This window comes from Diabrotica undecimpunctata, chromosome 6 (genome assembly GCF_040954645.1).
Source record: "Diabrotica undecimpunctata isolate CICGRU chromosome 6, icDiaUnde3, whole genome shotgun sequence".
Lineage (NCBI taxonomy): Eukaryota > Metazoa > Arthropoda > Insecta > Coleoptera > Chrysomelidae > Diabrotica > Diabrotica undecimpunctata.
The window spans coordinates 112363677-112486885 of record NC_092808.1 but is presented as its reverse complement, the minus strand read 5'-3'; the positions used below and the strand labels follow the sequence as shown (position 1 = coordinate 112486885).

Below are 123209 nucleotides of genomic sequence, written 5' to 3'. Positions count from 1 at the left end.
TATGGTATAATAACTAATAATAGCATTGATTAAAAACTACTATACAATATACAAGCTTTAATCAAGGCTTATAGCCATAGATAAATAATATAGTACATATATAGAAACTTATAGCGTTTAATTTACTGACTAATAACTGACGTTCTGTGTGTCTAGATTATGTTAAAATGGAGACACGCCAAACCTCTGCCTGTCATAGTTCGACATGTGGTTCAAACGTTTATGAACGTTCGTTGCAGACAACTTTATGCATTTTAGTCCGCACCAGTTTTATTAGTTTGAATGTTAAATGAATTATCCATGGACTAATAAAATATACTTTTTAGTACGTTATAAGCTTATTTAAAATCAATAAAAGTATCAAAGGTGTCGACATCAAAATTTTTGTTGTTTTCAGTGTTGTAAGTCTATGTACAACCACTTTAATATAAGCCAAAAAGCTGATCTGCATAATGCACTCTCACCTTGTGGGATCATAAAAGACCTAATAAAAATAGGTTGATTTCTAAAATAAATATGAATGTGATTGCTCCCCACAAACTGCAGCTGCTTTAAGTAGATATTGGAATGAATCCCCGCCAAAATCAATTTCATGGTATAAAATAGGTCATAAAAGAATTCTTCAAAAAAACTGCTGTCTGCCCTCAAATCCCACATTAAAAATCCCGTTATTCCCAGTTTCTCCTCATTATTTTGAAAACCTTGACAGACGAACAATTCCGTACACGCACGATAAACTCTTTTCTTCGTTCTAGTTAGAGATGTAACTAAGCAAGTAAATTCTAAGAACAGTTCTTGTTCCTAATTACAAACCTTTCCCTTTCTGTTGTTCTAATAATTAGCTTTGACTTAATTTTTAATCTGTATCATTTAGTTATTATAATGACAGTTTTTTTGTGGTAGATAATGATCTTTCGGCTGCTCACAATATTTATGTTTATGATGTTTATTGATGTTAATGTACTTACTTGGTACCTAATTAGTTATAAAATAATAATTATAGTGATCATAATAATATGCTAAAGCGTACTGGAATTTATGATATTGTACGTTTATTATAGTTTCATAGTATTCTACCAAATCAAAGGGGCAATCGCAAATTTATGCAACCCAAATAGCACAGATTTGAATTTAGATAATTTTTGAAGGGCTATTGGATGATTGTATTTTTATGGATCTTTAAAGCGCGCCGATTTTTTTTGCGAATTAGTCGGGAGGTAATAGATCTTTATGTAGGTAGGTATATAATATGTACCTAATTTATGGCAAAGCCACTGGACAATTCAATAGACATAATACGACCGAATACCGAAACGTATATATATTTTAGATCTTAGATAAAAAAAAATTCATTTAAAAAAATATTCCCTAAAAACGATAAATATTGATTCTTACGGGTTTAGTGTTAAAAAAAGATAATTCCAGAATGTCAGGAAAAGAAAGGGAATATAAATTATAATACTAATATACAAATTGTAAACATTTAAGTGAATTTATAGCTCAGAAATAAAGAAAAGTATGTTTCACGTTCCTGTTACAACATACCGGTTCCCTTTCGTCGGTAACACCTCTACTTCGTCACTTCGTTTTGGCCAGTCGCCATTGAGCAGCCATTTTGGTGTGTAAGGAGTGCTCAAGTACCAAAAATCAGTGATCTAAATAATTGTTTTCGGAAAGAAAAGTATCAAAACTGCTAGTTAGTGACCCATATGGCTTGTTTAAATACATTGAAACAAGAGATAAGGACATTAGAATCGGTTTTTACGAAAAATCATGAACGGTTTCAGATCATCTCGGCCAGTGTTGACGAATTGACATGTAGGTTTATTGGAAAGAATGCTGTAGAATACACGATCCATGCGAATATTACGGTAAGTGAAATTTGCTGCTTTCGTAATTTAACCTTAGCATGTCTGTCTGTAGGTCTTCAGACCTCGAATTTCACTGGGTAGGCCTCCCAACAAAGGATTTATTTTTCTTGTTTTTTTGACGTTTATCATATGTACTTATACAGCTGTTTTGTCACTTTTAATGTCACTCTTTCTAAATAATTGCTAAAGATATTATACAAAAATCCACAATAGATAGGTTTTTTAATGGCGAATAAATATTATTTTTTAAAAATTATCCCCTATATCCATTCAATCGTATTCCAAAAAAAAATAATCTCGGGATAAATTATTTATTGTTTAAATTACAATTTTTGGGTCGTCTGTTTCAATTTTATCTACTTTGTTCTTCCAGATAATTTCATAATTATTGTTTTCTATTATAATTGATCTTATTGACTTTCCTATACTTCTTGTTTAAAGTTGAATTCCGTCTGAAGTGAACAATTCATATTTTGCTATTTGAGAATTTCATTTTCTTTACTTCTTTATTTCTTTTAGTGTTTGTTCTGCGTATATATTTGACAGTTAAGGTTATCTTCTATTCCAATATATTTTAATCCTTTAACCTCTTCTCGATCATACAGCTGATTTAATTACATTTTTACTGGGAGAATATATTGTCAGTTTATTGTTTCTATTTTTGCTCTAGCTTTATAGCCATGAAAAAATATAATTGGAATAGGCTATGAAATGTTATGAATAGGCTTTATCAATAAAAGTTTTGTTATAGAGGTATATTTAAAAAAAAAATGAGAAAATCAAGTAAAAAATGCCATTGAACCCAGCATAAGCAAATATTCAATTCAATATCAACAAAAAAATTTGGATATCATTTTTTTAAGGCACACTTACTGTGGTGTGAGATACTTAAGGTTATTTCATATATTCAGTTCATAATCAATTGATAGTGAAGAATTACAAAATAGATTACTAATGATGGTGTAAAAGCACATCTCCAGAAACAAAAAAGATTCAATATTCTATACTTTTTTAATGATAACATAATAAACAGTAACACTTGGATGCTCCAAGGGCATATTGACATATCATATGAAACATTTAACATTTTTGTATAGTTCTATAATAAGTTCATTTATTCAATCAACATCAATTAACAATGTGGAAAACTGAGAATAAGAATTCACAACAGAAAAGTGTGAGGAAGACAACTCACTAGAAATGTTGCACAATTTTGTTTGTTGCAAAGAAAAGAATGTGTTTATGACTTTAATGGAGACTTTCAACAATTTGTATAGTTTTATGTAAAGTTTGATTCTAATTGTACTATTAAAAGAATTATTAGTTTCCATTTTTGTTGTATGATTACTGTTATTTATAACGTTTGTAATTAGATATGAAATAATAGATTGGTAAAAAAAGTTCTGAAACTGTTACATTTAGAGATTAGAATATTTAATTTCTGAATTTAATAATTTTCGAAAACTATATCTGACTTGGACATATGAATTGTCAAACTGTATTTAAGTAACTTGTTTTAAATTTGACTAACATGTTTTCTTGATGATAAATTTTTGACACAATTGACACAATTATAAAAATAATACTTATGCTGTTTCAAAAGAACAGCAAAATACTTTTAGCTACTCAAATGTAAACCAGAATATCCACAGTTTCATAGGCAGTCACAATAGATATGAATACAGTAAAATACCATGAGTGATGACACAATTTACAATTCCAAGATCATTTAATATACCATTATTAGGTATCTATGATTCTGGTGAAAATGATCTATTAAACTAAAATTGTTCAGAATAGCATTAAAAAATCACGATCATAGCTTTATTTGTTAATATACTTAGTTTACATTAAGATGCCATAATTAGAAGTAATACTCTATATACCATTAAAAGAATATGCTTTTGCTACTTTAAAACATGTTTTATACAGTAATTACTATTTAAATGGGAATAAGCCACAATTAAAGGTTAAAGTATGTTGAATTAAACTAATGTTTGTATTTTGAGAAAGATTTCCAAAGTGGAAATTGAAATGTCAATAAATGTACTTTAATCTTTAATTGTGGCTTATTCCCATTTAAATAGTAATTACTTTAAAATGCCACAAGAAAATAGCTTCAGAACAATGTTTTATACACTAATATTGTCATTATAATTTTTATCTACACTGCAATTATTTTTTCAAAATTTATATTCACATCTTGAAGATAGACAGTTTAAAGTTTTATTACATTTCTGACAAATTATTGCCCTACATGTATACAAAAGTAACCAAAAAGGCTTAATTGTGTTTGTCTGCAGGTTGTCTAAGGTCGGCCCCACACATGGGATCCAACATTGACGCCAATGTTGAAGCCATTGTTGGGTCAACTGTGTTCCCACGTTTGGTGGGGCATCCACACATTCAGTTGAGTATTGGGGCAATATCAGTCTGTTCCCTCTAGAGCCAACATTAACATGTTCAACATGGAAATTGCAGTGGCTACGACTGTTGTGATAATGAGTGCATATGATTATATTTTTCTACAAAAAAGGCGAATTTTATGTCATTTTGTCTACAGCTTTACTTAAAGCTACTAGATCTTTAGAGATGCCGTATTTGGCAACTGCAGACTGAATATATGAGTGTAAACCTGATGTCGAGACTCTGAATCCCATTTATTCTTTTATTAACTTAATTCCCAAATTTCTTAGCCTTCTATTTTGGCTATATTCTGCATCAAACGTGACTTTAATCCACAGCCGATATATGGAAGTACATATTTTAAAAGTTACATGACCATATGACAGTCGTCTATTAGGACAAAATGATCTATATTTCAAAATTAAAAGTATATATTATGTACTTCTTTAAAATATTTAGATAAGTACATTGTTTTTTGGTGCCTGAAAGGTACTGAAAAAACCAGACATTTATATTATTTATTTATGTATGAAATAGCCTTTTGAGCATAAACGCAGTTCTGATAGACCACCGACAAGTATCGGAGTGTTAATTCTAAACAACTCAACGGAGGTAACTCAGGTGGCTGAAGATCGATTTTTACATGTTGTAAATTTGATTTTTAATGCTGTAATTGTTTTTTAATCTTTAATTTTTATTTTCTAAAAAGAATACTGTGTAAAATGGCAGCACAAGTGTTTTAAAACAAAACAGAACACAAGGACTCTTTTTATAAACTGTGGCTTGTCATTAGTTTATTTTCATTCAGGATTCAGGATGCGAATATTACGAGCCAACAACTAAATTATGTGCAAATAGCATAATTATACGCCGACTGGAACACTGCTGTAGCGCCAATGTGTGGTCGGCATCAACGGCAACACCAATATTGGCGCCAATCCCTATGATGTGTACGCAAAAACCGACAACCCACGGAAAACTCCCAACGTTGAAGCAAGTCATAAAAATGTTGGTGCTAACATTGGCCCCAACACAGTTTTGTCGGTACACATATTGGACGACCGCTATTGGGGCCAATGTTGGCCCCATGTGTGGAACCGGCGTTACATTGGTTTTGTGCCTCTTTCCACATATTTATAACAGCACTATTAGAATGTCTATTTCTACCAATATATTTATTGTAATAATATAACTTAGTTTGTCTAAATTAATTCAGTAGTGTTGAATTTACAGTGATAATAAGAAGATAGTCTTAACACTTCATAAATCATCAATTCTATACAAATTCTCTTTTCTGTTCACTTTTGCAATTTGTAATAATTCAGGTTTTGTAAGTTTTACATCATACTTGATGTTGTTTATTTTCAACCAGGTAATAATTTCCATTCTAATCAAAACGGTGGAAGGTTGCTTTTCTAAAAGAACACTGTGATATGGAGAATTATCCATCACAATTAATGATGGTTCTTCTAAATTGGAATTAATTGTTTACTTATCCACTTAGTGAAAATGTCATTGTTCATTTCCCCATGATAATGAGCTATTTTAGAGTTTGAGCAAAATAATAAACTTACTTATATTATTATTATAAAATATTTACCATCATACTCTTCTGGTTTAAATACATTTTTAACACTGTTGTCTTGCCAGGAAATTGTTTTATTTTCTTTTGAATAAATCCACATTTTGTCCAAAAAACAAGATATCTGGGATGCACAATAGATTTTCTATATATTTGGCGAAGGAACTTGGGTCTTAAAGCAGCAATATTGGTGCACTCCATTAATGATCTTTGATTCTTGTCCTTTTCTTATTTAAATCTCAATTCTTTTAACAAAATACTAACAAATGTTTTGCCAATAAATACAACTTCTTTATCCCTTAATTCATTACTTATACTTTGCAGAGTAGATGTTTCTTAAAAAAAAACATATAAGTACAGAATAAATATTAATGTTTTTAACTAGTTAAATGTAAAGAAAATAAATTCTTGGTTTTATGGATATTTATGGATAAATTATTTTAAATTCAAAAACTGACAAGAAAATGTCAATATATATATATATATATATATATATATATATATATATATATATATATATATATATATATATATATATATATATATATAACAGCTCTTTTATTAGATGTTGAATCAGCATACGACAACGTTAAGTTAAGTATACTATATAACAAAATGACACAAATAGGTCTTCCCGAATGTTTCTGTCAAAAAATAATAAAACTATATGACTGTAGAAAAATTTATATATCAGTAAATGGTAACACAATTGGTCCAAGGTTAGCGATGGATGGTTTACCTCAAGGAGGAATATTAAGCCCGTTGTTATATTTAATTTATACTGCTGATCTAGTAAAAAATTTAAACTCCACAAGAATTTTACAATTTGCTGATGATATAGTAATTTATAAAGAACATATTAAAATGAAAATGCAGTCAAATCCATTGAAGAAGGAGTCAAACATATTAAAACATGGAGTAAATTACATGGACTAAATATATCTGATTCCAAAACTAAATTATGTATTTTTACAAGAAAACGAAAAGAGATACCCAACTACATCTTAATAAACAATATCTCTTATCCAGTGCAAAGTTATGTTAAATATTTGGGTATTACTCTTGATAGACAGCTTCTCTGGAAAGAACATATAGACAACATAGTTAAAAAAACAGAAAAGGGAATAAATCTTCTTCGATTCGTGTCACACTTACGGTGGGGAGCAGATACAAATATTTCTTTGTTATTATTTAAAAATAATATAAGAGCTATTATCGACTATGGATCAATATTATACAGTGACGCATCACAGTGTCATTTAAACAAAATAGACAAAATCGTTAATAAATGCCTTAGATTGTGTATAGGAGCCCTAAGAAGTACACCCATTAGTAACCTACAACTCGAATGCTGTGAAATGCCAGTGGATATAAGACGAAAAAAACTTGGCATCAGACTTTTAGTTAGATTGTACGAGAAAAAGTCAAGTTTAATATCCAAAATACACCAGCTGTTCTTAGCAGACTTAACAGAAAAATATTGGATAAAAAAGAAAACTCTAAATATAGTAGATTTCTATTCAAAAATGACAATATATGATAAACAACTATATAAATATGACTTAAACCCAAATTACAATATTGACTTTAACACTCTGGAACAAGTTCAGGTATACTTCTTAAGGGATTACAGCAATTTACCTTTATCTTTAAGAAAATTAATGTTTATATCTGACAGTTCACAATTGTTCAAAGGTTATTATATGCTATATACAGATGCATCCAAAAGTATTGAAGGTGTGGGATGTGCATACTGGGATAACAATAATAAAAACAGTAAAATGTTTAAACTCAATTCCATCATGAGTATATACACAGCTGAATTAATAGCTATAGTGGAAGCACTAAAACATTTATCTAAATTAAATCATTCAAAGTTTATAATTTATAGTGACAGCAAAAGTTCTTTAAGTAAAATTGGTGCCATAAATCCTAAATCAAAAGTAAATTACATTGAATTATATATAATAAATAAAATTAAAGAACTTCAGCAACAAGGCAAAACTGTTAAGTTGGCATGGATTAAAAGCCACTGTGGAATAACTGGAAATGAAATAGTAGATGAATTGGCAAAAAACGCGGTTACACAAGGAGTATTAACTCATTATCTTTGTACGTCTAGAGATATAGAATCAGACATATACAAAGAGGTTAAGAAAGAATGGAAAGAAAGGTATATTAATGAGAATATAAATACAGGAAACCATTACAAAGCAATCAGAAACTATATTACGGATAAATCTTGGTTTTCTAAAATGGAGTTGACAAAGGATATGACAAGAACTATATGCAGAATGAGATTTAACCACTGTCTTACACCATTATATATGTTTAAAATGAACCTAGCTGACAGTCCACAATGTACTTGTGGTCAGATAGGTAACCTACAACATAAAATTTTGGACTGTTCTCTTATATCTAATAAGATTAATAATTTTTTAAATTCGCTGTATTCTTTTACCGATGTCCACCATCCCATTAATTTAAATTATTTATTAACATTAGAAAACAATGAGTTTTTATATAGATTATTGTATAAACATGTTTTAGATATTAAACTCAAATTGTAATTGTAAATATAGAGTAAGTATTTCTTTGTAAATTGTTAGAAAAAAAAAATAAAAAAAAAATAATAAAAAAAAAGTAAAATAAAAAAATATAAGAAATAAATAATAATTAAAAAAAAATAAAAAAAAAATAAATAAAAATAAAAAAAAATAAAAAAAGAGAAAAAATGAGGAACTTGGACAGTCCACAGTAAAGTAGCTATTGAATTAAGTAGATAGCTGCAGAAGAGTTTGCTGTGGAACTCTGAAGACCTCATCACCTATTTTATATATAAATAACTAAAAAGCACCTGATAGAAAAAAAAACTAGAAACAAATTACAAAAAAAAACGACTATGTATTAGAGATCAATACTACTTAGTAATAGATTTAGGATAAGATTGTATAAGAAACAATGACTAATGAAAAATGAGTAAAAATTGTAAGATTGGCGAATGGATTTAGTGTCCGCAGTCATATAAACCCAAACAAACAACAACAAATACATATATATATATATATATATATATATATATATATATATATATATATATATATATATATATATATATATATATATATATATATGTGCGTCACGAAAAAGAGGCCACCTAAAATTTTTGTTATTTTTTAATTTTTACGAATCATACCACAAAGTGATTTTCATTAGATGTTGTGTAATGTTTAAGAATATGTTCTAAAGCAGTATGCAATCATTTTTTAAATAACAAATGTCAAAAAACAACTTTTTCCAAAATAATGATTTTATTGAAAAATAAAAAAAAATTAACATTGTACATTTTTTCTGTTTTATTTATAAAATTACAATTAAGTCGTGATTATTAATACTGTGTATTACCACCTCTATTGTAAATTACACCCCCCATTCGATTTGGCATTGACTTGATCAAATTCTGGATGTGGTTTTGAGGAAAAGCTTTGCATTCACAAAAAACTGTATATGAAAGCTGAATACTTTTCCTTTAAAACGCATCTTGATTTTTGTCTATAGGACATTTAAATCAAAAGATATCGAATTTTTGCCTTGGACCCGATACAAATTTTATTGAACATTGATTTCGCGCGCGTAACTGACATGCAAAATCGACGGTCGCTTCAAGCACTGTTTCTAAGAGAAACGGTTCATTCTGCACAAAAATTGCTTATAAACATTTTTAATTAAAATTATCCCAGCTACATTCTTTACGGTGTTTAGATTCTTGGTAAATCGATTTTTTTGCGTTTTTACCCCCCTGCCAGGGTGGTTTTAGGGGGAAACCCGGGGGTAAAAGTTGTAAACGTCTTTGCATCTTTTTTGGGGTCCCAAAATGAAATAAATTTAGCAAAAGTCAAAAATTACAGATATAAAAACTACTACTACTACTAAGGATTTCCACAGTTTTCACTGTCTTCCTTCACTCAACCGTTTTCTCCAATTTTCCCTGTCATTCCAGTCTCCATCTCGCAGGGTTCTTTTCTCCATAGCCTCGTCGATTTCATCTCTGAATGACCTTCGGGGTCTTCCTCTCTTTCTTCTTCCAATCGGGCTCCATTCTGTGATTTTGTTTATCCAGCGTCCTCTGTCCGCTCTTCTGACGTGGCCGTACCAGGATAGTCTCTTCTCCTCTATATAGTCGATTATGTCTGATTGCACTCCCATTCTCCGCTTAATCTCTGCGTTTTCAATTCTGTCTCTTTTTGTAAGTCTACAGCTTCTCCTCAGGAACTCCATTTCTACTGCTCTTATTCTACCTCTATTTCTCTTGTTTATTATCCAGTTTTCGGACCCATATGTCAGGATACTTCTTGTCAGGGTATTATATATTCTCTTTTTTGTCTTTATCGTAATGTTCTTATCCCACAACACTGAGTTTAGTTGTCTTATACAGTTTCTTGTTTGTCTCAGTCTGTTGTTTATATCTTCTTCTGTTGTTCCCTGGTTCGATATTATGGTTCCTAAATACTTGAATTTATCTGTTCCATTTATTTGTCTTCCCTCGTCTATCTCTAGGTTTCTCATATCCTTGTTTTCTGTTGTTCGTATTCGGTTTTCTCTAAGTTTATTTCCATTCCGTTGTTTTTATATCCTTCTTCTAGTTTTCTGAGCATAAAGCTGAGATCTTCTTCATCTTGTGCGATGACTACTTGATCGTCGGCAAAACTTAAGGTGTATAGGTATTCGTCTCTTACTGGTATGCCCATTCCTTCGCACTTTCTCCTCCATGGTTTGAGTGTCTTTTCCAAGAATATTTTAAACAGAGTAGGGGACGTAGCACAGCCTTGTAGAAGTCCTTTTGTCGTCTTAAATGGATTGTAGGCTTTATTTCCACATTTAATAGCTACTTTGTTTTCTTTGTATAGTGCTTTAACTGCTTTTATTAGTGTTTGTCGGATTCCGAGATCATTCATTGCTTCCCATAATTTGACTCTAGGTATTGGGTCATATGCTTTCTTTAGATCAACAAAGGTCAGATGGACCGGTCTACCTTTTGCCATTTTCTTCTTCATCAGTTGTTCTAATGTGTACGTATGATCTAGGCATGATTTTCCTACTGTGAACCCTGCTTGGTCTTCTCCAATTTTTCCTATTATTTCAGTTTCTAGTTTTTCCTTAATAATTTTCCCGTAAAGTCTACCTACCGACGATATTATACTAATTCCTCTATAGTTTTCACATTTTTTCCTTTTTCCTTTCTTATGTATGGATGTGATGTATGCTTGTGTCCATTCCGCAGGTATTTCTTCTCCATTTAGTCCTCTTTCGAACATTCTATGTAGCATGCGGAATAACTTTTCCGTTCCGTTTTTAATTAGTTCGTTTGGTATTCCTCCGGGTCCTTTGGCTTTTTTGTTCTTCAGTGTCTTGATTGCTCTCTTAACTTCTGCCAGGCTTATTTCTATCTGGTCGTATGCCCCATTCCCTGCATGTTCTATATTCTCTTCCTGAAATTGTGGACGGTTTTCTGTAAGTAGTTCTACGTAGTATTCTTGCCACTCGTTTTTACTAATTTTGCCGATCTGGGTAATTTCGGCAAAATATAAAAACTAACTAATAAAATAAATTTCAATATAAGGAGACGGAACAAACACTAAATCACCTTTTTTTTTCGACAAGATGGCAGATTGATAATTTTTTGGTATTCACTTTTAACTATTAAAAAACCAAAAAAATATAACGTTTTGTTTTTTTTTTCAAAATCAGATTTCTCTGCTCTTTGACTATATTACACATTATTTTATGATTTAATACTTTAATAATACAGTGGCTACTCGAATTTCTTAAACATTTATAACGCGACTTTTTTCGATTGGCGATAGAAATATGGAGGCAACTTTTACATACTATGTTCACTTTTTATTCCTATAATGTCTTTAGTCTGTACTCTGCAGTTTGTGTTTATACTTAGGATAGATAATCGGCTGTTGCTTTTATTTTTAATACAGGAAGTCCTTCTTGGTGATTGCGGTTGTTACAATTTTAATCTCAACACTACCATAAGATAAGTGTACAATAGTATATAATCACTGTATTTATATTTTAAATATCCTCCAATCATATCATATCATATTATGGATTTTGAACAGGACTCTGGGAACTGTTGGTTCCCAGAGTAGTGTTGGTGGGAGTGACTTCAGTGAGAAATCCACTTATCTTTGGTCTGTTCCTCATTTTTTTAGTCTTTTCCAACATTGATTAGTAGTATGTTAAATATTAGTGTTTTTTACATTAAAAACCAATTTTTTGGAATCATAGTTTTCTTATCACGGACTACGTACCGAATATGTACATTGATCGGTACAATGGATCGCGCCTGGGTGTAAAAAAATAAAAACAAAAGGGACGCAATGTAACTAGAGATCACACGACCACACACAACGTGGAGTAGCAAACGCAGCCACATGCGTTTTTCTTAATAAAATATAATAATTGAATAGAATAGAACCTAATTAAATTGTATTAAAAACCATCGCTCTGTGCGGAGAGGATAAGAAAGCTATGCTTACACTCTTCGATAAATCCCTTAGTGCCACATCCCGTTTTTTTTTCTATCGTCTCAAATACAAACAGAAAGTTAAGAAATGAAACACAAAGCTTGCCCAATTTCTTAATATTAACATAGCTAACATAGAGTTTTACTAACATTCTGTAAGGCAAAAATATACAACCAGTATTATATAACAGACAGCTTCCAAGAAAAAGATACAAGAATAGAGGATTAAGAAAAAGTTCAATTAAACAAAAGATTATTGTGAAAATAGGTAATATCAATGTCTGAATTGGTGGTCTCAAAGTTAGACTTTTTTTTATGTTAAGGAACAATTACATATTTTGATTTAATACGAAACATGGTCAGTGTAATTCCAATATCTTGAAAAAGTGAAAACGAAATTTTTCATAGTGATATTAAACATTACCAATGCTATAAAATCAGAAATTGGTTTTGAATACAGCAGCAAAATTTTATCGACTTCTCTAATGCGAGCTAAGTGCAAGTTTTCTAATGCGAAAATAATTTTTAAAAAATTTCTGAAATAAAAATTGTAAATAATTTTTAAATGTAAATGTTTCATATATATTTAGGGGATTCTACAGTATTCACTGCATTCCCTCGCTCAACCGTTTCCATCTCTCTCTGTTGTTCCATTCTCCATCGTTTAGTCCTCTCTTACTCATGGCGTCGTCTACTTCGTTCCTCCAGGATTTTCGGGGTCGTCCTCTTTTCCTCCTTCCTATGGGGCTCCATTCGGTTATTCATCTGCCGTCCTCTTTATCCATCTGCTGTCGCTAGTTCTTCTTACATGTCCATACCATTTTAGTCTTTTTTGTTCTATATATGTTAGTATGTCTGTTTCTATTGATGTTCTTTGCTTTATTTCTTCATTACTTCTCCTATCCATTCTGGTTACTCTGCAGCATCTTCGCAGGCATTCCATCTCTGTTGCTACTATCTTACTGCTGTTTTTCTTGTTTATGATCCAATTTTCAGCCCCATATGTCATAATACTTCGCACTAATTTGTCTGCCATTGTGTGCTTATTGGTTTTTTTTATTTTACTTATTTTAGGTATAGGTATTTTTTTATGTTAAGCTGTATTTTCACTCAACAATGTTCATATGTTCTTTGAAATATTAAATCAAGTAAAGCTTAATTGAATCCAATGAATTAATTAAATCATTTCCGCTAATTAGCTTCCTGGGCAACAATAATAATCGAAAAAATGTTAACTATCTCAAATTATCAATATCAGAGGCATTTTGAAAAAAAATGTAATTCTTTGATATCATCAGCATAGTGTAATACAAAAAATAGCAGCTGCATTATCTTACACTTGTACAACACTTCATACACTTTTATTAAGCAAACATAACTGTAATCTATATGTAAATGTGTAATTTCGCATAATTTTAGTGATTTTGCACTGCTGTTCATTATCTCTTAATTATCTTTCTATATTAAAGATATAAAAAATACGGCAGGGGACGATTGCGCCGATGGTACCTACTATAATCCGGCCAAGTCAATCAACGCTTTTTAGGCTCTATTGTCTCTTCAAGGGTGAGTTTTTATTTATTGGAAAACGTGAATCTGCATATTACCGCTCTCCGGGACTAAGTGGAGGCTGTAAAGCAGAAGTGTCAGAAGGATTTCCTACTTTTTGGACGCCGGTTGGATCAAGCCCGCTACTAAGTACAAGTTCCATTGGGAAAAACGGTCCTTTTCAGATTGTTGGCCTTATTGTTTTGTTCGGTTTAAACGCATGGAGGATAGTTGTGGCTGTGTCCTCACCTAGGATCAGGTATCGTTGTGCAATGAGAGTGGGAAACCATTGAAAACTAATCTCCCCCCGTCCTTGTGATTTTGAATGCGATTTGGAGTGTACGGGGTGCTCACTGTTTAGTGTTTGGTGTATATGGATGTGCGAATTTGTGTAGTTATTGGTTGTGTTGTTGGCTTGTTTTTTTTTGGTGTTTATATGTTTATGATTGTTAGCTTGGTGGGGGTAAAGTGTGTGTGTGTGGGTAAATGATAAGTGTATATATGAATAATTAATGTGTGTGGGTAAATGATAAGTGTATAGTATATATGAATAATGAATGTGTGTGTTGTGTTGTGTATTTATGTGCGGAGTTAAGTGAAGGTTTGGTTTATGGAATTATTGTAGCAGGAGGTTGATACGGTGTACCTATACAATGTATTGGACATTTTAGTCGAACCGTAACGGAATTGCTTGATCTTAGAATCTCACATTTCATTCGTTCTTCCTCGATCTTAATACCGTTCGAGAATGCGTTAGTGAATTTAGTTTCAGAGTTTGTAAAAAACTCTAATGAAAGAGGTGGGTTGATTTGTAGAGCGGGCAATTATACGAACTATTTTGGTGGATGGGAATTTGTTTTCGGATAGATTAGCCTCGATGATTTTTGGGATAGTTTTTTGTCGACCTCGGCAAAGAAGTAAAAGTTTTGTTGATCATTTGGAACGGGCTGCGGTTTAAGGGGGTTTTTAGATTTGAATCCTGAATTTATGGAAATATTGCTATCTCCGGTGATATGTCGAAAACGTTATGCTAGTACTTAAATTTTGACACTTTTTATAAAGTTTTAACTATGTTTTTTATACCACAATACAAGTGTGAAGTGTTTTAACTTCTGTGTTTTTTTTATAAATTTTATTTATAGTGTATCTAGTTTTAGAGACACAGTATCTTGGAAAATAAGGTCATTCTGCTACCTTAAGGTTATCGACACGTCGACACATAAATTTTCAAACATGAGATTTTTATTTTAAAACTGTATGAATTGAACTTCATATTCCTTTTGTAAACATTGCAATTCAATACCCTCTGTATCCTTTGTAAAATTTAGAAATTCCAGCAGGTAGAAAAAACACAAAAGTTTTATTGACAATGTCTGCACGTTCAAGATGTCGATAACCTTTATGTCTCTCATAGTATATATACCTGCGTAATCGTTAAATGTATAGGGGTGTGTGAGAAAATACCAAATACATTCCGTTAAAAGTAAATAGAAAACATGGAGTATCATTCAATCAAGTATCATTTCAAAATCGATTAATATACTCCACAGTCCATTAACCTAAAAAGTCAAATGAACAACAGCGAGCTGTATCTTCGTACATCTTTATATTCGCAATATCTGAAACAGAGGCGTTTTCTTTTGAGACGTCGTGAAAAGCGTCAGTTTGAAAATGATCATAAATTAATATTATGAGCAGCATTATGTTTGACACAAGTAATGTGAATTTCCTGAATAATTTTACACAGCAATCTAATTTTCGCAGGAATATTTCATACAAAGCTTTAATATCTGATATGTTTAACTGACAAAATACATGGGGCGTTTTTGCAATCGGACATTGTAGATTTACAACAAGATGTACAACTTTGCCATATATTTGAAACACATTATTAGGACTATATCGAAAAATTATTCTATAAGAGATGGAAGTTTTGCGATGGGAATCTTAAAATTGTACAATTCATTGTATATTCGTTCGTCTTATGAGTTATAAGCCAGCCCATCTTTTCCGTATTGTTCATAGGCTACTTCTACGGTCTACACAGTAATGTGGCTTATTGCCAGTAACCTTATCGATCATTGTCAATTAACACAGTACTGGGGTGGTGAAGACACGAGGGGAAATATTCAAGGCCATTTTAACACCAAAAATGTTAACGATTGTTAATGATTTTAACTGTATTATGTATTATTATTATGTCTACAAATAAAGGAAACTAAAGTATATCTAAAAAATCAAATGAAATAATGAAATTCATCAAAGAATTATTAAAAAATCATTTTTAATAACATGATTTTTATACGTGTATGTTTAATAACATGTTTAATAGACATAATTTAAATAACTTTACAAACAAAATCCTCTTAACTTAACAAAACATCAAAATAAGAACCGTTATATTAACATGGGTATTGACAAAATGCAAAGCACAGAAAAAATATAGAGTATATTATTAAGGGAGTAGGCGCAAAATTTCGGGCCAATGCTTTTTAAATGCATTCATTTTTTTCGAATCCTAAAATCCTAAATAAGTATTTTTTAAAAATTTAAACGCAGAATGACAGAATACATTATTACTAAGGGCCGACAGTCCCTGAAGACTTCTATAATGTTTATTTTAATAAGTTACAGGGGTGAAAAAAAAAGAGAAAATTTAGTGTGATTTTTAATTTCAAATATCTTATTCAAAAAAACTTTTTGTTTATTCTAAGGGACTTTCGGCCCTCGGTAATAATGTAATCTTAAATTCTACGTTTAAATTTTTCAAATATATTTGTTAGTTTTCTCAGGATTCGAAAAAAATGATTGCATTATATTAGAATTCGTTTAATCGCATTATGCCTTCTTTCTAGCCCTTGCCATATTTCGTGAACTTTACATTTGGGTGTAAAGCTGCATAACTTAAGAATGTTATTTCCATTGTTCTCTATAGTTTCTTACGTTATAGTTACATGGGTAACGAAGTTTAATATTTATTTCTCTCCTAACTTTGTTCAGCGGACTTTTATTTATTGTTCCACATACCATTTGAAATTAAAAGAAGAATAAACCTTACAAATAGGGCATACTATTGATTCCAAAAACAATTCCACTCAAGAAATATGCAAAGAAAAACTAGAATTGTTATATACAAAACACTACTGAGTAGCTGAGGATGGTCCTCACATATTAGGCAAAAACATGGACTATAACGCAGAAGGATGAAAGACTATCGGGATTATTCGACCGTAAAATACTCTGCAAAATATTTGGAGCTGTAAACGACCAACTCTTTAATGAACTAGACATCGTAACGTTAATTAAAATACAGCGACTTAGATGGACTGGACACATAATAAGAATGCCAGACAATAAATGTATTGCATTGCCAAAAAAGCTAACGACAGGAACTTCTATTGGAAGAAAAAGCAGAGGGCGACATGGAATTATGTGGTTAGAGGGAGTTGAGACCGACTTAGGGATACTAAAAATCAGAAGATGGCAACATGTCGCCAGAAACCATCCATAGAGGATTGTCGAGCCAAAGATGATGATGATGATATATACCATTTGAAATTTATTGACATTGTTATCTATGTCTTTATAATACACTCACCGGCACTATTAACAGCCCACCTCTATCATGCGTCACCCTGTTTATTTACATTAACTACTATGGCTTATCAACTGTTTCGTGTTCTGTCAAGTGGGTACGCTGACAAAAATTAAACACTAATACCCTCAGTTTGTTTCCTAAATTTGTGTTACCGTGTTACAATTTTCTGTTATTTTATGTCATAGTGTGCGAATATTGTTTAATTTGAGATTTTAGTGTTTGATTATTGTTTGCGACTATAAAAAATGCCACTCGTTGCAACTGATGCAGCTAGGCAGTGGCTTTAGTTGTACTAGAAGGGCATACTAGAAATATAATGCTATATAATTTGTGTCAAAACGTTACTATTTAAAACAAACTAGAGTTGTTTGAAGTTGGTTTTATAATAATAATAATAATAATACCCTCTTTTATATTTCGTGCAATATTAGCAACCAAACAAAAAATATTTGTATTTACTTTGTCCAAGTAAAACTCTTCAAACACAATATTGCCAAAATATTATTTATCGATAATTGTACTTGATACAGCTCCTAGTACTGAGTTAGTAACTAGTTCTATGTTTAGTAAATGAAATGCCGAAGATACGAGAATTTCTTTGGGCAATAATGCGCGTTGAAGTACGAGATTTTCTTTATGTCGAATAAGTAATTACAGTACACTATTGGAGATACAGGAGATTTTGGCAATACACAGATTCAGTCCTTTTTCAGTGGGTGATACCAAAAGGTCAAATTCACAAAAAGGCGCGTCGAATAGTATATCGCTTGTTATATACTATTTCGGCGACTTTAAAACAGTTCTTCCGGTCACAACACTTATTTGTCATTCTATATGTTCCAATAACGGAAGACGGATAGACAGACATGGATAAATCAAGGTTTTCACAATGACTTTTTATGTTCTTCTTCAGGTTCCTTCTCCAATCGGAGATTGGAAATCATCATCGCTATCTTAATTTTATTGGCCGCGCTTCTGAATAATTCTAATGAGCTGCAACATTCTTTCTTCATTCTTTGTAACACCTCTATATTAGTTACTTTTTTAGTCCGCGATATTCTGTGGATACTCCTGTAGCACCACATCTCGAAGGAGTTTAATTTTTTGATTTCAGACTGTTTTATTGTCCACACTTCCATGCCGTATAGTAAAGTAGAAAAAACGTAACAACGTAGTATTCTTGTGCGGATCTCTAGATTAAGGTTACGGTTGCAAAGTAAGTTCTTCAATTTTATGAACGCGTTTCTTGCCATTTCTATTCTAGATCTGATTTCTTTTGTTTGATCTCCATCTTTGGTTAGCCACGTTCCTAAATATTTATATGTTGTTACTCTTTCGATCATTGTATTATTGATGATCAGTTTATCTACATTTTGTGGTTTTTTGAGAATATCATTGATTTCGTTGTCTTGAGATTCATTTGCAGTCCGTACCTTTCACATGCATTGTATACATGTTGTATTATGTACTGTAGATCTTCCATGTTACTTGCAAATATGACCGTATCGTCCGCATATCTAATATTATTAATGCTATTTCCGTTGACCAAAGTACCTTCCACAATATCCAATAAAGCTTCTTGAAATATCACTTCACTGTAGACGTTAAATAAGAGTGGTGAAAGTATGCACCCTTGTCGAACTCCTCTAAGTATACTTACTTCCTCTGTCAGTTCTCCTTCGACCCTTATTCTTGCTTTCTGATTTTGATACAGATTCGATATAATTTGTAGATCTCTACTATGTATGTTTTTGGTCTTAAGAATACTTAAAAGCTTTTCATGTTGAACTCTGTCAAAAGCTTTTTTAAAGTCTATGAAGCAAGCATATATGTCCTGATTCATATCCAGACATCGTTGTGTCAGAACATTGACTCCGAATCATGCTTCTCTAGTTCCTAGACCCTTTCTAAAACCCATCTGTGAATCACTTATTTCTTGTTCTAATTTCATGTGGATTCTGTTATGTATGATTTTAAGGAAGGTTTTCAATGTGTGGCTCATTAATGCAATTGTCCGATAGTCATTGCAATCTTTAGCATTTGTGGTTTTTGGAATCGTTACAAAAGTTGAGAGAAGCCATTCTTTGGGTATGTGTCCCGTCTTGTATATGGAGTTAAAAAGATCTACCAAGACATCAATATTATCTTCATGAATTATCTTCAATAGTTCAATTGGAATATTATCGGGTCCTGGAGCTTTTCCACCTTTTGTATGGCATAAATAACTTCCTCTTTCATTATTTCTGGTCCCGTGATTTCTCCGTCAACTTCTAATTGTTCTACTTTTTGGTCACAAAATAGGTGTTCAATGTATTCTTTCCATCTACGTAATTTGTCTTGCGTTTCAGTTATACTGGTACCATCTGCATTTGTTAATATCCCGATTGGTTTGTTAACGATTTCCTGAAATCATTTCTTTAACCTTCTTATGGGTGTTGAAAGTGTCATACCTTGCCTCACATTCCTCAATTTCTTCACATTTAATGGACATCCATGTTTTCTTAGCTTGTTTTATTTTCTGTTTTATTTGTTTATTAATTTCTTGATATTTAATTTTATTTTTGTTTTTATGTATTCTTCTTTCGTCCATCTTTTCGAGAATTTCTTGTGTCATCCATTCTTGTTTGGCAGCTTTTGTAAATGTTAATGTTTTCCGTCCCTCAGTCTCTATTGTGTTCTTTATATTCTTCCATTTTGTTTCAATATCTGTAGTGTTCTTATTTTGTTGTTTTATTTTGGATACTCTGATTTATTTTATTTCGAGTTTCTTGGTATGTATTTGGTTCTCTTAGTTTATCAGTGCATATTTGTGGTCTAGATCCTTTCATTAATGGTTTTCTCAATCTTACATTCATATTTGCTACTACTGGGTTGTGGTCCGAGTTTACATCTGCTCCAGGGTAAGTCTTCACTACTGTAATAGAGTTCTTGTACCTGTTCCTTATCAAGATGTAATCTATCTGATTTCTTATAATTCTATCTTTGCTGTCTCCAGGAGCTTTCCACGTGTAGAGCCGGCGATTTGGTAATTTAAACATTGTATTCATAACTACCAGTTCTTCTGTTTGGCACATCTGAATGAGTCTTTCACCACGCTCATTTCGCTCACCCAATCCATACATTCCAACACAACTCTCCACACTTCCTCTATCCACTTTGGCATTGAAGTCACCCATTAGTATCAGAACTTCACGTTTTTTTGTTGTTTTCATTATTGTTTCCAATTGCTCGTAGAAATATTCTATTTCTTGTTCTTCCTTCATCCTCCGTCATCTTCTGTTGGTGCATATACTTGAATAACATTCATTTTCCCATATTGGTATTAATTTGTAGCATTATAATGCGATTCGAAAGCGGGATGAAACCAAGTACGGATTTATCTCTTTCCTTGCTTACCATTATGGCCACACCATATCGGTTTGTTCTATCAGAATATCCACTATAATATATAGCTCCGTTTCTAGTTCGTTGTTTTCCAGACCCTGGCCATTGTACATCGCTTATTCCCAGAATTTCGATATTTAATCTTTCCATTTATATCGCAGTATTATCTACTTTACTTGATTGTAGTAAGCTTTGTACGTTCCATGTTGCAATTCTCATATTTCCTCTTGTGATATTTTTTAAAAGTGTTCCATTATTTACATCACAGGGATTTCGCTGGCTTACGACCTGGGAAGCCCTGTGGCTAACTTGTGATTTACTTCCCCTGTCGGATCTTGGTTTCCGCGGCCCATGATCAGTAAGGTTACTCATTTGGTTTTTGCTAGCCATGATGATTGTACCAGGGATGCTCTTGTGAGCCTTTACTACAGTGGTTTCCCGTGGCCTTCTATAGCCCTATGTCGTTGACCATCTTCCTGGTTCATCCGCCTTTTGAGACCGATTTCTCGATCTCAGGACAAAGGAGTGCCCTTCCATTAACCAGCTCGTCCGCCCGAAGCCGTTAGCCAGTAGGTGGGGGATTGCTTATACCGGCAATCGCTCGGTGGTTTTTCGCCATATCTGGCTACCCTGACTTAGTTTAGCCTGCAGACCAATGCAGTTGCCCAGGGTGTGGCACGTGGAGCCATAAGTGAGAGTTAGGTGTTTTATGAGGACCAGTTATCAAGAACCATCTCCCGTCTATGACGCTCGATATGGTCGTTCCGATAGAAGGTACTACCTCTATAACACACCCCAAAACACATTTTATGTTCTAAAATGGGGCAAAACAAACTATTGGAGATACAGGATTTTAGCAATACGTAGGTTCAGTCCTATTTAATGGGTGACACCAAAAAGTCAAATTAACAAAAAGTGGAGTTACAAGATTTTCTAATGAGGGTGTCGATATATCAGAAAATTGTAAAGAACTGTTGATTCCATGCAAATACCCGTTCAAGAAGTTATATCAATAGTCAAGGGGTACATATTTCCTATTAAAATACTATAAATTGTATTCTTTTCTGTCTATTTTCTTCGTTTATAACTACGAGCCCTAACAACTACATATTGGGACAAACTAAAATACATGCATAATTCAGATAGTTGACGGTTTATTTTTTTATAGTAATGTTTTTTAATTATTACTAATAATATAGGTTCAATCAGCAACACAAGACACACTTTACTCTTACAGAACTAATTAATAATAAATATTTATTTTATTTGCAACTAAATATTGGGACATAGAACGAATATTTATTTTTAAAACTTAGTAGCATCGCACTTAGACTTTATGACAGCTCGAATATTTTTGGTCATTGACTCTACTAAAGATCTGCACTGACCCATTTTGGCTTTAAATTTATATTTTAACGTCAGCTGTGGATTGTTCGTGAGTACTTATCTGTTTCATTTGATGCCATACTGATTCAATGAAATTTAGGTCAGTCAAGAACGGACCACCAACACATACGCCGATGCCAATATTCTACCGAGCAAAAACGTTTAGATTTTGCCCATAATAAGCTTGACTTGCTTTTGTTTTTTTGTGAACACTAGCTTTTTCTTCGCCCATAAGAAAATTGAATTTTTTAAACTAGAAGTTCACTTTTAAATTGTTAGCTGTAATGCAACCTTATAAAACTTTAATCTAGAGTTATGTATCCACTTGCGACAGCATTCCTCTGACAAATTTAATCCAGGTTCATGATTCTATTCAGCTGTAACTTGTGTAAGAGTATTTCTTTCCCTCTTCTTGCAATGTTTTACTCATATTCTCCTATTCCTACCAGAAACTAGTTTTGGACTACCCGGGTTTTTACCTTTTTTATCTAGACTTCTCTGTTTACCCATAATTCTTAATTATATTCCACGTTGTAGTTTTAGAAATATTAAGTTCATCCGCCACTTCACGGATTGTTTTATTGTGGCAATAATTTTTATCAATTCACGAATTTTTGAATTTGTAGAGATATAGTATTTTTAAAGTCAGTTGAAACACCCAAAAAACTGGTTGCCCACAAACATTAAAAGAATAATATCATATTACCAGACATGGGCGCGTCATTTATTTGTATATTCAAATATAGATTAACGAAGAACAGAATAAGGTCAATTTTAATTTACTTAACTGTCGTAAAGTACATAAGTGTATAAAAAAGTTTTTTACATATCATATTTAGCAACAAAAATAATTTATATATAATGGCAATAGACCATATTGACAGTATAATGATTTAAAACAGTTATTATACTTCGTAAAATAATAAACATTTTAGCTGTACAGCACTGGCATGAATCAACAGCGTTTCTTATCTGTACACCATCGCCGCCGGCTGGAAGCGAACCTTCAAGTAGCCTGTTAAATATTGGTGATTTTGAATAACATATCAATGTCCAATATTTATTTGATGGAATGTATCTTTCATTCTCTCTTTCTTCTATCTCTTTCCTACGAAATACGGGGATTGTTCAAATAAGTTTGAAACATTGACGCGTGTTATTTATACTTTAACTTGATTACCGGTAAATGTAATATTGAACTGCCCTTATAAATCTCGTCGGAGTGAAATGTTTCAACTGACTTTATAAATACTATACCACGCACCATTTTATTGAATTTTGTTTTTTATTGAAATGATACAGCTGTTCACTTAATTTGACAAATTAACTGCAGGATATAGTGACGTTGGTTGGAGTGTCTAGCTGAATTGTTTTCGCAGGCTATTTGTCTTATCCTGTTTAGTCCTGTTTGGTTTTTGGCAGTTATTTCATACTGTCCCATTATCTAATGCTAGTGGTCACTCATTTTTACCTAGTTTGGTGATCCTTATAACATTAATATCTAAGTTATATGGGTTATATAAAAAACACTAATTACGTTTTGTGATATATTATCATTTAAATTGCTTATTTAGCATTATTATCAAATTATTAAAAATAATAATAAATTAACAGCCAACCACTTGCATTTGTTATATATTTTAATTTGTTCCAATATAATAGTTGTTAAAGCTCGTATCACTTGAATTATGTGCTGTAATAATTTTCCGTTATTTTAATTAGTTGTATACTTCTAAGTAAGTTAGTCATGTATTCATAATATTGTTATTTGTTCTGTGGCCATATCATATTAGATTCATACCTCTTGTCAAGTCATGTGTTGTTTCATATCATAAAAAGTCAGTCGAGAAATGTCGTGTTGTAATTAATAATCGATAAGTCTTGCCACAGTTTTAATAAACATAATTTTCAATTATATGAATCACTTTATATAAAAAAGTTGAAATCTAAAATAAATCTGCATTATATTGAATTAAATGATGATAGTTACTTAGTATTTTTTTACAAAAATAAAACATTTTGATACGTACATACTGCATTTGAATATATTTTTTTAGTTTTATAAAAATAGCAACTTATTTTTAAAAATTATCTGTTTTTACAGGAAACTTATCCCGCATCACCACCTGTGTGGTTTGCAGATTCCGAAGAAACTAGTATAGCAAATGCGGTTCAAATATTAAGCAACACAGAAGGCTTGGACAATCATGTCCTTTATCAGGTGATAATACTTCTTAGGGAACTATGTCGATTGCATGGCGTTCCAGAACCACCCGACTTAGAAAGACTGCATATTCTAGATCCGCTAACAACAAATCGGTGAGTAAACCAAATTTGCTTGTATAGATTTTTGTTGTGTACAAAACTTACATCTAACAAAAGTTTATATAAAATTTTGATAACAATGGGTCTTGATAACAATGGAGCATAGGAAAACAAGTCGTTTCTACAAAAATGCTTGGATTACTGCCTCTTGAAGCTCTAAGAGTATAGCGAAGCTATACGGAAGCTCGTTTGTGTAGCGATCAGAATGAAGTAATTACCTTTTTTTCTCGTTTTCTGTCTAAAATGTTTTTCTAGTGTAATATTATGGCTCAGTTTAAATATTATTTTTATATGAGATTAAGCCACAATTATTGTTTGTAATGAAAATAGGGTTTCACGCGGGACAAGCTCTTGGCATATTATTATTAAGCATATTTTGTTTTTACAAATTCCTTTTCACACCAACAATTAATCTTTCGTGACAGGCGCTCGTTTTCTGTGCACCGATAGTAGCGGCGGACTATGAGTCCGCATACGTTTTTTGCACGTGAAAAGCGTGATATATATAGTACAACGGACCTTTTTTTATTAATAAGCATTGTAAATTATTATATTTATTTTACTAAAAATATACCAAAGAAAAAAGTAAATATGTATACAAAAAGAAATATTCTTTGTATTTCGGATGTGAATATTAGTAAACTCTACAGTTGTGAAAAAACCGTCGGTCCCGGGAAACATCTTTCCTGATGTCAACCCGCCGAAATAGTTCGACGCTGTATTGTCGACATAGTATTCTTGGCTGATCTGATCTGCACCGGAAAATAAGTTCTTAACCTGTTTATCCAGTTGCTCACCTATAAGTCCATAAGTCCTGTTTCACTTTGATATCGCCGTAATGTTGGTCTCTCTACTGCACTGCGTGGATTTTGTTTTTGCGCCTTTGTGAGTGTGTTCCTACTTTCCTCTGAAGACTCTATATCAGTTTCTTACCACTTTATAATACCTTATTTAATGCCTTAAAAAAATTTTTACTATTAAGATATGACCGATTTAGTTGTCTTACTCTTCGTACGGTTCTCACACTTGGACGTTTACAAAGGAAAACATGGAAAAAATAGCAAAGACTCAAAGAGCCATGGAAAGGCAAATGCTGAACATCAGGCTATCAGACAAGAAAAGAAATACTTGGATCCGCAACAAAACAAAAGTGACCGATGTATTAACGCAGATAGCAAAACTTAAGTGGAAGTTCGCTGGATATACCATACGACAGAAAGACGACAGATGGAATAAAATGATTATACACTGAAGACCATATAGTTACAAACGAAAAAGAGGAAGGCCACAAATGCGATGATCAGTTGACTTGAAAAAACACGCAGGCCCTAGGTGGATACAAACTGCCTACAATAGACATGGAAGAAGGAAGAGGAGGCCTATGTCCAAAATTGGACAGCAAGGGCTGTATAGACAGATAGATAGACTCTTCGTACGAACTGGGAAGTTAGTTCGATTTTCATTTATTTATGGTCAATTTTCTGCGCTTGCTGTACTCTTGAGATATTTGTATATATCATTTTCACCCATTGCCTCGATGTTTTGGCCGTCTTGCATATCGAAACCTCCGAACTGAACCTTTTCTCTGACTATATTTAGTATACGACACTTGTCTAGTCCAAAATGCATACTCATATCATTTGAGAAAGTTTCTACAGTTTTTATCATCTGGTCTAGGCGATATCTAATGGAAGCTATTAATTTCAAATCATCCATGTACAACAGATGATTAAGCTTCGCCACAACAGTATTGTTGGTGCCATTTGGTCCCATTTGGTGCCGACTTAATTGGAGAGACATACTGTATATAATATAATATCGTCACAAGCCACACTTGAGCAAAAAAGTACTTATTTAAATTTAAATTAAACAATAGTTTATCTTTTGTCTATGACTTGACACAAAGGATCGCTGCAACTGAATCTTCCTTCCTTCCTAGTGTTTGACGTCTCGATCTGCACTCCGGAAATCGTTCTCAAAAAAGATTATTATAAAATTCTGCGAAAATGTATAACCAAAGATATTTGTTATTAGGTTATGTTATTTTTTCCGTGATTTTCCATTGAATGTACCAGTCTTCCAACTGATTTAGAGTTTGGATTCAGAATTCTCGCTGCTATGGCTGTGCTATCGGCATATAGACTGAGCATGGTTTGCGGCATGGTTGGTGTGTCCGCGGTGTATATGGTATACAGAAAGGGTGATATTACTCCTCCCTATGGCACTTCAGCCGCCTCGATCATTCCGACTTTTGACAGGACGTGTTCTATCTGAACACTGAACTTTCTATTGGCTATGTAGGACGAAAGAATGCATGTAATTGTGCAGTAATATCCAAGAAGAGTTTTGGTCTTCCCCTCAAGGAACGCTTCAGTTATCGATTTTTTATATAAGCTAGCCATTACAAAATGAAAGCAAGACATCACTTATTATACTCGTATATTTATTTATTTTAAATAGCATTCGTAAAAAACAACATAGTCATATAAGATAAGTTTTATCGCGTTAATTTATTGTCAAAACTTCACGAGTGTTTACAAATAAATAATATTCTAATCTAGACCAATGAGTTATCAGCAAACTAATTTTAAAAAATGGTTTTTACTTCAAAAACAATGTTCCTATGTTTGTTTTTTTGGTTGTTGACTTTTTAGGCATTTGCCTTGGCTATTTATGTAACAATTAGTTAAAAAGAGAAATTTGACATAATTGTTTACGTTTTTGCCCGTTTTACTTCTTTTCAAGCAACTAGAAATTATTAATTTATTGTATAGTTAAAGTTAGTTCGGTTATTATTGAATACGTTCTTAACCAGTTTGAAGTTTGTAAACAAAACGAAGAGATTCGTTTATTTAATTTTGTTGTGGACCCAATAGAAACCGAGATACTTATGTCCTGTTAAAGATTGAAATTGGAATTCAGAACAAAAAATTTAAAAAAAATTCAGTATTGAATAGCAGGAAAACGATCAATTTTACGGGGAACATACATTCAATCTTTTTTAAAGAACATTAAAACTGAACTGGGAACTAAGAGAGTTATGGTGACAAAAAGATCGATTTTTTTTTTGAAAAGTAAAAATGACAAAAGATGACAATGGTACCATTTGTATTATTACCTTAATAGCAATCAAATGGTAATTCATGTACGATTTACTTTATTTGTGTATCAGCGGATGCATCCAGCAGTTTGGACGATTTAGAATTCTTTATTCTGAAAAAAATTGTGGTTTTAGGGGAAAAAGTATTTTTGAAATATTTAAACTTTTCGTCTTTTTTTAAAAATAATGAAAACTATCAAAGATATGTAAAAATTGCCCAAGGACCAAAAAGTTAGCATTTTTTTAAGCTTACAAATTAACTGTGATATGATCTTTCAAAATTCGGATTAGCATGTGAATGATGCTGTTTTGGAGTCCTTTAATCAATATCGTTTTTTAAAAAGGAACGCCACAGAAATTTTTAACTTTTATATGCTTGTAGGTCATACAACCCCTTAAATAATGAGCTATTGACTGACTTACTTAAAAATGAACCGAGATATAGCCCAAAAAGGAAACACGTTTTTTTTTTATTTCGGAGCGAGTTGATTTTGGAGTATTGGGGAATGTATATTTGGAGTATTCCAACAGATAAAATAATTGTTACGCAGTTGGAATTGTAGCTATGAAGGCTCTCTCGATGCTTAGAAATTTAATGAAACAAAACAACCAAAAAAGAAGAAGGTTATTCCATTACTTGGTGTAAACCAAGTAATGGAATGGCCTACGAGGACCTGATGAAAGCAACAAATGAGTTGCTTTCATCAGGTCCTCGTAGACACATCGTCTCAGGACCAGTAACTTCACGTGGAGTCATACGTCGCCATGTTACCAAATCCACTGGTAACTTTAACATCTTAGAATTTATCACAATATAATGTAATCTAAATTTATAAAACAAATTTTGACGGGTTTTTACCCACATATTTAGTGGCTCAATACATGTATACCCACCTAGTACACTGATGATGGAATATGGATTCCGAAAACGTTTTGTGATATAGTCCGATTGGGTTTTTTAAATTATATACATTTTATAAAGGTTTAAAAAAAATTAAATTGAAAGCTAACAATAAAACACTGAAAACTTTTGTTTTCAATACTTCCACAAAATTTATTATAAATTATTATCACTCTGAGAAAGGCACTCTGCCAAATCAGCTGTAGCGATAATAATTTATAATAAATTTTATGGGAGTGTTGAAAACAAAAGTTTTCAATGTTTTATTGTTAGATAAAATGAATTTCCAGTAACTGTCGAATCTATCACTTATTTAAAAAATAAAAGACTTTATCGAGGCAACCACAAAAAACACTGCTGTGAAATTATCAGCCCTTGTTCCTGCAGTGGATACTCTCTACGAGCATATTAAAAGATGCTATTACCAAGTTTAAGTTTGACTTGGAAATAAAAACGTTAGTCCAACTGATTGGGGATGGACTACCGTAGAGGGATCTTTGCAACCAATTAGACTCCAAAACAATCCTGCACTCGAAGAACTTGCGGAAATGATATTTTGCAATTGCAAAAAAGGATGTGGCGCATCATGTAGTTGCCGTAAATTGGGGCAGTATTGAATACCACTTGCGGTGAATGCGCTGGTCAAAAGTTTCAGAATTACACTTCAATAATGGATCCCGAAGAGGAAGGAAACGAAAACACGGATATTGATGATGACGATGATTTTTAATCAAATTATATTATATAATATATTGGCCGATGTCGTTTTGATCACTTTCATAAAATAAAATATAAATAAAAGTAAAATAAATAAAATATTTTACTTTCAATTAAATACATGACGAAATTTTTTTATTATAATTTTCTTTCCATGTTTCCCAAATTTTTGTATAAATATATCCTTACACGATTTTTTAATTTATTTTTTTGTGATAAGGGATGATTGATAATGGTTGAAAAAAATGGTAGAGAAATATTTGGGTTAAATGTGATAAAAAGATATCGATTTAATATAAATAAAATATCAAATTGTATGAGTAGTTGAATATATTCCACAAATTCTCTATGGGACCTAGATCAAGCTGCAGAATGGCCAGTTCATGGTTTGTATACCAACCTCGTCTAAATAATCACGGATCACACTTGGAACATGCGGTCGTGCACTATCATGCATTAAAAAAATTATTTACTATATAAGGAAGCCGGTAAACAATGTTTTCCATTTTTTTTTTATTCGTAATAAGGGATGATTATAAAGGTTGAAAATTAGGGATATGAAATGTTTGAATTAAATACGATAAAATATTAAGATAGGACGTCTGAGTTGGATAGGGCATGTAATGCGGATGGAACAAAATGACCCAGGTAGAAAAAGCTTGATACTGACCCATTGGTCAGAGAAGAAGTGGAAGATCCAATACAAGGTTCCTTGATAACGTCAATGAAGACATGAGAACTATGGGAATATCCATCGCCTTTTTCCACGAGGCTTTACAAACCCATGCAGGTTTGTAAAGCCAGAATGATAATGATGACGATAAAATATGCCAATTCATTATAATTGTGATAAAAGGTCATTAAATAATTTTCCAATTGTATATTAGGAGGGCGTGCTTTATAAGAGATGAAATAAGTCAAAAAGAGTTGAAATATGATAAATAGTGTAGTATATTGAAGCATAAAAAAACTGCCAATATTTTCCAAATTATTACATGCTTCATTTTCCATTTTTATTGTTTTTTGGAAAAAGGAGTAGTTTACACCCTTAAAAATAATAAGCACATATCGGCATAGGGTTGATTTTGATGTTTAGGGTAAGTAGAGCTTATTTCATAAATATCGATGCGTCCTTGAAGAAATCGGACGTTATACCCCATTTTTACCTTATGTAGTTTGTGTACCTCTGTTTCCAAGTATTTTAGATTTAGTTTTTTCGATTTAGATTTAAATAAAAAATAAACTTATGTTCTTCTTGTATTTATAAATTAATTTAAATTGTTGTCCATTGAACAATGGAACAGCAAATATTCTTTTTAAGAGAAGCGTTAAAGGTTTCTTTGCCAAGAAACTTTATCAAACTTTTTATCACTTAAGCGCTTTATATAACCTCTGTACTAATGCTCGAATAGTTGGACCTTTAACCGAAAACGAGATGTTCACTCATAGGGTTAAAAGCGATCTTTGGTCCATTGATTGAAAAACGAGAACCATTAACATTCATTGTAAGATGCGATCTGATATAAATTCTCAAAAGAAGAAGTGAAGGATGTCCAAGGATAATGGAAGGGTATCATGCTGAGAGTATTTCCTTGTTAGAGTAATTAAAATTTATACAAAAATGCATAGTACAGACAGAGCCCTTAAATGAAGGGAGCCAAGATTATAAGATATGAGGTGTTAAAGCGTTCTTCAATACCAGGTAATAAAATAAAAATCATTTGTTTAATTTGTATTACGAAAGCGATTTGCGAAGTTGAAATCGAAATGTCAAAATAAAAGTGTTTTAAACTATAAAGTGGTTAATTCCCATTAAAGATAGAGAAGAATTATATTAATATGCCACACGAAAATAGCTTTAGAACAAAATTTAGTTTAATTTTAAGTGTAATCCACAGTCCTAAAAAATTGTTTTCTTATTTAACTGTTTGTGAGTCTAACAAAAACCCCTTTGTATATTTTTTTACACGTGGATGTATAAGAAGACAATCAGGTATAAAAATAGTACAGTGTGTTTTATAAAATTTTATTTGTCGGATTTTGCATGCTCGCCGTCGAATTGTTCAATAAGCAATGGAAAACAATACAAAAATTTAAACGGCTCACTATAATATTTTGATGAATAAACATACAATACTTTATTAACCACTGATTCAATATTTTTATGGTCCATTATAATTGTTAGAATGTGATATTATTTTAATTCATGTTTGTTCCCAGATTTATAGACATAATAGTTTCATAAAAGTTTATAGACATATTAGTTTCGAACAAAAAATTTTATTGCGTCTACAACTGAATTGTAATTAAGTTATAACAAATTAGGTATACCATAAATTGATTATTTTTAATATAGTAATTAGTGCAGGAATTACGGAAATTCATATTAATGATAATGATTAAATAGTTTTGACCAACACAAAGAAATACATAAACATACATGAATGAAAACAAAAAGAAGTCTCAAATTTATAAAAGACTGTAACGCCGTAAGACAACAATCACATCATCATTCTGGCTTTACAACCCTGTGTGGGTCCTAGCCTCCCCAAGAATTTCTCTCCAGTCGTCCCTATCCATCGCCTTGCTTCGCCAAGCACGTATTCCCATTTTTTTCATGTCTTCATCGATGTTATCAAGGAACCTTGTTCTGCGTCTTCCTCTTCTTCTCTGACTAATGGGTCTATCAAGGAGCGTTTTTCTAGCCGGGTCATTTTGTTCCATCCTGGTTCCTGGTATATTCTATAAAATTCGAAGTTGTATCGTCTTCTCCACACTCCATTGTCATTCACTGCTTCAGAGATTGCCGTTAGTATTTTTCTTTCGAAACATCCTAACATGTTTTCATTATTTTTTGTTAGAGTCCACGTCTCTGAACCATTAGGACTGGGCGTATTTTTGTTTTGTAGAGTTTTACTTTTGTATTTCTCGATATACTTGTGGATTTAAGGAGGAGATTGAGTCAAAAATAGCATCTGTTGGCCGTGCAAATTCTGCGGTTTATCTCTGCGGTAGTATTATTTTTAGTGTTAAGGAGCGCTCCCAGGTATACAAATTCGTTCACTGCTTCGATGACGTCGTTTTCTATAACAAGTGCTCGTAGGACTTGTGGTTGCGTGCTTATTTTCATATACTTCGTTTTGTTGGTGTTTATTATTAAACCCATCGTTGTAGCTGATTCTTTTAATGCTCTATACGCCTCTCGTACAGCGTTTTCCGTTCTCCCAACAATATTGATATCAGCATAAGCCAAGATTTGCACTGATTTATTATATATTGAACCAGTGGTTATAATTTGTGGCATACGTATTACTTTTTCCAGAGCCAGATTGAACAGTATACAGGGGAGAGGGTCTCCCTGGCGCAACCCGTTATTTGTTTTAAATGGTTCAAACAGTTCCCCCTGAATTCGTACTCTACATTCAACTTTTTAAAGAGTTAGTTTTGTTAAATTTACCAACTGATTTGGTATTCCTAGCTCTTTCATTGCTTTGAACATTTCTCTTCTATTCACAGAGTCGTAGGCTGCTTTGCAGTCTATAAATATGTGATATTAGTATCAATGCCATATTCCAGTGTTTTTTCCAAAATTTGTTTCAGGGTTGCAATCTGATGAATTGTCGATTTACCACCTCTGAAACCAGCCTGATATTTTCCTACTATACCTTCTGCATATTGTGCTATACGGTGACATAGTACTTTGGAAAATATTTTATACGCTGCATTTAGAAGTGTAATTCCTTTGTGGTTAGAGCATTCAAAGATATCTCCTTTTTTGTGTATGTGTATGTATGTGTTGTGATTTCTGTGTTGATTTTTCTTTTATAAGCTGCTGTAATGTCATTATGGTATCATGGCCACCTTCTTTATATAGTTCAGCTGGGAGATTATCTATTCCGAGTGATTTGTTTCTGGCTAGCTTTTGAACTGCATCTTTAACTTCAAGAATTGTGGGTGGTTCCTTTTCCCTCTCGTCTGTTCCACTTACCTCATCTCTTTCGTCTTTCAGGTTTTCTTCTTCATTCTCTATATTAAGTGCCTGGTTAAAGTATTCCACCCATCTATTCAATACATCTTTCCTTGTTGTTAATAGGTCGTCATTCTAACTTCTGCATTGTTTTGTGGTTGCCTTTTCTTTTGTGTATCCTCTTTTCTTTTCTTCTCTTTGTCTGGTAATTCTCTGCAAGTTGTTCTAGTTCGTCGGGTTAGCATCTTTCTGTAGGCTTAATTTTTTTCTTGTGTTGCATTCATCATCAAACCAATGATTTTTACGGGCACAAAATTCTGTTCCTATTACCTCTTTCGCTGCTGCTTCAATATCTTCCTTTATTCTGGTCCAGTAGGAGTCTATATCTGTCTGGCCTTCTTCATTTACATGTTGATTCCTTAGCTTGTTAGTGAAGTTTTCCGGGTACCGTTCTGCAATTGTCGCATCTCTCAGCTTTTGCACATTCCCCATTTGCCATTTTTTTGTATCTATTTTATTTTCTTTACTGATGTTTAAAATTCTAGCCCTCCTTGTTGAGATCACTAGGCAATGATCTGAGTCTATGTTTTCGTCTCTATAACTGCAGTTTATTACGTCTGTTCCATGCCTTGAATCTATTAAGATGTGATCAATCTGACTCGTTGTTCTTCCATCAGGAGAGGTACAGGTTACCTTATGTATGTTCTTGTGTTCAAAATAGGTGCTAGCGACTGTCATATTGAGTACTGCTGCTAAGTTTATCAGTCGTAATCCATTATCGCTACTGATGTTGTGTAGGCTATACTTTCATATCGTGGGCATGAAAACTCTCTCTCGTCCTATTCTTGCATTCATGTCACCTAATACAATATTAATGTCATTTCTGGGACATCTCCTGTAGGCTTGGTCTAGGTATTCGAAGAACTGGTTCTTTTATTTCGTCTGGTCTGTCATCAGTTGGGACATGTGCATTGATTAACCTGTAATTAAAGAGTTTCCCTTTTTAGCTCAAATGGCACATTCTTTGACTGTAGGCTTTAAAGTCAATAATAAGGCCTTTTGTTCTTCGGTTTACAATAAACGCCACCCCATCTATATGTTGGATTTCATTGCAACTGTAATATATGGAATAGGTTCTCTTGTCAAGAGTGCCAGTTCCCGTCCACCGCATTTCCTGCAGTGCTAAAACATCTACTTTGTACGTGTTCACTATGTCTAGTAAAGATGTGAATGCTTCAGTTCGAATATTCCATGTTTCTAATCTTCATTCCATTTTTCGTTTGCAGAGTCGTCGTCGTGAGTTCCGTCCAGCTAATAGTTCCTGAGGTTCCGTAACATATGTTTTTTACAGGAAGAGATTGTCAGCGTCTAGCCCAACTCCTAACCTGGAGGGCCAGAGACTCTTCTGTTAGGGTTGACATATCATAGTCTTAGTATCTTAGTCTTAATGTTAGGGCATAATATAAGGACCAAGCTGCGGAAGTGATCATTACTTCCTCAACAAATATAATATACTAATCTCCAAAGTTAACCATAAATGTACCACAAGTTTGAAGCTATTTTTCTTTATTTTACATTTGCAAGTATATTTCTAAGGAATTATTGTACCAATGTTTTCTTAAGAAATGTCAATGTTTTACAGATATACGGGATATAAAAATAAAGTTGAGTTTTTCTTTATCTTATGTTTTAACACCCTTTGGAATTTATTAGCAACAAACGCTACATTAGTAATATTGCGAAATAGCTTTATTAATATTGCAAGAATATTTTCTCAACATTTTCGTAAGAAAATCATCTCGATAGCTTTATTGTCAAAGATTATACATAACATTAAATGTAACAAGTATTTATGGACCTTTCAAATGAAACACTACGTATATAAACGTTATTGAGATTTAAAACATAACCTAAATAATCAAACCATTACAGATCCTCCGTTGAATAGTCATAGGTCCTATGTTGCACTCTGCATAGCGTTTTCTTGGCCGTCGAATAACTCTTACACGTATATTTGAGCTATATAAGCAATACGTCGATTCATATGAACAGTACGTGCTCCCAGTCATCAACATTCCAATTAAGTGCTCTGTGGCAAATGGAAATTTCTACTTTTACGATCATTTACGTTTAAAGCAGCTCTGTCTGGTATCCTTACATGCAGATCTTGTTCAGCGAGTCGCCTTTGTATAGTGTTAGGAACACCTAATTTGAATATTGTGAACATCTGCTACTTGTATTTTTATTTGTAATTGTTCCATTGTGACAAAGCGTTCTTTTATAGCACGTTCTTTGTTAAACGACTCATGAATAGTATGAGTTACTCTATATATAGGAAAAGCAATGAAGCACTAAACATAAAAAACACTAAACCTACCAATTTTCCGAAACAAGATGAATCGCTATGCAACTTTTTGCATTCAATTCGGGAAATGTCAAAACAATTTCATGATGGTAAAACGAAAATTGTCTTCGAGCTACCTGGTGCCCGTGTGGACCTCATCCCCTGGAGTTTTATATTATTTTTATTCGAAATCAGTCTTCTGTTCAGCAACCTCGAAAATCCCCCGAGTAATGACTTTCGATTAATTTCTATTAAAAATAACAAATCTCCAGAAGACGTGGTCAGCCCTGGGCACCAGGTAGCACGAGGACCATCGTTGTTATCATATTCGTGTTCAGCGACCCCGAAACCACCGAGTAATGACTGTCGACTGATTTAGAATGAAATTAACATACTCCAGGAGAAGAGATCCACCTTGGGCACCAGGTAGCTCGTGGACCATCGTCGTTATCATATTCGTGTTCAGCGACCTCGAAAACCTCCCGAGTAACAAAATTGAATTCATTCCTGTCGATATTTTCCCAGTTGCAACTTTTTCATTTTATATGCATTTTGGAAATACAATTTTCATTTTGCCATCATGAATTTTGTTCACAAACTTTCCTGACACTTTCCCGACTCGAATTCAAAATTTGCATAGCGATTCATCTTGCTGTGGAAAATTGGTAGGCTTAAACGGGGCATTCACGTTCCGATATTTAGACCGACTTGTGGTCCAACCTCCGAAGTTGGATCCGATATTGGACCGTGAGTGAGTTTGCTGCAGTGTTGGAAATCTATTTTTACGAGTCGGAACATTTAGATTGACGATTCGAAGGTCCAACTTCCGATTAGTGATTGAGTGGGTGTTTGAATGGAGAAGTCGGATCAAAACTTTCCTCAGAGCTTGGGTGTGCCTTCCATAATGAACAGTAAAGGAATTTCTGAATTTACTGATATTTACAGAAATAGTCATTGTGTGTGGGACACTAGAAGTGCTCTATACGTGAACGGGAATGCACGAAAACAGCCCAACAACACCTGTTGAATGTGATTTTGAAGTACTAAAACACTGCCAACATAGCGTTCTGCGGTTGTTTCTGTAATCATCCTCATCAATGGCATTAAGAAACTTTGTGTCACAAAAGGTCACACGATCAACGAATAATTTGTTCATCCAACATTTTTTCCTACTTTTGAAATAGTGAAGCTAACAAGCACAATGCTGCTGTCACTTTCCTCCTTCTAATTATATTTTGTGTAGACTTTACTCGATGTATTTGTTGACTGAGCGACTGTTTTCACTACCGTGAAAACAGACTAGGACTGAAGTTGGAGTGCTAGTTTGATAGCAAGTCGGAGCGTGAGTGTATCCGCGTATCCAACTAGTAGTTCTACTTTAGCTTAGTTCTATTCACGTTCCGAGTTGAAGTCCCACTTAGTAGGACTACTAGTTGAATAGTCTTCTCCACTCACGCTCCGACTTGCTGTCAAACGAGCACTCCTCTAAATATTCCGACTCGTACAACTAGATTTACAACAATCCAGCAAGCCCACTCACGGTCCGACATCGGATGCAACTTCGTATGTTGGACCACAAGTCAGACTATATATCGGAACGTGAATGCCCCGCTTAAGTGGGACCTCAAATTGGAACGTGAATGTCCTGCTTTATTAGTGCTTCGTTGCCTCGCCTATTATTGTTGAGTTTTATTGACTGAGAAGCTATTTTGCGTTTTGCGGAATTGTCACGTACTTAGGTACCAGTAAAATAAAAAAATGCAATAAAAATCCTGTAATTACTGATGACTCACGTTCTCTCATTTATTAGATTATTAGTTTCATAATCAGTTTGAATTTGTCTTTCAGTTCGAACAGACGATAAAACCACATTAAGCAGAGATAAGTTTTTGCGGTAATTAAAAATCGATATTTATATTTAAATTTAAAGTTGTGTAAATATATCGGTTTAATACTTGGAATTTTAGTGTAAATAAGTGATTTACCTCCCCTAATGGGGGAGGAAAATAACATTAAGACGCAAATGTGCGAAGTGAGTGTTGCGACAAGTTCCCCAGATATGGATATGGATAAGGATATTGAAATTGGTGCGGATTCCGGCAAAACAAGGGAAGTTAAACTGTATAATATTTCCTCTAATAATTATGATTTTCATACCTGTTGCGTTTATATAGAGAAATTAAATAATCAGAACATCTCTCGTTTACATCCAATGGTGGTGGGGGAAATTTTGTATGAAAAACTTAAAATCAAAAACCTAAAGGAAATTAAATCTATAGGAAAAAATAGAGTTAAAGTCATTTTAAAATCTATTTTGGATGCAAATAATCTAGTAACACATGATAAGTTAAAAGATGAAAATTTAAAAGCCTATATCCCTAACCATCTCTTGGAAATCAAGGGAATAATTCACGATGTAGATACGAGGTATGATACTGATTATTTAAAAAAACATATAGACTCTTCCGTTAAAATTACCGACATTAAAAGAATGCATAGAAAGGTAGATAAAGAAGGTAAAACAGAATACGTCCCCAGACGAAATATTATAGTTACATTTGAAGGAAATGTTTTGCCAACTCATGTCGTAGTTAATTTTGTGTATTTACCAGTAGAAAGATTTGTAGGCAGGGTAATACAGTGCTACAAGTGTTTGAAATTTGGTCACATTTCTAAGCAATGCAAGGGCACACAAGAATTTTGTATACGATGTGCAGAAATTAAAAATGATAGTCACATATGCGACACTCAAAAAACTTTTTGTATACATTGTAAAAGTAAAGATCATATTTCGATCTCCAAAAGTTGTCCCGTTTATGAGGAACAAAAAAAAATTAAAAACATTATGTTAGATCAAAAAATCTCCTTTCTAGAAGCAAAAAGATTTAAAGAATCATCTTTTTCCGAATTTGTTAGTAACAATAAATTTTCGATATTGTCAAATCTTGAAGAAAATTTTCCAAAACTACCTAACGTATCTGATGACATTATGTCATCTCATCCTACCATTCCAAGATCGTATATGAAAAAATCAACAAACTTTACTCATCCTGGACCTAGTAGGATTAATACTGAACATAATGCACTTAAAAAAAGGAAAGTTTCTACTCCTGTTTCACAATCCCCTACAGATTCCTCCACCTTTCCTTTTAGATTTGGCCCGTTACAGCCCCTACCACCTAATCCCAATAAACCTAATAGTTCAATAGATGGTGAAAAAAACAAGATGGTTATTTCGTTAGTCAAATTTTTTTCTGAATTTATAAAAAATGTAAAATCATTTGAGGATGCAGAAACACTGGATAATAATTTGTTAGCTAAGGGTTTGCATACTGTTCTCGAGGATATTTTTAAAGGTACTTAAATTTATGGCTTTTAACACTAAACTTAAAATTATGCAATGGAACGCTAGATCAGCTGTTGCAAATAAAAACAGCCTACTCAATTTCCTTATTAAAGAAGATGTTGATATTGCTCTTTTAAGTGAAACCTGGTTCAAAAATAATGTTGTATATAATTTTAAAGGTTATAATATTGTTCGTCAAGATCGTGCCGACGGTTTTGCTGGTGTCGCTGTTTTGGTAAAAACGGGTATCCGTTTTGAAATATTAAAATTAAATAAAAACTTCAATAAAGAGCTGCTTGCCTGTGGTATTAAAGTTAATTACGATAATACTCACTTGAGTTTTCTCTCTGTATATAGATGTCCAAAAACCAAAACCAGAATAGAAGATTGGACAAACTTATTTTCCCAAGTGAAGCACCCTTGCATTATTGGGGGTGATATGAATGCCCACAATGCGCTGTGGGGATCATCAAAAAATGATAATATTGGCGATCAAATTGTAGAGACCCTACAGGATCTTGATTTCATTGTGATGAATAACGGTCAACCTACTTGTCAAGGAAACCCAGGACATTCAGATTCTATGATTGATATTACGGTTTGTTCCCCTTCCATTTTTACTAAGACATTTTGGACTGTAGATTCTGATACACTTGGATCAAATCACTATGTTGTAAAAATAGAATTCGAATACCCAAGAGCTGTTAATGAGACCATATATCCCAAAAGTAAATGGAATACTAAGAAAGCTAATTGGGATATGTACGCTGAAATAATTGAGAATACTTTAAATGAAAGTGGACCTATATCCCCAAATGTAGAAGAAAAATATAATCTTTTATTAGACTGTATCAATAAAGCTTCCACACAATCTATTAGCCAATATAAACCCTTTAAGTGTAAGAAACGGACTCCTTCACCATGGTGGGATGCAGAATGTGATCTAATTGTTGCAGAAAGAAAAAATTCATTAATAAAATACAAGCAAGATCCATCAGTTGAAAATTTTATTAAATGTAAACAAGCTAGTGCACACGCTAAGAAATTATTGAAATCGAAAGCCAAACAAAGCTGGGTTGATTGGTGCTCAAAATTAAATAAACAAACGTCGCCTACTTCGATTTGGAATCAAGCGAAAAGGATGAACAGGAAAAGGGTCAATGCTCCATTACCACTAGAAGATTCGTGGATAGCAGAGTTTTTCGACAAAATTGCACCACCGTATGTGAACAATCACGAAGATTTAATGTTATTCAATCCAAATTATAGTCATTTTCTCTTAAAACCGTTTACTATGGTAGAATTGGACTGTGCCCTTAGTGACCGTCCTAACACTTCTCCTGGTTATGATGAAATCAAATATATTATGCTATTTAATTTACCAAATAATGCAAAAGAGTTACTTCTAAATATTTTTAATCAGATAATTCGAGAAGGTTCTAACTTTTCGGCCTTCAAACATATTATTGTCGTTCCTATTCCCAAACCTGGGAAAAATCTAAAATTAGTTGAAGCTTACAGACCCATATCTTTATTATCTTGTGTACAAAAAACTCTAGAGAGAATACTTAAGGCTAGGCTAGAATGGTGGTTACTAGAACAGAACCTTCTACCCAAAGAACAATACGGATTCAGGAAAGGTTTTGGTACCTTGGATGCATTGGCTTCCCTAGTTGTAGACATTCAAAACAATTATTCCCGGAACAATTACTTACCGGCATTATTTCTTGATATAGAAGGTGCTTATGACTCTATGTGTCTAACAGCACTCAAAGAAAAAATGACAAGAATATTTCAAATTCCAGCTCAATTTGCTGATAGTATTGTTAATCTTTATTCAAACAGATTAGTTTATTTAAGAAAAGAACAAATGCTCATAGGCCCCAGAATCGTAAACAAAGGATTACCTCAGGGTTCTGTATTGAGTCCTATCCTGTTTAATTTGTACGTAGCGGATTTGTACAATATTAAAATAAACAACATACCATTCAACCTCATACAATACGCAGATGATTTCTGCATTTACACAGAACACAAAGAATATAAACAAGCAATCAAAAACTTGGATAGTATTTATCAACTACTTCAAAAATGGCTTGATAAAAACAATTTTGAATTATCTTGTAATAAATCACAGGTTTGCATTTTTACCAGACATTATAAACCTAATGATCAAATAATTAAATTAGGAAAACATCAATATCCACTAAAAAATAAGGTCAAATATTTAGGTATGACACTTGACAAACATTTGACTTGGAAGGATCACATTGAGGATATGTTAAACAAATGCAACAAGGGAATAAATTTTCTTAAATCGATTAATAAAACGTGGTGGGGTGCTGATGTAGACGTAAATTTATTATTCTACAGAGCGTATATTCGCTCTATTTTGGATTACGGAAGCATATTCTATGGATCAGCCAGTAATGCATTGCTAAATAAAATTAACGTAATACACAATTCAGCTCTACGTACATGTTTAGGTGCTATGAAGTCCACACCAATTCAACCCTTGTATTTGGAAGCCTTGGAACCGCCTTTAAATATCAGACGAAACTTCCTGACCGAAAAATTTCTGGTAAAGACATATATAAAAAATCAACCGTTATACACAAAGCTCATCACTCTGAATTGCTATGATTTGTCTACTAAATACTGGGAAAAAAAGAAATCGCCTTTAGTCTGCGAAGCTCTGCAACATAATATGGAAGCATTAAAAGAGATAGATAAAGCTACGTATACACTTCAAAACATCTCATATGCAACATATCATGGTTCAAATGCAGATATCATGGTACCAAAATATAGTGACAGTATACACATAAATAGAAAGATTATTCACTCAATATTATCAGAATTCGAAAACTCCGTTGTTATATATACCGATGCCTCCAAATCATCAAACGGTACTGGATGCGCTTTTTTTATTCCATTGGAACGAATAGAACGCACATTTAAGTTGAACTCCCAGATCTCTATTTTTACAGCAGAAGCTCTTGCAATATATGAGGCCTTACTTTATGCAACAGAAAGTAACTCGGACCATATAGTGATATTATCAGATTCTTTATCAGTTTTGACCTCTATTGGGAAACCGGGATTGCCAAATACGTACAGTTGCCCTTATATTTACAAAATTAAGGATATCAAACAAAAGTTAGTAACAAGGGGCAAAAATGTACTTTTTGTTTGGATTAAAGCACATATAGGTTTGGAAAATAACGAACATGTAGACCAATTAGCAAGAGAAAGTATTATGTCTGGTAGAGAAACTTCGTATAAAATCACGGCTTGCGACTTTCTGGCTTCCTTAAAATTAAGATTATACCAAAGGTGGGATAATATATGGAAGGAATATTCCATTGTTAGCCCAAATAGATACACTTCTCTTCAAACAGATATTCCTAAAACTCCTTGGTATAAGTTTTTTAATGTACCTAGAAAATATGTTACCACGATCATAAGACTGAGATTTGGGCACGCTTGTTACCCCAAACATTTATTTAAACTTAAGGTTTTAGATAATGATCAATGTGAATTTTGTACAGAAGAAGGAAACCTAGATCATATATTTTTCAGTTGCCCCAGAAATATTATAACTTCATCCAGATTAATAAATAATTTATACAAACACAACATATTAGCCCCTTGGAACCTTCAGTACCTATTATCATTAGACTCGAGAGCAGTGTATGATTTATTAGTTATGTTTTTAAAAGATAGTAAAATAACCATGTGAATAATTATACATTAGTTAATAACGTAACCTTTGTCTCTAACCCAATTGTTTAAATTCCTTTCTTACCGTGGCCTAGTGTTGTATGTTTAAAAAAAAATGCCTTGATGGGCCCCTAGGCGAGAAGAGAGTGACCCTGTTTACCTGTTTTGTATATTTATTTTAATTTTAATATAAACTCAGACAATCTTTCTTTTACCATGTTGAGTCTGGCTGAATGACTAAAAGTCTATGCCAAAAAAAAAAAAAAAAAAAAAAAATAGTTTCATAATATTTTGCATAATAGTAAATAAATAAAACTGTGTGAGTCAACGTCTCTGATGGTCTGATGTGGGAATCAATTTTGTTTTGAGACGCACTAATTGTCTCTCCACAAAATGCTGAGTGTTGAAGAAGACAAAAGAACTATTTTATTGGCAGATTAATTACTTTTAGTGGTATAAGATGAATTAATTATCTCACCACAAAATGCTGACTGTTGCAACGTAAAGAGCAAGACCAAGCCTACCATATGTTATAAAAACGAAGGATTTTTCAGTTTATGAAGTTACAGTTTTGTCTTAGTAAATAGCTATAGTACATGTGAAAATGATAGTACAAATTTTATAGCAAAGTTCTTAATACAGGGTTGGTCAATGCAGAAAAAGCGTAATAATTGATACCTTCTTATCTGAATAACTTTAATATGACCACCCCGACAAACCTCAAATACAATACATCATATAATGCAAATGAGCAAACCCTCAGGGATTAAGTAATAACTGATCGGCTCAGTGACAGAGAACATAAAATTACTTTAATATAAAAACACTAAAATGTCAATATTACGTACTCACATTAATTTTTATAAAAATACTAAATATTGGTTTAGGACATTTCGTTACAACTTAATAATAAATATATTTCGGGTACTAGCGTTATACAGGATGTTTCAAAAAAGGTAACCCCGTCTCTAGGGTAGCTAAAAAACTGAAAAATAATTGGGGTTTGCTTAGTAAAAAATTTTTGTAACTCCATCCGTTTTCAAGATACAGGGCGTTGAAGAAAAAAAAATTTTACGCATTTTTTACGATTTTGCCGAAACTACTGGCAACATTGTAATGAAATTTTATACGAATATGTTTTGGAAGCTGATACATCCCATGAATTTGTTTTTATATCTGATTCTCATAGAGGGCGCTAGTTACACGGATCGTACTAAGTATTAGTCAATATAACTTTTTTAAGAGTATAATTATTAATCAAAATTTCAAGTAAACTTAAACATTATTCAATTTTACACGAAAAAGGTACTCTTGGTAAAACTCGATACTGTGTACCGTTTTCGGAATATTTTGATTTGAAAATTATGAAGTAATAATTGATGCTGGTATAAAATAGTTAGTAATTAAACAAAACTCACAAGAAGAAAATTAAATTAATGACTAAGAACATAAAATAAAATTCAATTACAGTAAGTATTCAAAATTCCCTCCGTTTTCGCGAATACACAAGTCTATTGTTTTTTCTAAAGATTCCATTAACTTTCTAAACGGTAGGGGATCAGCTATGATGTCATTAAATTGACGTTGAATTCTTTCTTCCAATTCTTGGCGTGAATTTACCTCTGTAGCATAGACTTTTTCCTTAATATACGACCAAACTGCGTAGTCCAACCAAAGGGTTAAAATCGCATGACCGAGGAGGCCAACGAATCGGAGCTTCTGCACCTCTACCAATCCATCGATTCGGAAAATGATTACTCAACCAATTACGACACCTTCTATCAAAGTGTGGTGGAGCTCCATCGTGCATAAAAAATAAAGATCTTTGCTCGTTTAGCGTTAAATCTTCTAATATCTCGAATAAGGAATTGTTTAAAAAATCAAGATACATATCACCATTTAAATTTTCAGGTAGAATATGATAACCTATTAATTTGTTACCTAAAGTTGCTGCCCAAACATTAACTTTAAATGAGTGTTGGTAATGTGATACCCTTTTGACTCGTGGATTCTCATCACACCAGTAGTGTGCATTATGGGAGTTAAACATACCTTGTCGCGTAAAGGTGGCCTCGTCCGTAAAAAGAATGTATTTTAAAAAATTTGGATTGTGGGCTGTCCTTTGTTGCAATGTTTCACAAAAATCCACTCTAACTGGTAGATCATCAGGCAAGAGCTCTTGGACTTGTCTGTAATGATAAGGATGTAATTGCTGTTCTTTCAGTATCTGCCAAGTACTTGAAGAAGAAGTATTTGTTTGTCTTGCTATATTCCTTATGCTAACTGTTGGATCTTATTTAAAATATTATAATATTAATATTCCGAAAACGGTACACAGTATCGAGTTTTACCAAGAGTACCTTTTTCGTGTAAAATTGAATGATGTTTAAGTTTACTTGAAATTTTGATTAATAATTATACTCTTAAAAAAGTTATATTGACTAATACTTAGTACGATCCGTGTAACTAGCACCCTCTATGAGAATCAGATATAAAAACAAATTCATGGGATGTATCAGCTTCCAAAACATATTCGTATAAAATTTCATTACAATGTTGCCAGTAGTTTCGGCAAAATCGTAAAAAATGCGTAAATTTTTTTTTCTTCGACGCCCTGTATCTTGAAAACGGATGGCGTTAAAAAAATTTTTTACTAAGCAAACCCCAACTATTTTTCAGTTTTTTAGCTACCCTAGAGACGGGGTTACCTTTTTTTGAAACACCCTGTATAAACTTATATACTAATTAGTAATATAAATATATAATTACATACCTAAATGCATACGTTGTCTTCTTCCAATAAAGAGGCATCATCATCATCAGTTTCTTCATTTTCCACAGAAATAATAATTCTTTCTATTGTTTCCTCTATTAGCATATATAGTTACCAGAATGTTTCTTTCGCTGCTATGACACGTCTTTACTATACTATACTTTTTGCCAATTGTCAGATAATAGTTGACGAACATCTTGGAGTTTAAATGTAATATTTCTCGCGATATATCCCTTCATTTCAGCCCAGATTAGTTCTATGGGGTTAAGTTCACAGTGTTAAGTTGATAATCGCAAAACTTTAACTCCATGTTCTTTTAATATTGTTTGCATAGCTGCAATAAGTCTTTTTGAGTAAACCTTCTGATGGCATATTTCTTTGGTTATTAGCCGATCCAAGAGTTCTTGCTTTCTCCATTTCATCCATTTACTGTTAGGTAACGGTTCCTCTAATCTTGAATGGTAACTGGCATTATCCAGGAATATTACAGAATTGGTCGGTAATACATCTATAATTTGGCTGAAATATTCCTCAAAAAGATCAGCAGTTATTTCTTCATGATATTATTCCTAGAATTTGAAATAAAATCTAGCAAGACTCCATCAACAAATCCTTTGTCTCCTCCAATATGAGTGATAATTAAACGGCGATCTTTACCGTTTGGAAATTTTAAGTCTGTAGACAAACCTATAAATGCCTGACGAGCATTTATAACCAGTTTATCTTGCCAAACTTTTTTTATATAATGCCCTTCATCTAAATAAAAAATATTTTTGCCTTCTCTCCTCAATTTTCGACTTTCCTTTAAGTATTGCCTCCTGCAACAAATAATTTCTTCTTTCTCTATGAGCGCAGATTTTCTATTGTTATTCTCATAAACGCAGATTCTAAGGGTTAGAAGATGGAGGGAAGTTGCCAGGAATCGACAGGAATGGCGACTTCTTTGTGAGCAGGCAAAGATCCACAACGGATTGTCGAGCCACTTATGATAATTCTCATAAACGAACCCTATTTCACGTAAAGTTTTCCACAATTTATCTCTTTTAATTTTTTTTTTTGTTTTATTTATTCGCATTAACAACTAAGAGTTACTAGCGAAATAAGTTACGTTACATTGCTCTACAAATATATTTAGATTACAATAATTATAACTGATGAAATAGACCTACATTCTTCACAAAGTTTATAACATTTACCGAATTACAGTCTTCTTTTAGTTGCAAGGATATGGTTAGTTCTTATATTGTTGTGTTTGTTACACTCCATTAGTATGTGATACACACTTCGGTCTTTATTACAAAACTCACACGTAGGAGGATTGACTCTATTAAATAGGTAAGAATGAGTTAGTCTTGTTTGGCTCAGGCGTAACCTGTCTCACGACTTGTTTTCACGGTTTCACACTCGGTTTTATTGTTTTAAGTTTCTCTGCAGTCGTATTCCACTTGTTTTGCCACATACACATTATTTTAGTTTTAATAACCGCTTTCATATCACTCGCTACTACTTGGCGCACTATTGTTGCTTAGGTGCTGGTTGTTGCTTCTTTAGCATACAAATCTGCTTTTTCATTTCCGTATATGCCTACATGTGATGGAACCCATAATAATTTAATTTCTAATTGGTGAAGAAAAAATAATTCTGATTTTATTAAGCTGGCAATTGGATGTTTAGAGTATAACTGTTGGTGTGGATGGATCTTAGAGAGTCTGTAATTATTATTACTTTGAAGTGATGAGTCGATTTTGCAAATCTTACTGCTTCCAAGATGGCGTACAGTTCGGCTGTAAGGATGCTATTAAACGAAGATAATTGATAAGTTTTAGCAGCGTTAGGAGATATTACTGATGCTCTAAGATGTTGGTCTGTTTTTGAGGCGTCGGTATATATAGTAAGATAATCGTTATGCTGGTTCATTATCTCAAGAAAAGCTTGTTTAATGTATTTATGGTTTATTTCAGTTTTGTTGTATTTAGTTAGGTCAGTATTGATTTGAAATGGGGAAATTGTCCAGGGAGGAGGTGTTTTGGTATTTGATTTAAAGAAATCTGGTACTTGTATCTTAAGGTTATTTGTATATTGTCTAATTCTTTCGTAAAAAGGTTGATCTTGTCTCTTATTAAAGTATGTATTAGGGAAACGGCTGGTTTTGAAATTATAGTTGACTGGATTATTATCATTTGCAAAAGCAGCTGATGCATACGATAAACTTAAGTACATTCTCCTATATTCTAAAGCTGGTTCTCCCGTTAGGCATTGAAGGCTTACGACAGGCGATGTTCGGAAAGCTCCTGTGGCAATTCGTAATGCACTGCTTTGTATTGTATCTAGTTGCTGTAATAGAGATTTTTTAGCAGAAGAATAAACAATAGAACCATAATCAATTTTAGACCTAATTAGATATTTGTATAAATACATGAGGCTAGAGAAGTCAGCTCCCCAATTATGAGCAGCGATGGTTCTTAATAAATTTATTCGGTAAGTTTACAATATGGTCTCCCCAGGTTAGTTTTTTATCAAAAGTCATACCTAGGAAGCGAATGCTATTTTTTAAATTCTAACAATTGCCCTTGGAGGTATAATGATGGATTTACTTGCAAATGTTTTTTCGAAAAAAACACACATTTTGTTTTAGATGTAGAAAACTTCAATCCTATGGATTCTGACCAGCGACCTAAGCTATCTAGTGAAGTTTAAATCTGTTTTTAGGTAGATGTGATATTTTTCCCTTTAGCAAATATAACCAGATCATCAGCATAAACTCTTCCTTTCACTAGTGGGGAGCAGTGATCTAGAATATCATTTATAGCAATTAAAAAAAGAGTCGTGCTTATTGTAAAGCCTTGCGGGATGCCGTTTGTTTGTATTTTCTTTGAAGATAAGATATTATCAACTCCGACTTGAAAGTTTCTAATTTTAAAGAAATTACTAATAAAGTGTAAAATATTTCGTTTTAGGTTCCACTTGTGCAGATTTCCTATAATGTTGCGTCACCATATAGTATCATATGCTTTTGTTATATTTATAAATACTGCGATACATTCCTGTTTGTTTGCAAAAATTTTATGAATTTCTGACTCTAGATCAATCAAGTTGTCAGCTGTACACCTATTTTGATGGAAACCACTCTGTTCACTAATAAGTTTATTGTGATGTTCTATCTCTTTTAATGTTTGGCAATGATTCGTCTTCATCAATGTCTACTAAAAGTTTATCCAAAGTAGGAATCCTTTTGTTGTTTGTAAATAAAATGAATGAACTTTTCTTCGAATCGATTGTTTCACAGTATCGTCTATATGAATGGTTTTTCTCCCTGTTGACGTTTAGGTGCTTCTGTAATACTTCCACTCTTTCGTTGCTTAAAAGTCTATAAATAGTTGCTTCTCCAACTTCGGTCATATCTGAATTTAATCCTTTCTAAGAAAGTTGATGGTTTATAAATTGACCCTCTCTTTTTTGGAAACTGGAAATATTTTGTACCTGTAGAGATTACGTACTTATATCAATTGTTGATTAAAATGACTACAAAATTTAAGACAAGAATTGAAATAAATTGGTATGTTAAAAATTTTAGATAAAACCCAAATATTTTCAGAACAATGCTGAATATTTTATTAAGTATAGAAAATCTCCGCCACTGTTGTATGATGATGTATTGGGTTTTATCCCACGTGCAATAAAATTTGTGCCATCAATTATTTTCAAATGTACTATAGTTCGCTTTTAGAGCTATATTAAGGATTTCTCTTTTACTTGCCTTTCTATGAATACTGCGTCTGCGCACAAATCACCTATTAAGAACCATGTTGCTCTTCTGCTAGTTTTGTTCTTCCATTAAGTTTCTTTGTCAGTACATGTTCTTATTCTTAAGGCCATGATCGACAGGCGAGAAAAACCGCGGTTTTATGGCTCGTCGCTGAAACTCGCCAGTGTAACATTGCAATCCCGCGGTTTTAAATACCGACTAGCTCGTTATGTTTGTCATATTTTTTAGTGGGCGTTTGAAGTTCAAAACGCGAATACATTGTAAATAGTTCTGCATATCTCTGGAATAATCATTCCCAAAGTTTGCCTAGGTATTAATGTAGATTACTGTAAATTTCTTTGGGTTTTACTTTCGGCCAATTATCTGATTGTAGCTGTTCATAAGGAGAAATAGCTTCTCGCATTATAGTGTTTTGTATTATAGGTGCCACTAAAGGCAACAATTAATTCTATGATTTTTCAATGTCATCTGTCATCAGGTGGTTCTACTAACAATTCTTGAATTCAATGGAAGTGTGACAATTCTTAAAACTACTCTATGGCGCTTTTCGCTTATTTACATTATTCCGTGGTTTGCTAAACAAGCTTTTTTTCAGTTTATCAGCACCAACAAGTACCGCGGTACACCGCGAGTAAAACCGATATTATTTAAAACCGCGGTATAGAATCGTCCGTCGATCACCAATTTGCAAGCAAGAAATTTCATTCAACCCGGCCTGTGAGACTTGTTCATCCCTTAGAATAACTTTCTGCTATAACAACTCATTAGAGCGAGGTGTATTAATTCTTGTTTAAAACAGGAATTACTCCACCGCGCTCCAATGCTCCAGACCATCCTTTTTCCCCCTATATCACTCTGATGCGCGATAGTGGCACACTATCAGCCAAATGCTCTTCATGTGGGAGTCCTGGGTAATAGAACTCCAATATGGTTACCTAACCGATTCAAATTCAGGCTATTTAGGCACTTTATTCCTGTTATTCTCTATCGATCACCAACTTTAGCCTTGAGTGACCTTTAATAGGTTTATTTCACGGTAGTTATTGGTGTTTTACGATCCCTTTCTTAAAAATCCTCTTCCTTTTGTATAATGATCTTCGGCGACTTTAGGTTTTTTAGAGTTTGTAGTATTTCTTTAACGCCTTGTTTTGTGATATCTGTAACATTGGGTGTTTCTAGCAAAGCCTTTTCCATTAATTTTTTAACCGTTCATCTTTTTGATATGGAGGATTTCAACAAGTTCTTTGATTTCGTGTTCCTGTTAGCTTTAAACCAAAAGTCATGTTTATAAAAATCATTGTCTTACTGAAAATAAGTATTATCAGTAAGTACCTAATATTAATAGCTTCATTATAGCTGGTAGATTGAGTTTTGTTCCGGTTATCAATATATCGCCCTTCTCTAGTCTGAATATTACTTATTTTTATTTTATTTTTTTTATAGTTTTTATGCCAGAACTAACCAAAATTTTTTGGGGTTAAAATATATTTTTGATAGTTTTTGCCGAAAAAGTTGTGCTCTTTTTAAAGATGTTTGTATCGTGTGCCAATGATTATACTGATATACTGTTATAAATTGGTCTGCAGTAATGGGGTGTTAATTTTCTTTGGTAGTCGGTCAGAAACCCGGATAAGGGGCTGTATATTTTGTGTTCCTGGGTCTTTTACGGTTAACACTAGTTTTTGAATTTTTCTAATGATGTTTAATTTTGTTTATGATAACGGTAAATGAGAAATAATTATGTGATACTCTTTTTTTGAAATGCTTCATATGTGTGATTCTCACTTACGCTTTAGTAGAAGCTGTGGCTGTAGTCTGCAGCTATCGTTATAATCATCGTTGTACTCCATAGGTGACGATCCTCGTGTAAATTTTATTTTACGCATTTTAGCACTCATTCGAATTAATCTTTGATAATCTTGAAATACTTCGTTTAAGTGTTCAAAAGACACAAATTTTCCAACCATATCATTTACCAGGAACGGATTATGTTTTCTGCAGTTTTTAATTAGATCAATCCATTCGTCTGGTGTATAGATGTTACTTCGTTTCTTTTGAGCTAGACTGATAAAAGAAAAGTCACAATCATTGGGTAAATACGTATGACCTATAACGAGATAATAGATATAAATTTCTTAAATATTCGGCAGCAAATTTACCATGTTCATCATAAAAAAGACCAGATTCCAGTTACGATTATACCACCGCAACAGTCACTGAACAGTATTAATTTTATAGTAGACATGGGGATATTGTTTTCAAAATACTGGTACAAATATCTAGTTAGTTCCTAGGACCCTCTAGCTCCCTTAGTTTCATACCACAAATTCATCAAAAGAGTCACATAGATAATTTTTCTCCATCATGTTGATAGGAATGTATTCCAAAGTTAAGAACGTGCAGTTGTCTTAAATAGTACATCTCCCCTGGTCCGTTCTAAATCTAAAGTAACTAATACACTCGTACTTTCCGGCTGTAGGCATTCTATTTTATAAACATTCAAGCTTTTTCTAGCTTTTGTAGCGATGTCAACGTGCTCTTTCTTTTTATCTATAATTTCTATACAATTTGCCTCATTATTTTCAGAATTTAAAGTAATTTGAAAAGCATCACAAAATTTGCATGTGTCCTTTTTGGGGATATAGAAATGCTAAATTGTTAAATGCTAAAATTTTTTTCGTATAAACCTTTTAGTTCTTTATTTAGTAGGCGTGTCGAATAAGAACACAATCTTATTGTAAGTTTAATTCGAGTGACAAAGGACTGAACCGCTGGTCAGCTGGTCACTTCTGCCTAATGCGTGTAGGAGAGGCGTTTTCAAATAGAGATTGTCAGACTTTTTGTTTGAATCTAAGGCCGGCTCCACACATGGGATCCAACGTTGGCGCCAACATTGGAGCTAACGTTGGGTCAACTGTATTCCCACGTTCGGTGAGGCCTCCAAACATTGGATTGAGTATTGGGGCGATATCGAGCGTCGAGGCTCTGAATCCCATTTATTCTTTTATTAACTCAATTCCCAAATTTCGTAGCCTTCTCTTCTGATTATATTCTGCATCAGACGTGACTTTAATCCACAGCCGATATATGGAAGTACATATTTTAAAAGTTACAGGACCACATGAAGGTGGTCTATTAGGACAAAATGATCTATATTTCAAAATTAAATGCATATATTTCTTTAAAATATTTAGATAAGATTTTTTTTTGGTACCTGAAAGGTACTGAAAAAAACAGATATTCATATTATTTATTTATGTAACTAATGCCTTTTGAACATAAACCCCGTTCTGATAGACCAACCGTCGTGTATCGGAGTGTTAATCCTAAACAACTCAACAGAGGTGGCTCAGGTGGTGGAAGATCGATTTTTACATGTAAATTTGTTTTTTAATGCCGTCATGGAATGGAAATTTTTTTCGATAAAGTAATTTTTATTTTCTAAATGCTGCATAAAATGGCAGCACAAGCATTTTAAAAGAAAAAAGAAGACGAGGGCTCTTTTTATAAACTGTGGCTCATCATTGGTTTATTTTTTGCTTTACTAGATTATGCAAAATTAGGTAATTTAATTCAGAATGCGAGAATTACGCGCCCACAACTAAATTATGCGCAAATCGCATAATTATACGCCGATTGCACTACTGTAGCGCTAATGTATGGTCGGCATCAACGGCAACACCAGTATTGGCGCCAATCCCTTTGATGTGTACGCAAAAACCAGCAGCCCACGGAAAACTCTTAACGTTGGAGCAAATCATAAAAACGTTGGCTCCAACACAGTTTTGTCGGTACCCACATTGGACGAACGCTGTTGGGGCCAACGTTAGCCCTCATGTGTGGAGCCGGCATAATAATAGAAGTCGTACTTGTCAAATTTTGTTAAGCCTTTGCCGCCATTTGCATTGAGGAGGTTTATATAATTTTAATTTATAAACGGTTTATTTGTTTATTTATTAATTTGTTTGTTTATTTGTCTTCGTTTGTTTCTTTTACAAAAAGTTAAATATATTATTTTTTCTACTTTGTTAATTTCTTGTTCAATAGAATATAAGTAAGTACTATAGTCCGTAGTATAAAATGCGATAATTTTAAACAAAGGGGAGCGATTTTCTGACTGCAATGACTTCGCAAAGCTGACTTCTTTCTCCAACGCAAATGGCGTACTTGGCATCACTTAATCTGTACCTTAGATAGGAGTTGTTTATCTATTGGTTTAATATCTCTGGCTATATTTGACAAACTGTAACTAATTGTCGATGACGACAGTTGTTGTTTATATGGAAAGGCACGTATGTCAGATGTGTCATTATAGACTTTGCATTATAAATTTTAAACTCAATAATCATTTATCGCTTAATCTCCTTTCATTAAATTATATTACATATTAACATTTCTTTTATTACAGAATAACTTCTCGGAATAGCACTGGGGACGGAGACTACGCTATGGAAGATGAAAACTTAGATAGCGACGGTGATTTGGATATCGCTGATAGTGATGGCGAAGAAGACAGTGATGCCGACGAGGATCTTGCAATGGAAGTCGAGGACAATAGACCAAAAGCCGACGAAATGGGAGTCGAACATTTAGCCACACTCGAACGACTAAGACAAAATCAACGTCAAGATTATTTAAGGGTAAGAAAAATATATATTTTTTTGGTATTGGTTTCGACAATTAAAAATCTTTGGATTTCGTTTCGTGATTTATATATTTTTTTGTTATTTACGAAACACATTTATACACTGACCGGCAAAAAAAGTGGCCACCCTATAAATTTCAGAAAATAAAAATTCATTGTCAAAGTTTTATGCACTGTTTCATATTGTATTTAATGTAATTAGAAGGTTACAAAAGAAAATAGTGTAGTATCGAAACGAATTACAAACAATAAAAATTGAAGTGAACTTGAACAAAATTGTCTAATATCGGGAATTATGCCCTAAATCATCAATAACCGTGTGCATAATGATTTGGAAGTCACAGGAACAAATTTTAAAGAAAAACTTGAGGAATACGTTCATATTCTTCACGAAGCATGTTTTGAAGTTCTGCGAGACTTTATTTATCCCCAATAAATGGACCAAATGGAACTACTGCTTCTGCCAAAACATCATCCATATACCGGTGAGCATTCAGAGGGCCATTGATGAAAATCAGTTTAGTTCGAACTTCAAATGAGATTCCATCCCAAACCATGACACAACCACCACCACCACCAAACTTTCTTCTTGGATATACAAGCTTGGGTATATCTTTTATTTCTCCGTCTCCAAACCCTCTCTCGGCCATCGTCAGACTTCAAACAGAACCGCGATTCATTAGTTAAAAGAATTCGGCTCCAATCATGTATATCCCATTGTTGATGTTGTCGAGCAAAAAATAATCGATTCCTACAGTGTCTGGGTTGTAATTCGGGAACAATATCTGGCTTTATTGCCATTAGACCTCTTTCATTAAGGCGTCTTGTAACCGTTATCTCACTTACATTCACATTTCGAACCTCCTCTACACGGTTTCTTGCAGCAATTGCAGTGGAATGGCGATTACTTCAAAGCTCCATCACAATAAAACGATCATCTATTTGCAAGGTAACTCTTCTTCTACCGTAACCAGGTCAACGTGAGTTTGTATCAGTCTTTATAAAGCGTAAAGCGATGGAAAGCTCTCTGTACTGTAGTTCCACGAATATCTAAAGTTTCGGATGTATAAACTTGACTTCTTCCGTCTTGTAACAATGCAATAATTTGAGCAATATCAACTGTAGATAACACCATATCTTAATTATTCACTTAGTGGAAATTTAGCAAGTTTAAAAAGCTGAATTACTGTTTAATTAAATGCTTACAACTTCTAAGCGACTACAGAAAACAACAACATAAACGTCAAAACTGTCAAAAACAAACGTACATGATCGCAATAAATATTTTAATTGAGACGTAATATGAAACAGTACATAAAACTTCCAATGAATTTTTATTTTCGGAAATTTATACGATGGTCACTTTTTTTGCCGTTCAGTGTAGATCGCAGATACACACTTGGTTTGGAGTGTCTTATTGAAACAGATATTACATTTTCCTTTTTTAACTATCTAGAAAATAAGATCATTGTGGAAGACTAAAGTAAAGTGCAGGTAAGGTCCATTCGCTCAACTCGGGCATATTTTGACAGATTCAAAGCTGGAAACCTACAACACAAAAGTTCCTGTATATATATATATATATATATATATATATATATATATATATATATATATATATATATATATATATAAGAAATACTGGATATTAGTGACTGTCGATATAAACAAACAACACAGTTTATTAGGGTTGCAGTCAGAAAATTGGCCGGGACGTTAATGAAACACTCTTTTGACTTTTTGTCTAGCTTTCGGATTTGGATGTTTTCTTGGAAATGTGTTCCATAAAATCTAGTACATCTTGTATCAATAAAAAGTCTGACATAGGTAAACTGAGCAACATTTATTTACTTACAGGAAAAACGTCCAAAATAAAATACATATTTACCTGTACATAAATTACACTTGCATGCATAACATGTATACCATTAAGACAGTTAAAAATTAAAAAGTAAATCACCTAAGATGGGCATCTAGTATTTCTTAAAAAGAAATATAATATTAAGTCATATTCTTCTCTGTCTTCCTCTTTATCTGTTCTTAGCCATTTATTTCTGGCTTGCACTTTTTTTCCTGTTATTTCTCTACATTCTTGGTTATACCATCCGTTTTTTGTTTTAGCCTGACTTTTACCTATCTGTATATTTGCACCTTCTTCTATTGATTTTTTTATCGTCTCCCATTCTGTGTTTATATCTTCTGCTTTATATTTCTCTTTTATTTGAACTGTTACTGCCTCTTCATATTTTTTTCTTACTTCTTCATTACTCATTTTATTGACATTCCTCTTTTTATGTTGGTTTTCTTTTGTTGTTTCAATTTTAACTTTTGTCTTTGCCCATTGTCATTCGTGTTTTCGTGTATTGTATGCTTTCCTGCAATTTGTTGTAAAAAGTCCTCTTTTCTAATCTGGGCATTGAGGTCTCCTAGTACAAATATGACATCTACTTTGGGTATTTTTTCTATCTCCTCTTCGACCCTATCATAAAAGATTTCTTTTTCGTCTGCATTGCTTGTTTCTGTGGGGGCATATAAATTCAAGACTGATATATTAAATGGTTTGCTGTTGACTCTAACATAGGCCATCCTTTCGCATATTGGCTTGAAATTTATAATTTTCTCTCTTAGGTGCCTTAGTATCATGAATCCCACGCCTTTTTGCCCTTGCTTCTTTCCTCCTGAATATAACATTGTAAAGTCTTGTTTATCAATATGTCCCTGTCCCTCCCAGCGTAATTCTTGCAGTGCTGCAATATCTATTTTATACTTTTTGAGTTCTTTGCCTATTTCTACTTTTCAACTCTATGTGCTTATTTTCAACTCTTTATTTTTTTGTTCTGTTGTCTTCGTCTTTTATTTTTGTTTTCTTGTCTATCTTTCTTTATTTCACTTTTGTTGTACCCGAGTTTATCTGCAGTCATTTCCTGTTTCTTTGCCTCGTCCGTCAACGAATAATGCATCCTCTCATCCCTTGCTAGTTTTTTGAACCACCTCCATGATAGTCCTCCAGCTGGTTGGTGTTTCTATTCCATCTCCTTTCTAAACCATCTATTATAAGTTTGTTGGCTTTAATTTGGACACGTTTACCTTTCTTTATTTCATCTTTTGCTATTCCTCGTATTTCCTTCTGTATTTGTAATTCCTCTGTCGTTAAATCATTGTTTATATATATATTTTTTTTTCTTTTTTCACTTCTTTAAGTTTACTTTTGTTTCCCATATTTTTTGTTTTTTCTTCTTTGTTTGGCAGTCAGACTAAACATGTTTTATCTCCTAGTTTCACTGTGTCTTCTATATTTACGGTAATATTTAGCTCTTTTGTCATAAAATTTCCTATTACTTCTTTTAGTCTTCTTCTATCCAGCCTTTCAAGGCGTCCTTTTGTATCATTCAGATCATTTTTGATTTGTTCATTTTCTTTCCAGATTTCACTATTCTCTTGTTTTAGTTCTGCTAGTTCAGTTTTGAGTTCCCTCATTTCTTCTCTGTATTGTTTTTGTTCCGTTTTTACTTCTTTTATATCAGTTTTTAATTGTTGTAATTCTATTGTTAAATTTTTTATCATATTCAGTATTTGATCTATTTTGTTTTCATCTCTGTGACTTTTAACTGGACTTCTTTGTACTTTTTTACTGGGAACAAATAATAGTTCCTCTTCTTCTCTACTTCTTTTCCGATTGTCATCGGATGTATTATCATCTGAATCCATATTTCTACTGTTACTACTCGCGATAGAGCCAATCTCCCCACTCAACGCGTCGAAGGAAGATGGTTCTCTCAAGCAGTAGCGTGTAGTAATTTATTTTCACGTTTTCTTCCTGGATAAATTAATTTTCAATTAAAATAATTGTCAGTTACTTTGGAACGGTTTGATGTAGCAACGCCCACCTCTAGCTTTTAAAACTGATATATTAGCGTTAATTACCTGGGCCGGTTGTTTCTAGTTTTTTGTGTTGAGAGTAAATAAAATTTCCTTGGTCTTCCTAAATTTATAGAGGTTATGCACTTACCTCTCTTCCAATGTCTGCTATAATTATTACCATTAACACTTTTATTCTTCTATTACACACTGCACGCAAAATCAGCAAAATTATCGACTCACAATAACCAAAAATTGAAATTATTATGGAGCAGAATTTACACACGTCTATTCCTTACACTAGAGATATGAGTTTATTATTAAAAAAGTTCAAATAGAAGAATCCATCAGAAGAACCATAACGTTAAAATCTATATAAGGATGGAGTAAGGAAAACGTAAAAAAGTGAAAGATTAGCATTAAAAGTTTATTATTGCGAGTTAAAAATCTCGTGTTTTATTTTTATTATTACTGCAAATGCGATAAAACAACAAAGTTATTTTACCCACTTTCCGGTACTTTTCGCAACTTAATTGTTACTTTTAGGTAAAAATGGTCACTGGGTGTTAAGTAACATTTAGGTAGGGGAGGGGGTCTTATAAAACGTTACGGTGCGGTACATGGGCGGAAGGAGGGTCAAAAATTGCATTCATCCATTAGCGAAGTGCCAAACAGTTCCGCCAGAATTTACCCACAAACTGAAAAAATCATTTAAACCATGTAGTTGTGCTCATAATGTACACATCAGATATAATAATTACATATTCTGCTCTAATATATGAACGCATAGTTTGTGAATAAATACTTGTACCACTTGTGGTGTAGTACTACAATCTTCATAAGAAACTCATTGGTCCAGGTGTGAAATTTTATGAACAAGGGATCATTTCATAAAACAGGTATATCCCTTGTTTATGAAATTTCACACCTTCAATTAATAGCACCCCGCTGAGCTGAATAACAATGAGTCCTTTTGAGCGATTATAGTACCACAGTATATTGCTAAAGAAGCTGCATTGTGTATGAACCTGCGGTAGAAGTTCAACATACCTAGAAATCTACGCAAGTCTTTCACTGTTTTATGGATGAGTGAAATTTTGTACAGCTGCTACTTTTTCTTGGGGAGGTTTGAGTCCTGCTGCTGATACTGTATATCCCAAAAATGTAGTCTCGTTTTTACCGAACTGACAGTTTGCTGGATTAATCACAACGCCAAATTGCTTTTTGAAAATTTCTTCTAAATGCGATATATGCTGCTCTTCGGATTCTGATGCAATGATAATGTCATCCACGTAGAATTTCATCTATGAAGGTCTGTCCTGCATTTCTTAAACCAAAAGGCATTATATAAATATTCGTACAGTCCAAATGGTGTGGTAATGGAAGTTTTTGGTATATCTTCGGTGACTACTGGTATCTGGTTGTATGCTCTAACTATGTAAATCCATTGTAGAGAAAATGATCTTACCAGCTAGCGACTGACCGAAGTCTTCGATCTGTGGAATTGGATATCGATCTGGAATAGTCCTTTGTAGACATCGATAATCTCCGCAGGGTCTTCATTCCTCACCTTTCTTCGGGACCATATGTAGTGGTGTAGACCAGTTACTTTTTTAGCACATTGCAATTTGTCAGGTGCTAATCGTGGAGGCTTAGAGAAAACGGGTTCACCTGGTGTTGTATCGATTTGGTGCTTAGTTTGTTGTTGAATGTCTTTCAGAATACCGGCGGGTCGCGTGATTTCCGGAAACTAAGCTAACAGCATATGGTAACGCGACACTTCCGCGATTGTATTTACGCTGCTATCGAAACAATCTTTAACGAGTCCCTTCGTTCGAAGAGTTGTAGTACTGTCTATTAAGCACTGGTTAGCAATTTCTACTAAGAGAGCGAAATGTGTTTAAAAATTAGCTCCTATTATGGGCTTTGAAATGTGCGCCACTACGAAACGTCACGTAAAATCACGTCTTAATCCGATATTTAATGTCAAGTTAACATAACCGTATGTTGCGATCACAGTATCATTGGCCGCGTATAGTTTATATGTAGTCTTTTCGCGCGCGCCCCTTACATATTTTCTGGGAAACACACCCCGGTGTCGATTAAAAATTGTTTTTTAGTTTCAAAGTATGTTGCGAAAAGGCGGCGAGACTTCGGCTTGGATCGGATGCCGCACTTACCGATTGCCCGTGTTGTTTTCATGGTGCTTGCACGGAGGTGAGCACTATCACCAAAACGGTAGTGATACCAACATATGTCACTATTATGTTCCCTGCTGTGGCTTCTGTTTCTATGGTATGGTCTTCCTCTTGAGGTGCTGCGGTTACGACGGTATGTATCAGTTTGTGGTTGAGCAGTTGCGATGTTAGCTAGTTGAATTTTCATTTCAGCTAATTCGGCTGTTAATTTTCCGATGGTGCTTTCAAGAGCAGTGGCCGTTTCCGAAATTTGTGTTCTAGGAGCTACGGCTTCGAAAACTGTATCTGCTACTTCCGCAACTGTGTCTAAATCAGCGTTTGATTTCATCAGATTCACTGTTTTAACCGGCAAAAGTATATTATCAACACTATTCTTTTTAAACGTTCACGGGGTCACCAATGTTCCGTTGTTGTGTGGATGCGTGTGTGATAAACTTATTTTCCACGAAAACAAAATAAAAATAATAATAAAATCGAATAAAACGTAAAAAAAACTGTTAATAATATTTATGTTCGTAAAACGTAATTAATTCTCGAGGGGAAGGTATTTTTGTATTTATCGCGGACCGATGCAAATTATGACTAATTGATTACTAAACTAAACACACATTCTTTGTTTTAAAAGGCGGATGATAAACTCAAATATTATCGGCCTGGTCTCTTGTGATGTCATTGCTTACAATATATTTCGTTTCCCATACATGAAAAATGTAACGTCTGCAAGGTTAAAGAAGAAATACATATATTTTTGTATAAGTATTACCAACTACGAAAATGTAAATTTTAATATGAGATCTGTTATTTAATTTTTGAATAGAAAAGTTATAGTTATTCGTAATTAACTTTTCGCTACATACAGTATACACAGTATATTGCTTTATAGTACTATACACATAATTTGTGAAGAAAAGCTACAATATGTATTTTGTGTGAAAATTTATAAAATATTTTTTGATAAGAAAGTGTAAGGGTAATTATTGATCTTTACCAGCCAATAAATTTTGTTTTAATTTGAATGGTTTGCCGTAAAGTTTTCCTTTATCAATGCGCAGTTCAGAATAGGATGCAATCCATGTATACATTAAATAGAATTAATTTGCTGGCATTATTTTATTGGATATTTAAAGTAACTTACCAGCTAATATCTTACTCTCAACTTAACATTGCATTGTATGAACAGATACCAACAATGAGTTTTTTCGTTTTGCCCATTGATGGATTAAAAGTCTCTATGTCCCGTTAACGACTGGAACTACTTGAAATTGCATTTCAACCGAAAATGATTTAACTAAAGCCCGCCACTCACCTTCCAACGCCGCAGTACGATTTTATCGAATGCTACAAAATTGAACGTAATTTGAGATAGTGTATTCCCACCATTCGAACAAATCGGCGCGATTTGACGGAAGTCAGTCTGCAGCAGCAGTACGACAGAGTTGGTTGGATCGTAAATTTGATCGTGTATATTGTGACAACGACAAAATCGTACGACTGCAAAAAAATCATTGGTTGGTAAATTTTGAAAACGGCTTATAGCTAGAAGTTTTTAAGAGATTTCTTTGACATTTATAAAGAACAAGAATATCTTTGGAAAATACATCATATCATCATAAAAGTGCTAGAAAAAAAGCTGTGAATATTTTGGTTACTAAATTTCAAGAAGTGAAAGCGGATTATACTATGAAGAGTTGGTAAAAAAGAAAATTAATAATTTTCGAACACGTTACAAAAGGGAATTAAAATTATCTGGATATAATTGCAATTCTTTTAATAAATGTTCGTGACAGTATATATGTCTTTTCAGCAACCATCTTTGCACCACCACCTACGTTTCTTATATATTTTTCGTTTATACAAATAGCAAGAGCCCCTAAAGTATATCGTTATCTGACATGCTTCTGCTGATTTGAAAGTAAAACGTGTGTTCCCATCCGATTTTCAACATTATTGTACTGCAATTGCATTCGACAAAATCGTACTGCGCCGTTGGAACGTGAGTGGCGGGCTTTATAGTTAATTCCAATAAATAATATACATAATCCAGACTACTCATAATATTAAAATGAAAGGATAATAACGATGTTATAACCGGAATTACTATTTATTTACACTACTTATTTATTATTGCACAATTGCTTTATTATATTATACTTATATCACAGTTGTTACAAATCTGCGTGTTTCTACAAAGGATTTTTTAAAAATATTTATTCTAAATCTCATTAATATAATATTATGTTCTGTTAAGCTCTGAGTACTCTGTATAATAGCAGTAATCCATGTTTTTATTGATTATAGAGTATCACAAAAATAACCTATTCATTTTTATTCCTAGGGTTCAGTGTCAGGTTCCGTCCAAGCCACTGATCGTCTCATGAAAGAATTGCGTGACATATACCGTTCAGACTCTTTCAAAAATAAAATGTACCAGATCGAGTTAGTTAGCGATTCACTCTATGAATGGAACGTTAGATTGATGTGCGTAGATCCAGATAGTCCTCTCAGCCATGATCTCCAGATGCTCAAAGAAAAAGAGGGCAAAGATGCAATTCAGCTCAACATGTTATTCAAAGACACTTATCCGTTTGAACCACCTTTTGTCAGAGTTGTACATCCCATTATCTCTGGTAAGCACAAATAATACTTACATGTTGTTTCCTTAAGATATTTTTTGAGAAATTTTATTTGATATTTGGAACGTCCAACTATGGACAGCACCGGTTTCCGTACTGGAATTTAAAACGCCAAACATATTTTTTGGTTCATTTGCAAGATATATAATTCAAAAATATATAAATTAATTATGTTTAATTAATTGTACATATTAATCTTATTAATTTGGGATTCATTTGAATATGAATGAATGAATACTAACTACCCCTATTTCTTGCATTTCTACTTGCTTTCATTTGTATTTACTGCGTCAACTATAAAAAGGCATTTGACAGTATCCAGGTCTGCGTCATTGAACAAGCTATTAATAATTGTAGAATAGATTCGAGATACGGCCAACTAACAAATAATACATATTAAATCACAAATATGATAGTACAACTAGACAAAAATAAAAATTTTATCCCCATTAACAGACAAGTTAGACAAGGCGACGTAATATCCTTAAAGCTTTTTAATCCAGCCCTAGAAGACGTCTTCAAAACTACAAATTGGTCAACATGTGGCATCAAAGTTAATGACAACAAGTTGAACCACTTCAGATTCGCTGACGACATCGTGATTATAGCGTGCATATTCGATGAATCACAAACTATGGTACAGGAATTCGCAGGCAGCTGCCAATAAGTCGACCTAAAAATGAATATGGCAAAACCAATGACAAACACAGACTACCCCAGACGTATAACTATAAATGACAATGAGATAGAACAAGCCAAGAATAAGCGCCATTAGAAGAAGAAGCATTAGTAATCAGATTTTATTATACATATCTGGACATGCTTATTAAATTTAAATACTTAATAGTGAGTTTTAGGTTTATGTTGTTTTAATGACAAATATGTCACTTTTGCAAGAAAGACAGAAACACAAAATTGTCAAATGTGTGACAATTTGTATGTCTTACTCATGCTCACATCTTGTGCCCAGATGCCCAGAATACACAAATCTTTATAAAAAATAATAGGAACATGTAATATGAAATATTTTATACAAATATTTGTTTGTTATTCTTGCCCTAATAGGTGAATCCGTTTGTCTTTTTTATGAAAGTGCATTGTTTGACCTTAATTTTTTGCCTAATTTCTTAAATAGCAATAAACCATGTTTGTAAAAAAGATAAATTGCCAAACCCGTAAAAAATAATCAACTGCACTTTTCCAATATTAACTTTTTGTCGTTTAACATGATTAACATGTACCTGATGTTAGACGTAATAATGGCACGAGTGGCGGAACAAGAATGAACTAGATTAAAGTAATTATCAAATAAGAAAAGGGCAATAAAAATAGAGGTATAATATACAATATAATCTGGCAAACAAAAACATTTAAATCATGAATGTGTTGCTTGTGTGAGTCCATTTCAAATAGGTAAAAGAAATAAAATAAGACTTACTCACAATCAATTTAATTTTACTACCAAAACGACCGGTTTAGCTTTCTACACTTTGCAAAGCATCTTCAGGTCAAACTTAATCATTTAATTAATGATTCGTGATACATAGTTCAAACTATCCTGTATTGCTGATGATGGGTGAACTTCGGTTAATATTGTAACTGTCTGACAATTAGCAAGGGAGCTTCTTGAGGGGAGAGATGTTAACAAATGAAATAGGAATAAGGTATATGTGATTGTTAAATGAAAGTGATGTTTTATATTATTTAAATTATCAAAAGTTATTTATATTAATTCAAGAGATATATTTTAGAGATGTGTGTTAATTTATTGAAATTTTTACAATAAGAGGACAGTTGTATGACAATGAATGACATTAGATGTACTATTTTGTGGGTGTGCAATTTCTTTGACTTGTAATTATCAAATTTTTTTGATAAAGTGCATTTGATTTCTGTTTTGGCCGAAATTGTGATGTCATTTATGTTAAAATTATAAAAATAAAACAATTAAGGACGATGAGGAATATCTCTTACAACGCGAATGGACCTTGTTGCTTTGCGAAGAAGTTTCTTATTACGTGAAAGGTATATTACAGACATTTTGTCTTACCATGTGGTTCCCTTTGCACCTTACATAGGAAATATTTTTTAATGCATGATAATGCACGACCACATGTTGCATGTATGATCCGTGATTATTGGGGCAAGGTTGGTATACAAACCATGAACTGGCCATCCTGCCGATCTTGAACTCAGGAACCGATAAACAAAACATATCTCTCTTGACGACGAGGGAAGTTTGGGATGAAATTGATCAAGCACAAATACGACGCTGGTTCTTATGTATGCCTTCTCACTGTGCAGAAATAATTGGAAATAGAGACGGAAATATTCGTTATTAAGTGTTTTTGAGAGAGGGAACTTCTTAAAGATTATTTAGCTTATGTTTTCATAGGCTTTAGTTGTTTTCAATGCCAATAAAGTTTATGTAAGTAGTGTTTTTTTGCTTCCATTTTCTTTAAATGTCCACAAAAACTTGTTACATTTAAAGTTTTGTATAATCGTTGATAATAGAGATATCGAGATGATTTTTTTACGAAAATAAACCTATATTAACAAGATGTAATATGTAATGTAATGTAATACGTTTTTTTCTAATAAATTTCACAGGTGTTTTAATATATGCAAGATATAAAAAATTATAAAGAAACCTCAAATGTGAAAAAAATTATCGAAATCCGATCAACAGTTCAGAAGAAAAATAGGTTCATACCTATGCTAAATTTAAGGCGGGGCGTTGATTTTGGAGAGTAGTATATAATGCAGAAACTATATCAGAAACAACAGAAATGAAGCTACTTCGTAGAATAGCGAATAGGACTTACAGAGAAAGAAGTGAAAGTATAAAAAACGCATGCAATGTCGAAGACAAAACGTGGGTCGCCGCAATTTCGTGCGCGACTGATATCTCTGTCTATCAATGTGAGCCTTGAGCCAAGTCTCGTTACTGTGTGGTCACGCATCTTTGTTCTATAACATTTTGCAATGGCGGCGTCCATTGAAAATGCCTCCAAATGAGAAGTACTCAGTGTGATTCGATTTTTAAATGTAATAATTTAATTTGCGTAGAGTTTTTGCCTAAGGGTGAAACCCTTCAAAGACGAAAACATAATACAGAATAAACGACGTGGCATGTCGCCGAAGATGTTTCTCATTCACGATAATACTCAGCCCCATCCATGCATCGGCAAGAACTCAGCAAGGACTTCAACGTCTACTAATGGTACATTTCGAGCACCTCCCCCCTCCCTCAACCCAGACCTCGCGCCTTCCTATTATCATCTGTTCCCGAAACTGAAGGAATTCTTGGGTATAAAGGAGTTTGGAAACGATGAAGAACTCAAAGATACAATGATATCCTGGCTCAGGCGTTTGGCGGTAGAGAACTACAATACCGGAATCGAAAAACTGATTCCAAGATACAATAAATGTCTTGACAACCAATGCAAATACATTGAAAAATAGCCTAAGGTGCTGTGACTTCGTAAAACTTCATAAAATCTTGTGATGAATTTTTTTTTTCATTTTTTGTGCCAAAATGTTCTTAATTCTCTAGACGACCAATGTAATTGGATAATACGGGAGAGAAAAAACACTAATAGGTTGAACGAAGGAAGAGTGGTGAGATTTGTCTGAGATAAATCGCTAGTGGGACATCAGAGCGTGGACGTCCTCGAAAGAGATAGGGCGATGATCTAAGCATGAAGGGGTAGATGGATGAAGATATAACAGGTAATTAGCCTAAAATCACGAAGAAAGAAGAATTTTTAGTGCTAGTCAATATAAGTCGAACACTCAACTTTTCTAGTAAGAATTGTGCTAATCATATTCATAGTAAACAAACATACAGGTAATAAATATAGGTAAATATATACATAGGCAGATAGCTACAAACTGTATTAGGGGTGTAGCTTTGTAGGATAAAAGGTTATCATTCAATTATTCTAATTAAGGCACCCAATGACGCAAGGACCCACTCGCACAAATATACTCGCGTCCAAAAATAAATTTTAAACTTATCCGCCAATGAAATAGTATATTTATAACATATTAAAAATCACTAAATGTAATATTAAATTTTTAGGTGGTTATGTCTTAGTTGGAGGTGCCATTTGCATGGAACTTTTAACAAAACAAGGCTGGTCAAGTGCTTATACAGTAGAAGCTGTGATAATGCAGATCTCGGCTACCTTAGTGAAAGGCAAAGCTCGCATCCAATTCGGTACACCAAAAGTCTGCTCACAGGGACAGTACAGTCTAGCGCGTGCCCAGCAGAGTTTCAAATCACTTGTACAAATCCACGAGAAAAATGGTTAGTATTTGGAATATTTGTAATTCTACATTTAAATATTGTATTGAGAATATTCTCGAACTTAATTTACAGCTTAATTCTAGGTAGCTCATAGTCACAATGCAATCAATTTCAAATCATTTGATTGATTGATGAATTATGAATTTGAATGAATTATGATATTGATCTTATGAATTAGATTTATATTTCTTTTTGGTTTAGTAATTTTCTGAACTGCTAGGTAGCATATAAATGAACTTGTTTTAATTCTCTGAGCATTCGATATTAGTTTAATTATTATACAATTTTTAAAAATCTTTGAAATTAAATTTTTTCTAATGGAAATTCATCTTAAGACACTGCTGTTTGGGTATGGATCTTCGGTCCACTTGTCTACAATGTCGAAAATACATTTTCGGAAAATGACAAAACCTATTTCTCTACTTCAAACGTCGTGCTATTAAAATTGACAAGGTTGCTTAGCGGCGGCTAGGTAGGCCCTGCTATGAGCAGATCGTAGCGTAAATTTCAATTTTGCCTTGGAATGAAGTTAAAAATAAACAAGTTTATTTTTTTTATTTAAATTTAGGTTTTAGTTGAATCAAACAGTGAATAATTTAATTAACTTTATTTTCCCTCTACTCTATTTAACTACTCCTGTAAATATAAATTATTAGGCATGCTTTAACTTCAGTAATTGAACCTTTCAGTATTAAACATTTTGAATTTTAAAACAATCTTTGCTCTGTATCTATCTATTGTGTGCGAAACATTTACATATATCTATATAAAAGGCTAGAACTTCACACTGTTTGTCCAGTAGGGTAACTACGCCACCTAGGAAAGAAATATGAACTACCAACATCGGACATTTCAATCATATTTTGTTTTGACACGATATGGTTGATTTATTGCTAAGAATTTTTAATGACGTATAATTATATATATATATATATATATATATATATATATATATATATATATATATATATATATATATATATAATATATATATATATATATATATATATATATATATATTTATATAATATATATATGTATATATATATATATATATATATATATATATATATATATATATGTTCGGATAAGTTTCCGCGGTCAGATAAATGAAAATTACTGAGTTCTCGGGAAGAACCGCGTTGAGAATTTAAAACTCGACGTTTCGGCACCCATTTTGGAGCCATTATCAAGAGTGATACGGTTCGGTTCGAGTTCGGGGTCTCAATCTGCCTACTCCCCTCACTCGAGACGTACCAGTATCGTGTTCTATATTGCAAGAACTGTCTCTCGGCACTGAGGTCTCAACCTGCCTACTCCTCAGTGTCGAGTGACAACCGGTCTTACCCTGTATCCGAACCGAATCACTCTTGATAATGGCTCCAAAATGGGTGCCGAAACGTCGAGTTTTAAATTCTCAACGCGGTTCTTCCCGAGAACTCAGTTATTTTCATATTTATATATATATATATATATATATATATATATATATATATATATATATATATATATATATATATATATATAATATATACAATAGGTTTTACTACGATAAAAGCAGAATCTAGACTAACTAACAATATGATTTTTATACAGAAAGAAATATAATATTAAAAGTATAACATTCGGAACATATGTTGTCTTAATCAGCGTTCTTCAGTTCACTGGACTTGGGTCATTACCTCATTAAAGCTTAGTCCGTAATTTATGGGTCGATAACTCCTCCTCTCCTAGAACGAAGCCTGTTGTGGAAGTTCGATTATTTGCCCTTCTTCTTCCTTCTTTGTAGAATTGTTTTTCTTCGTTTTCGCTATTTTCTTTTTGAATATAACAATAATTGTTATAATTATTCCAATGTACAATAGAGATGTCCAAATACTTGGAATGTGATACACAGGCGTAGTTTGTAATATGGGTCTTAATTCATGATTTGGAATATCTTTAAGTTTTAATGAATTTAGCGTTATTTCCATTGGTGCTATTTTAAGAATGTCGAGATTTAATTGTGGTACGTTTATCATCATTGGTTGTCCTGATGTGACATCTTGAAAGGTTAACTCTTTATTCTGGAATATAATTTTACATGGTGTGTTCTCTATGAGATAAATTCCGTTTAGGATTTTTATTTGCGTCTCTTCTGCACATTTAATGAGTATTTTTTCTTCTTTAGAAAAGACAGCTAAATATTGGTTAATTTCCGGGATAATTTCGATATGGTTTAATGGGATTTTCGCTTTTAAGTATTGGCAGTGTGTGGAGATGCCATGAAATAGAATTTCATCTTCACATGAGTGCTCGTGGTTGATTTGGAGATAACCAGGACATTGAAAGATCTTACCATAAGTACAAATGTCATTTAGAGGAATTGTTATTTTTTCGTTTTTTAATAAATATCTTGAGTTTGGTAACATGATAACAAATTCTGACTTACTTTTAGTTGGGATTGGTAATAATTTATAAAGGTCGAAATTAGATTCATAATTAATAGGAATTGAAAGAAAATATTGTATTTGGTTCTTTTCTATTTTACATGTTATTTGTAAAATAGCTTCGAAATCTAAAATGTTTTCATATTTTACTTCAAAGGGCAGTTGTGTTTTATAATGTGATGAAATTTTTTGAAGTTCATTATATAATTCACTAGACTTAATAATGCTAGGATGTAATGTTTTTAGTTTACAAAATGTAATAGAATTTTGGACATTTTCCATTGTATTGAGTATTAGGTTGTATGTTATTATAATTTCGTTAAACATGTCTTTTAAATAGTTGACGTTTTCAAGATTTGTTTGGAAGTCTACTATATTTTTTATTGCCAAAATTTTTGATTTTAAATTAATTTCATTTTCTTGTATGTTTTGAATTGTTTCATTAAAATTATTGATAATTTCGTGACTTAGCGAATGCTGGTTATTGATTTGGCTTTGCAAGTTTGCTTCATTCGTCTTTAAGTGTTCTAGTATTGAGTTAATTTTTTCGCCATCTTCAGCATCTAAATTTCCTGTTACAGCTTTAATAATTGAACCGAACCCATTGATTATACCTCTTTTATTTCTTTGCAATTTTGTATGTATGTTTAGATTTTCAAATTGTTCCTCAATGTTATTTTTGACGTACTGTGCTAGATTAACATAATTTTTTGTTTCGTTATTAAAAAATTTACAATTAGAAAGATTATTTTTCAAGTGATCATATTGTATATTTAAGCTATCATATTCTTCTAAAAGCGGATTTAAATTGTAGTAATGGACAAATGTGTGGCTAGATTTTTGAAGTTTTGCAGGTCCCAATTTGATTGGTAGTATGCCTAGATTATGGGTAACATCTTTTATTTGGATTGCTGCGCATCCGATTGCGAGGAACCTGAAAATTTGTAAGGTTTTCTTTTAGGTCGTTTGACGTTAGAAAAGTGGATATTTTCGGCAGTATTTTTATGTCGAGTAACTATTTTCGCGGTTTTCCTTTTTTTATTAATTTTGCTTATTTCTTCAGCATTGTATTTATTTTTTGTTTTACCTTGGAATTGTCTGTTACGCACAAATATTTTAGTGGGGATTATTTCAGGCAATTCTTCTCGTTTTTCGTTAGCTTTTGAGATTACTTTTTCTTTTACGTTTTGTAAAGATTTATTGATATTAGAATAAAGTATTTTCATCTTTTCTTTATGGTTTGAAATATAATTATTTAAAACTTGTTGCTCGATATTGATATCAAAAGGAGAATTATTATCTATATGTCCCGTAATCAGCTCGTATGGTTTCATTTTTGTTACTGAATGGATGCTATTATTATAGGCTAGTAAGGCATAATTTATTTTATGTTCAATATGGTCATTTTTATATTCTTTTTGATTATTTAGTAGTCTAACGTGTTCAATGATCGTAGAATGAAATCTCTCGGCAATTCCATTAGACTCTGGATGTTGAGAGCTTATAAAATGTACTTTTACCTTGTGTAACTCTAACAGTTCTTTGACAACTGAATTTTTTAATTCGGTTCCATTATCAGATATTATTTGTTCTGGTATGCAGTGATGAGTAAAATATCGGATTAATGCATTCGCTACTTCAATGCCTTGAGCTGAATTTATTTTGTATAGTTGACCATATTTAGAAAAAGAATCTATTATAGTTAAAAATTTTGTATTTTCCAGCGTAATCGAATCTAGGTGTACAATTTGGAAGGGTTTAGTTGCAGTAGGTGTTATATTGAACATGGGTTTGATAGGTTTCCTGTCGTACTTTGTTAATTGGCAAATTTCACAATCATTTATGAAGGTTTGGATAGATGCTCTTTGATTCGGCCAATAATATAAGGACTTTATTCTACTTTCTGTTTCATCTAATCCTCTGTGGTTTTGTTTTCCTTCGTGATAATTTTTTATTATTTCCTCAATTTCATTTGGTGGGATATCAATTAGTTTCTTGGTGCATTTAATAAGAGATAATTGCGAAGATTTGAAATATTTTTGTATGACGTTACTAAATATTTCATATATAGGATCTTCGAAGTACAAATGATATTTAACTTTAGGTACTATATATTCTTTTACAAATTTAACTATGTCGCGTTCAGTGTCATTTTTTGAAAATTGTACAAGAATTCTTTGTTTTTTATCATAAAGTTTTATAATAGATGGTGCTGCTGGTTCGTAATTAACTTGAGAAATGATAATTTGATTCATTCCAGTGTTTACCGAGCTTTCTGATATAGGTATACCTGTAATCGGATTTTCTTTGTTTGTATGGATTGTAACACCGTCGCTATCATGGGAATCTTCATCATTGGCATCTTGATCATTTATTATTTCATCGGGTTCAACAATCAAAGACTCTGAATCTACATTATTTGGGGTTCCTAATAATGTTTCATCAAAATTTTCTATATAGTCGAAGAAATTTGGAGGTGTTTCGGGTTCTATGTCTTGAGTTTCATTTGCATTTAATCGTATTCTTGATAGACAATCACTATTTGTGTTCAGAGCACCTTTTTTATAAACAATCTCATAATCATACTCTTCGAGTTTTAGTCTCCAGCGAACTAATTTTGAGCTAGGATCTTTTAACGAAAATAGCCATTGAAGAGGCTTGTGATCTGTCACGAGAGTCACACGACGACCAAAAATGTATGGACGGAAATATTTAACAGCCCAAACTATAGCGAGGAGTTCCTTTTCGATCGTAGAGTAGTTTATTTCTGAATCATTCAATGTTCTACTCGCATAAGCAATTGGTAGATCAGAACCTATTTTTCCTTGACTTAAAACTGCACCTATTGCAAAGTTACTCGCATCTGTTGTCAGATTAAATGGTTTCGTAAAGTCAGGGTACTGTAAAATAGGTTCATTTGTAAGAAGATCTTTACAAATATTAAAGCATTCAACATAATCTGCGTCTTTAATATTTATTTCGTTATTCTTCTTCAGTCGCATTGTTAAAGGTTTTGTAATTTTTGAAAAATCTTTAATAAATTTCCGATAATATCCCAATAGTCCTAGGAATCCTTTTAATTGTTTCGTTGTAGCAGGTATTGGGAAGTGTTTTATAGCCTTTATTTTTTCTGGGTTTGGCTTTACTCCGTCTGGAGTGACAATATGACCTAAGTAGGCCACTTCTTTTTTTAAAAATTCAGATTTGTCCAACTGTATCTTAAAGTTGGATTCACGTAGTCTCTGAAATACTTCTCTTAAATTTATGAGATGTTCTTGGAGGCTAGTGCTGAATATTATAATATCATCTAGGTAGACAAGGCATTTTTCGTTTTGTATGCCTCTCAATATGTTATCCATTACCCTCTGGAATGTAGCTGGGGCATTTCTAAGGCCAAATGGCATCCTTAAAAATTCGTAATGCCCGTTTTCGGTGTTGAAAGCGGTTTTTGGGATGTCTTCTTCTGCCATTTCTATCTGGTGAAACCCAGATGCTAAGTCTAGCGTGGTAAAGTACTGACAACGCCCTAATTTGTCCAAGAGATCAGTAATATTTGGAAGTGGATATCTATCTCCTAAGGTGATAGCATTTAAACGTCGGTAGTCAACTACAACGCGAAATTTAGGTTTGTTGGAGGCATCGAGTTTTTTAGGAACCACCCAAATCGGTGAGGACCATGGAGAACTAGACGGTCTGATGATATTTTGGTTTAACATGCCTTGAATTTGATTTTGGACTTCTTTACGATATATTTCCGGATATCTGTATGATTTAGAATATATTGGAATCTCGTTAGAAGTTTTTATATTATGTTTTATTTTATTAGTGAAAGACAATTGGTTGCCCTCGATATGAAAAATGTCCGAATATTCTCTTATTAGTTTTAAAATGGAATTCCGCTCTTCGGTATTCATATGTTCGGTACGGATTTTCGAAATATCAAATTTAAATTTTTCGGTATATATAGAATTAAGATTGGGATGATTTATTTGTTCGTATTCATCGAACTTTTCAACTTCTATTGGTGAACTTAAATCAACTTTAAAATGGGACTCTGATGAGTTCGTAATAGTGCATAGGGCTTCATTATTAACAACTCTTGTAATACATTGGGGAATTTCTAATTTTCCTAATTTTGTATAAGGTACAATTACGTCACCATTTTCTATATTTTTTATGTTTAACCTAATTACTTGTTCGGAACGTGGAGACACTACTATACAATTCGTGCTGCCAGCGACCGGTCTATAATAGAAAATTTTAATTGAGCAAGTAGGTGTTTTTAGTAAATTATTTACTAAATCAATATTTGCTTGTAATAATTTTAAATTATCTAATCCTAATAAGCAATCGAAATAATCGTGAAACTTAAATATATGATAATTTAATTTTAGCGGCTTTTTATGCCTAAATATAGACGAAGAAGGAATTACGGTACAGAAATTTTCCTTGGTAGTTCCAAGAGCAGTAGAAATTTGAAATGGTTTTTTGTATATTGAATTTTTAAAATATTTGTCACCTATTTTTGGTGTAATAAAAGATTTAGTGCTCCCGGTATCTATTAAAACTTTTAAATTATGTTCAGGGAAAATTATGTACGGCAATTCGCATTCTTTGTTAGTTAAGTTTAATAATTCTAAATGCTGTGGTTTTCTTCCGAGGCTAGCTCCTCTAAAAAATGATCTTGGGATGAACTTTCAAGACAATCTATATTATCTATATTATAAAGTTCTTCCGCGATAATATTTTTATTTTGGCTTGCAAAATTATTGGGGTTACGGAAATGAGTCCTATTTTTGAAGTTTTGTGTTGGTCTGTACGTATTATTAGTTGTTGTACTCATTGGAGTAGGGTTTGGGAATTTTCTATTCGGATTTGGCTTGAAAGCATCATTGTTTCCATTAAAATTTGAATTTTTGCTTGTGCTAGGATTATTTTGGAAAGAAGATTGTCTCATATATTGAGAATTCGGAGGATGTATAGGGTTTTTCTGTGTTGAAAATTGATTCCTTTGTGTGTATTGAATTTGGGGTTGATGTATAATTTGTTGGTTTTGTCGGAAATTGGATTTTGGCCTGGATGAATAATTATTATTTTGATAAAGTTTGGGATTTTTACTGTGAGAAGAATTATTTTGTTCGAGATATATTTGAAAATCGTTTGTCAGAATGCCTAATGCAGAATTTAAATCTGGGGGATTCTTTGTACGCATTAGGGTTCCAAGAGGTTCTTTTAACCCACGTAACAGTACTCTTAATGCTAAATTCCGGAAAAAGCTACCGAGAATATTAATCTCAACCATATGTTCGGTTTTTGTAGACAAAACAGATATTTGATGATTTAATAGGTGTTGAATTCGGTTATAAAAATCGAATGGGGATTCATTGCCTTGTTTTAAATCTGAAATTTCTATGCTTAAAGTATAAATATCTCTTTTATCTGAATACGAATTTATCAAAGCATCTTTTAAATCCTGCCAAGTTCTAAGAATACAAGAAGAAATATTAATTGCGGCTTCGCCTTTTATTTTTGCTATTATACTTGACATCAAATATTCATTTTGAAAATCATTTACATCCGCAGCATTATAAAATTTATTTACAAGTTTTTCGCAAATTTCTAAAAATCTAGGAAGTAATGTATGATTTCCATCAAAATCTGGAATCATATCTAAGTATTCTTTCTTTAATTGTGGAACTGCCATTTTAAATTTATTATTTAATTTTAATATTTCGGGAATTATTTTATTATTACTATTAAAATTTAAATTAGTTAAAATTGAGTCAGAATCTGTATCTGAGTTACTACTCTCTGAATAATCAGTATCTAGTGTTAAATTAGGCTCTCTATATGACATTAATTCACTTACAGTAATGTAGCGATCTTGTCCATGGAATACCTTGCTTTGGAACTGGATCTAGAGACACTCACAATATTCACTTGAAAGTCCCTCCGGTATAGAAGTACGAATCTTCTCGTCAGGTTACTCAATTCGCCCAACTGGAATTCACTTCGCGAATATGGTTCAAATGGTCAAAAAATCGTAGAAACGAACCGAGAGTTATATTCATTAACGCCCGTTTGACCATCCAATCTGACTGCGCCAAATATATTAGAGTTTTCCAAAACTATATTTTTAAAAAATATTTATTTAACACAAAATACTAACAATAGGTTTTACTACGATAAAAGCAGAATCTAGACTAACTAACAATATGATTTTTATACAGAAAGAAATATAATATTAAAAGTATAACATTCGGAACATATGTTGTCTTAATCAGCGTTCTTCAGTTCATTGGACTTGGGTCATTACCTCATTAAAGCTTAGTCCGTAATTTATGGGTCGATAACTTATATATATAAATTAAGCAACACTCGAAGAGTGGTGGGTTTTTCTTTCAAAGTGGAGAAAAAAAGAAGGTGGCTACTTCATCTATTTATTGAAAACGTTTCGCTTTCTAATCAGAAAGCATCATCAGTTCATCTAACAAGAACAATATGAAAAACCAAAAAAATTTTACTTAAGTTTTTTACATATTTTTTATATTCATGTACAACTACCACATGGTCTTTTGCTGTGCTAAGTTTGAGTTCATTTGTAAACTGTATTTAGTTCCAATTAATTGTTTATACAACGTAATCTTATAATGTCCATTGTCGTAAGCTTCTTTACATATTTAATATCATTGACTGCTACATATCTTTTAGAGGTAACACACTTATAATAACTTTTCTATGGATGTTTGGTTTTTCATATTGTTCTTTTTAGATGAACTGATGATGCTTTCTGATTAGAAAGCGAAACGTCTTCAGTGAAGTAGCCACCTTCTTTGTCTTCTTTTTTCTCCACTTTGACAGAAAAACCCACCACTCTTCGACTGTTCCTTAATTTATATTTTATTGACGGTCGTACTCCTTTTACTCCTTTTCTATATATATATATATATATATATATATATATATATATATATATATATATATATATATATATATATATATATATATATATATATATATATTCATTGTCATTCATATAGTCATTGTTTATAAAGAAATAAATGATTTAGAATTGTTCCTAGGGGGGTATTTGGGAAATTTCTGGGGATTGGTCAATATACCAATCAACAGCAATTATTTATTAAACAATTTTTAGTAATGTTGAATATCTTGTTCATAATTTGAATAAAGAAAAAAATACTTTTGCCCTTTTAAGAAATTCGCTAGGCTCATTTTATTAACCGATTTTGGTTTTTAACATGGGTTTAAAAGATTGTTTGCTCTTATGTACTTAAAAAATCAGCGATTTGTGATTATTTTTCAGAGGTAGATTTCAAATATTAAATTAAAAATTAATCTTTACCATATATATTTACACATGTTCACATATTTTTGTTTTCAGGTTGGTTCACGCCCCCAAAAGAAGATGGCTAAACCGACGATGGAGACGACCAACTTCTTATTTTTTTTTCTACATTTTCTGTGGGCGTAGAACGCATTGTTTCCAAAAAAAATATCGCCCCTAAATAAACAGATTTCCCAAAAAATCGTCAAAATCGTTGTTCTTAGTGCCTGCGGAAATTTTCTTTTGTTCCTTGAAATATTACCGTAGTGGCAGGACTATTAGCGAGTTGTTTCATTAGAATGTGATTTTTTTTATTCTTTTTCTGATTAGTTAAAAAATAATTTCTATAAACGAAGCACGTTCGAGTGGAAAAAAATGACTGTGACTGTTTTAATCTTTGTAGACAAATCGTTATAGATTTTTCCTCGATACCAAATATTCAACTACTCTCGGCAATGTTCAAATCACAGTAAGCTATATAAAAAGGTGACTACAATAATATACTTTTATTTCATTTTATGACTATGACTTAACATTAAGAAGTGGACTACCTAAGCTCTGACGTCACAATAGGCGGGTAAAATAGCATAAACACTCATTTTCACGGAATATTATATTACAACTTACGAGAGAACGAATATCTTTAGTCTTTTACAGGATAAAATTACTGGCAACGAAAAAAGAATAAAACATTAATTTAAATATTGTTCAACTTAGTAAATAAATTCAATGATTTATTGATTTATTTTGAAATAACCCTGATAAAAACAACAACAAAATACCTTGAAATACAGTAAAAAATAATTAAAATTTAATCAAACAACATAACCTTAAAATATAAACAATTATAGTAAATATCTTAATACTTTGATATTCTTACCTCACAAGTTCACGAACAACAAATAATACCAATCGCACAGAATGAATGTTCATAACCAAAAGTTCTTATTTATTCTTCAAACAATTAAAATATCAATATTTCCAACTTCTTATGGAACAAATACACACAAATTAGAAATGTTTGGAAAGGTTTTTAAAAACCTCGCCCATTGTGACATCAGACTTAAGTAGTCCATAGACTTGTTGATATCGGATATACCAAAATTTATTTATATAATAATTTTCTTACTCGATTAGATCTAGAAAATAAATTATTATCAACGAATTCGATAAAATCTACAACGATTCTTCCAATTTAAATGTGTATTTAATTTAATTTGAATAACCTGACCAAACGTCAGAAAGAACTATTTCCTGACTTTTATTTTAATACTTTTGATTTTGGTATAGTTCATATTTTCATATCACGCCGAATGAACAGTTATCTAACAACATGCTTTAAACCACTCTCGAAGGAGAGTGATCACAAACAAGTCCAGGTAATGTATGTTTTAAAGTATATCGTCCTGTTTTTCTCTCTTTAAACGATTTATTTTCTTATCACCGCGGTTATTAGATAAACATGTCTTAAAATTCTATCAGACTTTCACATAACACCAAACTTTAGTGTGCTATGACAATTACAAGGGCGATAAACAAATAAATCCTTTAAAAAAAGAATAACCAAGACAATATACAGTATTGTGCGAATTAATGTGAACGCAAGTGATAATTTGAAGTAAATAACGTTAGTCAGAAACGAAGAAAAAAGAATTCAATTTCTATTGGTTTAATAGTGCTTCTTTAGCTTTTATAACTTCCTGAGCGCCTTTTTGGCATAGAATCAACAATTTTTTTACACCTTTATGATATTTGCCGATTCCTATTTTTGGTGTACTATTTTATAAAGTTTGGGAATCTAGATTTTGCAATAGTCCACAGATTTTCAATCGGATTAAGATCCGGTTAGTTTTCTGGCTATTAAAGAAATGATATTTTTAATATTGCAATAATTTAATTGCTTTGGACAGGTATCCGAATCTTAATGAAATAATGATGGCTGTGGACGTCAACTTTCCATAATTTAATTTCCAGTATAGGTATGTTCTAGCAATTTTTTTTCCGGTAAATTTATAAAAACTTGTTTTTCAAATGTTTAAGTTTGATTAATCTGACCCGTTATGAACTTTTCATTGTCAAATACTATTTATAAAAAGAATACTGTACTGTTCTTCTACTATAGAGTAGCTCTCATCTAAGAACAACATTTTTTCCACCTCCTGCACTTTACCTACCATATTTTCGTTTTCTGTTCACCTCAACCGTCCCAGTGTTTTATGTTCACTCAAATTAACAACCTGAATGCGCGTTTTAGGGAGTAATCCTCAAGTAAAACTGTAACTGTCAGAACTTGTCTCTACTCTGACTGAATACATGTGTTGGCACAAATAAAAGAAAATGTGGAAAATATGTGTTCACATTAATTCAGTTTACAATACTATGGAAATGTCTAACGCTTTAACTCGATGAAGACGCAACCGTAATTAAACTCGTGAATAAAACAAAGCCTTTTTGAAAGTATACATCAGGAATTCGTTAATAATTGTTAAGTCACCTTTATATTCGTATGTGTACCGTCGCAAAGTTTTTTCTGAGTAGGATCCTTAAATGTATAATAAAAAAATATCGTGAACAATGATCATTACCAATATGTTCAGAAATTAATAATTTTGTTGTTGAGCTGAATTTTGGTGGGCAACAAGACTTGATAAAAAATTAATTTCCTTACAAGTAAATCCCAACAAATTATGTAGCTGTGATGTTGATAATTAAAATATTTTCCAAGTGACGTTCATATAATTTCAAAAATAATTGCCGATTGGAATCGAGGTAAAAATGATTTCCTTATTTAAAGGAAAGGGATCGAAAGTTCTCGTAGAGGTGTGCAATGGTTGTTTTGTTTTGGTATTGTAAAGTTGTGGGAAGGGAAAAGAGAGGTTTATATATCACAGTTTTTCCCGTTTTTGAACGAGCGATAATGAGATTTCGTACCCCTCACAATTTTGGATAACCCCGTTGGGTAGAAGAACTGATATTCTTTTCTTATTTAGTTGTTATAGGCTGCTGTATTGTAAATTAAAATAATAATAAAATCTCTTTGTAATAACTACCAATATGTTTACGTTTTTTTCATTCAACCCGTATGTACTTTACAAGAGTTTTTAAATTGCAAGTATAGGTGCTAGGATTAAACGATACCGTGCTTAAATTCTCAATTCGTGTACTTACGAATTCAATTCAATTCGATGAATTCAACTGAGGTAATACTTAGAGTTTCTAGATACATCAACTTGTAGGTTTTTGGAGCATTCTGCTCAATAACTGGTTAGATTACAACAATGATAAAAAAATGTTATACAAACAAAACTGTTATACAAAAATACATTCAAAGTCCTAATCATAGCAAACCATGTTCATATGTTCTTCTGATGTAGAACCAAGCCTGTTATAAAAACAACAAATTATCAATTAGCGCTCATATCTGGCTAGCGTTATCGTATAGTAACTCTTAATATGATCATGTAAAGCCAACAAATTGGGAACCATTGTATGTTTCAAAATGTAACACAAAAGTTTTCATATTTAGAAAGAGTTAAGTTACCTACACAAGTATATGCAATAACATTCGTCAATTAAATGAGATCTCCCATGTAAGGATTTTAATGCTGATCTGAACAATGTTCACTTATATAAAGATGAATGCAACCGTTGCCTTATGGCAACTCTCGCCGTTGATGGATTAGTTGTCCTTTTAAAACTTTTATATTAGCTCTAGTGTGATTAAGGACATATACTATCTATACAACGAAACGGAGACGCTTAACTTACAACTTACGCTTAATTTACACAAAATGCCTAGAATTGAATTATTTTAAAGATAAAATAGTTTTGCGTTTGCATACATCACAATATACAGATAACGACATTGTTTTGTTGGCCATAGGAATTAAGATTTATTGCAATCCCATCTCTAAATGCTCTAAAACTAATTTGTTGGTTATTTTTTAGCCTTAGTAGCAATTCAAATAAATAAGTAATATGCTTTATTGTCACTGAAAATTGTACAAATTTTATGGACAAAGCTTATTACAATAAGACAAGAAAGAAGAAAAAAATCAGAATAAGAATCTTTTGTACTTTTAAATAAAAACAAAACAATAAAATTCTTCCAAACTTAAACATAAAAAATACTACCTAATTAATAACCTACAAACTTCGTAAAATGTACCTAACAAAAAATAAAAATTAGGAAAGCAGATTAATAAATTAAGGGCTCAAATATTCCACCTCCTCGTGCTAAACAGCAATCAAATATGTCATACAGATTTGTCTTCATATTTTGGAGTAGGGCTGGTCTAATGCTTGCAGAGAAATGAAGTATGTTTGCCCTTAATTCGACTAGGTTTGTGGCCCTTTCAAACTGATGCCTTTAAATGTTTTCCTTGAGAAAACCCCAAAAAAAAAGAAATAGTTGGGCGCTAAGTCGCAGGATCTTGCGGGCCATTTAATGTACTTATCAGTCGATCAGGAAACCTGCATTTGATTGAGGAAGTCAATGGTTGCTCTAGAGTTGTGAGCCGAACACCCATCCTCTTGGAAATAAACCTCCTGAAAATTAACGAGAAGGCGATGAACTGCCGGAATGATCTCATTCTGTAAAAGTTGTAAATATTTGGTGAATAAAAGATGAAGATTTTATTTTCGTCAGAAAATAAAATATTTTTTAAAAAGTGTACGTTTTCATTCTGTTTATCTAACATAATTTCACAAAACGCTGAACAGTTCGAGCATTCACGTTAACTTCTCTAGCAATTTGTACACTATTGCAGGGTTCACTAGCTTCCACAAAAGCATAAATATCAGTATCCCTGTTTTGACGCTCCTCATCGACAGGTCTAACACGTGGTTCATTACCTTCATTACACTTTTTACAACTGTTTACACATCCCGAAGTTTGTAAATGTTGAATGGCATTTGGTGGGGGTATATTTTCGAAGGCAACAATAAATAAATCAATTACTTCGCGTATTTGTCGTCCCTGAAAGTACCATGTTACAAGTTGCACTTTTTCTTGGACGGTATACAACGTAATGGCATTTTATTAATTATTTGTTTATTCTTTCATAACTTCGTTTGAAATTTTTTAATGTCAATGTGACAATTACGGCAATTCGTACCTACTGTAAAATGAATATAGATGTGGAAACGTGTAACATGTCAGAACGATTGCCATTGTGATGTATGGTCAATAAAACAATGTCGTGATCTGTATAGTAACTAGTTATTTTCTGATCTGTATCTTTACTTGTCATTGTCTTTCTTTAACATACGATTTAATACAATACAATTTGAAATTTTTAGACACCTGGCCGTCTTCTGAGGTTTAGTTAGTATGTGATTCCTCTTATACTATAGTACCACAATTGTAACGAGGGAATCATATTTTCAATGTAGACATTTGCGCGTCTGAGAGGAAAGGAAATCAACGAGTCATAGGCGTGCGGTTATTATTAAAAAAATAATCAAACTCACTTGTCAATCATGAATTCTAGTAAATTTTGAATTCGATCATTGACGGCGCGTAAGAAAATATGTTTCCTATATTCAATTATTTTGTCTATCAATAGAAATAGTACTAGCAACCGCAGATGCTTTTTTGGTCTGTATGTACGTAATGACTTTTAAACACCTGCCAAAACGTGTTTATTTGGAAGAAGCTATACATCGAGTCATGAATTACATGAATCATATTGTAACAAATACAATCTTCCTCACAATTGATTCTATGTATTCAGCAGTAAACACAACGAAAGGCAATTATCAAGATTCGAAATTTAGTTCTGAGAAAAATTTAATTCGAGTGTCAAAATAACCGAGTTAGTCTATTTAATAGCGGAATTAATCAATGTCCTGACGTAGTCGAAAACTGTTTACACAGCAACATAAAGATACAACAGCTAAATCAATAATTGGAGCAACAAGGCAGATACTTCCATTTTACAAGCGTCAATAAAAAACTAAAAATTTCGCTGAAGGCAGAACTGGAATACAAAGTAGTATGGAACAGGAATAATAACACATCCCAACAAAATGAAAAAATTAGGTGCTTGAGAAATAACAAATTTTAAATATTTCTGATGCTCTGATTTCAAAAATGTGTCCTCTTTTTAATAGTAGTTTTTTTTTAAGGAATCTAATGTATAATTTTAATTTCGATCGAAAAGATATACACAAAGGCATCTGGAAATAACCAGACGGATTTATAGTAAATATGGTAGATAGCTTCTGTCATTTTTGTTATATTTAACAAAAGCAATATATCTTTAAACAAAGGCACCTGTACAATTCTAACACACAATGTAATAACTCTAAGAAAACTAAATATATTCTGATCAAATACGCATCTTTTCTCCGCCGTTGACACGCTCTTTGGTAAAAGTCATAGCGACAGCTAAACGATAAGATAAACGTAAGTGGTCACGCTCATGACTCATTTCATTTTTTACTTGCTGGATTATACAGTATGCTGCAAATGTATGGAATACATTCATTATTTCAGAAACAGACGACTTAAAAAAAAATCTTAAAACACGTCAATTTTAATTTTTGAATGGCCATTAACTGCTATATGTGTTGGACATTACGTCACCAGTGTCGGCGTAATGACGTAATCGACGATTTTTTTAAATACAAACAGCTCATTTGAAAGGTCTCCTTATCGCCTTTGCAACGATATAATCTTTTGAATATTTATTTCTACAGGGTTAACCAAAACTGTTGGTTTATTAATACAATTAACTTAAAATAAATGTTTACTTAAATACAATTAAATTGCAACAAATGTTCAAATTGACGACTTCAGCAATAATACAATGTGAAAGATGGGCAATAAATTCTTTCCTAACGTTTTTGATAACTTCAGGTGTTATTTGTGCAATTTCTGTTCTGATGCGCTCCTTCAACTCTTCTACATTATTCGGTCGATTTTGATACACTCTGCTCTTTAAATATCCCCACAAAAAATCTAATGGAGTCAAATCTGGAGACCTTGGTGGCCATTCGATGGGCCCCTTCTACCTATCCACCTACCTGGGAAAACGTTATTAAGGTAATTTTGTACCTCAACGCCGTAGTGTGGGGGAGCCCCATCATGTTAGTACCACAAATCATTTCTATTTGGAAATAGCTGATTCAGCTGTGGCAACAGATAATCCTGAAGAAATTCTAGATAACGAGAAGGAGTTAAGTTTTCCTCAAAAAAATATGGCCTACAATTTGATTGTTTATAATGTCGGCCCAAACATTCACCTTCTCGGGATATTGTGTCCTACACTCTTTCATCCAATGTGGATTTTCACTTGCCCTGTATCGATATGTCTGGCGATTTATGTGACCGTTCAGCATAAAAGACGCTTCATCGGAAAAAAGTACCTTTTGTATGAAACCCTGATATCTGTTACATTTTTCCATAACGGTTTCGCAGAAGAGGAACTGATAAATAATCTACCCAAACAGGGCATGCATATTATCTTAGGGGATTTCAATGCAAATATTGGGAAGGAAGCAGCATACAAACCAACAATAGGTAACCATAGTCTTCACGATGTCAGTAACGATAATGGAACAAGGTTAGTAGACTTTGCAGCGTCCCACAACCTACTATTAAAATCGACAATGTTCGAATACAAGAAAATACACAAACAAACATGGGTCTCCAACGACGGCGTCACAAGAAATCAGATCGATCATGTTCTAGTAGATGCCAGGAGGGGTAGTAAGTGTCTAGACGTAAGAAGCCAAAGAGGAGCTGATGGAGACACGGATCATTTTCTGGTAAAAGCGAAGATAAGGACAAGAATAGCGTCCAAAAAAACACACAAGAATACACCAACACAATTATGGAATACCGAAGTTCTACGTAATAAGGAGACAGAACAGAAGTTTCAAACTGAAGACTGGAGACTGAACTCCATAACAGCAAGAAATATGGCTAGAAAGAACATGCTACAAAACCCCTCGCACAACAACAATGAAATATATAGACAAAAAAAGAAGAGAGACAAGAAAACTAATGAAAAGGAAGAAGAGGAAGTATCAGGAACAAATAATCAGAGATATAGAAGAAAAAAGAAAGAACAAACAAGCGAGACAGTTCTTCAAAGGAGTTTCAGATATCAAGACCGGGTACCAAGCAAGAACAGGAAACTTCCTTCAAAACGACAGCGGGCAGCTTATCACTGAGGACAAGGAAATCCTAAAAACCTGGAAGGAATACTTCTATCAACTATTGAACGACCAATCTAGAAGAAATACATCAAACATAGAGGTACACACAGCTGAAATAGAAGACCAATACCCTACATACAAAGAAGTAATACAGGCAATTAAAAAACTTAAAAATAATAAGAGACTAGGTAGCGATGGTATACCCGCAGAGTGCTTAAAATATGAAGGAGAAGCGTTGTACAGTTCTATATAGAAGCTAATTTAAGACATTTGGCAAGAAGAAACAATGCCAGATGAATGGAAAGAAGGGGTTATTGTACCAATACACAAAAAAGGAAACAAAAAACAATGTACTAACTACCGGGGAATAACACTCCTAAACACCACCTACAAAATCCTTGCAAATATCCTGCTAGAAAGAACCAAAACATACACAGAAGGAATCGTTGACCATTGACGAGATATTCACAATAAAACAGATAATGGAAAAATGCTGGGAGTTTGATCGTGAGCTTCATCAGATGTTCATAGATTTTAAACAAGCATTTGATAGAGTATGCAGGGCCAGACTGTGGAGAGCGATGCAGGAACTTGGCTTTCCAAAAAACTAGTCAGGTTGATACGGATGTGTATGGAACGGTTACGATGGAAGGTGGGAGTTGGACAACAATACTCGGAGACATTTGAAATAAACAATGGACTAAAACAGGGAGATGCACAACTCTTCAACTTAGCTCTGGAACACATAATCAGAAGTGCAAGAATCGAACACAGTATTTCATCGAGAAGGACCAAACTTACTACTGGTATTTGCAGACGATATCGATCTAATAGGAAACACACGATTAAGGATGAAGGAGACTTTCGTAAGGTTCGAGAAGAAAGCAGACAAGATGAGGCTCCAAATCAACGAAAACAAGACGAAATATATGTATATGAGCCGCAATAACCAAAGCAGAGACAGAATTAGTCAGAACATCACCATCGATGACTTTAACTTTGAGCGCGTTAGAGAATTCAAGTATCTTGGAACAACAATAACTGAAGACAATAACGGATCACAAGAAATAAACAACAGGATCCAGGCCGGCAACAGATGTCTTTTTGCCCTCCAAAACCTTATAAAATCGAAACAACTAACAAGACGTACGAAGATACAGGTCTATAAAACAATCATACGACCCGTTGTGATGTATGGAAGCGAAACGTGGACGATAACAAAAGTACCCAGACACCAACATCATAAAAGAAATAAAGTCCAGAAGACTCCAATGGGCAGGACACCTCAGAAGACATTCTGACGAACGAACAGTAAGACTGGTGTGGGAGGAAGTCCCAACTGGAAGGAGACCACGCGGACGCCCTCGTCTCCGGTGGCGAGATAATATAGCAGGAGACCTAAGCACTATGGGCGTGGAGAACTGGATGGAGGTTGCTCAAGACAGAAAACAGTGGAGGCATGTTGTCGAGTCGGCTAAAACCCACGAAGTCCAGTATCTTGGCTTCGGATATTTATTTTCTACCACTTCTGGGAAGATATTTAACATGGCCCCTTTCTCTAATTTTTTTTTCAATTTTACTTACTGTTGATTGAGTAATTGGTTCGCGATTGGGGTATTTAGCATTAAATAAATTACAAACTTCTGCTTGAATTCTTACTCAATCTCCATAACCAATCATGATTAAAAATCTCGATTCGTTCTGTTTCTATTAGTTTCATTTTTGTAAATGTCGGCAAAAAACTCGAAGAGTAAAAATTTGACGTCTATTATTTGACATATTCACAGATCATTGACAGATAAAGACGAGTCAATGAAATTATTGATTTAAATATTTTTGAAAAATAACTTTGAATAGTTACTATAATAATTAATTTCAGATTATAATTTAGCATTATTTGTTATCAATGTATTTTTTTTTTTTTTCGGAATCAGCAAAAAACACTGTTTTGTTTTATTTCCAGTGGCGTTCCTTAGTGTATTTTACTTCAGTGAATGAATATTTATTGTAATCCCATGGTACTTAACAAATTTTATAATTTTGGTGAACCCTGTAGAAATAAATATTCAAGTGATTACATCATTGCAAAGACGATAAGGAGACCTTTCAAATGAGGTGTCGCGTGGCCTCGGTTTGTGTTTAAAATAAATCGTCGATTACGTCATTACGCCGACACTGATGACGTAAGGTAATTCAAAAATTAAAATTAACGTGTCTTAAGATTTTTTTTAAAGTCGTCTGTTTATGAAATAATAAATTTATTCCATACATTTGCATCATACTATAGAGTTTATCAAGAAAAGGTACACTTACAATACTTTAAAGAACACTTAGTTCAATTTGTATAAATATACACAAGTATTTGTTCAGTAGACAAAGTATTAAGACTGAAATCTAGCACCAATACTTAGGTAATTTAGCGTTATTTATGATAGTGATTTATTCCTTACATAAACCAAAAAAGTTGGACATATTAATTTTTAAATAAATTACTTTTTGCCCGTTTCGACGTATAATTTAGGTTAAAGATAATGAAAATTTGCTTGACATTTATATTTCTAATATTAAAACTCATAAATCATATGGATAACACTGATTTGAAATCATGAATATCAAAACGACGTTTTTAGTATATGATAAATACTTACTAACAGAAATATTTTAAAATATGTAATAGTCTGTTTATACTGTTTCACGTTTATCAGCTTTTGTGAATACTTACCAAAATTGGGATTTTCTGTGTATATAAAACTTGGTATTTAGTTAAATTGTGCAAATATATGACTGAGTATATTTTAGTGTTGTCCTTGAAAATATGGATATATATGTATATATAAACATTTGGAATAAAAAATACTATGTTCGGTCTTTGTTATAAATTTCAGCAAATATATGTTCAAAACTAATGTTGGTGACAAAAACACTGCTAGAAACCAAAATATATTTACAAACCAAAATTGTTTATTGGCACTATTCGTAAAATATTTAGTTTTAAGGCAACAGAGTAATGATTTTTCAAAAGAAGGTAAAGAAATAATGCACTCTGTTAAATTATGTAAAAAAATTAAGTTTTTCGTTGATCTTTTTCGATCATCAGCTATGATCAAACTAAAAGTAGTATAATTGAATTGATCCTAAATGTTCTAAATTAAATTAATATTAACTTTTTGATAATGTTTTTATTTTTAACTATTTGACAGCGATCAAAAACTACAAACAAATTAAAGGATAGTTAGTAAAGAGGTTTTTTGAAGTCAATTTGAATATTTAGGACGTTCAGACTTCCTTTTAACTTTTAACTAGCTGATGACAAGCGAAAGCACACAACTGAGACATTTTCCATTCTTAAAAAGTACATAGTTTCTTTGCCTTCCTTTTAATAACGATTGTCATATTTGCAGAATTTAGTCATGACAGTTTTTGAATGTGAATATGGGAGTAGTGTGTTAATCTATATTTTTTACTTATTTTGAGTTATATTTGTAAAACTCGATGTATTGTGTTAAACTGCAGTGTTGTCCTCTAAGCTGCAGCTATTTTCATCCTAACAAGTCCCATATACAGAGTGTCTAGCTGATGACTAACTGGTGTCTAACTAGCTGATGACAAGCGAAAGCACACAACTGAGACATTTTCCATTCTTAAAAAGTACATAGTTTCTTTGCCTTCCTTTTAATAACGATTGTCATATTTGCAGAATTTAGTCATGACAGTTTTTGAATGTGAATATGGGAGTAGTGTGTTAATCTATATTTTTTACTTATTTTGAGTTATATTTGTAAAACTCGATGTATTGTGTTAAACTGCAGTGTTGTCCTCTAAGCTGCAGCTATTTTCATCCTAACAAGTCCCATATACAGAGTGTCTAAAATAATAAAATGTTGTGAATAGGTGATAGGGTTTATAAATTTAGGGTCTTCGTAGACAGAAATTTGGTAGTAGATACGTTTGATACAATTAAATTTTCAGTCAATTAGTTTCACAAATTGGAAAGCTTAGTCCGTTTCACTTTTATACACATAAGTGTGTAATCTTCTGTTAATTAAAAGGCACTTGTTTTATAGAGTTATTTTATAAAAATATAAGAAACGTTTTGATTATGTTGAGCTTTGAACTCGGTTTTTGAAGTCATATTCAGTACTTCTTTTTGTCCTGAGGTCTCAGTTTACATACCTTACAGTTCATCTTAACACGTTGAGTACGGCGTGCCGCTAACAATGTGTCACACATATCACATACAATTAGCCGGTGAGACAAAAAGAGTGGTCACGAGGCATACAAGCATATTTAGACGGTGTGTTGTGTTCCATTCTAGAGTCACACAGTAATGCTTTTTCATAGGGATTCATAGAGTAACCGTCTGGGGAGATTTACTTATGAAGCCCGGCCATGAAAATTTTGTTGCGTTTGGTAGATTCAGCTGTGAGGTCCAAAAAAATAATTGTAAATTTGTAGACAAATTTTATTGTACAAAATGAAATAAATATAAATGATAATATAAGTTTTGAATAATATCATAAAAAAATACAGTTTCCATATTTATTTGTTTACTTGATGGGTATCAAAAACACATGGCATGACGTACTTTGCCACTTAGTTCTAGTTGTTTGACTCTATGGTATATGCCTGCCTAAAGTTTTCTTGATTTTAGAGTAACACTTTACACAACGACCTCTAGTAGCTTCTTCTAGCTTATGTTGATTTTCGTATTGGTGTTCTGTTGGATGGTCATTGCCTTTTTTTAAACCTAGGAGAGCTAAAGCAAGATTTTCTCGAAATTCGGTTATCTGCATTTTCTCTTTTGTAATTTCTTTATATAATATATAAGAGTTTACCAAGCATATTTCAAAAATTAGTTCTACTGCTAACTTTCTATACCATGGGGTTCCTCTTCTGAGATAATGAGAGTATGCTTTTAGTTGATCTGAAAGATCAATATCAACAACTCCATCTGTATGTTTAGTGGTCAAAACCAGTACATCTCCGGTATCCCTCCATTTCAACATAACTATTCCATTATTGCTCTCAAATTCTTCATGTTTTTTTTTTTGTAACAAAGACTTTTGAATTGAATTTTCTGTTAGATCGCACAGTGCCCACTAAATGGGTTTGTCTTTCTAATAGAGAAGTTGCCAGAGAAACGCTTGTATAGTAATTATCAGTAAAGAGGGTTCTTCTTTTATCAAGAAGATTCTCCATCAAATTTAAAACAACATGAACGTTTGCTGAATCGTTGCTACCAGTAGTACATAATTTGTACAGCTTTATACCAAACTTGCTCGTCTTATTTTTTATATACTGTCTAAATTTTAGACCACCTCTGAATGGAACTAGGGTTTCGTCGATACATATATCAGATTCAGGAGTATTAAATGATTGAAACTTCTCTTTCAACTTATTTATTATTGGAGATATTTTTCTGAGCCTATCTTCTACAAAATTATTGTCTTTATTATTATTGAAATGCCACATTCCGAGCTTTATTAGAATATAAAATGTTAGTACTCCAATAAGTCTTTATGCGAGGGAGTTTCATTAGTTCCACAAAATTACTCCGAAAATTTTTTTCATTTCTTCAACATTTGTTGGCACCCAAGTTTATATGACCTTTCGGTTTATTTTTGTTTCTCAACGTTTGTTCAGTATAAAGGTTTGTTTGGTTCACCATGTACTCGATAATGTCATCGGTAATGAATAACATAAAGAAATCAATGGGCTGTTGTTCATACATTCAGTTTTGATCCCAAAGTTCACTTCAGAAAAATGAAACGTTTTTAGCGAACTGCCGTCAACAGATTTCCAAATTATGTTATGATTTTGTATTTCGTCTTCTTCGTCTATTTCAGAAGAATATTGGGAAATTATGTCTTCAATTACTTCATCAATCTAAAACGTAATTTTTTGTCAGTAACGGGATCAAGAACTTGTAACAATGAAATATTGTTCGCTTACTGTCCCAAACATAGTATTTGTTTCGCTGCTATACCTTGAATTTGATGCTTCAATTGAAACAGATTCTTTTTTTCGTAATTTTCGAGGGAACTTTATCGTCACTCATTGAAGATGATACTTCACCGTTGGGTTCATATTCGTCAGATAAATCTATATCATTGAATTCTTCCTCATTATCTTCATCGGACATAACTTCGTCCCAGAATTTTTGTAATTGGAGCTGCTTTTGACGAATTTTTTGCTGACGAATATCTTGAATAAACTGATTACAAATCACACAAGACTGTCTGTAATTCACTCAAATTTATACGTATCGAGACTTGCAGAACGTGACATCCCATTGAAGTCTCACCGGCCCGGTAATCAGATACGTTCGTCAGGCCGGCGAGGCACGCAAGTTATGTCTCAAATGAAAATGCCAAAAAATTAGAAAAGCGGTGTAATATTTGAATGAATAATATTTGCAATTCAAAATATGTAAACGTACAATTAAAAAAAACAGTTTAAAATATCCTAGCTCAGAGACCTTTTATTTGTTATGTACACTCGCGCTCAACGTGTTAACAGAAAAGTAATGTTTTTGTTTTTACTATCTTGTATCCTCCCAGTGGGTTCTTTTCCTGATTTCTTACGCTATGAATTTTATTATCACTTTAATGCAGAATCTCGTCAAAATTTATCTTTATTTTTCAAACACATGCCTTTTTTCATCTTTTATTTACGAACATTAGTTATGTTTTTCTATTTAGAAGCATTTGTACCCACTCCTTGTTTTCGACAGCTCTCCTTCCAACTTTACCGTCATTACGATGTTTTTATATTAGTTATCTACCAATTCGATAGACATTCCTCTTTATGATAGATGTATAGAACCTCCATTTCTTACACTGTTTTTAAATGCTTCCGAGTTTACTAGACACATATATGCTGATTTATTTGCAGCCAGAGACTTTTCTTAATATATCTTATTATGAATACATCACCCATGTAAGATCTCCTGCTCCGGCTGTTTTTTGCAACAAAAATTTTTTTACGACGCATTACCAATCAAGTTTAATGTCGATAAGATAATTATCGGTTTTATCTATGTGAAGAAATATAAATGAAGTAATATCGATAATCGATTTCAAATAAGTTGGCTGAGCTTTCCGTCAAATCCAAATTACCTTTTTGCACTTTTTTCTGCTGACGTGAAGACGTATGATAAGACTGACTCTGTATTACATTTTAAACACTCTGTATATAAACCGCAAATTGCTAAATACAATGTGTTTTATAATAACCGTGCCATAACATTTTTGTGCAGATAATTTTACAGGCATTCGTTTCGAAGTTAATTATATCTGGGAATTTGTAGAATTTGTCGGGTTGGTTTCCAATATTAAGCGAAACCTTTATTGAATATATGTTGACCATTTGTCTTAAATAATTTAGGACACATTTCAAGCAATTAATGTTTATGGGTATAGCAGCGAGTTTCAGTTTAGCTATTTCGGTTAAAAAAATTGTATAATGTGCACATATTAGGCTGTAGTAGTTAGTATTCTTAGCAGGCACATAGCTTGGAAGACCATTTTTCTTCATTTTATTATTTTCTGTCTATCCTTTTTGGACTCGTTTATATATCGTTATAACTACCTTAGTTTTATGCTTGATTACTTCTATAATACAGAGATAAATATACAAATATTTGAGTTATTTTGTTGGTTTTTGTCAAATGTTTTATATTTTGCTTACTAAGTTTTTGCTGTTTGTAGTACTACTACTTATAGTCACCGTTTATTTTTCCCATTCGGATTATAATGTTTCTTCTAACATTTTTTGTGTCTTCTCCTGTAAGTTCCATTTGTAAGTTCCATCCTACATCGATGGTTGGAAACCATCATGACTATGCTGATATTGTTGGCTGCCGATCTAAATGGATCTGCCCTACTGCGCCCGAACCATTTTCTTAAACCAGGGCATCCTTCGTGTTCCAACATTTCGCTTTCCAGGAATTTTGCCTTGCATAATAAGTGTTAATAATGAGAATTTTTGCCCTTTCGTCATATTTTCCAACTACTCAAGTGTTCTGATGTACAATATTATTTTCGGTTCATTTTTCGTGTATATTTAGGCGAACTTGGTTTAACAACCACACTTGAATACCATAAAGAAAATTATTGCTTTAATTTGGTCCATATTTGATGTTTCATACGTTCCCAAGTATTTTTGGGTGTCCATTCCCTCATTTTCAACATATTTGATGACCAGTTGCATGTTTGCAGTTGTTGATATGTTTGCATTTGATATGTTTGCAAATACGTATAGCCCTGATGATCGCCAACCTTCGGAACGAAGATGGCACTTGAAGAAGAAGTTGTTGAATGGTGAACATGCACTTAGTTTTTTTTATTCAATCGATCTTAAAGCCATATTCAAGAAAGTATGCATTAGGCCGTTGCATTACGTTCTGTAAATAAATTATTGTTATCGGTCATTATTAATAATTACTCTAACGGCTACAGAACAATAATAAGATATTCAAAAGTAGGTGCTTTTAATCAATTAGAATCGATGAATCAGATGAATGAGAAATAAACACATCAAAAATGTCTAAGGAACACACAGGTTTTGTCTCATATATACATCAATTTTGATTGAATTTTAAAAAGTGACATACCGTTATAATTCCTGATTAGTCATACCGTTAATTTCAGTGTAATATGATTTATCTATTTTGAAATAATCAAACAAAAGTTAAGAAACTAATTTAATGGAGATTTTTAGCATAAAAGTCAATATAAAACATAAATCTCAAACTAAAAATGTGTTTAATATAATCTGTGTTTCACCCAGCAGCATTAATTACAGCTTGACGCCGCCTTGGCATGCTTAAAATAAATTTATCCATTTTGTTTTGAGGCAATATGATCCATTCCTGTGTAAGAAGAACATGAACATCTTGTCTAGTATAAACATTGTGCAGATGAGGAGCAATCTGTCTCTGAAGCATGTCTCATACATGCTCGATGGGATTAAGATCTGGCGATTGTGATGGCCACGGTAAAAGTGTAATATCCTCGTTATGAAACCAATCTCTTACTATTGCTGCAGTATGTGGCCTTGCACATTAAAGGTAAATCATGACCTGCATCAGTGGCAAATGGAAAAACAACAGGTTCTAAGATGCGATCAATATATAGATATTGATTCAAATTACCTTCCACAAAAAATGGGACAGTTCGATGATAAACAATTAATCTAGACCACTATTTGGACAAACATCATGTACATACCTAAGTCTCTCTTGTCGACCAAGTCCTCTCCAAACTCTCACCCTTCTTGAATCAGGGTAGAGACAAAACTTTATCTGTGAATAACTGAACTCCATTCTTGTAAGCTCCAATGCTGCACATGTGCCCACCTTAATCCGAGTCTACAATTTCTATGAAATACGGTGGCACTGTTATCACCTGATTAAATTGAGATGCTGTCACGTTTGCTTTAATAAAACAGTGCAATTGACAGATTAATTTTCATAGCGTACCTTGATTTTCAGAGAGCAAGTTTTCAATCGAATGATATGTATTAACCAAAAAAGTATTGTAAGTTTTGATTGAAAAAAAGTGGAATAATAGTGGCATTCCTTAGACATTTTTGATGTGTGCATTTAATTCTAACATAAATTTCTAAAGTCTCAGATTTAGTCTAAAGTTTACCCAACGGTGTCCTTTCAGTTTCTGTTGATTCGTGGACTATTTGTTAACATGCGTGTAGTAGTTATTTTCACTTTTGGACTATTTTAAAAGAATCAAAACGTCTTTTTCTTTCTGAATATTCATACTACCTATGTGTTGTCTAGGAGCTGAATGAAATCACCATTCACATGTTGACTAGCTGCATGACTTCTTATAAACTTCTTTATTCCACTGCCGATAGTATCCATCCCAAGATCCCTCTGTATGTTATCATTTTTTACCCACGAAGCAGCTTCATTATGTTCTTCAATATTTTATTTTAAAATGCCTATATTTATTTCTCTGCCATTCCGTTTGGTACAATTCCATAGCTGTATCTCATACAGTCACACTGTTTTAAAAACTTGCCAATACATTTTTTCCAAATTTTAATCCGTTTCTTTTTTTCTGTTTGACACGAGCCTAGCGTCTAACCTCATACTCCAATATTTTGAAGTGTTTGAGTATGGAATTTGCTTGTTATTTATGCTAACTGAAATGTTACGAATATTATATTTTTGTACAGTTTACATATATATTGATTTGGTGCGTCATCTTCTTGTCCGGTCCTGGATCAGATAAAGGGTATTTTCGATTCCTTATTGGTAGGATGGCGGTATCGTCGGCGAAGGTTTTTCTCTTCTCTGTAAGCCGTCTATTCTTCACTGGTCGTAGTACAGTTAATTGGCTTATTGTGAATCTTCCATTAACATACAAATTATGCAATTCTTCGGAACTTCAGCAGATCTGACAGAGCTCGCGAGCGAAGTAAACCCTCTACTCGTTCCCTTTGTAGTCTAAGAAGCTCACATATTTCTGGGTGATCAATTTTTTCATTTGTCTATGTGTTCATTTATTCCCACGGAATAAAATACAGTAAGTCGCGGCATACAATGTCAAAGAGTTTGCCAGCTCTCTAGGACATCGCTTAGGCAACACTTCTCTCCCTCTACCATATGTCCCATGTGCATGATAGTGTTACAGCTCAGTATTGGAGAGCGCAGTAGTCGCAGCATAAATATTACCGTTGATTGATCAGCCAGTTGAGTGTGTGTCACTGTAGCGGGATCTCGACCTCATCCCCCTCCTCTGCACAGTCAGACCGTCAAGGATCGACGAGGTTGCTGTAGTGTTATTCTCCAGAAGAGGAATGAGATCTGTATATAAAAGGTAAAGCACCGGACCATAAGACTTCTCTGCGGTATTCAAGCATTTCTTTCAGCTCTGAATCTGCATCTGCGTCTTGTTTCACTCTGAAATATCTTTCTGGAAAATACGATTCGATATTTGAAAGTATTGTTTGATAAATATGGTCTCAATTTATAGCTTAGATCTTTATGCCAGACTTCAACTTAAACACCTGATCTACGTTCAAAAATGTAATAGAGCAGACTTCCTTTTTTTAATGCATATTCTATTATATTGGTGATTTTACGCACCTAGTGTATAGTCGAGTATGTATTACGAAAACCACATTGTTGGGATGGTATTGTATCTCTTGTTTCGATTATAGGTTTGAATATATTGAGGAATAGTTATTAAAATATTTTTGACATAAGAGGCAAGAATGATATGGGTTCATAAGACGAAACCTCTTGTGGTGGTTTTGTTTAATGTTTCCTTTTATTTCCCCATAGACTTACAATTAACGAAATTCGTTATGCCGGATGCTGGTTTGCCATCTTTTATATTCATTGGGTTTCCACTGTCCATTCATCACTCCGGTTCTTCTTAGGATTCATATATTTAATTATCTTATATTAACATTGGCTAGGTGCTCTAGTGCTTTTTTTACAAGTAGTGTTCCTCTTTTTGGGCATTTCACTCTAGCCAAACCAAATAAACTTATCTCGTGTATTTTACAATATAGTTTCATTTATTAGGGAATATTTCTACCGTTGCGTTTACGTTCACAGTTATCGAATCTAATACAAATATATGTTTGATCAAGTGTCTTTGATTAAAATGATATTAACAGGCATATTTAATTTTACTCACTGGCGACATTTCTTTCGTTTTTTCTTATAAAATATTGGTATCTGTTGATATATTTAGTTAGTGATAACTTACTTAACTGAAACTCTTATGCATGAATTTAAAATTTCAAATAGCGCTACATATCTTAAATGGAACAAGCTGTATTTGTCTCTCCATGTTTCGAGACAGTTAACGTACAGGTAAGGTGTAGTCCTAAAATATTTAAGGCACAACTCTGTAACGTTAGCATTAGTTTTAAGACGTTTATTCTCCATTTTTAGTTTTAACTATTGTATATACGGTAACTGTTAGGAAACTTTGAAAAACGAAAGTGATTACGATTATTTTTACTGATTTATTTGATTTCCTACTTACTTTAAGTGATGGTTAGTTCTTGAAATATATCCAAAGTGTCAAAAAATTTCTGCTAAGATTTGTATTTACGTAAGTATTCAATAAAGGAGCAGAGTTTAATTTACCATCTGCATTTTGTAAATCGAACAACATTTTAAGATTCTTTGAATTTTAAGAACAACGCCACCACGTATTTCATATCGTTATTTCTAGCGATATATTTACTTGAGCATCGGCAGCAAAATGGCTGGACTGTATATATAGAACTGTGTATTGTTTTGCTGTAATTATCCACTCTTTCAACTGTTTGTCAGTATGTGCTTTTAGTTTTTAATTCAATAAACTACTACCATTATTACTTAAATGAACCTTTTATTTAACCTTTTAATTAATGTTATAATAAACTTTTAATGAATAATTTTTTAGGAGAATATTAACAGTTATGGTAGAACTACTGCGATGATAATTTTGCAAATTATATAAATCTTCAATTGGATATCAATATCGCAACAATGTTTTTAACTTCTTAGAAGAGAAATTTTAAAAGCATAATATTTATAAAATAAAATACTAGGCGATCTGATAATTTCTCCTTATGTTGGCACAAGTGTTAGTAGTTTTATGTAAAAAAGTCATTCCAGGCAGCAATTAACTGTAGGCAGACGTTTGAAGAAGTTTAGATACGTGTGGTGTTAAATGGAAAAAATTAATTATGGTGCATTGATATAATTCCTCGTACAATAAGGTTTATTTTGTGTGGCTTATACATTTGTATAGTGAGTCTTGACCTTAAATTCCACTGAAAACGTAGTAGATGATTCACAAAGATGAAGTCCAGAATGTGGAAATACGGAAATTATCGTTAAAATGTATGATATGGTTTTGAAAAAATATTTTGATTGACGATATTCAAGAATGTAAAACTGAATGCAAGTATTCGTGAAAACGGATCTGGTTTAAAGAAAACAAACCCTTTTCTACCAGGACAATGCACCTGTTCTCTTAAGTAACCTGTAAATGGGTAAATTGAGGAATCTGTATTATGAACATCCACCTTATTTTCCAGATTTGTCTATTCTCAAGAAATGCTTTCCTCGCCGATTAAGATCTTAGTTATCCAATCTGTACTGAAATATATAAGTACTTTGCAGTATTTAGGATATAATAATATTGCAAACACAATTGTATGAAATTTACTGATATACTCGGTTCACTGATCCCATTCCGAACTATCTAGTACACATAGTACGTACTGTTTTCTACGTAAGTTACTAAACAGCCAATAATTCGTACTCACAATCAATGTTAATCGTACCTTAGCCAAATTTACCTTAATAAAAAGTATTTAATAATATGCAGTTTATCAACAAAATAAAACTGAATCGATTATTTTTGAAATTTTATAGTCGTTTATAGATTAGTACGATTATAGATACTAATAAAACAGTGCAATGCTACGTCTTCTCTGTCCTTTTTTATGGTGTTGAATCTTGGACCTTAAACGAAGATATGTGCAGAAAACTGGAAGCATTTGAGATGTGGCTATATCGGAGAATGCTTAAGATCCCGTGGACTGACCGAGTCACAAATGAGGAGGTCCTCAGAAGAATGAATAAGAATCGAGAAGTACTGACCATCATCAAATCTCGAAAGTTACAGTTCTTCGGACATATTATGCGAAATGAATACAGATATACTCTCCTTCAAGCCATCCTGCAATCACATCAAGAAGAAGAAATGGGTTAGTATTTACAAAAGGGAAGTTTATATGTAATTAATTCTTTTTTCAATAAAAGAAGTCTGCAACAGTATTAGCCTGCAATCTCACTGCAGGATCACTACGTTCATAACATAGTTAATCAAAATCACATTTTTACATACATTTAAGAATATGAGAATACATTGATAATAGCCAGATAAAAAGTGGCCGTAAATATTTTTATCAAATTAATTCAATTAATAGTAATTAATTGTTGACAAAAATTTTATTTCGTACATTTATTTTGACTGTCATCAGATGCCACCAATCACGCATCTCGATGTGCATCGCCCTTCCTTCTGGAACAAATAATTAAATTTAATTGGTCGAGAAATGAAAAGGTTTCATATAAAAGTTAATTTATCTTTAAATATGGGACATTTTCGGATCTCAAGTACAGTCAAGTCGAGTCATAGTGTGTGTTTTACCCGTGTAGGGTAGCTCCCTAGAGCACTTTGCTCGAAGGGCTCTGTTTCTTTCTAAGACTCTGAAGCTGAGTTTTTTTCTTCTTAGAAAGAATGTGTTTTATTTCCACCACCTAATAAAACAACAATGGCATTGTCTCTTCAAGATAATTCCACAATAAGAGCGTACCGGCCAACTACGCAATATTACACCATATTGCGCAATAGTTGGACAAATTAATAAACATGGAAACTTGCACCAAGTTGCAATCAGTTTTTCATACGTTTATTAATTACACCGGAGACGACATGGCGCCCAACCTTCAACGAACTCTACCCCGACTCCGAGATGTTAGAGTTTTCATGCTCCGCGATCGAAAATCGCAAAAGTTCCAACACGACGACTGCATCAAAACCGCTCAAGAAAACAGCGGGGAGAAGCATCGGATGTTAGTACACCAAACTAACATGCCGATATCCACCTTCTGCAGCCCTGAAACCGTCGATGTGCCATATCTCCGACGACCCAGCCTACTTGATGCTAAGTACCTGATGCAATGGATGTCTCCGCAGTAGCCAGTCACTGCCTGCCCTACGATTATGTGGTCCAGAGCACCACGGAGGCTCAGGCAAACTCGCCTACGACACACCGGCGACATGCAGATGGGAAATGTACAGCTAGAGAGGACGAAGCCGCCGTAGAACGAGAGCACGTCGTCGAGGATGGACCTGCAGATGCTGTCCATAACACCGATCACCGCCTGTGAGTGTTTTTGTGCAGTTAAGTGCGCGCTACGCGAGTGTACGCGAGTGTAGTGTGTGTTAGAGGACTTGTAAGTAATCTAACAATATAGACATATTCATTTTGATATATTTCATGTTATATTTGATATATTTTATGCATTTTTTTTTCTTTTCTATATGTGATTTGTAAAAAAAAATTGTTTTCTTAAGTTTTTTAATAAAATCATCTTTTTTTATCAGCCTCAGAGTCTCCAAAGCAGGGGGGATGTCATCAGATGCCACCAATCACGCATCTCGATGTGCATCGCCCTTCCTTCTGGAACAAATAATTAAATTTAATTGGTCGAGAAATGAAAAGGTTTCATATAACAGTTAATTTATCTTTAAATATGGGACATTTTCGGATCTCAAGTACAGTCAAGTCGAGTCGAGTATAGTGTGTGTTTTACCCGTGTAGGGTAGCTCCCTAGAGCACTTTGCTCGAAGGGCTCTGTTTCTTTCTAAGACTCTGAAGCTGAGTTTTTTTCTTCTTAGAAAGAATGTGTTTTATTTCCACCACCTAATAAAACAACAATGGCATTGTCTCTTCAAGATAATTCCACAATAAGAGCGTACCGGCCAACTACGCAATATTACACCATATTGCGCAATAGTTGGACAAATTAATAAACATGGAAACTTGCACCAAGTTGCAATCAGTTTTTCATACGTTTATTAATTACACCGGAGACGACATGACCTATTTGCATGTTTTTATATCAAATTAAAGCTAATTTTTTTTAATATGATATAACGTTACCTGAGAAAAAATGGTCGAAAATTAGTGTTGCCATCTGTTAAAAAAGCGAGGTATCGAAGTGTTCAACCGTGACATCCTGACAGCCGATTTTATCATTACCCAACCTTTCGAGTCGGAACGTGACAACATTCTTTGTCGGTCAACAAGCCTAAATACACAAACCAACCGTCGGGCCCAACGTTGTCGGTTACGACAGTAGGGTGGTTTAGTCGGAACGTGTGTAAGGAATTTAAATCTACTATATATAGAATTGAGACTGTGTTCAAAGGGTAAATTATAAATGTGGCACTATGTCATAATTAATTTGTTTTTGGTTTTATACCAAATTAGAACAATTTCTATGGGAATAATTCGTCATCAGTTGACGCTACAGCCCTGCCTCAAAATATTCTTCCATCCTTCCGTGTCGAGTAAATTTTAGCGAATACCCAATTTTAATTTTATAATACAAATTCTACCAAAAGTGAATGAAATTATAACACTAGCAGAAGAACAACAAGGTTTTAGTTCGGGAAGATCATGCATCGGCGCTATATTTATAATGAGGTAAGTGCAAGACAAATCATTAGAATACAACAAACCGGCATATCTATGTTTCATGGACCTTAAGAAGGCATTTGACCCGGTCAAATGAAAGGACGTTATCCACTTATTGTACGCAAGATATATACCTCTAGGAATAATCAAAACGATCGAAAATATTATACCAAAACAGCACAATAAAAGTAAAAGTAGAAGAAGAACTAACTGACTCTATTGAAGCAGGCAATGGGATAAGACAAGAAGATTCCCTATGTCCGCTATTGTTCAACCTTCTAATGGATGAAATAATAAAAAAATAAATAATATAAAAATATAAAAAGCTATACTTAAAATAATCTGCTATGCAGACGACGAGATAGTACTCTCTCAAAATGAAGATGATATACAACGAATGCTGCACCAATTGAGATGTAAATTGGAGCTAGGTCAGATAATAGAACAAGTGATGGAATTTAAATATCTAGGCATCACATTATTTAGCTACATAAAAGTTCGAAACAGAAGTGGAATGAAACTGCCTGAATGAAACAATATGGATAAATAAAAATATCAGGAAAGAAATAAAAGGCAGAATTTACAAAACAGGCATCAGACCAATAATGACATACGCGGCAGAAACACGACCTGATACAAAAAGGACAAAAATGATGTTATAAACAGCAGAGATGAAAACACGAAAAATTGATCGTAAAACACTATGGGACAGAGTAAGAAGTACATATATACGACGTAGATGCAAGGTGGAGAACATCCAGCACTGGGTAAGAAATTGAAAAGTATAATGGAACGATCATATAAGCTGAATGACAACAAATAGAGTAGTAAAGATGGCAAGAGAGGGTTGCCCAATAAGAAGACAATTAGTAGGAAGACCACGAAAACAATGGAACAACTTGGAGGCACATTGAAAAACAGAGTCATGTTCACACAAAAAGAGGAAGAAGAAATTCTACCAAAAGGTTCTGAAACTGTTTTCTTGTGGCATGTCTAAGAGTAGGGAATTCTTTGACGAGTCAAGGTTTTTGAAATCCCTAAAATAATTACACCTGTTTATTGTGCAACCAGTAATATTTTAAGTTTCTTACGACTGTTGGTCGAATTTAAATATTATGTTTATATGGGATTAAACCACAATTGATTGAAGCCATAACTAATCAACTTGGTTATAAACACATAACACTATTTTAAAATAATCTTTTTTGAAAACAATTTACTGAGTGGGATTCGAAACTCATTACAATTAATTGTGTCCTAATGCCATATAAACATAATATTTAACTTAGCAAAAAACACTATATTATGTAACAAGTTTGTAAAAATATTTATTGCTATCTAGGTATACATATATCACTGAACTACTTCCTAATTAGTTTTAAATTGATATTGAAATAATGTATATTATAAACATACATATTATTCCATAGGATTTCCGAGGATCTATGAAGGATTACTGAATTTTGCTTTAATTTTTTTTATTTTTAATAACAATTACCAGAATCATTCTGTTCTGGAAAATAATATGGGATAATAATAATTATGGTTATTATATCTACTAAATTGTGGTGACAGTTAGTGAATAATGTCTACACTTAAAAATAAATTAATTTAGTTCTGAACAAAGTCATAGATACGACTAAAATATTAAATTTATGACGTAGTATGCTGCAAAACAAGATTAGAATATAAATAATTTAACATAATGACGGTATTAGATCTTTGTTTTGATACAGGGCAGCGACAGCCGCTTATACGTATTTCGACCTCTTTAGATCTCCTCAGTAATTTATCCAGCTGTTTGTTTCGCAAGTTTTAGGAAACACAGTGGTAAAAATTTGAATTCGGTTTCGCTATGTAGAAATCGTTTGATTTCTCTTTTTGTTTTTAGATGGCGTAGTTACGTCCGTATATAGTTATTTTGATAACTATTGTCTAGGACGGGAGAGATTTTTGTTTTGGTTCAGAGCAGTGGCTATACCGTTCTGAGGAGACCTAAAGAGGTCGAAATACGTATAAGCGGCTGTCGCTGCCCTGTATCAAAACAAAAATCTAATACCGTCATTATGTTTTATTACTTACTTCGTGTGGAGTACCAGAAACTGAATTCACTACGAATTTTGACCAGGATGAACGGCATGTGGAATACAATTTTAGATTCCCTTGCCGAGTAATTTATCCAGCTGTTTGTTTCGCAAGTTTTAGGAAACACAGTGGTAAAAATTTGAATTCGGTTTCGCTATGTAGAAATCGTTTGATTTCTCTTTTTATAAATAATTTAAAATACGACGCTAATATAGTGTTACATTAAAAAGGATACTTACTTTTGAAACTTTGTGCACTCAAAAAGACTGTTCTTAACGGTTCTTACCATTGTTTAAAAAAGAATGGTGTTTGAAACATTGGTTCTAACATTATAAATATTGCAGCTACTAGTTGTTATGCAATTATTAATACACTAACTATAGTGACAACATAAATTTTTAAAAACTAAACCAGCTCGCTTTTGCCAAAACTTAAGAGCGTAGGCGCAAAATTTCAGGCCAATGCTTTTTATATGCATTCATTTTTTTCGAATCCTGAAAAAACTAATAAGTATTTTTGAAAAATTTAAACGCAGAATTAAAGACTACATTATTACTGAGGGCCAAAAGTCCCTGAAAACTTCCATAATGTTTATTTTAATAAGTTACAGGGGTGAAAAAAAAGAGAAAATTTAGTGTGATTTTTAATTTCAGATATCTCATTCAAAAAAACTTTTTGTTTTTTCTAAGGGACTTTCGGCCCTCGGTAATAATGTAATCTTTCATTCTGCGTTTAAATTTTTCAAAAATATTTGTTAGTTTTCTCAGGATTCGAAAAAAATGATTGTATTTAAAAAGCATTGGACCGAAATTTTGCGCCTACGCTCTTAAGGTGGTATGTCACAATGTTAAAATTTATATACTTTTTAGGTACAGTTATCGTCACTATTTCAAAACAAATCTTCAACTTATGATTATATACGTAAACTGTAAACTTTCTATTTTAATGATATCTAGTTAAAATTTCCAAAGGAAACAGTAATTTTTTCAAACTGTAATTAAATGAATCCATATCATAACTTACGTGGTAACATGCCTAAAAATTGGTATTGTGAAATAATTTTTAAACTTAGGTACAAAATAACTACGTTAAATGATTAACTATCCAAAAACCTCTATTTTAAGCAAATTTTCGTTATCCATACTGCCGTAATTTTTAAATTAACTGTACCTAAAGATAAAATTACTGCGATAAAAATTTCTGCGAAAACGCACAACGGTAGTTCGTAGTGCATTTACGAAAATTGCTATTGTTTTGGACAGTTTGTTAGCTGAACCGGTAGACACGCGACCCTGGCAGAAAATTAGCATACAGTGGGAACCTGGAGAGTTAGGGTTAGGATTAGGAATGGACTTATTTTGTGTGCTAAGACTTGTATTGTAGCACTTTAATGTAGGTGGCTGTTAATAAACGTTTTCTTTTTAAATGTCTGAACTTTTCCAAAATGTTCGTTGCTTTTTGTAGGCTAAAGTAAAAACCCTCAATTTAGAAGAGTGATATCATAGTTTAAACGCCGAATATCCTCAAATTTAAATGTACACAGCGGCCCTCGAAAACTGCCTGTTTTCTCGATTGCAATTTGCGTTTCCTAATAAATTTTATTTACATGTTCCGTTTCGTAACATATTTAAATTTATAAAATAAAAATCGATATTTTAAAACAATATTTTTCAATCGTTTGGCAACTTTGTAATTAGCGACGGAACTGCGTTTCAATTCAGATCCACAGAAAGCCGTAAAACTAGTTTTTGTCGAGCGAGTGCCCATCAACAATAGTTCATTACATTGGCGTTTCTGAGGGTAGGGTATTTTATGCGATAAGTTTGTGTTATTGATAATACGAGTGTTATAGTTTGTCGTTTTTTAGTAAATTTTTAGTTATATTCTGTGATTATTTGGTTTGAGTTTTATTGGATTTGGACGAAAAACCGAGTTGTTCCAAGAGAAGACTGCAAAATTCTGATGTTGATTCCAAAAATGAAATGCCGCAAAAGAGACGGAAAATGTTAACGTCCGAAGAGAAGGTAATAATACGAAACGTTTATGAAGGAATTGTCGGCAGAAAAATGGAATTAAATGTTAGCCAAGCGGTCGACATTTGTAGCAGTTTAACAAAAGTATCCGTTAGCTGTATTTATCGTGTACTTAAAAATACATCGGAAAATAAAAAGCAAGAAAAAGATAAAACTAGAGGTAGGAAAAGCATTGTTTTGGATGACGAGACAAGGAATATTATACGTCGAAAAATTCATTCATTTTATTTTCGGTGTGAAATTCCAACACTGAAAAATATTTCTCAAGAGCTCGAAAACGATGACTCCTTACCCAAGATATCTCGTAGAGTCTTAACCAGGACCATGCGTGAAATGAACTTTCGATATGTAAAACTCAACAGAAAAAGTATGCTATTAGAAAAAAATAAAATTATTGTGCGGAGAAGAAAATATTTAGAAGAAATACGCAAAATTCGCAGCACTGGACGCAAAATATGTTATTTGGATGAAACCTGGATTAACCAAGGTTGGAAAAGGTCCATACAGTTGGAAAAGTTTGGCAAGATTTAAATGTCAAAAGTAAACGCGAAGCATTTATAGAAGCCTGATATACAGGATTAAAAGCTCCATCAGGAAAGGGACGGCGTTTAATCGTCACCCATATAGGAAGTGATACAGGGTTTCTTGATGATGGTTTTCTTCAATTTGAGTCGAAAAAAACAGGTGATTATTCAAGAAATTGAAAGGGAGGATTCAAGAATGGCTTACAGAAAAGGGGATTGCATACGAAGAATCAATGCTCAAAATTTAGCTACTTGACATTGCACGGTTAAGGAAAATTGAATATCTTAAATATGCTGTAGATGAAACTGCAAAAGATTATGGTGTCAAAGTTCTGCGTCTACCACCTTATCATTGCGAACTTAATCCCATTGAACTTATCTGGGAGCAAGTGAAAGAAGCAGTAGCACGCAATAACAAAACGTTCAAATTAAACGAAATTAAGAAACTTTTGATTCAAGCAATCCTCCATGTAACTCCAGATAAATGGGCTAAATATATAGGCCACATAATTAAAGAACATCGTATGTGGGAACTTGACACTCATATCAAAGTTTTACTAGAGCCAATTATAATTACACCAGGTGGTGAAGATAATGACAGCGATAGCAGCACTGCATCTTCAGGTTTAGACAGTGAATAATATTTTCTAATAGTTTAATAAGAACATCAGCACAAAAAAAAAACAAAAACAAAAAAAAAACGAGAAGAACATAGTAAGTGTGTATAGTGTTTGTGTTTAAACACATCAAACATTATTTTTATTTTGTTTTTATAGAATTTTATTTTGTTTTATAGGATTTTATTTTGTTTTGTTTTATACTGCTTAAGTGTTTTGTTCATTTTATTTAATAAGACAATATGGCTCTTGGCGAACACCCATTTAAAAAAAGTATCGCGCCACAAGACATACCTCTGGGGTGGTGTGGAAACTGTCTTAAAATTTGTTTTAAAAAAATTTCATTGTGTTACTCTTTAAGGACGGGTCACGTCAAAAGACGTTTTAGCGTAACTTCCGCGACAGCCGGTTGGTATCAGTAAACTTTCTGCAAAATTACTTCTTTTTTATAGCTTTTTGTTTGTGGCATTCTGTATTTTTAGGGGAATGTAGGGAATGAGCCACAAAATATTTATTCATATGTTTATTTATTGACGTTTCGATCTCTATATCCAGAGACCGTTTTCAATTATACAAATGATAGTACTATTTATTTTCTATGGCTTTTCGCTTGTCGTTCTGTATTTTTAGAAATAATGTTGGGAATAAGCCACAATATATTTATTCAAATGTTTAATTTACGGACGTTTCGATCTCTATAAAGAGACCGTTTTCAAACATACAAATGACAGATATATTTATTTTTCTATAGCTGTTTGTTTGTGGCATTCTGTATTTTTAGGGAGAAGGTTGGACATAAGCCACAATATATCTATTTACATGTTTAATACATTGACGTTTCGATCTCTATTCCGTTTTTAAAGATAGAAAAAAAAAAGAAAATAAACAATATAAGATTATAAAAATATATAATAATAAACAAATAAAATAAATATAACTATCATTTATATCTTTGAAAGCGGTCTTTGGATATAGAGATCGAAACGTCAGTAAAAACTTGTAAATAAATATATTGTGGCCTATTTCGAACATTAATATTTGAAAAATAAAATATAATTAACGTTAAAATAAAAGTAAGTGTACGTCACTGGATTTCCAAACGGCTTTCGCATTTCTGGGCCTTTAAACGATGACTCACTCTCTCAAATAGTGAAATTATACCATAAGTTCTTAACAAACCGCCTTCGTATATTCATTCCTTGGTGTTCTAACGTCTTTTTGTAGGCTTGTCCCGACTAATGCAATCTTCAATACTACTTTTTTTGTAATGATAAATCGTTTGTGGTTTGAAATAATCAAAAGAAATAATATGATTAACGCAACAAATGAACTTAAAAGCATATTTATTCATATAAACGACTTTATCTAGAATATATGACAAAAAACAGCCTCTAACTAGAATAGCGAGCTCCAGAAGTGCCTCGCTAATTAAAAAAACGAAAGGAAATACAAATCTTAAAAAACTATCACTAACTACTTCTTCTTTATTATATATACAAATTACACTAAGTTATCACGGGAACAGTATAACGCTACCTAAATAAATACAATATACAGTCTTATTCAAAATAACTGCGACTAGAAATACATTTTCATGGCTTAAATTAAATTAAGAAAAACATTGTTCAATATTTTAAGAGTACATTTGAAAATAGGTTAATTTATTTAACATTAACCATTTTACTAGACTTCTCACAATGCAAAGTTTAAAGTTACAAATTTACCATAACACTGAATAAATATTAACTCCACTAAATATCTGAAAAATGTCTTCAAAAATAATAGTACAAAATCTAGTAAAATGTACACACAATAACCTAACCAATCAAAATAAATTGAAGTATAAAGCAGTAATACATTGTATTGTTTTTGTATCTACAATAAATAATTCACAATATATAAAGAGAAATGCTAAAAATATAAAATGCCCTTAAAAGAACACTAAATTGAAACTAAATTAAAAACTATCAGTCGTAACTCCATCCCCACCGTCATCTGTTATAACGAAAGAGTCCAACCTTGAAATGCGCTTCTCTTCATTTTCGCAACGTGTCTTCAATCCTGATCCATCTTTATTGTCAAATGTGTTGCTCCTAAAAACATTTCTGAATAAATCATCATGTATTTACAATAGAAAACAATAAACAGTATAGGCGCTTAACGACTATAGGTTTTGATATTTGTAGCAATATAAAACGAATATTAAAAACAAGATGGTGCAGAAGAGGGTACTGTAGACTATCCGTATTTTTAAAATTTAAATAATATTTTAAAAATTGAATAAAATAATTTTTATTATTTATATTTTAAACAAATTTTTATTTACCATGTACCTGCTACTGTATTTTATATATACAAAGAAAAAGAAACTCGTCTATCCCACTATATGTTACAGCTTATTTCAAATCGAGTGGCGAGCCCTTCCACGAAATAGTTAATCGCGCAGACAATAGAATATCTATGATCAGACCCATGCAGTGGCGTTGTAATATTAAACAAATTAAATTATTTGAAATCGCACTAATTACAAAATTATTACTCACTTAACTAATAAATGGAGTTTGATTGTACACAGATTGTTTTATAGATACCAAACTTTTTGTTTGTTATAATACCATCTTTAATAATTGATACTCTATAAAGTTTGGTAAACGTTAATTTCTAATTTAGTATCAGTAACCTTAAAACCGTAATTATAAAGTCATTATTAATGACTCCCTATCTTTCGTTTTCTTGCATTTAAATCCCAAATATTTCACAATTCTGTAGAGAGAACTCACACTTCCAGTCCACTCGTACACCTCTTCAAGCCTTTTCTGCAAAAGCTTCAATGATACACGACAACGTTCAGTCTCATGAAAACGATGAATGATATTTCTAAAGAACTGTTTGTCATACTCCCTCAAGTCTGTCACGGTTGCTTTAATTTTAGCAAGTGTTGTAGCTGGAAATTTAAGTGTATTATTTGACTCTGCGTTTGTTAACATACTCGCTTGTTGAATGATCATTTCTACTGTACGTTAAGATACTCCAGTAGCTTCACTCACACGTTGTTTAATACTGGTTCGATTATCTTCAAGCAATAGTATTTGAATATATTTAAAAAAGTTGTAAACTATTCCTTTGGATTCTGGTGTCAATCTGATCTGTTTACTCGTACTACACTTAACCATCTCCATTATACAAAATAGTTCTAATACGCGTGGTAGTACCTTTCTTGTTGAGACTCAACAACGTAATGAGACTAAAGTACGAACTCGTTTGAAATCTAGTGACTAGATGTCAGTTCTTTGTATGTCCTTAACGAGTCGTTAAGGAGTCATTAATAATGACTTTATAATTACGTTTTTAAGGTTACTGATACTAAATTAGAAATTAACGTTTACCAAACTTTATAGAGTATCAATTATTAAAAATGATATTATAACAAACATAAAGTTTGGTATCTATAAAACAATTTGTGTACAATCAAACACCATTTATTATTTAAGTGAGTAATAATTTTGTAATTAGTGCGATTTCGAATAATTGTATTTGTTTAATATTGCAACGCCACTGCATGGGTCTGATCATAGATATTCTATTGCCTGTACGATTAACTATTTCGTATAAGGGATCGCCACTTGATTTGAAATAAGCTGTAGATAGAAGGCAACAGTTTTTACTTGAAAATTTTGAAAAATAATTACTATAAATAAATCATACTATAATGTTTTAGATTTTTAATTATAATATCAATTTTTGTGTGTCATTTAATTTGTTTTTATGTGAAAAATAAATATGTGAATGTGAGTTAAAGTAGTTTTAATAAGTTTCATAAAAGTTATTAAGATTATTCCTATTACGTGGTAATTTTAGCTCACCTAATTAAACGAGGAGGTTCATTTTCACTTTCAGCTTGAATCCAGACTCGACTGTCTGGTTTAGGTGTCTGTTTTTTACTATCTTCAATTTTCTTCCATAAACTTGCAATCTTACTGGTTACTTGTTTCTTTGCATTTGTACTGCCACTCGAATTTAAACTAGTATTACTACTAGATCTAAAAAAATTAATGATATCAAAAAGGTAAAAGATAAAATATTAAGTCATACAATGACAATTATATATAATAATAATTATCTGCAAAAAAATAATATACAATTTACGTTATTTGATGTATATTAATCAGAAACAGAAAAGTTTTATTGCACATAGTTCTTCTAAAACAGGCGTTTTATACTATACAAAACAACCATATATTCGCAACTATACAAAAAATGAACTATTGATGTGGTGAGAGCTATGGAGACTTTAGGGGAGGGAGCAGAGTTGACTGTAGCCGATCTCAAGAATAGGCCCAAGCGACCCATGGTTCTTCGTGAAAGGCAGCAAAGCAAAGCAATAGCATCACTAAACGCACTGTTGAAAGCAAAAAACGTATCCAGGGCAGCCAAGATTCGAACTTATTAAACAATAGTGAGACCAACAGCATTGTACGCATGTGAAACTTGGACAATAAATCTAAAAAAGTTGGAGATTTGGGAGAGGAAAATCCTGAGAAAAGTTTTTGGTGAGGTAAAGGAGGCTAATGGCGCAGAAGAACAAACCAGGAGATAATGCAGTTCTATTAGAGACCTAAAATAACGCAGAAAATCAGTGCACAGAGAGTTAAATGGTTGGGACATGTTTTACGAATGCCAAAAGAAAGAAACGTCATAAGAAGCAGGAGAACAAGAGAAGAAAAGAAGAGGGAGACCATGAAGGAAGTGGTTTGAGGCAGTTCGGACTGACATAGAAGAAATGGGAACAAGAGATTGGAAAGTACAAGTGAAGGACCGTAAAAAGTGGAGAAAACTAGACTAGTCAAGACTATCGAAGCCAAGTGCCTCTAGGGCCTTTATATATATATATATATATATATATATATATATATATATATATATATATATATATATATATATATATATATATATATATATATAAATAGTAGTTGAAATACTGCGTAAAACAAACAGCAATAGCTCAGACTCATAACAGGCTTCCTTACTGGACATGCCAAGCCAGAGACACTGGCATACAAAGGGACTGTTTCATGGGGACTTAAGTTGCAGACTATATAGCAGAATACTTGCGCAAAAGTCAACCACATCATGCATGACTGCGAACCAATAGATCTTCTTCTTCTTCATGTGCCTTGTCCGTTCCGAACGTTGGCAATCAACATGGCTATTCTGACTTTGTTTGCGGCAGATCTGAATAGTTCAGCAGATGACAATCCGAACCATTGCCGCAAGTTTTGGAGCCACGAGTGTCTTCTCCCTGGACCCCTTCTGCTGTCTATTTTCCCTTGGACGATCAGTTGTAGTACTCTATATTTATTGTGTCTCATAACGTGACCCAAGTATTCCAACTTTCTTTTCTTTATACTTATTCCTACCTCTCTCTCTTTACCTATCCGGCGTAGTACCTCTTCGTTGGTCACATGCTCAGTCCAGGATATACGTAATATACGTCGGTAAGCCCACATTTCGAAGGCCTCTACTTTTTTCATCAATGTTGCGGTCATTGTCCACGCCTCCATTCCATATAACAAAACTGGGAATACATAACATTTCAGAAGTCGAATTTTGAGAGGTAGGGTGAGGCTTTTAGAGGTGAAAATTTGCTTCATGCTAGTGAACGATGCTCTTGCCTTTTCTACTCTTATACGTATTTCCTTCGCTTGATCCCAATTTGAGTTAACTGTTGTTCCCAAGTAGATGTACGAATCCACGTGTTCAATTCTTTCATCGTCTAATATCAATTGCTGTGGTGGTTGTTGGGTTTTGCTTACTAACATCCATTTGGTTTTTGTGATATTTAGTCTGAGTCCGTATTGTGCACTTGTTTTTTGTATGTTACTCATTAGGCAACTCAGTTCCTCCATGCTACTTGCTAGAATCACAGTGTCATCAGCATACCTTATGTTATTAATTATTTGTCCGTTTATCTTTATGCCTTCTGTGCTTTCCTCCAGCGCTGTCTTAAATACTTCTTCTGAGTATATATTAAAGAGAATAGGAGACAAGGTACAGCCCTGTCGTACCCCTTCCTTCCCTACCAATAGATCGCAGGCGGTTATCTTCGGACTCTATCAAGTGACTCCGAAAACTTATAGTACCCATCCTCTAAACCTTTGAAACCTGTGGGTATCATGAATTAATAGATATTCAACAAGGCAACTGGTTTCAATACAAGTAGTTTAAACAGATGGTTTATATAACAAGAAATTTAACAAACAAGAGTTTAATTGATATAAGGTTGAATGCTCGAATAAATGAACTTTGAAAAATAAAAGCAGTTTATTTGGCTTATTTCAGATGCCCCTGAAGATGCTCTAGGGAGCGAAAGTACTTGGGCAAGATTTAATTAATAAACTGTGCTCGATATCTGCCTTTATTTTTTAAACAAGAGTTTGTTATTACAATTACAATTTCCAAATGATTTGACACATTTACAAAAGTATAAGGAGAGCTTTAAGGATTATTTGTTAAATGTAGAGTAGTTGATAAAAATCTTAGTTTGAATAATCATCCGAAGATGATAGGCATTATATCGAATGATATCAATAAGCTGGTTCCTAAAATGAAGAAAGTTCATTGAAATTACTGTGTAGTTCGTTCCATCATAATATTTTCGATGGGATGATGAATTGTGTATAGTGGTGACAATATGGTTAGGTTTATGTAATAAGGAGAACTCATGTTTGTTGTCAAGTTAAATCAAGATTTAAAAGTTATCAGACTTGACAAAATATATGAATTCTCGGTATTTCATAAACCTACCCATACTGAAACGACCATACACAATTCATCATCGAATCCTACACAACATCAATTGGCAGCCCACCATAGCATGTAACATAGATTAACAGAAATTCCCATGTCAAAAAATAACTTCTAGATAGAATTGAATATCATTAGGCAAATGGCAATAAACAATGGGTACAACGAACAAACAATAAACAATATTTTAAACCAAAAATTGGATAAGGAAGCCCTGAAATTGGTCTTCCCACCACCAGAGAAAACACCCAATACCTTCTGCTTGATTACATATACAGGCAAGACATCAACAAAAATATTCAAACACATAAAAAAAGAAAGGAATAACACCAGCTTTCAGAACAAACAACAACTTAAGCAAATATATAGAATCTACGGAAATTAATAAATTAAAAAATCCAGATATACTTCTGAATGGCCAACATAAGACAAGCAGCTCTCCCATCCTCAACTTCAATCAAGTAACGGTTGAATCCAACACTTATTACTAAAATAATTCTTTAATAAATAGATTAACTAACCTTTGAGTAAGACTGGGTATTGAAGACTTCTTAACAGCCCCATTCTGCTGTATCTTTCCGTCTCCTTTTAAGCTTTGACTGGAAGGACTTGCGTGAATCTTCCTGGTGCTCTGTTCTCTACTATCCGCACTTGTAGATCTATTGTACACTTTAGGATTTTTGTTTGCTCTATCAGAACTGGCAGATTTTGTAAAACCATTTCTCGTTGTGCTTATGGGCGGTTTCCCAGGTAATTTAGACATAGAAGACGGTGGTGTTATTTTAGAAGCTATTTTAGATGCGAAAGCTGGAATTTTAGAAACTGTGGGAATTTTGCTGGTGGCTTTGGTAACTGTAGGTGAAGGTGCAGTACTATTTGGACTTGTTTCGTCCTTTGTGAAGGTACCTTGACGGTCTAAGGGCGGGGTACCTAAGAAAAAGAAAGCATTAAAAAGAGCCAAAAACCGTAAAGCTGTTACCAATATATTACTATCATAAATGAATAGGAACAGATCCTAATTTATAACTAAATTAATTTTTGATATATTACCAATTTTAAGTTTATAGTTCACTATAATTAAGATCCTACTGCAGGATCACTACGTTCATAACGTAGTTAATAAAAACTCACATTTTTACATACATTTAAAATTAGGAGAATACATTGATAATAGTTTGCCAGTCAAAAAGTGGCCGCAAATATTATCAATTCAATTAATAGTAATTGATTTTTTAACAAAAATTTTATTTCGTTCATTTATTTTTTAAATAAAATACGCTACTCCTGACGTATATGCATGTTTTTATATTAAATTAAAGCATATTATTTGAGCCCAAATTTGGGCTATCATAAGTTCATCTGGTAACCGTTATGCCCTACGAGACAGAGTATATCCGATCATTGTTTTGATTCAAGAGTAGTTTATCCAATAAAAAGCAATGCTGTAAGCAAGACATTTCAAATTTTTTTTATGGTTTTGAAAATTGTAAAAATAGCGTCACTAGAACGTAAAAAACTAAGAAGCTTTGATACACTAATCAGAAGAAAAGTATATAGACCAATTCAAAGAAAAAAAAAAAAGAATATGGCATATTGAATACTGTAGAGATTGGAGAATTAGATCACAAAACTCAGTGTGCATTTTAAAGGGATCATTTAGATCTTTCTAGAGTGGAATCCCCAAGGAAGAAGAAAAAGAGGTCGCTCAGTACAAACTTGGAGAAGATCCATCATGGAAGAGATAAGAGGTCAAGTAAAGTCTTGGAATGAGGTCTCTACTATATATATATATATATATATATATATATATATATATATATATATATATATATATATATATATATATATATATATATATATATATATATATATATATATATATATATATATATATATATATATATATATATATATATATATATATATATATATATATATATATATATATATATATATATATATATATATATATATATATATATATATATATATATATATATATATATATATATATATATATATATATATATATATATATATATATATATATATATATATATATATATATATATATATATATATATATATATATATATATATATATATATATATATATATATATATATATATATATATATATATATATATATATATATATATATATATATATATATATATATATATATATATATATATATATATATATATATATATATATATATATATATATATATATATATATATATATATATATATATATATATATATATATATATATATATATATATATATATATATATATATATATATATATATATATATATATATATATATATATATATATATATATATATATATATATATATATATATATATATATATATATATATATATATATATATATATATATATATATATATATATATATATATATATATATATATATATATATATATATATTGATATGATCCGAAAATGTATATAAAGAAAAATTATAGTCATTATATTATAGTAGTAACTATCAATTATAGTAGAAACAAGTCATTAAGGGTATTAGTAGAAAGTAGAAAGTCTTTGTCTCATATTTTTGTGCACAATTCTGGAAATTGAAAAGTGTTGGCGTTTGGAGAATTGAGTCGAGGATGTTGATTGGTCAACAGAAAATTATAAAAGGGATTGAGAGACGATATTGATTTTTGAAGGAGAAAAAGTGATCTGCTGCGGGAAATGAGGAAAGATCAAATCGGTGTTTTGTTTTAAACGTTGAAAGAAAAGTATAGATTTTGTAAAAATGGTAGTGTCAGTAAGTTTTGAAAGCTGATTTGCCGGATGAAAAAGGTGCAGAATTTGTAAGTACGAACAAATTATTCCCGGAGAGATTCGTAGTTAAACAGATAGGGGCAATCCCAAAAGGAGATAGAAACGTGAGTCCGGACGTTCTTTTGATCGACAGGAGTGTTTTTATAAGCAGAACCAGTGACGGAGTTTTTCGATAGAGAATTAATTAAAGTGAATTATTTTCATAAAGTGCAGAGAAAAATTTATTGAGACAAGATAATAGATGGGACTAATTTTCCTATTGTAATTTTATATGTGAAAGCTATATGATTTGGGGAACATTTATTTCTAAGGGATTTCATTAGTTGTATAAATAGTTTAAAAAGGTTTATTTTACTATTATATTTTAATTGCATTGCACAAATTTGATTTTGTTTTTATTTACTCCTTTTACTCCTCTTCTTATTGAACACTATTAAAGATAAAGGTATTTTTTGAACTTAAGTAGGAACCCTGAGATAAGAAAACATATGAATTATGAAATAGGCGTCGTTAATAAAAATTATTCACATATTCGTAATAAAATTCATTAAATAAACTTTTTTGTTTTAATTAGCTAATTGGATCATAATTAATTTAATTATTGTTTTATCATATTTCAAAATTACAATATCATATTATTATATATATATATATATATATATATATATATATATATATATATATATATTAATATGATATTGTAATTTTGAAATATGATAAATTTAAACATGAAAAAATCGTACAGACTATAGAGCAAAACAGGAGCATGAAGGTAATGAGACGAAAAATGGCGACAAGTAGAAAAGAAATTTTCCAGCTTAGGAATAAAGAGGGTGAAGTAACAACAGACAGACAGAAAATACTTGAAATAGTCGAAGAATTTTACACTATATTATACACAAACCAAATTAACAATAACGTAAATGAAGACGGTAGACAAAATGTTCAAAACCAGGGATCTGAGGACATTCCAGAAATTACTCAAGATGAGATACAATATGCACTCAAAAAAATGAAAAACAACAAGGCGCCAGGAGATGATGGAATAGTTACAGAAGCTATAAAACTTGGCGGAACTTCTCTTTTGAAAAAAATACGAGACCTCTTCAATCTGTGCTTGTATAGTCAAAAAATTCCTATAGCTTAGAATAACTCCATTACAATTCTTCTGCATAAAAAGGGTGACAACATGAACCTAGAGAATTACAGGCCAATTTCTCTACTCAACCATTTATACAAACTGTACAGCAGAATAATAACCAATCGATTGGAAGCAAAATTTGAGCTATATCAGCCAAGAGAACAGGCTGGTTTTCGCCCCAACTACGGTACAAATGACCACCTACAGTGCATAAAAGTATTGATTGAAAAATCAAATGAATACAATAGACCTCTAGTTCTAACATTTATAGACTTCCATAAAGCGTTTGATACTATCGAACTACCCGCACTTCTAAAGGCATTGGAAGAGTGTCGAATTGATCACGGGTACACCAATATTATAGAAAATATATACAGAAATGCTACAACTATAAATCTGCACGGTCCTACCAATAAGATACATATCAGGAAAGGTATTCGACAGGGAGATCAGCTTAAAAAGAAGAGCCTTTAATCAGTGTGTCCTGCCTGTCCTTACATATGGAGACACACTTACCCTAACAAGGACATTTACACGAAAACTACAAGTGACGCAACGTAGAATGGAAAGATCATTGTTAGGCATAACATTGCTAGATAGGGTAAGAAACGAAGAAATCCGTACAAAAAGTGGTGTAGAAGACATTATAAAACACATAGCCAAAATTAAATGGAGGTGGGCAGGACACGTCGCTAGAATGAAGGATAATAGCTGGACCAAAAAAATCTTGGAGTGGAGACCGAGAGCGAATAGACGAAACCCGGGAAAGACCACCCACAAGATGGACTGACGACATAAAGAGGATTTGTACCCACTGGATTGCAGCAGCGCAAGATAGATCTGAATGGAGGTTTTTCGAGGAGGCCTATGTTCAGCAGTGGACGACTATATATATATATATATATATATATATATATATATATATATATATATATATATATATATATATATATATATATATATATATATATTAGATTTTTCAACCTTGCTACCCGAATAATCTTTTGTGTATAAACATTTCACAATGTTAGTTATAGCTGCAAACGTGTTAGCTAAATACATAAAACAGAAGTTATCACATAGCTTATTAAATATTATAGTGCTTTACCTTTTGATGAATTCAAATTCGTCACTTTGGGAGCAGCCACGTGTTTTGGACTACCTCTAGTGCTTGCTGGTGTTCGGGCAGGACTTGTTTTTGGCGACATTGAATTTGATACGCTTCTACTGCCGTATCCACTTGATGTTCTACTTTGTGTTTGTGCGGTTATAGTTTTGTTTTGCCTTCCAACCACGGCTGTCAAAGCCGTCCCAGACTTCAGCGTCGATGTGACATTTTTCACTAAATTGGAGGTCATATTCTTGACTGGTTTTATGTTCTTTGGTGTTGAATTAGTAATTGTTTTAGAATAAAGTGGTTTTCTACGGCCTGAAAAAAAAAGTTAAAGGTAGTAAAAAAATTATTCAGCTGACATCTCTTAATTAAAGTGATGTTCATATTATTTAGTATGTTATGCTTTTTAAGTTTAGTTCATGGGTTCTACAATACTTTATGAAAATTAATTGTATAAATTAAATACTGCAAACTACGTATTCCTAATTTTCACAAAGTATGTACGGAATAAATACGGAATATGAACGTCCCTTTTCTCGTATATAGGGAGAGTTACTTATTTTAAGTTGATAATAACTATTATTGTCTTCTTGTATTCTTAATAAGTATAAGCTCCAGATAACAATAATGTTAAAATTATTATTGACCGAAGGCTTGAGTGAAATGTAATCTGTATTTTGTGTTAACATGATTTTCTTTGAAGATCCTTTTGTTTGTTTCATGTTTATTGTTACGCCGGCCCTGCATGGCTCCGCAGAATCTAGCCTCGATGATCGACTGTTCAAGATCAACAATCAAGTCGCAAGTTTCTACGGGGATATAGGGCCGCCTTCAAGGGAAGTTAGAGAACGATTGAATATGCATATAAATACCTAAATTAAAATCGTAGGTTTAGTCTCCAATATAACTTTATACTGTCAAGTAATAAATCTTATATACTAAAAGGCTAAGGCCTTTTCTTGTGCGCAATACTCCTCCTAAACGGTGATAGATAGGAGAATAATTTTTTCGAATAATTAAATAGATTGTTGAGTAGATTCCCCCTAAGGTTTAAATTCCCTTAAGGTTTAAATTAAGGTTCCCCTTAAGGTTAAAATTTAAAAAATTCGAACCGGTTTAAAAATGGCGGCCATAAAATGAATTTTTCCTATAGTAAAGTATAGGAATTCAATATTATACACAATGCAACAACGCGTCAATTCTCGAATGCTGGAATGCACCAACAAGTGTTTCCACTTAAGGAATAACGATAATAACCACTCAAAATTCGGGATCCTCCTGTCTCCGATTTTCATTTATGGGATCTGTTTTACACTATCTGATGAGTTGGTATTTTTTTATTTTTATGTTTAGTTAGAAAGTATTCTGTTTCCAACAAGTGCAGCGTGTGTGAGGTGTTGTGATTGATATTTAGAGATTTAGACTACGTTTTGAGTTTAATACTTGAAGAATTAAATAATGAGGTAAATTAGGTTTATTTTAAATAAATAAATAAAAAATAAACTTATTATAAAGTAAAATTGTGGCGTATTCTCAAAAAAGTGGAACAGTAGGCGGTAGTGTAGACTAGCGCGGAGCATCATACTGTTTTCTGTATTTTTTAAATTTAAATAATATTTAAATATAAATTTAGTTAGTTAGTTAGTTAGAGTTCTCAAACCGACTTCTTTTTCTTAAACGTGGCATTTTACAATCTAAAATATGCAAAAAAAAGTTACTTCCGGTTTTACTTCCGTTTTTTATTTAAGAGATTGTGATCTTCCCGCTCTCGCATCGACTTTGATAATGAACCGTTCTTGCAGACGAAACTTCAGGAAGAATTCCGGACAAAAAGTCCCTTGAATCAAATCATAAATTGTATACGATTTTGTGGAGCTTTTGAGTTAGCTCTTAGAGGTCACGACGAAACCAAAAATTCAGAAAACAGAGGCATATTTAAGGAGCTGGTCAATTTTAGCGCCGAATTGGATAACGACTTAAAGGTTCATATTCAAAGATTTAAATCTTTTAAAGGTACCTCAAAAACAACTCAAAATGATCTCCTTGAGTGCATATTGGATGTTTACCACGAGGAAATTAAGAAAGAAATTGAAAATTCTCCTTATGTTGCAGTGATTGCCGATATTTGTGTAAAGGAAGACCAGTTGAGAGGTTTTAGAGATTTTATGTGCTGGACCGACATGATGCTAAGTCCATCACTAAATGCATTTTTAAATCCCTTAATAAAATATACTCCGAACAAATTAATTGCCTAAGATATGATGGCGCATCTGTTATGAGTGGTGGATTAAATGGTGTGCAAAAAATTATTAAGGAGACATATCCTCTTGCAAATTACGTTTATTGCTTTGCACACCAAGTGCATTTAATTATGACAAGTTCTATCAATAAGCAGGCTAGGATATTTTTTTCTAATTTATCTGGTTTTTGCTCATTCTTTTCTACGTCTCCTCAAACAACAAAAATTTTGGATGAGGTGGTTAATCGCAGGTTGCCAAAATCTTCCCAAACACGTTGGGATTTTCAGTCACGGGGGTTCATACTGTTCACGAAAATAGAAAAGACCTCATTGCACTTATGGACATTATACAAAGTACTTCACCTAATTTGTCATCCATTAATCAAGCTAATAGTTATAAATTAAAGCTCCAGGATAAAGATTTTGTATTTTGGTTACTTATTTTTAATAAAATAATGCTTCACGTTGAAATTATTTTTCATTAATTGCAAAAAGTATGCACTGATTCTGTTAAAGAGGCAATTCAAGGTATAAGGGAGCAAATGGACGTCATTATTGATAACATTCAAGAAGTAAACACGTCACAGGGACAAACGGATAATAATAATGATGAACCAATAAAAAAAGCCGCAAATTGAAGAGCACAGGCTCAGCAGAAAACGGGAAGCCATGGAGATATGCGATGTAGTTTTGTTACAAATAATCAAGGTTTACCTTCTCCTGACATTTAGGTGCTTCTAATTTATTGATGTTGGAGAAGTTTTCTGCTTATCAGCATCAGTTCCCCGAATCATTTCTTAATGAAACATGCAGACAATTTTTATTTTTAAACAAAACTCGGCTTTAAACTGAATTACAAGTACTGTATCAGCGAGGCGAATTAAGTACTACCTCTGGGGCTATCCCGCTATCAGTTTTATTAAATGATGAAGGTTTAAAATGTACATTTGAAGAAACTATTACACTTTTAAGTATATAAATTACCATTTCTATGTCAACATCTGAAGCAGAACGTTGTTTTTCGATGCTAAAACGAATTAAAACATTCCTTAGAAATACCATGAAGGAAGAACGACTTGGTGCTTTAGATATGCTATCTTCAGAAAAATATTTTGTAAGTTTATGGCATTGATAATTTTAATAATAAAGTGATTGAAAACTTTGCAACCAAAAAAGAAAGAAGGATGGACTTCATATATCGGAAACTTTAAAAGTGATATTAAACAACTTTGTGCGTGTGTGTAAATACTGGAATAGTGATATTTTTATAATTTTGTAAACAAACTTTAGAGACTAAATCGTAATATCAAACTTCAAGTACATCAGCAGTAAATACTGGTGGTAAGTTGAGTTTTTTTTATTATTAATTAATTTACGGAATTGTTTTGATAAATTTTGGTCAATTTCTTGGCACCCCAGAAATAGGAGATACATATATAAGATCAAAGTACGCTTATTTTTTTTTAATTTCTATTTTTTTCCTTTTTTGACAATATCATGAACCCGTCAACTTAAACCCTTAAAATTTCTAGCACTACCTGGCACTTCTGGCACTACCTTCTTAAAGCGATACCAGCCGCCACTGGTTTGACTTAATTGGAATTACTCAGAATTTCAGTTGAAAATACGTTTATTGTGATGTTTCGATTTCCATTTCCGAAATCGTATTTTGAGAACTATTTCCCAAGTTCAAATCGAAACGTTAGAATAAACATCAACTAAAACTGTAGTTAATTACAATTAGAAATAGTAAATATCATTCAGAATCATGTTTTAAATAAATCAATACGGAAAAAGAATATTTTTACAGACCAAATCTGAAACTCAGAAAGTAAGTGTGCTCAAAATTTTAAAGTAAGCTTTTGTGTAACGTCGAAGTATCGTAAATGCTATTTTAATCGATACTTAGTTCAATAAAACTGCTTTGAATGTCCTTACCTCTTATTCCTTTCGGCACTTCTTCGACTGGAGCTTCTTCTGTGATAACCTTATCTTCCGGTTTCACTATTTTCGGTTTCGAAAATACTCTACACTCATTTTCAATGTTCTCATCATCAGAATTGACTTCTTCCACAGGACTGGTTTCGGCTTGATGATTGTTCAATTCGTTAGAATTGATGTTTGTAATAACAGGAACATTTTTCTTTAATCCCCAACTCTTGTGATACGTTCTGTAATTGACAGAACCTCCAGAGTTGTATTCCGAATCATCATCATTGCTCACTAAACTCAAAGTTTCACAATCTAGGAGTTCATCTTGGGTTTTTGTATCTCGCAATGTTTTTAAAACCCTGAAATTAAGAAAAATAAATGTGAATCTGTTGTAACAAAGTAAAGTATAATAAAACAGTTTTACAAAGTAATAAGTAAGTTGTCACATTTTTTACACTTTAAAAAGTTTGCACTTTAAAAACTATCACTGTTTCATTTAAATGGCAATGTTTATTTCTTCCAAATAATCAATCAGTAAGTTAATTATTCCCATCTAGTGTAAACTTAATACAAATACACTTAATGTTGTTGTAGACTGTAATATAATTGGTCTATATATCTTTCGTTAATTTTGCATTCCAGGAAAATATGGATTTTAAAATATCTTTTTATACAGAGTGGCATAAAAGTCTGGAAGCGCCTAATTCTTTCTTAAATGGATGGTCCGAACTGTATTAAAACCAGGATACACCTATTCTGCAATATCATTATGGCATCTACACTTCTAGCGGAGT

General features: G+C 32.6%; 3 protein-coding genes across 5 annotated transcripts in view; 1 reads left to right on the top strand and 2 right to left on the bottom strand.

Annotated features, from left to right (window-relative positions):
• Positions 1-1583: 1583 nt before the first annotated feature.
• On the top strand, positions 1584-79744 carry LOC140443745 (ubiquitin-conjugating enzyme E2 Q2). Its single transcript, XM_072535156.1, has 6 exons — positions 1584-1871; positions 24418-24632; positions 53684-53915; positions 62312-62603; positions 66694-66921; positions 76753-79744. Exons 1-6 carry the CDS (start codon positions 1710-1712, stop codon positions 76782-76784), a joined length of 1161 nt encoding a protein of 386 aa, XP_072391257.1. The 5' UTR covers positions 1584-1709; the 3' UTR covers positions 76785-79744.
• Positions 79745-89474: 9730 nt separating this feature from the next.
• Positions 89475-89867, bottom strand: LOC140444564 (uncharacterized). Its single transcript, XM_072536326.1, has one exon. The coding sequence runs from the start codon at positions 89865-89867 to the stop codon at positions 89475-89477; it is 393 nt and encodes a 130-aa protein (XP_072392427.1).
• Positions 89868-107691: 17824 nt separating this feature from the next.
• LOC140443741 (uncharacterized) overlaps positions 107692-123209 on the bottom strand; it is a 242234-nt gene continuing 226716 nt past the window's right edge. For all 3 annotated transcript variants that reach the window (XM_072535150.1, XM_072535151.1, XM_072535152.1), the window contains 5 exons: positions 122422-122774; positions 118239-118559; positions 113691-114099; positions 110229-110405; positions 107692-108458 (listed from right to left, as the gene is read on the bottom strand). In XM_072535150.1, the coding sequence (XP_072391251.1) occupies positions 108323-108458; positions 110229-110405; positions 113691-114099; positions 118239-118559; positions 122422-122774 (1396 nt within the window). In that variant the 3' untranslated portion in view covers positions 107692-108322. The remainder of the gene's footprint in view (positions 108459-110228; positions 110406-113690; positions 114100-118238; positions 118560-122421; positions 122775-123209) is intronic.

Coding starts and splice junctions, on each gene's coding strand:
- LOC140443745 (XM_072535156.1), top strand. CDS start 1,710: ATGGCTTGTTTAAATACATTGAAACAAGAGATAAGGACATTAGAATCG. Junction 24,633..53,683: donor GATCCGCTAACAACAAATCG/GTGAGTAAACCA, acceptor CTTTTATTACAG/AATAACTTCTCGGAATAGCA. Junction 62,604..66,693: donor TGTACATCCCATTATCTCTG/GTAAGCACAAAT, acceptor TTAAATTTTTAG/GTGGTTATGTCTTAGTTGGA.
- LOC140444564 (XM_072536326.1), bottom strand. CDS start 89,867: ATGTTGAAATGGAGGGATACCGGAGATGTACTGGTTTTGACCACTAAA.